The sequence below is a fragment of the Somniosus microcephalus genome, chromosome 29 (assembly GCF_052327205.1).
Source record: "Somniosus microcephalus isolate GS21.2 chromosome 29, FLI_Smic_1.0, whole genome shotgun sequence".
Taxonomy (NCBI): domain Eukaryota; kingdom Metazoa; phylum Chordata; class Chondrichthyes; order Squaliformes; family Somniosidae; genus Somniosus; species Somniosus microcephalus.
Genome location: NC_141015.1, coordinates 15,815,879 through 15,960,057, shown reverse-complemented (window position 1 = coordinate 15,960,057; position 144,179 = coordinate 15,815,879). Strand labels below are relative to the sequence as shown.

At 48.2% G+C, this 144,179-nt stretch overlaps 1 protein-coding gene across 2 annotated transcripts; it reads left to right on the top strand.

Annotated features, from left to right (window-relative positions):
- Nucleotides 1-51,703: 51,703 nt before the first annotated feature.
- Nucleotides 51,704-127,336, top strand: marchf8 (membrane-associated ring finger (C3HC4) 8). 2 transcript variants are annotated; one of them, XM_085970228.1, is made up of 7 exons: nt 51,704-51,972; nt 87,377-87,427; nt 97,113-97,192; nt 98,116-98,949; nt 114,146-114,326; nt 116,717-116,864; nt 125,379-127,336. In XM_085970228.1, the coding sequence occupies exons 1-7, from the start codon at nt 51,943-51,945 to the stop codon at nt 125,681-125,683; spliced, it is 1,629 nt and encodes a 542-aa protein (XP_085826354.1). In that variant the 5' UTR covers nt 51,704-51,942; the 3' UTR covers nt 125,684-127,336. The 2 variants fall into 2 exon arrangements, with proteins under 2 accessions (XP_085826354.1, XP_085826355.1); XM_085970229.1 differs by lacking the exon at nt 98,116-98,949 and having other exon boundaries at nt 51,719-51,972.
- The last annotated feature ends 16,843 nt before the right edge of the window (nt 127,337-144,179 follow it).

The following is a 144,179-nucleotide window of genomic DNA, read 5'->3' as shown; positions in this document are numbered from 1 at the left end:
ATTCGGATCAGCCATGATCCTATTGAATGGCGGAGCAGGCCCGAGGGGCCGTATGGCCTACTCCTGCTCCTACTTCTTATGTTCTTATGTGGGCAAGGCCGGCATTTATTGCCCATCCCTGATTGCCCTGAGAAGTTGATGGTGGACCTTCTTAACAAGAGCATAAGAAATAGGAGCAGGAGTCGGCCACTCGGCCCTTCGAGCCTGCTCCGCCATTCAATAAGATCATGGCTGATCTTCTACCTCAACTCCACCTTTCTTGCACTATCCCCCATATCCCTTGATTCTCTTAATATCCAAAAATCTATTGATCTCAGTCTTGAATATACTCAACAACTGAGCCTCCACAGCTCTCTGCTTATCAGATTATCTGGTCATTATCACATTGCTGTTTGTGGGAGCTTGCTGTGCGCAAATTGGCTGCCGCGTTTCCCACATTACAACAGTGACTACACTTCAAAAAGTACTTCAGTGGCTGTAAAGCGCTTTGAGACGTCCGGTGGTCATGAAAGGTGCTATATAAATGCAAGTCGTTCTTTCCCTCTGGGGTAGAGAATTCCAGAGATTCACCACCCTCTGAGTGAAGAAATTTCTCCTCATCTCAGTCCTAAATGGCCGACCCCTTATTCTGAGACTGTGACCCCTGGTTCTAGACTCCCCAGCCAGGGGAAACATCCTCCCTGCATCTACCCTGTCAAGCCTTGTAAGAATTTTATATGTTTCCATCATATCACCTCTCATTCTTCTAAACTCTAGTGAATACTGGCCTAGTCTACTCAATCTCTCATTAGGACAATCCCCCCATCCCAGGAACCAGTCTGGTGAACCTTCGTTGCACTCCCTCTATGGCAAGTATATCCTTCCTTAGGTAAGGAGACCAAAACTGTACACAATACTCCAGGTGTGGTCTCACCAGGGCCCTATATAATTGCAGTAAGACGTCTTTACTCTTATACTCAAATCCTCTTGTAATAAAGGCCAACATACCATTTGCTTTCCTAATTGCTTGCTGTACCTGCATGTTAACTTTCGGTGATTCTTCTTGAACCACTGCAGTTTTGATAGAACTGAGTGTCTCGCTAGGCCAGTTCAGAGGGCAGTTAAGAGTCAACCATGTTGGTGTGGGACTGGAGTCACATACAAGCCAGACCGGGTCAGGATATCCGATTTCCTTCCCTAAAGGACCGTTACTGATTGGGGATTGCTTTACTGTTTCTGGCACAGGACTTTTTCTGACTCTCCCTGGATCATGGTTTCGGGGACAGCGCTAGGGCTGCAGTAACTCACTCAATTAACAAAACTTCACACGAGCCTATGTACGGGATGGTGCGGACTGGTTGGTGCGCACACTGGATGGTGCAAATGTTCACTGAGCTATCGACGAGACTAATTTTTTCGCACCTCGGTTCACAGTTGTACCTGGTCCGTGTGCTGTGGAAGCAGTCTTCAGTTTACACAGGCAGACCCCGCTTGAACGGTACTGTACAGACACCTTGAAGCTGGGCTGGGCAGGGCTGGAATGTGCTGAACAGCTCATACCTGGGCTGGACTGACCCGTGCTAAGCTTGGCTGGGCTTGACTAACACCTTGTAGCTGTGCAGTGCTAAACAAATTGTAACAGTAGCTGGCTGTGCCAACGAGGGCTGGCCTGACATGAGCTGGGTTAAACTACATTGGATTACATCGGATATACGGCACAGAAACAGGCCATTCGGCCCAACCAGTCCATGCCGGCGTTTATGCTCCACTCGAGCCTCCTTCCGTCTTTCTTCATCTAAATCTATCAGCGTTGTATTGCTTTCTATGTGGGTTCAATGACGACACAATCATGAAAGAGAATGGCCTAGAAATTGTGTTCTGGTCTTGCCAGGGCTGTAGCGCCAGAAAGTTTGCGCCAGCGGTAATGCGGCAGCGCCCGACGAAAATTCGGGTGCGCTGGGCCCAGACGGCGGCGGGCGCTAAAACCCTCCTTTAGCGCCTCAAAACGGATGTGAACTTGGGTTTCCCGGCGCTAATCCCCCGCTGCGGCACCCGATGCGGTGCGGCAGGCGGGGGAACTGCAGGCCTCCTCCTCCTGTTAAGGAGGAGCTGCCTGCAGCCGACAACTGTCCGGCGGATTGCCCCGACATCTGAGCCCGGCACCTCGGGGAAGTGCCGGGCTCGCATCAGACACTGATCAGGGCCGCGGGGGGGGAATGCAGGAGTCCGGGAAGGGAGGTGCGGGCAGGCGGCCGCCGGGAACGCGGCCGGCCGCCGCTCCACCTTTATGCGCCGGCGCACACTGGGGGAAGACTCTGTTGCCAGAGTCTTAGTTGCGCCTGCCACGGGCGAGGCGGGCGCAACTGAATTTCGGCTTGGGGCCGGGTTACCCGGCAACCGGGACGCTGCGCACACCGATGACGTCATCGGTGCCGGCGCAGCGCTACCGGTCTACCGCCGCGGAAGGGCCCCAGGCAATTTAGGAACCGGCGCCAATTGCAGCGCTAGGCACTCTAGCGCCGCAAAATCGGCGCTAAGGGCACTGAATTTCTAGGCCAATGTCTTTTTATCTAAAGTATGTTCAACTCAGTTAACAGCATTACAGGAGACACCATCTTAGAGATCCATCTAAAACGAAACTAAAACTAAACTGCTTGTCTCTCACATGCCCTCTGCTGGTCAGGCATAAATAATCAATCAGGCAAATATTCTGGTAAGGCATAAATAATCAAACAGGCAAATACCATCACTATTTGCTGATATCATTACGAGCGTCACCCTCTATTCCCTTCTCCCTCATGCTTGTCTAGCTTCCCCTTAAATGCATCTATACTATTCGCTTCAACCACTCCCTGTGGTAGCGAGTTCCACATTCTCACCCCTCTTTGGGTGAAGAAGTTTCTTTTGAATTCCCTATTGGTGACTATCTTATATTGATGGTCTCTAGTTTTGTTCTTCCCCACAAGTGGAAACACTCTCTCTGTATCCACTCTATCAAAACCTTTCATAATTTTAAAGACCTCTATTGGGTCGCCTCTCAGCCTTTTTTCAAGAGAAAAGAGACCCAGCCTGTTCATCCTTTCCTGATATGTATACCCTCACATTTCTGATATCATCCTTGTAAAACTGTACCTCTTGGAGCTGAATCAGGACATGCTTATACTTAGCGTGAGGAGTGACGGACAGAACTGAACGGAATGGTTAAGGCAGAGACACAAAGTGTGTCTGATCATCAAGGGTTTGGGATTTGCACTTGGCAGATGGAGCTTAAGATCATTACTTGTGTGAAATAGCCGGTGAAGGGATGAAACTGTGGGCAGATGGAATGGGGGAGGAGGCAATCAGCAAGGAGACAGAAATCCAGTGCAGCAGTGATTGCAATGGTTCTGTGTTACTCACCACTGACTGATTTCACCAACTGCTTCCCATTGCCCAGAGGCTCCGTGCTTTACAAACTACAGTGTGGGTTCCCCTGTAAATACTGACACACTCCCAGGAGCCCCTGTAAATACTGACACACTCCCGGGGACCCCCTGTAAATACTGACACACTCCCGGGAGCCCCTGTAAATACTGACACACTCCCGGGGACCCCCTGTAAATACTGACACACTCCCGGGACACCCCCTGTAAATACTGACACACTCCCGGGAGCCCCTGTAAATACTGACACACTCCCGTGGACCCCCTGTAAATACTGACACACTCCCGTGGACCCCCTGTAAATACTGACACACTCCGCGGGGACCCTGGTAAATACTGACACACTCCCGGGACACCCCCTGTAAATACTGACACACTCCACGGGGACCCTGGTAAATACTGACACACTCCTGGGGACCCCTGTAAATACTGACACACTCCCCGGGGGGTCCTGGTAAATTCCGACACACACCCCTGGAACACCCTGTAAATACTGACACACTCCCCGGGGATCCCCTGTAAATAATGACACACTCCCGGAGATCCCCTGTAAATACTGACACACTCCCGGGGACCCCCTGTAAATACTGACACACTCCCCGGGGGGTCCTGGTAAATTCCGACACACACCCCTGGAACACCCTGTAAATACTGACACACTCCCCGGGGATCCCCTGTAAATAATGACACACTCCCGGAGATCCCCTGTAAATACTGACACACTCCCGGGGACCCCCTGTAAATACTGACACACTCCCGGGGACACCCTGTAAATACTGACACACTCCCTGGGAACCCCCTGTAAATACTGACACAATCCCGGGAACCCCATGTAATACTGTCACACTCCTGGGAACCCCCTGTAAATACTGTCACACTCCCAGGGACCCCCTGTAAATACTGACACATTCCTGGGAACTCCCTGTAAATACTGTCACACTCCCAGGGAACCCTTGGAAATACTGACACACTCCCGGGAACCCCCTGTAAATACCAACACTCTCCCGGGGACCCCTGTCAATACTGACACACTCCCGGGGACCGCTGTCAATACTGACACACTCCCCGGAGACTCCCTTAATATACTGAAACACTCCTGGGGGACACCCTGTAAATACTGACTCTCTCCCGGGACCCCCCTGTAAATACTGAGACAATCCCTGGGACCTGTGTACATGCTGACACACTCCCCAGGGACACCCTGTAAATACTGGCACATTCCCGGGCCACCCCTGTAAATATTGACACACTCCCGGGGACCCCCTGTAAATACTGACACACTCCCTGGGACCTGTGTACATGCTGACACACACCCCAGGGACCCCCTGTAAATACTGGCACATTCCCGGGCCACCCCTGTAAATATCGACACACTCCCGGGGTCCCCCTGGAAATTCTGACACACTCCCGGGGACCCCCTGTAAATACTGACATACTCCTGGGGTACCCCTGTAAAAACTGAGACACTCCCGGGGACCCCTTGTAAATACTGACGCACACCTGGGGATCCCAAGTAAATACTGACACACTCCCAGGGACCCCCTGTAAATACTGACACACTCCCTGGGACCCCCTGTAAATACTGACGCACTCCTGGGGACCCCCTGTAAATACCGACGCACTCCCCGGGGACCCCTGTAAATACTGGCACACTCCCCGGGAAACCCTGTTAATACCGTCACACTCCCAGAGATCCCCTGTAAATACTGACACACTCCCGGGGACCCCTGTAAATACTGACACACTCCCGGGGACCCCCTGTCAATATTGACACATTCCCGGGATCCCCTGTAAATACTGACACACTCCCGGGACCCCTGTAAATACTAACACACTCCTGGGGACCCCCTGTAAATACTGACACACTCCCGGGGAATCCCTGTAAATATTGACACACTCCCGGGGAACCCCTGTAAATACTGAGACACTCCCGGGGACCCCATGTAAAAACTGACATATTCCCGGGAGCCCCTGTAAATACTGACACACTCCCGGGGACCCCCTGTAAATGCTGACACACTCCCGGGGACCCCCTGTAAATACTGACCCACTCCTGGGGACCCCCTGTAAATACTGACACACTCCCGGGGACCCCCTGTCAATATTGACACATTCCCGGGATCCCCTGTAAATACTGACACACTCCCGGGACCCCTGTAAATACTAACACACTCCTGGGGACCCCCTGTAAATACTGACACACTCCCGGGGAATCCCTGTAAATATTGACACACTCCCGGGGACCCCCTGTAAATGCTGTCACACTCCCGGGGACCCCCTGTAAATACTGTCACACTCCCGGGGACCCCCTGTAAATACTGACACACTCCTGGGGACCCCCTGTAAATACTGACACACTTCCCGGGAACCCCCTGTAAATACTGGCACACTCCCGGGGAAACCCTGTTAATACCGTCACACTCCCGGGGATCCCCTGTAAATACTGACACACTCCCGGGGACCCCTGTAAATACTGACACACTCCTGGGGAGCTGTGTAAATACTGACACACTCCCGGGGACCCCCTGTAAACACTGTCACACTCCCGGGGACCCCCTGTAAATACTGTCACACTCCCGGGGACCACCTGTAAATACTGTCACACTCCCGGGGACCCCTGTAAATACTGACTCACTCCCGGGGACCCCCTGTAAATACTGACACACTACTGGGGACCCCTGTAAATACTGACACACTCCTGGGGACCCCCTGTATATACTGACGCCCTCCAGGGGACCCCTTGTAAATACTGACACACTACCGGGGACCACTGTAAATACTAACATAATCCGCGGAGACCCCTGTAAATAATGACACACTCCCGGGGACCCCCGGTAAATACTGACACACTCCCTGGGACCTGTGTACATGCTGACACACTCCCCAGCGGCCCCCTCTAAATACTGGCACACTCCCGGGACACCCCTGTAAATATCGACACACTCCCCGGAACCCCCCTGTAAATACTGACACACTCCTGGGGACGCCCCTGTAAATACTGACAAACTCCCGGGGACCCCCTGTAAATACTGACATACTCCCGGGGACCCCCTGTAAATACTGAGACACTCCCGGGGACCCCATGTAAAAACTGACACATTCCCGGGAGCCCCTGTAAATACTGACACACTCCCGGGGACCCCCTGTAAATGCTGACACACTCCCGGGGACCCCCTGTAAATACTGACCCACTCCCGGGGACCCCCTGTAAATACTGACACACTCCCGGGGACCCCCTGTCAATATTGACACATTCCCGGGAGCCCCTGTAAATACTGACACACTCCCTGGGACCTGTGTACATGCTGGCACACTCCCCAGGGACCCCCTGTAAATACTGGCACACTCCCGGGACATCCCTGTAAATACTGACACACTCCCGGGACCTCAGTAAATAATGACACACTCCCGGGGACACGCTGTAAATACTGACACACTCCCGGGGACCCCTTGTAAATACTGACGCACTCCCCGGGAAACCCTGTTAATACCGTCATACTCCTGGGGACCCCCCTGTAAATACTGACACACTCCTGGGGACCCCTGTAAATACTGACACACTCCTGGGGACCTGTGTAAATACTGACACACTCCCAGGGACCCCCTGTAAATACTGTCACACTCCCGGGGACCCCTGTAAATAATGACACACTCCTGGGGACCCCCTGTAAATACTGACACACTCCCTGGGAACCCCCTGTAAATACTGACACACTCCCGGGGACCCCCTGTAAATACTGTCACACTCCCGGGGACCCCCTGTAAATACTATCACACTCCCGGGGTCCCGCTGTAAATGCTGACACACTCCTGGGGACCCCCTGTAAATACTAACACACTCCCTGGGAACCCCCTGTAAATACTGACACACGCCTGGCGACCCGCTGTAAATAGTGACACACTCCTGGGGCCCCCTGTAAATAATGACACACTTCCGGGGACCCCTTGTAAATACTGACACACTTCCCGGGAAACCCCTGTAAATACTGACACACTCCCGGGGACCCCTGTAAATACTGACACACTCCCTGGGTCCTGTGTACATGCTGACACACTCCCCAGGGACCTCCTGTAAATACTGGCACACTCCCGGGACACCCCTGTAAATACTGACACACTCCCGGGGACCCCTGTAAATAATGACACTCTCCTGTGGACCCCCTGTAAATACTGACACACTCCCGGCGACCTGCTGTAAATACTGACACACTCCTGGGGACCCCTGTAAATAATGACACACTCCCGGGGACCCCCTGTAAATACGGACACACTTCCCAGGAACCCCCTGTAAATACTGACACATTCCCGGGGACCCCTGTGAATACTGACACAATCCCCGGAGACCCCATGTAAATACTGGCACACTCCCAGGACACCCCTGTAAATACTGACACACTCCCGGGAACCCCTGTAAATAATGACACACTCCCGGGGACCCCTTGTAAATACTGACACACTCCCGGGGACCCCCTGTAAATACTGACACACTCCCGAGGACCCCCTGTAAATACTGGCACACTCCCGGGACACCCCTGTAAATACTGACACACTCCCGGGGACCGCCCCTGTAAATATCGACACACTCCCAGGGGCCCCCCTGTAAATTCTGACACACTTCCTGGGAACCCCCTGTTAATACTGACACACTTCCTGGGAACCCCTTGTTAATACTGACACATTCCTGGGGCCCACCTGTAAATAATGACACACTCCCGGGGACCCCTTGTAAATACTGACACACTTCCCGGGAACCCCCTGTAAATACTGAGACACTCCCTGGGTCCTGTGTACATGCTGACACACTCCCCAGGGACCCCCTGTAAATACTGGCACACTCCCTGGACACCCCTGTAAATACTGACACACTCCCGGGGACCCCTGTAAATAATGACACACTCCTGTGGACCCCCTGTAAATACTGACACACTCCCGGCGACCTGCTGTAAATACTGACACACTCCTGGGGACCACTGTAAATAATGACACACTCCCGGGGACCCCCTGTAAATACGGACACACTTCCCAGGAACCCCCTGTAAATACTGACACATTCCCGGGGACCCCTGTGAATACTGACACAATCCCCGGAGACCCCATGTAAATACTGGCACACTCCCAGGACACCCCTGTAAATACTGACACACTCCCGGGAACCCCTGTAAATACTGACACACTCCCGGGGACCCCCTGTAAATACTGACACACTCCCGAGGACCCCCTGTAAATACTGGCACACTCCCGGGACACCCCTGTAAATACTGACACACTCCTGGGGACCGCCCCTGTAAATATCGACACACTCCCAGGGACCCCCCTGTAAATACTGACACACTTCCTGGGAACCCCCTGTTAATACTGACACACTTCCTGGGAACCCCTTGTTAATACTGACACATTCCTGGGGCCCACCTGTAAATACTGGCACACTCTCGGGACACCCCTGTAAATACTGACACACTCACTGGGAAACCCTGTTAATACCGTCACACTCCTGGGGATCCCCTGTAAATACCGACACACTCCCCGGGGACCCCTGTAAATACTGACACACTCCCCGGGAAACCCTGTTAATACCGTCACACCCCCGGGGATCCCCTGTAAATACTGACACACTCCCGAGGACCCCTGTAAGTACTGACACACTCCTGGGGACCTGTGTAAATACTGACACACTCCCGGGGACCCCCTGTAAATACTGTCACACTCCCAGGGACCCCTGTAAATACTGCCACACTCCTGGGGACCCCTGTAAATACTGCCACACTCCTGGGGACCCAAAGTAAATACTGACACACTCCCGGAGACCCCTGTAAATACTGTCGCACTTCCTGGGAACCCCCTGTTAATACTGACACACTTCCTGGGAACCCCCTGTTAATACTGACACATTCCTGGGGCCCCCCTGTAAATACTGGCACACTCTCGGGACACCCCTGTAAATACTGACACATTCCCCGGGAAACCCTGTTAATACCGTCACACTCCTGGGGATCCCCTATAAATACCGACACACTCCCCGGGGACCCCTGTAAATACTGACACACTCCCCGGGAAACCCTGTTAATACCGTCACACTCCCGGGGATCCCCTGTAAATACTGACACACTCCCGAGGACCCCTGTAAGTACTGACACACTCCTGGGGACCTGCGTAAATACTGACACACTCCCGGGAACCCCTGAAAACACTGGCACACTCCCAGGGACCCCCTGTAAATACTGACACACTCCCGGGAACCCCTGAAAACACTGGCACACTCCCGGGGATCCCCTGTAAATACTGCCACACTCCCGGGGACCCCCTGTAAATACTGACACTCACGGGGACCCCCTGTAAATACTGGCACACTCCCAGGGACCCTCTGTAAAAACTAGCACACTCCCGGGAGCCCATGTAAATACTGACACCCCCCCGCAGATCCCCTGTAAATAATGACACACTCCCCGGAGACCCCCTCTAAATACTGACACATTCCCGGGGACCCCTGTAAATACTGACACATAGAAACATAGAAACATAGAAGATAGGAGCAGGAGTAGGCCATTCGGCCCCTCGAGACTGCTCCGCCATTCAATGTGATCATGGCTGATCAACCAAATTCAGTACCCGGTCCCTGCGTTCTCCCCATACCCCTTGATCCCTTTAGCCTTAAGAAATATATCCAACTCCTTCTTGAATATATTTAATGAATTGGCTTCTACTGCCTTCTGTGGTAGAGAATTCCACAGGTTCACCACTCTCTGGGTGAAGAAATTCCTCCTCATTTCTGTCCTAAATGGCTTACCCCTTATCCTTAGACTGTGACACCTGGATCTGGACTCCCCGACTATTGGGAACATCCTTCCTGCATCTAGTCTGTCCAGTCCTGTCAGAATTTTATAAGTTTCAATGAGATCCCCTCTCATTCTTCTAAACTCCAGCGAGTATAAGCCGAATCGACCCAATCTCTCCTCATACGTCATTCCTGCCATCCCAGGTATCAGCCTGGTGAATCTTCGCTGAACTCCTTCCATGGCAAGAACATCCTTCCTCAGATAAGGCGTCCAAAACTGCACACAATACTCAAGATGTGGTCTCACCAAGGCCCTGTACAACGGCAGCAAGACATCCTTGTTCCTGTACTCAAACCCTCTCGCTACGAAGGCCAACATACCATTTGCCTTCTTAACAGCCTGCTGCACCTGCATGCTTACCTTCAGCGACTGGTGCACAAGGACACACAGGTCTCGTTGCACTTCCCCTTCTCCCAATCTATTGCCATTCAGATAATAATCTGCCTTCCTGTTTTTGCCACCACATTTATCCACGTTATATTGCATCTGCCATGCTTCTGCCCAATCACCCAACCTGCCCAAATCATCCTGGAGTTTCTCGGCATCCTCCTCACAGCACACACGCCCACCCAGCTTTGTGTCGTCTGCAAATTTGGAGATATTACATCTAGTTCCCTCGTCTAGATCATTAATATATATTGTGAATAGCTGGGGTCCAAGGACTGATCCCTGCGGTACCCCACTAGTCACTGCCTGCCACTCGGAAAAAGACCCATTTATTCCAACTCTTTGCTTTCTGTCTGCCAACCAGTTTTCTATCCAAGTCAATACCTTGCCCCCAATCCCATGTGCCTTAAGTTTACACGCTAATCTCTTATGCGGGACCTTATCGAAAGCCTTCTGAAAGTCCAAATATACCACATCCACTGGTTCTCCCTTATCTATTTTACCAGTTACATCCTCAAAAAATTCCATGTAGATTAGTCAAGCACGGTTTACCTTTTGTAAACCCATGTTTACTTTGTCACGGGGACCCCCTCTAAATACTGACATACTCCCCAGGGACGCCCCCTGTAAAAACTAGTACACTCCTGGGAGCCCCTGCAAATACTGACACACCCCTGGAGACCCCCTGTAAATACTGACACATTCCCAGGGACCCCCTGTAAATACTGACACACTCCCGGGGACCCCCTGTAAATACCGACACACTCCCGGGGACCCCCTGTAAATACTGACACACTCCCGGGGACCCCCTGTAAATACTGACACACTCCCGGGGACCCCCTGTAAATACCGACACACTCCCGGGGACCCCCTGTAAATACTGATACACTCCCGGGGACCCCCTTTAAATACTGACACACTCCCGGGGACCCCCTTTAAATACTGACACACTCCCTGGGAACCCTTGTTAATATTGTCACACTCCCTGGGGACCCCCTGTAAATACTGACACACTCCCGGGGAACCTTTGTTAATACTGTCACACTGCCGGGAACCCCTGTAAATACTGACACACTCCCGGGGAACCCCTGTAAATACTGACACACTCCCGGGGACCCCCTGTAAATACTGACACACTCCCGGGGACCTCCTGTAAATACTGACACACTCCCGGGGACCTCCTGTAAATACTGACACACTCCCGGGGACCTCCTGTAAATACTGACACACTCCCGGGGACCCCCTGTAAATACTGACACACTCCCGGGGACCCCCTGTAAATACTGACACACTCCCGGGGACCCCCTTTAAATACTGACACACTCCCTGGGAACCCTTGTTAATATTGTCACACTCCCTGGGGACCCCCTGTAAATACTGACACACTCCCGGGGAACCTTTGTTAATACTGTCACACTGCCGGGAACCCCTGTAAATACTGACACACTCCCCAGGAACAAGAGTTAATACCGTCACACTCCCGCGGATCTCCTGTAAATAGCGACACACTCCCGGGGGCCCCTGTAAATACTGACACACTCCCGGGGACCTGTGTAAATACTGACACACTCCTGCGGACCTGTTTAAATACTAACACACTCCCGGGGACTTGTGTAAATACTGGCACACACCCGGGGACCCGCTATATATACTGACACACTCCCAGGAACCCCCTGTAAATACTGACACTCTCCCGGGGACCCCCTATATATACTGACACACTCCCAGGAACCCCCTGTAAATACTGACACTCTCCCGGGGACCCCCTATAAATACCGACGCACTTCCGGGGACCGCCTATAAATACCGACACACTCCCGGGGACCCCCTATAATTACTGACACACTCCCGGGGACCCCCTATAATTACTGACACACTCCCGAGGACCCCCTATAAATACCGACACACGCCTGGGGACCCCTTATAATTTCTGACACACTCCTGGGGACCCCCTGTAAATACTGACACACCCCCGGGAACCCCCTGAAAATACTGGCACACTCCAGGGGACCCCTGTAAATACTGACACACTCCCGGGGACCTCCTATAAATACCGACACACTCCCGGGGACCCCGTGTAAATACCGACACACTCCCGGGGACCCCCCATAAATGCCAACACACTCCCGGGGACCCCCTATAAATACCGACACACTCCCGGGGACCCCCTATAAATACCGACACACTCCTGGGGACCCCCTGTAAATACTGACACACTCCCGGGAACCCCCTGAAAATACTGACACACTCCAGGGGACCCCTGTAAATACTGACACACTCCCGGGGACCTCCTATAAATACCGACACACTCCCAGGGACCCCGTTTAAATACCGACACACTCCCGGGGACCCCCCATAAATGCCAAAACGCTCCCGGGGACCCCCTATAAATACCGACACACTCCCGGGGACCCCCTATAAATACCGACACACTCCTGGGGACCCCCTGTAAATACTGACACACTCCCGGGAACCCCCTGAAAATACTGACACACTCCAGGGGACCCCTGTAAATACTTACACACTCCCGGGGACCCCCTGTAAAAAGCGACACACTCCCGGGGACCGCTGTCAATAATGACACGCTCCCCAGGACCCCCTGTAACTACTGACACACTCGCAGGGACCCCCTGTAAATACCGACACACTCACAGGGACCCCTGTAAATAATGACACACTCCCCAGGAGCCCCTGTAAATACTGACACACTCCCGGGAAACCCCTGTAAATAATGACACACTCCCCGGGACCCCTATAAATACTGACACACTCCCGGGAACCCCCTGAAAATACTGATCATAATATGATCGAATTCTTAATTAAGATGGAGAATGAAGTAGTTGACTCAGAGACAAGTGTCCTCAATTTAAATAAAGGAAACTACGATGGTCTGAGGAGCGAGTTGGGTAGGATTGATTGGGGAATGGCACTCAAAGGGTTGATGGTGGATAGGCAATGGCAAACATTCAAAGACCGAATGGATGAGCTACAGAAATTGTTCATCCCAGTTTGGCATAAAAATAAAACAAAAAAGGTGACTCAACCGTGGCTAACAAGGGAAATTAGGGATAGCATAAGATCCAAGGAGAGGACATATAAATTGGCTAGAAAAAGCAATAATCCTGAGGATTGGGAGCAGTTTAGGAGTCAACAAAGGAGGACAAAGGGATTAATTAAGAAAGGGAAAATAGAATATGAGAGTAAGCTAGCAGGGAACATAAAAACTGACTGTAAAAGCTTTTATAGATATGTGAAGAGATAAGGATTGGTGAAGTCAAGCGTAGGTCCCTTACAGTCAGAATCAGGGGAATTTATAATGGGAAACAAGGAAATAGCAGACCAACTAAATACATACTTTGGTTCTGTCTTCACAAAGGAGGACACAAATAACCTCCCAGAGATGCCGGGGAACATAGCGTCTGATGAAAGGGAGGAACTGAAAGAAATCAGTATTTGTAGGGAAATGGTGTTAGGAAAATTGATGGGACTGACAGCCGATAAATCCCCAGGGCCTGATGGTCTACATCCCAGGGTACTTAAGGAAGTGGTCCTGGAGAAAGTAGATGCATTGCTGGTCATCTTCCAGAACTCGATAGACTCTGGAACGGTACCCATGGATTGGAGGGTAGCTAATGTTACCCCACTATTCAAAAAGGTGGTAGAGGAAAAAGCGGGGAATTATAGACCGGTAAGCCTGACATCAGTAGTGGGGAAAATGCTAGAGTCCATTATAAAAGATGTAATAGCAGAGCACTTGGAAAGCAGTGACAGGATCGGACAAAGTCAACATGGATTTACAAAAGGTAAATCATGCTTAACTAATCTACTGGAATTTTTGAGGATGTAACTGGTAAAATAGATAAGGGAGAACCAGTGGATGTGGTGTATTTGGACTTTCAGAAGGCTTTCGATAAGGTCCCACATAAGAGATTAACGTGCAAAATTAAGGCACATGGGATTGGGGGCAAGGTATTGACTTGGATAGAGAACTGGTTGGTGGACAGAAAGCAAAGAGTTGGAATAAATGGGTCGTTTTCCGAGTGGCAGGCAGTGACTAGTGGGGCACCGCAAGGATCGGTCCTAGGACCCCAGCTGTTCACAATATATATTAATGATCTGGACGAGGGAATTGGATGTAATATCTCCAAATTTGCAGACGACACAAAGCTGGGTGGGAGGGTAAGCTGTGAGGAGGATGTCGTGAAACTCCAGTACGATTTGGACAGGTTGGGTGATTGGGCAGAAACATGGCAAATGCACTATAATGTGGATAAATGTGAGGTTATCCACTTTGGTGGCAAAAACAGGAAGGCAGATTATTATTTGAATGGCAATAGATTGGGAGAAGGGGAAGTGCAAAGAGACCTGGGTGTTATTGTGCACCAGTCGCTGAAGGTAAGCATGCAGGTGCAGCAGGCGGTTAAGAAGGCAAATGGTATGTTGGCCTTCGTAGCAAGAGGGTTCGAGTACAGGAACAAGGATGTCTTGCTACAGTTGTACAGGGCCTTGGTGAGGCCACACCTTGAGTATTGTGTGCAGTTTTGGTCACCTTACCTGAGGAAGGACGTTCTTGCCATGGAGGGAGTGCAGCGAAGATTCACCAGGCTGATACCTGGGATGGCAGGAATGACGTATGAGGAGAGATTGTGTCGATTGGGCTTATACTCACTGGAGTTTAGAAGATTGAGAGGGGATCTCATCGAAACCCATAAAATTCTGTCAGGTCTGGACAGACTAGATGCAGGAAGGATGTTTCGGATGGCCGGGGAGTCCAGAACCAGGGGTCATAGTCTAAGGATAAGGGGTAAGCCATTTAGGACTGAAATGAGGAGGAATTTCTTCACCCAGAGAGTGGTGAACCTGTGGAATTCTCTGCCACAGAGGGTGGTGGAGGCCAGTTCATTAATTATATTCAAGAAAGAGTTGTGTTATGTTCATTAATAACTAGACATTCTTATTATGAACACAGCTAGCTTCTAGCTAGTCATTTATTCAGTACACGTTCTCTAGGTACAATATCTGTAGAGATGCAGCATGTGTGGTCCTGTGTGCAGGCTGCCATCTTGACTGTTGCCTTCTGGGTAGCCTAGTGCCTCATGGGTAATGTAGTCTTAATATCTATACAGCTGGGTAATGTAGTCTTATATACATACAGCTATATACAGCTCTACGCAGCTCTACGGCTCCACCTAGCGTCCACTATAGAATGACATGTTATTGATCACTACATCCCCCTTTCTTTGAGGTTTAACAAAATCAATATCAATCAACTTTCAAGAAAACAATAAAGATAATATCAGTAACACTTTTGTTAGTGCTCTATAAACATAAACATTTTCAAAACAGTCAACACATTTTCAAAGCTTTACATTGTACTCAAAGATTAAGTCTATCAGGCTTTTTTACTTCACGTGTGGAGCTTCTCAACACGGGTAAGTCTGATGTGTCTTCATGAGATTGTTCTGGCGGTGAATGACAAGATGCAGTTACGGCATTGTCATCAATCTGCTCTTGTATAGATCGAGGTCTCCTTGCGATCTTTGCTTGGAGAGGGTTTCAGTGTTTCATTCACTCTTCATGCCATAACTCTCAATGTAGTCAATGCACTCTCAAAAAACTGCTGGCATCTGGATCCCATCATACAGCACAGTCCTCTCAGCAGCCTCGGCTAATGGAACACCAAAGATTGGCCTGAGGGAAGAAGGAGTATCCACCGGAACTGCTTCCTGCTCTGGTGCAGGCTTCTTCTTTTTCTTTTTCTCTTTCCACTGCTTAACAACATCTGCTGCGGTTATATCTTTGGACTTTTTCTCCTTGTGTTTTTCCTCTTTGTGCTTTTCTTCCTTTGGCTTCTCTTTGACCTTAAAGTCTTTTTCTTTCTTCTTGGAGAAACTAGGCTTTTTGAAGACATGGATACCCTTTGGCCTTTTCATCCTTGATGGGCTCTCTGCTTCATCACCTGAGTCATCTGGTCTGCTTATGGCACAGTTTATACGGTAGACTCTCTTGACCAGTTCTAAGTCTTCACAAGCTTTGTCACCCAGTAGTGAATCAAGCCTTTCAGCCACAACAGAAAACATGAGATGATGCACTTTGTCTTTGACTGTCACTTTACGTCTGCATACACCTAAGCTATTTATTTTCTGTCCCTTATAGTCCTTCAGTAGTACTGACTTTTTCTGTATTTTGGGCTTTTCTTTCATATTGTTAATGTCACTCATACTGATTAAGTTTGCTTTTGCCCCAGTGTCTAGTTTCAAGGTAACTAATGCTCCATTTACCTGCAGTGGGATCATCCATTTGTCCTCTTTTACTGCATTAACTTTATGTTCAGCATTGTCCATTTCTGAGGGCTGCACATTTTCTGTATCCTTTTTGATATTGTCACATGACACCATTCCTACAAAAAATGTCTCACTTAAATCAGTGTCCTCAATTACATTAACTCGTTGCCCTTTCTTAGTTTTTACTTTTGAAAAGCATTGTTTGGCAAAGTGATTCTTTCCATTACACTTTGTGCACATTTTTCCAAACGCTGGGCATTGTTTTAACTGGTGTTTGTAACCACAGCGTTTACAATTAAAAATGTCATCCTCCGATTGCTTTTCATTTCTGTTCTGCCCATGTTTCTTCCCCTGATAGGACACAGCACCGACAGCAGCATTATCACTCATTACAATCGCATCATTATTGATTTCACTGAAAGTCTTCGCGTGCTTTCGAGCTAGCTCACTGGCTTGGCATATTTTCACCGCATTTTCCAAATTTAGTTCGGTTTCTCTCAACAGACGTTCCCTGACTATTTTATCATGAATACCAAACACAATCTGGTCACGAATCATGGATGCTTTGAGCTCAGAGAAATTACATGTCTGTGCTTTCAGTTTCAGATCAGTTATAAAGCTATCAAAAGTCTCATTTTGTTGCTGTGTCCGAGAACGGAAGATGTATCTTTCATACATCTCATTCTTTTTGGGAGAACAATGTGCATCAAATTTCTGTAGCACATCGTCTAATTTGTCTCTGTTTCCGCTGGATTAAATACAAATGTATTAAATACCTCTATCGCCTGTGGGCCTGCAACCGTAAGCAGCAACGCTATCTTCCTTGCGTCTGGCTTCGTACCGAATCCGATGGCTGCAATGTAGAGTTCGAATTGCTGTTTAAAAGTATGCCAATTGTAGTTGATTTTTTCTGTGAGTTTCAAACGCTCTGGTGGCTTCAAATTCTCCATGTCGCTTTTCACAATTTTCAGCAGATCTTCACCACCCTGGTACCATGTTATGTTCATTAATAACTAGACATTCTTATTATGAACACAGCTAGCTTCTAGCTAGTCATTTATTCAGTACACGTTCTCTAGGTACAGTATCTGTAGAGATGCAGCATGTGTGCTCCTGTGTGCAGGCTGCCATCTTGACTGTTGCCTTCTGGGTAGCCTAGTGCCTCATGGGTAATGTAGTCTTAACATCTATACAGCTGGGTAGTGTAGTCTTATATACATACAGCTATATACAGCTCTACGCAGCTCTACGGCTCCACCTAGTGTCCACTATAGAATGACATGTTATTGATCACTACAAGTTGGATATATTTCTTGAGGCTAAAGGGATCAAGGGATATGGGGAGAAGGCAGGGACAGGGTACTGAATTTGGATGATCAGCCATGATCTCATTGAATGGCGGAGCAGGCTCGAGGGGCTGAATGGCCTACTCCTGCTCCTATCTTCTATGTTTCTATGTTTTCTATGTAAATACTGACACACTCCCGGGGACTCCCTGTAAATACTGCCACACTCCCGGGGACCCCCTATAAATACTGACACACTCCCGAGGACCCCCTTTAAACACTGACACACTCCCGGGGATCCCCTGTAAATATTGACACACTCCCGGGGACCCCTGTAAATACTGACATACTCCCGGGGACCTGTGTAAATGCTGACACACACCTGAGGACCAGTGTAAATACTGACACACTCCCGGGGACTTGTGTAAATACTGACACACTCCCGGGGACTTATGTAAATACTGGCACACTCCCGGGGATCCCCTGTAAATACTGGCACCCTCCCGGGGACCTGTGTAAATACTATCACACTTCCGGGGATCTGTGTAAATACTGACACACTCCCGGGGACCCCTGAAAACACTGGCACACTCCCAGGGACCCCCTATAAATACTGACACACTCCTGGGGACCCCCTGTAAATACTGACACACTCCCGGGGACCCCCTGTAAATACCGACACACTCCCGGGGACCCCCTATAAATACCGACACACTCCCGGGGACCCCGTATAAATACTGACACACTCCCGGGGACCCCGTGTAAATACTGACACACTCCCGGGGACCCCGTGTAAATACCGACACACTCCCGGGGACCCCCTGTAAATACTGACACACTCCCGGGGACCCCCTGTAAATACCGACACACTCCCGGGGACCCCCTATAAATACCGACACACTCCCGGGGACCCCGTATAAATACTGACACACTCCCGGGGACCCCGTATAAATACTGACACACTCCCGGGGACCCCCTGTAAATACCGACACACTCCCGGGGACCCCCTGTAAATACTGACACACACCCGGGGACCCCGTATAAATACCGACACACTCCCGGGGACCCCGTATAAATACTGACACACTCCCGGGGACCCCCTGTAAATACCAACACACTCCCGGGGACCCCATGTAAATACCGACACACTCCCGGGGACCCCCTTTAAATACCAACACACTCCCGGGGACCCCCTATAATTACTGACACACTCCTGGGGACCCCCTATAAATACCGACACAATCCTGGGGACCCCCTGTAAATACCGACACACTCCCGGGGACCACTGTCAATAATGACACGCTCCCCAGGACCCCCTGTAACTACTGATACACCCCCGGGAACCCCCTATAATTACTGACACACTCCAGGGGACCTCCTATAAATACCGACACACTCCCGGGGACCCTGTGTAAATACCGACACACTCCTGGGGACCCCTGTAAATACCGACACACTCCCGGGGACCCCCCATGAATACCGACACACTCCCGGGGACCCCCTATAAATACCGACACAATGCTGGGGACCCCCTGTAAATACTGACACACTTCCGGGAACCCCCTGAAAATACTGACACACTCCAGGGGATCCCTGTAAATACTGACACACTCCCGGGGACCCCCTGTAAATACCAACACACTCCCGGGGACCACTGTCAATAATGACACGCTCCCCAGGACCCCTTGTAACTACTGACACACTCGCAAGGGTCCCCTGTAAATACCGACACACTCCCAGGGACCCCTGTAAATAATGACACACTCCTCGGGAGCCCCTGAAAATACTGACACACTCCCGGGGACCCCTGTAAATACTGACACACTCCCGGGGACTTCCTATAAATACCAACACACTCCCGGGGACCCGGTGTAAATACCGACACACTCCCGGGGACCCCCTGTAAAAACTGACACACTCCCGGGAACCCCCTCTGAAAATACTGACACACTCCAGGGGACCCATGTAAATACTGACACACTCCCGGGTACCCCCTGTAAATACCGACACACTCCCGTGGACCACTGTCAATAATGACACGCTCCCCAGGACCCCCTGTAACTACTGATACACTCGCAGGGGCCCCCTGTAAATACCGACACACTCCCAGGGACCCCTGTAAATAATAACACACTCCTCAGGAGCCCCTGTAAATACCGACACACTCCCGGGGACACCCTGTAAATAATGACACACTCCCGGGGACCCCTGTAAATACCGACACACTCCCGGGGACCACCTGTAAATACCGACACACTCCCTGGGACCCCCTGTAAATACTGACACACTCCCGGGGACTCCCTGTAAATACTGCCACACTCCCAGGGACCCCCTATAAATACCGACACACTCCCAGGGACCCCCTGTAAACACTGACACACTCCCGGGGACCCCCTGTAAATACTGACACACTCCCGGGGACCCCTGTAAATACTGACACACTCCTGGGGACCCCTGTAAATACTGACACACTCCTGGGGACCTGTGTAAATACTGACACACTCCCAGGAACCCCTGTTAATACTGTCACACTCCCATGGATCCCCTGTAAATAGCGACACACTCCCGGGGACCTGTGTAAATGCTGACACACTCCTGAGGACCAGTGTAAATACTGGCACACTCCCGGGGACCCCTTGTAAATACTGGCACCCTCCCGGGGACATGTGTAAATACTGACACACTTCCGAGGATCTGTGTAAATACTGACACACTCCCGGGGACCCCTGAAAACACTGGCACACTCCCAGGGACCCCCTATAAATACCGACACACTCCCAGGGACCCCCTGTAAACACTGACACACTCCCAGGGACCCCTGTAAATACTGACACACTCCCGGGGACCCCCTGTAAACACTGACATACTCCCGGGGACCCCCTGTAAATACTCACACACTCCTGGGGACCCCTGTAAATACTGACACACTCCTGGGGACCCTGTGTAAATACCGACACACTCCCGGGGACCCCGTGTAAATACCGACACACTCCCGGGGACCCCTCATAAATACCAACACACTCCCGGGGACACCCTATAATTACTGACACACTCCCGGGGACCCCCTGTAAATACTGACACACCCCCGGGAACCCATGAAAATACTGACACACTCCCGGGGACCCTTGTAAATACCGACACACTCCCAGGGACCACTGTCAATAATGACATGCTCCCCAGGACTCCCTGTAACTACTGACACACCCCCGGGAACCCCCTGAAAATACAGACACACTCCCGGGGACCCCGCATAAATACCAACACACTCCCGGGGACCCCTGTAAATACAGACACACTCCTGGGGACCCCCTGTAAATACTGACACACTCCCGGGAACCCCCTGAAAATACTGACACACTCCAGGGGACCCCTGTAAATACTGACACACTCCCAGGGACCCCCTGTAAATACTGGCACACTCCCGGGGACCACTGTCAATAATGACATGCTCCCCAGGACCCCCTGTAACTACTGACACACTCGCAGGGACCCCCTGTAAATACTGACACACTCCCAGGGACCACTGTAAATAATGACGCACTCCCCGGGAGCCCCTGTAAATACCGACACACTCCCGGGGACCCCCTGTAAATAATGACACACTCCCGGGGACCCCTGTAAATACCGACACACTCCCGGGGAACCCTTGTAAATGCTGTCACACTCTCTGGGATCCCCTGTAAATACTGTCACACTCCCGGAGGCCCACTGTAAATATTGACACACTCCCGGGGACCCCCTGTAAATACTGACACACATCCTGGGGACCCCCTGTAAATACTGACACACTCCCGGGGACCCCTGTAATTACTGACACACTCCTGGGGATCCCCTGTAAATACTGTCACACTCCCCGGGACCCCCTGTAAATACTGTCACCCTCCCGGGGCCTCCTGTAAATACTGTCACACTCCCGGGGACCCACTGTCAATACTGACATACTCCTGGGGACTGTTGTGTCGGTACCTTTCTACCTAGACACAATTTAGGACTCAGAACTCAGAGATTCAAACATGAAGTGCTTTATTGGAAGGAAAGGAAGTTCTGGCAAGTTCCGAACAAAGAGAGCTAAACTTAACAGAGAACACCCAACCATTTATCTCCTGTGACAGCGCCACCACAGGTGGGAGGAGAACACACAATACATAACATTTCCTCCCCTCTTAAATGAAAGGTCCACATTATTCCTCAACAGGTAAGTTACTTTCAATGCACTCAATGAACCTAGGGTAGAGGTAGACTGCCTCAAACCTTGACTTTACCCTGGGGTTTATTCTGCCCCAGTCTTGTGGGTAAGTCGCTAAGCTTACAGATGCAAGTGTCTTGGAGGCCGCTGCTCTCTGACAGGGTACCGGCAGTCATCGCTGGCTTCCACAGCAGTAGGCATTGACACAGGCCTGGATGGAGAAGGTGCCTGTGTCAGTCGAAAGTCAGGAGTTTGCACAGGTGGAACAGTCTCTTTGACTTCCTGTGTTGGAGAAGAGCATTGTGGCAAAGGATGCTGGTTTGCGGTATCATCCGGAAACAGTTCAGGCCAACCAGCCATTGGAGCCTCTGTGGCTGTCTCTGCTCCTAGCAACAGTTGATCTGTGTGTCTTCTCCAGACGACGTCCCCAGCAGTCTCAACCATGTAAGACACAGGGCCCGTCTGCGCGATCACCGTAGCAGGAACCCATTTCGGTCCAGTGTTGTAGTTTCGAGCTACGACGTGCTCTCCAGGGTGAAACCGTCTCTCCTTGGCTCTTTTCTCTCTCTTTTCAACTTGAGCTTGTTGTTGACAATGGACAACCTGTTCTGCCCTTGGAGGTTTGAGTAAGTCAAAACTTGTCCGCAACTGCCTCTTCATCATGAGCGAAGCAGGGGAAGTTTTGGTTGTGGCATGCGGCTCGTTCCTGTAGGACAACAGGAAGCTGTTCAGAGATTGGTGGATTGAGCCCTGACCTTGCGATGCCTTCAAGGCGTGCTTCAAAGCTTGCACAAACCTTTCTGCCTGGCCATTAGTAGAGGGATGATAGGGCGCAGACCTGATGTGTTGGACACCATTCACATGCAGGAAGGTTGCAAACTCCTGTGATACAAATTGTGGACCGTTGTCACTTACGAGTTGTTCCGGTGAGCCATAACAGCTGAACATCTCACCAAGTTTCTCAATTGTTTTCTCTGCCGTGGTAGACCTCATCACAGCGACCTCCGGCCACTTGCTACGAGTGTCCAGAACCACCATAAACATCTTCTCTTCGAAAGGACCGGCGAAGTCCACATGTACTCGCTGCCACACTTTTGCAGGCCAATCCCAGGGGTGTAGGGTTGCCAGCTGTGGAACATTCCGGACCCTTTGACATGGGGAACATGTTTTGGCTTTCTCCTCAATATTCCCATCGAGACCTGGCCACCAGAAGTAGCTTCTTGCCATTTCCTTCATCCGAACCATCTCACTGTGGCCTGTATGAAGTTGTTGCAGTATAGGTTCCCTCAGAGGTGGCGGAATGATGACATGGCGTCCCCAAAGAAGACAACCTGCCTGGACGGAGAGCTCATTTCTTTTTGAAACGTAAGGTTTCAAACTAGGAGAATCTCCTATAGCTCTCCCTCGAATGACATCGTCCATTACTTCAGACAGGACTGGATCGTTGCGGGTGTACCTTCGCACTTGAACTGCAGTGACAGGTGCTCCCTCCACTTGTCTAAAGTAGAAGATGTCTATCTGACGAGGCTCTGGGGGAGTAACAGGCAAGGGTAGCCTCGAGAGACCGTCTGCGTTGCCGTGCAAGTCTGATTTGCGATATTTGATGTCGTATGTGTGTCCTGACAACAGTAAAGCCCACCTTTGCATCCTGCTTGCAGCGAGAGATGGAATTCCGGTGTGGAGCCCGAAGATTGAAGTCAATGGACGGTGGTCCGTCAGGAGTGTGAACCTTCTCCCAAACAGGTACTGATGAAATTTTCGAATTCCAAAAATGATTCCCAAGGCCTCGCGCTCGATCTGCGCATAGTTACTCTCGGCCTTGTTCAAGGTGCGTGATGCGAAGGCGATAGGTTTCTCTTCACCCGAAGGCATGATGTGGGATATGACTGCTCCCACACCATATGGTGATGCATCACATGCTAGCTGCACGGGCAGCTTTGGGTCGAAGTGTGTCAGGACCTCCGATTTCAGCAATGCTTTCTTTGCTTGGGCGAAAGCTTCGTTGCACAGTTCAGTCCATTTCCATATTTTGCCTTGACATAGCAACTGATGTAATGGCTTCAGCAATGTTGCTAAGTCTGGAATAAACTTCCCATAGTAGTTAAGTAGCCCCAGAAATGAACGTAACTGGCTCACATTCTGGGGTGCTGGGGCCTCCACGATCGCCTTGACCTTTGGCGGCGCCTTATGCAGGCCAGTAGCGTCAATCACATGCCCCAGGTACTCAACTGAAGACTGAAAGAATTCACATTTGTCTTTACGAACTCTGAGTCCGTACTCTTTCAGTCGTTGTAGTGTCGCATCCAAGTTCAGAAGATGATCCTCCTCATTTGTCCCAGTGACAAGGATGTCGTCCAGGTAGCACTGGACTCCTGGCAGTCTGCTCAAAATCTGATCCATTGCCCTTTGGAATAGAGCAGGGGCCGACGTAATTCCAAATGGAAGGCGGCAGTACCTGTATAGCCCCTTGTGTGTCACAATTGTCAGCAGCTCCTTTGATTTGTCATCGACATGCATTTGTAGATAAGCCTGGCATAAGTCTATTTTGCTGAACTTTTGCCCTCCGGCCAGGCCCGTAAAAAGATCATCAATGAGGGGAAGAGGGTACTGTTCCGCAGACAGCACCGGGTTAATAGTCACTTTAAAATCCCCGCAGATTCGAACAGATCCATCCTTTTTCAGGACAGGAACAATGGGTGTGGCCCATTTGCTCACGCTCACAGGCTCCAGGACTCCATTCTCGACTAAGGCCTCCAAGTTAGCCTCAACTTTTGGCCTAATTGCATAGGGTACAGGTCGGGCTTTGTGAAACTTCGGCTTGCTGTTAGGTTTAATGTCCAGTCTCACGCTGATCTTTTTCATGCTCCCAAGTTCCCCATTGAAGAGTTCTGCATGTTTGTTTAACACTGCAGTCAGACCTGACTCCCCTTTTGACATCATGCGGACTGCAGGCCAGTCCAGCGTGATTTTCGCTAGCCATGCACGTCCCAGTAGCGATGGGTAATTTCCCTTTACCACATATAGTGGCAGTTTTGCAGTCTGTTTTGGTGTCCATACTTAAGAAAAGACATACTTGCTCTCGAGTCAGTACAAAGAAGGTTCACTCGGTTAATCCCGGGGATGAGGGGGTGGTCATATGAGGAGAGGTTGAGTAGATTGGGACTCTACTCATTGGAGTTCAGAAGAATGAGAGGCGATCTTATTGAAACATGTAAGATTGTGAAGGGGCTTGATCGGGTGGATGCGGTGAGGATGTTCCCAATGAAGGGTGAAACTAGAACTAGGGGGTATAATCTTAAAATAAGGGGCTGCTCTTTCAAAACTGAGATGAGGAGAAACTTCTTCACTCAGAGGGTGGTAGGTTTGTGGAATTTGCTGCCCCAGAAAGCTGTGGAAGCTACATCATTAAATAAATTTAAAACAGAAATAGATAGTTTCCTAGAAGTAAAGGGAATTAAGGGTTACGGGGAGCGGGCAGGAAATTGGACATGAGTCTAGGTTCGGAATGGTCATGGCTCTGTGGGTAGTGGAGTGGGCCCAGGGGCCGTGTAGCCTGGTTCTGCTCCTACTGTGTTCTAATTCTGTGTTAGATTTCAGGAGATGGTTTTATTCCTGTTCCTGGCTGGGGTGGAGATCGCCTTTACAGAAGGTAAGTACTGTAGAAAATATAGGGAAAGAGTGATCTCCTGGAAGAATTTCGATCGCCTAGATGGGTCGGAGAGGAATTTCCCAGATTTTTTTCTCCCAAATTGGCCATTGGGTCTTTTATCTGGTTTTTCTCCTCTCCCGGGAGATCACATGGGTTTGGGTGGATGCAGAGTGATAGAAGATTTGAGGTTAGGATCAGATCAGCCATGATCTTATTGAATGGTGGAGCAGGCTCGAGGGGCCAATTGGCCTACTCCTGCTCCTATTTCTTATGTTCTTATGTCCGTTCAATTTAACTGTCACCTCAATGACGCCTCTCATGGCCACAGGTTCGCCGGTATACGTCTTTAGCACAATGTTTGTTGGCTGAAGGGTAAGATGCTTTAGCATTTTGTTGTAGACAGTGTCTGAAACAAGGGACACAGCTGCGCCTGTGTCCACCTCCATCCGCACTGATTGTCCCTCCACCAGTGGTGACACCCAGTAGCCATTTAAATCACCTGCAACCGTCAGTATGTGCACCTCTTCCTCCTCAGAGGTGTCGCTCCCCTCTGTTTTGCTTGTTCCATCATACTGCACAGAATGAACACTCTTTTTCCTCTCTTGTCCAAATACAAACATTTTGCTTCCATGCTTCCCAGCTCTGTCTGTTCTTTTTTTACCTCTACAGGCGCGTTCAATGTGACCCTTTTTGCCACAATTTCGGCATTCCAGCTCCGTACACCAGCAGTCATTAGCGTGATGGCCCGTTTTCCCACAACGGTAACATATGCTGTTCCGCGCGCCTTTAGGCTCAGATGACACCTTGTGAACTCTCCCTGTTGAACTCAACTGGTGAGCCTCCTTTTCCGCCATCTCCATGGAGACACTAACTTCAATGGCCTTTTCAAGAGTAAGGTTGTCCTCAGTAAGAAGGCGCTTCTGTGTGGCTGCATTTTGCAGACCACACACAAGTCTGTCTCTAATGGTGTCATTCAGCACCCCCTTGAACTGGCAGTGTTCCGACAACCTTTTTAAAGCAGCAATAAACATCATCACTGATTCCCCCTCCTCTTGATTCCGTTTATGAAATCTAAATCTCTCAGCAATAACCAGAGGTTTTGGTGAAAAATGTGCTCCAAGAATTTCCACTAGTTGCTTATATGTTTTAGTTCCTGGCTTATCTGGTTGCACGAGGCTGCGAAGTAAATTGAATGTCTTCGGCCCGATTACACTCAAAAAGGTAGGCACGACCTTTTCATTTGCCACCGCATTCGCCAATACAAAATAGTCAAAACGTTCTGTATAAGCGCTCCATTGCTCCACATTTTCATCAAAATCACCGATGTTTCCTAATATAGTAGCCATCTCACGTTTCAAATTAAATTTTCTGCTTACTCACTGCACCCGTAACGTATGCAGATTCATCCCATCCTCGTCGCCACTTGTTGTGTCGGTACCTTTCTACCTAGACACAATTTAGGACTCAGAACTCAGAGATTCAAACATGAAGTGCTTTATTGGAAGGAAAGGAAGTTCTGACAAGTTCCGAACAAAGAGAGCTAAACTTAACAGAGAACACCCAACCATTTATCTCCTGTGACAGCGCCACCACAGGTGGGAGGAGAACACACAATACATAACAGGGACCCCTGTAAATACTGACATACTCCTGGGGACCCCTGTAAATACTGACACACTCCCGGGGACCCCCTGTAAATACCGACACACTCCCGGGAACCACTGTCAATAATGACACGCTCCCCAGGACCCCCTGTAACTACTGACACACTCACAGGGACCCCCTGTAAATACTGACACACTCCCAGGGACCCCTGTAAACAATGACACACTCCCCGGGAGCCCCTGTAAATACCGACACACTCCCGGGGACCCCCTGTAAATAATGACACACTCCCGGGGACCCCTGTAAATACTGACACACTCCCGGGGACCTCCTGTAAATACTGACACACTCCCGAGGACCCCCTGTAAATACTGACACACTCCCGGGGACTCCCTGTAAATACTGACACACTCTCCGGGACCCCCCTGTAAATACAGACACACTCCCCGGGACCACCTATAAATACCGACACACTCCCCGGGACTACCTGTAAATACCGACACACTCCCAGGGACCCCTGTAAATACTGGCACACAAGTGCTGGAGTGGGGCTTGAACTCAGAACCTGACCCGGCCTGATTTGAATGATTCCTGATTGTCAGTCAAACAGCCTTTCTTTCCCATCTCCAATAATTAAAACACACTATTTTTTTAATGCCTCTGTGGTTTTTCTCCCGGGTGATGCTGGCGGCAATGTCCAGGAGATTAATCTTCAATTCCTGGAGACTTTGGGCCAATTCTGGAGTGTTGGCAGCCGGGTGTGGAATGCTGAGCTGGAAACACGGCTTTGCAGTAGCCGGCTCGACCCTGCATGTGTAGTCGCATTCCACTTGCATTCGTTCCAGCTCACTGAATCCAGCCTGCTGTGTAAACAGGGGCGGCGGGGGGGGGAGGGGATTTTGGATAAACAGGAACCAGCCTCTACAGTGAAACCACATCCACAGCACAAGACGGGAGATCCGTTTCTGCATCTTGTGGGTAGCCTGTGGCTGGTGCACTGAGTGTGGAAAGAGGAAGAGATGGTGTATCTGTGGGCGGAACTGGTTCGATGTTTGGAACTGATGTAATAATATTAACCAGTTCTCGCTTTCAGTCGCCAGGCAGGTCACAGAAGGCAAACGGATCCGTGTCTGATCTGCGGACTGGAGTAACGGTGCCATTAGCTCGGGAGTTGGAGAATTCACTCTTCACCGCCCCCCCCCCCCTCCGCAAACAGGACTGAACATTTCTCGTCATCTCACTGACTGGCAGGTTGCGTTGGCCGAGATTCCCACTGACTCCCAGACCCAGTGAACAAGCAGCTCGCCAGCTTCACTGCCCTGCCGTTCCAGGCTGGAATGGTTACCTAGGCAACGCAGTAGAGAGATGGACCAGGGATCCTCCCCACAGCATCTGTTACGGAATCAGAGAGGGAGGAAGTGGGATTGACTGGGACATGTCTGAGCTCGCACAAGGACTTCCAAATATAAAATGAAAACATTTACATTTTAACATAAATACCTCGGAGGGAAGATAAGGATTCGCCAAGTTAAAGCAGAGTTTTTTTTAAAAAGCTTCTGCTGAGCAATGGCCCAGTTGGGAAGTGGACTGGCGTGTGTGGCACTGAGCCAGTGGGAGCAGCAAGATCCCAGCTCTGGGCCGAGTTCGCTGCTGGCACATGGGGGAGTAGTTGGAACCCTGCCAATCGGCCTCAGCGCTTGGAGCTAGAGATGGAAAATGAGAAATGAGCCAAATGTCCTAGCCCTTGACTCTCAGCCTTCATGACTCTTGTTGGAAGGTGCAGGTTGGCGGATTCTGGGTGAGGAACCAGGTCAGGCTGGGCTGCGATGACTTTCTCAATCCCCCCCCACCCCACACAGTCAAATAGCCCGTCCAGTCTCTGGGGGGAATGGTAAGCTAAAAAAAAACAGGTGGGTTTGGAGCGTGGGGGCAGTTAAAGTGTTAAAAATGTGATTCCCAGCCTGATCCCGCCTCCAACCCGCCCACTTCTGCTTTTAACGGAGGCAGGCAGCCAACCTGCTCCCAGGGGGGCGGGATGTCTATTTAAATATTATAATGAGGCTGGAAGCCTCTTCTTTATCCTCCATTTTGTGTTTAACTGTAGCTGGTCAGGTTTTACACACTTCATCCAGGAGGTAAGTGCCTTTATACCTGCCCCTTGGATCCAGGGTCCCTGCCTAACCCACCCACCGCAATTGGAGCCCCCCCCTCCCGGCCAGACCTCCAAAGCCTCCACGAGGCCTCTCAACCTCCGGCCTTCCCTGTGCTGCTCCCCGCTCCCCCAATCCTTTCAGACTCCCCCCGCCCCCGCTCCTCCGGCCGCCCTTTGGCCCATTGCCCCCCCATCTTCTGCAGACGGCCCCCACCCTCCACCATGCTGCTCCCGGCCTCCGATCCTGGTGAGACCCCCCTGCACTCCTTGCTGCTCTGGCTGACCCCAGCTCCCCCCCCCCCACGATCCCTCCCTCCCTCCCTCTGTGCGGCCTAGTGCCGCAGGCCTACCCGCCCGGAGCCAGCCAGCCTCTCAATCTGGCTGGCTGCGAGTGGGTAGCAGAGGCTTCCCATCCCGCTAAAGTCGGCAGGGCCTGCGGGAAACCCATTCTCCCGGGTTTCTCGAACTCTCCGGAGCTCCCCCATCCTCAACCTGCCTTCCCCATTAAAATACAGCCCAATATCTGGACTCGCGCAAGAAGAGTGGGCGCTTGGGCATGAAACTGTGCCTCAGGAAAGAAAGAACTTACCTAAATTAGGTGCCTTTCACAACCTCGGGACGCCCCAAAGCGCTTTGCAGCCATTGACGTGTTGCAATGTAGGAAACGCATCAGGCAAGATCCCACTAACAGCAATGTGATAATGACCAGATCATCTGTTTTAGTGATGTTGGTTGAGGGATAAATATTGGCCAACCTTTATTTCGCTTTCTGTAAAATTATAAAAAGTGAAGGATAAAACCTGCTTGTTACTTCCTGGTTTGCTGTCTGTGAGAATTCTTCAATGTGATTGGTTGCTTGGCTTGCTTGATGACATCACTGTTGCTGGACGTCACAGATCCCCTATAGGTGGCGCCAGTTGGAAAGTCACGTCGGAAAATGTGAAATCGATGACACAGAGCCCGCTAGAAGCTTATGAGCAACTTTCTTCGAGGTCAGCGGCGAGCGCCATCACTTCGCCGCTGACTGCAAAATCTGGGCTAATCTGTTGTTAGGTGTTGGCTGAGGGATAAATATTGGCCAGGACACCGGGGAGAACTCCCCTGCTCTTCTTGGAATAGGGCCACGGGACCTTTTACATCCACCTGAGAGAGCAGACGGGGCCTCGGTTTAATGTCTCATCCGAAAGACGGCACCTCCGACAGTGCAGCACTCCCTCAACACTGCACTGGAGTGTCAGCCCAGAACCTTGGCATAGTGGCAGCACGGTGGCATAGTGGTTAGCACTGTTGCCTCACAGCGCCAGGGACCCGGGTTCGAATCCGGCCTCGGGTAACTGTCTGTGTGGAGTTTGCACATTTTCCCCGTGTTTGCGTGGGTTTCCTCCGGGTGCTCCGGTTTCCTCCCACAGTCCAAAGATGTGCGGGTTAGGTTGATTGGCTATGATAAAAATTGACCCTTAGTGTTAGGGGGATTAAATACGTGGGGTTACGGGGATAGGGTGGGATATGTGTTGGTGTAGGGGTTACGGGGATCGGGTGGGATATGTGTCGGTGCAGGCTCGATGGGCCGAAATGGCCTCTATCTGCACTGTGGGGTTTCTGTGATTTCTGTGAACCTTCTGACTCAGAGGCGAGGGCGCTACCCACTGAGCCACGGCTGACATGAATGGGGGAGCCTGCGAACAGCTGCCTCTCTCTGTGTTAAAATGAATAAAACATGATGCCTGCACACAATCTCTGTGACGCCTGTAAGTCTCTTAGATTCTAGTTGCTATCATCTTGCAGTAGATTCTCTGGCTAATGTTGCGTTTACGCTCTGGCCGTCTCAATGGATTCCTGAAATGCAGGCCCCATGTTAGCTTGCTATATGCTGTAAGAGCCTAGATATGTTTTTACATTATTCTAAAACAGAACAGTAACGTAGACAATTTACACTTCATCTAGAGCCATCCTTTGTTTCTTAACCTGTCCCATTACCATCTCCTTTTGCCTTGAATATCTCTTAATGCCTCTCAATGGCCCAGAAATTCAGGTCGGGGGCTTCCTGCGGGTGTAAGCCCCTGACCTGCACTTACCTTGCGCGCCGGCCGTTGTGCTGTGGGCCCCCGTGGGATTCTGATCCTGGGCCTCCTCCAACTGCCGGCGCGCAGTGCTTGCGTATCCCAGGGGCGCAGTTAGTTCGATGCGTCCCCTGGGATCACGTGGGCCATGGGGAGCCAACCGGAGCACGGAATGCTTCATTCATAAGTTTGACAGGAAGTGCTGTCAAACTTAGAAATACTACGAGCCCCAAAACATCACTAAATCTTCAAATACATTTTTTTTTTAAATCATATTTTTAAAATAAACTATAAATTACATGAAATAACTATTTTAAACAATAATTTAAATTTTTGAAAAAAATAATTTTATTTTCCAACGGGGCTAAAAATAAACTTACCTTTCTTTAAAGCATTTAAAAATAATAAACCTGTGGAAAAAATGTTTTAATTTTAATTAATTCACCACTTACCTTGTAAAAAGCAGGCCTTGCGACTGCTTTTTAAATGTGTAACTTCTGGAGACTTACCCTCCCGGGAAAACCTGCAAAAAAACCCGAAGTTCGATGCGCACGCGCTGCCTCTCCTGTGCACGCGTTCAAACTCTGAACCCCTTCTTTCAGGGGAACGGAAGTGCCGGTTTCCCACGCATGCACAGTGCATGCAGGAAACCAGCACTTCCATTGGGCTTACGGGTGAGTACCCCGTGCGTACTCACCCGTGGAGAGCCGAAGTTCTGGGCAATGTCTTAACCTCTCCTGCCTTCTATCCTATCACAGGCCTTCCCTTTTGTTCTTTTATCCCCTCCCCCATTTCCCAGCCCCTACGCTTGCTTAAAAATCTGTTCCATTTCCTGCTTTTTTCCAGTTCTGATGACAGGTCATCGACTTGAAACGTTAACTCTGTTTCTCTCTTCACAGATGCTGCCTGACCTGCTGAGTATCTCCAGCATTTTCTGTTTTTATTTTGGATTTCCAGCATCTGCAGTATTTTCTTTCTGTATTGTTGTAGTAACGTAGACAGAATTGGTTTAAACTGTGTTCTCGCAAATCCTGTCTCTTCTCCTCAAAGACACTGGCAACATTGGCGAAGAATGATTTTCAGGGCTGAAGACATTGTACTGTACGGATACGCACTTATAGATTATTAAATAAATAAGCAGGCTTAGTAATACTGAGTTAAAAGGATTGTTAGGATTAAAACTCTTGAGGGCAATTTTCGACAGATCTTTCAGGTGCCGAAGAGCCTGTGAAGTGGCCAAGATGGGGTCTTGAGCTGAAACGCTGGTTTAGTGCAAGATGCCATCTTGGTACAGGAGTTGACGCTTGCACTAGGAACGGTTGCCCGGAGGATCGTTAAGGGTCTGATTGATAATTAAATTGTCTGCTAACACTCATTAATGAGGCTGCATGGCATTTTGGTGGAGAGCGCTTGTCCCAACACCCTCTCCTAGCAGCAACCAGCTGAACAGGAGTAAACAGGTCGTTGCTGAGGATTTCGAGCGCTAATTAAAGCTATGCTCAGCTTTCACTGTTCATTCGCTGCTGGAGGTTTGAAGAGGACTTTTGAAACACATCGGGAGGCTTTCTGGGACACTCTGTCAAGACTTCACCAACACTATCAACATTTATTTCGGAAATTCTCCGAGGACTTCACCTAAAAAGAGCAAGTGCTGTGCTACTCCACCTTTCAAATTCAAATTCAAATTCAAATTGCTTTATTGGCATGACAAGGTACATCTTATGTTGCCAAAGCACCGAAAAAAACATTTATCGTTGAACACATAAATGCAGATCTATCCATACAGTGTATAAACAGATATATCCCTGTGTGTATAAATATACACTCATATAATATGTATATACTCTTTTCTTAGATTTAATGGTTGTCCCTCTGCTTATGGCAAGCTGTAACATAGTGTGCCGCTAAGGTTACGCAATTTCTCTGTTCCCCTAATAGGTATGGGAGTTTTTGGTCATCATTCAAATTTTTGAATTCAGGGCATATTTTTATGAATTTTGGGTAGAAAGTCCCCCTTATGCCCTGATATTTTCCACAAGCTGTGAGGAAGTGCATCTCTGTCTCCACCACTCCCTGACTGCAGTGAGAGCATATCCTGTCCTCTCTTGGCAGCCAGGTCTGTCTGTGTCTGCCTTTTTCGATGGCCAGGCTATGCTCACTAAGTCTGTACATAGTCAAGGTTTTTCTCAATTTGCTTATTGGACACCTTATAAGAGTCACCAGGAGAAGGGGAGTGCTTGGTCATGGGAATCTTGCTAGGGGTCCTCCTTGGTCTGCAGGAGGAATGGGAGGAGGACATGAGGCCAGATAGAGCAGCACCAGCTGCTGCAGGAGAGGGGGACAGGAGGGCGAGGTGGACTCCTTCCTCACTGCCTGTGGGTACAGGACATCCCTCCTCCTCTGGACTTCCTTCACCAGGACCTCCAGTGCCGTGTCCGAGAACCTGTGCACCCTCTCAGTCAGTCCCTGAGCCACCCTGAAACCTACTGCTGTATATCAGCCAGCCCACTCCAGACCTTCAGTGGGAGTGGGTGCGAGATGCCCACATTTACTGCTCCAGGAAAATTGCTTCTAATCAGCGCTTGTGTGCTAAAACCAGACTTTCAAACAGGCGTGTCTTATTAGCACAGCAACCATTTAGCACCTGTTTTCACCCTTTCACCAAAATATCCCCCATAGGCTTTAGAAACACCGGCTTTTGATCACAGCTTGGGGAGTGTAAAGGAGGCGAGTGCTGCAATACAAAAAGGTAATACATTGCACATAGCACACATCAAAGGTTTTGTACAATAAAGCTATGGCTCGGGGAAAGCAATGACAGGAAATTACAGTATGGTATGAAAAGATATGAGGCCCTCATCCCTGTCTGACAATCTGTTTGAAGAACTGGGGGTGATAAAACACCCAATAGTGTTGCATCCAGTAGGAAGTAGAAAATGGTATAAAAAGAGATTCAACATTTGACTCGATAGGAACTTTGCTTAGCCAACCTTCAAGAGAAGGTATATGAATAGGCTTCGATAGGCCATTCTCGTGAAGTTCCCTGCACAGATGGGTTCAGACGTGCTGCTAGATGTGTACTATTCTGTATGAAATGTTAAATGATGAATGTTTTGTTGATTAAGTCCATTTTACAAATCTGTTAAAAAGATGAGGAAGGAATTAACCCAAGTGCGAACAAATGAGGAACTTTCAGGATTCACTCAGACCAGCAGGCCTGGACGAGCTGCTGAAATCCATTGCGTAGACTGGGAAGGTCCCACTTTCAATCCACAGTCTGTGCTGAGTTCACTGACCTTGGGTAGCAGTAAGGGGGAGGGGAGGGGGTGACATTAGGGGTTGGGGCTGCAATAGGTCTCAGGGCCAGGATTCCTGCTTCCCTGTCACTATCCACCAATGACTGCTGGAAGGGAATGCCCAGTGATCAGGCCCGGCTTGGGCTCAGCTGTGAAGCCCTCCACAGCCAAGCAGCCTGCCTAACTGTCAAGGCTCACATGTCAATGATGACCATTGGGGCGAGGTGCTGAGGGTGACTGCTGTCTGTAGAACTATACGCTGGCAAACACGTTTCTGTCGTCAGGAGGAGAAAAACATTATGAGGGACAAAAAAAAATACCTTTTTATAATAGTTAAGGAAATTAAACCCTGATGTATCAGAAAAGACCTGAAGATAACCCTGACTTTAAGCCGCTTAGTAACAAGCTGTACCAGTAACCCAGCCCCAATTGCATTTATATAGCACCTTTCACAATCTCAGGACGTCCCAAAACACTTCACTGTTGAAGTGCAGTCACTGTTGTAATGTAGGAAACGCGGCAGCCCATTTGCACACAGCAAGCTCCCACAAACAGCAATGAGGTAATGACCAGATTTTGCTCTGGAATTTGCGGTTGTAATGATGCCGAAGCTGTCAGCGTTCGTCGCCATTACTGTGTGAAATTGACAGCAACTTCTGGCGTCCGCACATGCGGAGTTAAATTAGGAAATCCGGAAGTTGCTGTCAGTGATACCCTGCTCCTCCACACGGTGCGCTGTTACAGTCCTCGCAGATAAAATCAATTCGAAATCACTGAATTGACGTAAACCTCCACTTTTTACGCATTATTCTCGCTGTAAAAACCCTTGAAAAAGTTAAGCCTTGTTGAATGAGATGTAACAGGGTTTTTAACAGCGTGCTAAGTCATAATTACTGCTGAACAACCTCTCTGGCCCTGAAAAACTAATTTTATATTTGTGGAGCGTCAAATTTCTCCATTCCTCGATAAAAATTCCACAGATTTTTAAAATAATAAAAATTAATTTTTAGTTTATTTTTTCAATGTTTGTTTATGATATTTCAGCTTCTACTTTAATCCCGTGTGTATGTCCCAATCTTTATTTTGCTTTCTGTAAAATTATAAAAAGTGATGTATAAAACCTGCTTGTTACTTCCTGGTTTGCTGTCTGTGAGAATTCTTCAATGTGATTGGTTGCTTGGCTTGCTTGATGACATCACTGTTGCTGGACATCACAGATCCCCTATAGGGGTCGCCAGTTGCAAAGTCACGTCGGGAAAGGTGAAATCGATGACACAGAGCCCGCTAAAGGTTTATGGGCAGCTTTCTTCGAGGTCACCGGCGAGCGCCATTACTTCGCCGCTGACTGCAAAATTTGGGCTAATCTGTTTTTAGGTGTTAGCTGAAGGATAAATATTGTCCAGGAGACCAGGGAGATCTCCCCTGCTGTTCTTGGAATAGTGCCATGGGATCTTTTACATCTACCTGAGAGCGCAGAGGGGCCTCGGTTTAATGTCTCATCCGAAAGACGGCACCTCCGACAGTGCAGCGCTCCCTCAGTACTGCACTGGGAGTGTCAGCTTAGATTACGTGCTCAAGCCTCTGGAGTGGGACTTGAACCCACAACATTCTGACGCAGAGATGAGAGTGCTATCCACTGAACCACGGGATGAGAAGGATTTATATTTCACCATAAGCTTGCTGTCTCCAGGATGTTCAGTATTTCCTACATGAGTTCACCGTTAAACTCCCCCAACCCTGAGGTAAAGGTGGGGCCGCCTAGATTATGTGCTGAAGTCACACAGTCCTGGCTATTTCTGTCACATGGTGCAGGATTTGCAAACTCATAACATATTGGCAGCTCCTTCACTGCATATGGAAATGTTCTTGGTCTGAAGCCATTTGCTTTTGCATATGTTGGACAGAGCCATCTGTCACATTGCAATATTGTTTTTACCCAACTTCTCATTGTGATATAAGGGTAGAAGTTGTGCCACACAGGAACAGTCCTCCCAGCATTAGTCTCGTGTAAGCGGGGCCAGGAAGATCGTTCCTTTTGTCACCTCACTGGGTCGTTGTTCTGAGTGCCCCAGGGGTTATTTCCCGGTTCTCAATTCCCACGAGCAGATGCAGTGGAAGCTTCACCGTGCCGCCATAGTCCATTTAAATAAGGGGCAGTGATATTGAGCCCTCCGTTTTCTGACTTTCGGGGAAAAGGTTCCACCCAGTGTTGAGCCTGCTCATTCCAAGTGGGCCTTAAAGGCAAGCTGCATTCTCACAAGTGGAAAAGAATGTTCTTAAAGGGATGCAGCTTGTTTTTTTAATGACACCAATTTCACATTGCTTGCTTGACAATGCTTGAAAAAGATTCAAAATAAGCCATGCCACGGAGGCCAGCTGGCACCAGAGCGAGATTGTATACTCCTGCCTGGCATCATTATTATTACTGAAGAGCACCCACTCTGCCCATGCTGCATCCCTGTCTGTTTGTGTCAGTAAATGACCTGTATCATGCAATTGGCTTGATAAGAGTTGTACGTTGCAGTTTGAATGTGTGCCCTGCTGAAGTACGGCCATGTGTGATTGGCGATGGAAGCGCCACACGTTTGCCTGGGTGCCTTGGTTGGGGCAGCAGTTTGACTGGGCAACACTTGGTGGAATACGTCCTTGAGTCACTCCCTCTGCTGCACGATCCGTTGGGTAGCCTTAGTTTGTCAGCTTTCTTAAGTTCTGCCAGCTTCTGTGTCTGTTGCCAAGCCCTGCAAGTACTAGAGCCAGTGTTGACCCCGGCGGCTCCGCCCCCTTAGCTTGATGTGCTGCTCTGTTCTGGGAAGGGTGTCCTGGAGTGACAAGCAGGGAATCCCTCCTTGCACTCACCTCATGAACCAACATTTCCACTTTGCCATGCGCAAAGCTTTGGTTCCTGTGTAACTCCATCAATTGCTCAGATTTTCTGAATGAATCTTTTTCCCTCCCCTAATGCCACTTACCTTAAATCACTGTTTCCCTTTATATCACTTACTTCTGGTCCAACTTGCCCATTCTCATCTGTACCCACTCAGGCTCGTACTGCTGGCTCTCCCTGAGCAGTCAACCAATTTATTCCCCTCATTCCCCTCTCCTAATGGATACCCCATCCACTGCGCTCCCTGGAGATAGGGTTTCTCTAACCTACACTCCACCCCTCTCTTCTCCCATACCACTGTCAATTTTCCATTAAGTGTTCCCGTGGTCCTTCCAACCTCACCTCCCAAAGAGTCTCTAGCTGTGGATGGGCCTCAGCATGACCCTGAAAGAATCCGGTGTTAGGAACAAGGCCCACAGTCTCATCCTGGACAAACGCATTTAGCTAACCAAAATCTGGCTTACCTTCGGTGACTTTTTGTCCTCTCACTGAGGCTGCTCCACCCAGCTACACTATCTGCCATGTTAATTGCCTGAACCCCGCCCAATGATAGATATTTTCTTAAATCTTTGGGAGGTGGGCGTCGCTTACAAGGTCGTCATTCGTTGCCCAATCCCTAGTTTCCCTGAGAAGGTGGTGGTGGTGGGCCTCCTTCTTCAAATGCTAAGTAGAAGTTTGGTACAACTAAGTGGTCAGTTAGTGTAGGTAACCGTGCATTGCTTCTTCAGAGCATTGAGGCCTCCATTTTAAAGTCTCATCAGTTAAGGTGTTACTGTCTAACTTGGCAAAGGAGGGCCCAGCTTTTAGACGCCAAGGAAAGGAGGCCCATGATCCAGCCCCATTAAGGACATTCCACACTCTCTCTACTTTTCTCTTAAAGGGGAAATAGTCCACAAGCAAAGGTGTCAAAAATACAGGAAACTCTCGTTTAAACGGCAGCTAAATATCCGGAATTTTCTATTAACCGGCAAAATTCATACTCCGAAAACAACACCTCAATAACCGGAAATTTTGCCGAGTCCGAGTCTCCCACGGTGGCCGAGTTAGTCAGTGGGGGTAGTTCTCCAAACCGCCATTACTCGGCTTCTTGGCGCTGTCGGAAGTCCGAACACCTCAATAACAGGAGTCTGACTCTCCTTCGCTGCCGGTAGTCTCTTCCGATCCGCCATTTTTCTGTTTACTGTATAAGTGTTGTTTAACTGTTAGGTAATTAAAGAGTTATGGATTACCCTCAACTGGCAGTACTGTACTTAATCAAGCATCTCCCACCATCCATTTAACACAACATTCTGTAGGTGAGTACCCAATTATACTGCACATTTCTTGATTTTTTAATTTTTGTTTGTTAAAAATAGCCTCGGTAGATAATCCGGAATTTTTAATTAACCGGCACCATCCCGGTCCCGTCGGTGCCGGATACTAAAGAGTTTCCTGTATCACCTCAATTACCCAGACATTCACCTCAGAACCTCTTGGCACAGTGCAAGTTGGAGGCTAAGAGCATAAAAGAGTATGCATTGGGGGAGGGAGGGAGGGCGGGACCACAGTCACCTTAAACAGTAAGAAGTTTGTCAGCTTTGTTGTCACTGTAGTGTATGTGCCTTTAAGTCAGAACTACTTTTTACAGCTCCTGTATACTGTAGTACTGGCAGTGACCACACTGCTTTGCGCATGCCTCTGTACCCCAGTCTAGAGATTACCCTCCTCCAGTAAAGACCTGTTATTTGTTAATGTACAGCATCCGTGTGATTATTTATCCACTGAGCCACAGATCTAACAGTGGCGACGAGTGTCGATTTGAATCTACCTGCAACATAAAAGAAAAAAAAAAAAATAGTCGAGGCCAGGAACATGGGCGTCGACCACGAGCAACCGCCCAGCAGTCAGGCAGAGATCCAACTTCGCTGGGGAGGCTGTGGAGAGCCAGGCTTGGTTCCCCAGCCACAACAAGCAGTAAGAGACCGACGACAGGACCAGCGCAGACCCTTCCTGAGCAGCGGCGGCTGGAGCCGACCGACGGTGGAGAGAGAGCCGAGCAGCGTCGACGGGGTAAGACAGAGGGTGAAGAGCGCAGGGCGTAGCTGGGGGTTGAACACCGAGCGGCGTCGAGGAAAAATAAAGCAACCGGAGAGAGAGAGGGTAAGAAACAGCCTGGTTCTAGACTGAGCGGCGTCGAAAAATATCAAAAGAAGAACGCGCAGAGCACAGCCAGGGATCATGGGCTGATCAGGATCCGCGGGGCGAAGCAAGGGGAGACGCCATTGAGCCGCGGAGAAGAAGGAAGAGCGCGGGAGGTGCCATTGAGCCGCGGAGAAGCAGGGAGAGCGTGGGAGACGCCACTGAGCCGTGGAGAAGCAGGAAGAGCGCGGGAGACGCCATTTTGAGAAGCCGCAGCGGAGAAGAAGGGCGAGCGCGGGAAGGAAGGAAAGCGTTGGAGACGCCATTTTGTGCTAGCGGAGAAGAAGGGGAAGCGCGGGAGGCGTCATTGGTGATAGTTAACGCACAACCAAGGATGCCGAAGAGTGGCAGTATCTCTACGTTCGACAATGAAGTCGAAGATTGGGCGACATATGTGGAACGTATTGAGGTGTACTGCAGGGTGAATGAAGTGCCAGATGCTAATAAAGCACTGGTTCTGTTAAATTCCATGGGTGCAAAAACTTATGGGTTACTGTGAAATCTAATAACACCAGAGAAGCCGGTAAACAAGAATTTTGAAAGCATAGTAGAAATCCTACAGGACCACTTAAACCCCACATCACTGCTGATAGCAGAACGATTTATGTTCCATAAAAGGAACCAACACAAAGACGAAAGCAATGCTGAGTACCTAACGGAACTGCGCAAGCTATCGAAATACTGCCAGTTTGGAGCGGGACTAGCAGACACGTTAAGGGACAAGTTTGTGTGTGGGCTACAAAGTGAAGGAACCCAGAAACGGCTTCTATCAGAAAAGGACCTTACGCTGGACAAAGCTTTCAGTATGGCAGTATCACACGAAGCAGCCGCAAGGGGCGCTGCAGAGATACAACGGAGACTGCAAGAATATGGCACCAACGAAATGACCTATGGAACAGGGAAGTGCTATCGCTGCGGCAGAACAACACATGACCAGAAAGATTGTTGGTTCAAGGACCAAGTGTGCAGACAGTGTGGGAAAGCAGGACACATAGCAAGAGTCTGCAGGTCTGGGAAGAAAACCAACAGTAAGAAATCTCCACAGGAGAAGTACAAAAAGGTACACCAGGTGATGGACAGTGGTTCAGATGAACAGAAAAGTGACACAGACTCCGGAAGCAATGAGCTGGGTTGTCTGAAACTACATAATGTAACCGAAATGGAGGATCACCAGACTATCTGGGTTACACTCAAGATAGACGGAGTCCAAGTGGAAATGGAATTGGACACAGGGTCAGCTCTAACAGTCATAAATCAAAGAGACTACAAGCGGCTATTTTCACACATACCCTTGAAAGCTACAGAGATTGTCTTGAAGACGTATACGGGGCAAAAAGTCTACCCCAAAGGAAAAATAAGGGTGAAAGTGACATATAAAGGCCAGGAAATACCTAAAATGGATATATATGTATTGCCAAATGGAGGACCACCACTGCAAGGACGTGAATGGATCCGGAAGATACAATTAGATTGGCATTCCATACAGGCACTGAAGGTTGAGGCCAAAAAGGATGACGACGTCACACCTGGACGACTGTCAAAAATGCTAACTGACGCAAAAGAAGTGTTCCAGGAGGGACTAGGAACAGTAAAAGGAATAACAGCAACAATTAAAATAGAGGAAAATGCAAGCCCAAAGTTTCTTAAGGCCAGACCAGTGCCTTATGCGATCAGACCAGCTGTTGAAGCAGAGCTGGAAGAGTTGGAACGTTCAGGAGTACTGTCCAAAGTGTACTGGAGCGAGTGGGCTACACCCATCGTTCCTGTAATGAAGAGGTCGTTGAGTAATACGCCTGGGGAACCAAAGAAGGTCCGCATCTGTGGGGATTTTAAGGTGACAGTGAACCCAGTCCTTCACACGGTGCAATATCCGCTTCCACGAATTGAGGATATTTTCACCTCGCTATCTGGTGGTAAACGCTTCACCAAAATCGATCTAGCCCAGGCATACTTGCAAATGGAGGTAGAAGAAGCTTCGAAACATTACCTTACGATCAACACTCATAAAGGTCTCTATCAATACAACCGGCTGGTGTTTGGAGTAGCCTCGGCTCCGGCTATCTGGCAAAGGGCGATGGATCAGGTCCTGCAAGAGATTCCAGGGACCCAGTGTTATTTGGACGACATCTTGGTCACGGGCGAAAATGACGGTGATCACCTCGCTAACTTGGAGAAGGTGCTCACCAGATTAAAGGAGTATGGGCTACGAGCTAATCGCCACAAGTGCGAGTTTTTCCAGAAACAGATCTCGTATTGCTGCCACGTCATCGATGAAGAGGGGTTACATAAGTCCCCTGACAAGATTGAGGCAGTAGTCAAGGCTCCAGCACCGGAAAATGTGTCACAACTGCGGTCGTTCCTCGGGCTGGTAAACTATTACCACAAGTTCTTACCAAATTTGTCTACGGTATTACACCCGCTGAACACCCTACTGCAAACAGGGGTACCATGGAAGTGGGATGACGAACGTAGATGAGCTTTCCAGAAGTGTAAAGAATTGATCACATCAAAAGAGGTGTTGGCCCATTTCAACCCAGCACTACCAATTCGTTTGGCATGTGATGCATCACCCTACGGCATTGGAGCGGTGCTGTCGCACAAATTCCCAGACGGGTTGGAGAGGCCAGTAGCCTTTGCGTCTCGGTCACTAACCTCAGCCGAGCGCAACTACGCCCAGATTGACAGGGAGGCCCTCAGCCTAGTATGGGGAGTAAAAAAATTCAACCACTATCTGCATGGGCAGAAGTTCACCTTGCTGACTGACCACCAACCACTTGTCTCCATCTTTAATCCTAAGAAGGGTGTGCCAGTAATGACTGCACAGCGGTTACAAAGATGGTCCCTGTTTCTAGGGGCGAATCAATATGAAATAGAATATAAAGGCACGAAACAGCATGGGAACGCTGATGGGCTATCGCGCCTGCCACTGCCTACTGTGGAGGAAGCACCAGCAGTGGACCCTATCGAGATATTTTATTCGTCGATAATTGAACGATTGCCAGTAACAAACGCGGATATAGAGAAGGAGACCCGCAATGATCCGACGCTGTCACGGGTATATGAATTGACGGTGAGGGGATGGCCAACACATGGCGACTCACTATTGCCAGCATTCTCATCCAGAAGAGAACAGCTGTCAGTATGCCAGGGGACAGTGATGTGTGGATCCAGAGTGGTGATTCCACCCAAGTTAAGGGAGAGAATGCTAAATGAGCTACATGAAGGTCATCTGGGGGGAGTGAAAATGAAAAGCCTTGCTAGGGCTTATGTGTGGTGGCCGGGAATCGATCAACAAATTGAAGACCTAACTAAGAGCTGCTTAGGATGCCAGAAGGTCCAAAATGCACCACCACATGCCCCTCTACACCCATGGGAGTGGCCCTCCTCTCCATGGCAACGGGTGCACATTGATTTTGCTGGTCCATTCATGGACTCAATGTTCTTAATAGCAGTGGATGCTCATTCAAAGTGGCCTGAGGTGATAAAGATGTCTTCAACCACTACAGAGAAAACGATTGCAGTCCTACGGACCATATTTGCCAGAAACGGTTTGCCAGAGTAGATCTGCTCTGATAATGGACACAGTTTGTGTCCGACGAGTTCCAAAAATTCATGAAAAGGAATGGGGTAAGGCATTACACATCCGCCCCGTATCATCCAGCCACCAATGGATTGGCTGAGAGGTTCGTACAAACCTTTAAGAAGGCGATAAAGGCCATGTGCGACAAGGAAATTCCACTACAGCATAAGATGGACAATTTCTTATTAGCCTACCGAAACGTGACACATGCAGTTACCAACCAGACCCCAGCCATGATGTTCTTTAACCGAAGGTTGAGATCTCGTCTGGACTTGCTCAGACCAAATGTGCGAAGAAATGTTGATGACAAACAATTCCAGCACATCAATGAGAAGCCGACAAGGAGCTTCAATGTAGGGCAACCAGTCTTGGCTCGTGACTATCGAACAGAGAAGTGGCAACCCGGAACGATATGTACAAGGCAGGGGCCATTAATGTACACAGTGGATGTCGGGGAGAACATTGTGAGACGCCACGTCGATCAGATCTTAGCATCACAGGAACGCGTCAACCCCATGTCTCGAGTACCTGGGGATGAACCCGACATACCAGTAGCATCTACTTCAGACCCAGTAGCAGTGGAACCCGATGAACTACCCGATGAAAAGGGGTCAGAATCGCCTCTGCACCAAGAACAAGAACCTCTGGAAAGGTGCTATCCCGAAAGGGTCAGGAAGCCGCCCCAAAGACTGAATCTATAAATGGACTTTTGTTATTTAATGTACATGTAAAAATGTAATTGTTATTTGAATATTAAGGGGGTTATTATTAATCTAAAAGGGGAGGAATTGTAGTATATGTGCCTTTAAGTCAGAACTACTTTTTACAGCTCCTGTATACTGTAGTACCGGCAGTGACCACACCGGTATCTAAGCTTTGCGCATGCCTCTGTACCCCAGTCTAGAGATTACCCTCCTCCAGTAAAGACCTGTTATTTGTTAATGTACAGCATCCGTGTGATTATTTATCCACTGAACTGCGGATCTAACAGTCACTGAGGGGAAATACATGTGGAATGATTTGGAGCAAGGCGGTGGAATGCCTGTGTACTCTTTCTGTGTGGGTGATTAACCAATTAGTCTGTAAATAAATAAAACTTTAAAGGAACCTTAGCAAATTAATTTAAAATTTGGTTGGCTGGGGTGATGATGCACTCCAGTCGCCATGGCACCCACCGGTCGCGGAAGGCCTCGAGCGTGCCGGCGGACACCGCGTCCTCCATCTCCAGGGCCACCCGGGTGCGAACATGGCTGCGGAAGAGAGGCAGGCAATCGGGCCGAACGACCCCCCCCCCTCGACCGCCCGCTGCCTGGACCAGTTGATGGCTTTTTTGGCCAGCCCCAGGAGCAGTCCCACGAGGAGGTCCTCCGATCTCCGCACCAGGTGACCAATGATCAGGAGCGTGGGACTGAAGTGCAGCCAAAAATCGAGGAGCAGCCCCTTCAAATAATGAAAGAGGGGCTGCAACCTCTCGCATTCTATATAAACGTGGAACACGGACTCCTAAACGTGGAACACGGACTCCTGGACTGCCTGTGTAAAGAGAAGCAGAATGATGTCCAAATGGGAGCTGTGGTAATTGTGGAGGAGAGCTGTATGTCAGCCAGCAAGTCTGATACAAAAAGGGGACAATGATGGCAGGAGTCATTTGGAAGTAGCCTTGAATCATAATCAGCTGAAAGTCTCCGTAATAAACTCTTCCCACAGCTGTCTGGCAGCGGGCACAACTGACATTGCGTTGTGAGGAAGGCACAGTGTTCTGAAGCATTGGCCAGGGTTGCAAATTGTAGATACAATTTCCCACATTACAGCAGCGACTACAGCTCAAAAGCACTTCATTGGTTGCAACGCGCTTCGGGATGTCCTGAGGTCGTGAAAGGCGCTATAGAAATGCGAGCCTTTCTTTTTTTATCTTAGCTCTACACCTGGTGATCCATTCACCCACTGAGACCTTGGTGGGGCTTCAGTCACCTCCCCTGTGTAGAATGGGCCTATACTCCCCGGAGTTTAGAAGAATGAGGGGTGATCTCATTGAAACGTATAAGATTCTGAGGGGGGTTGACAGGGTAGATGCTGAGAGGCTGTTTCCCCTGGCTGGAGAGTCTCGAACCAGGGGTCACAGTCTCAGGATAAGGGGGCCCGCCATTTAGGACTGAGATGAGGAGGAATTTCTTCACTCAGAGGGCGGTGAATCTTTGGAATTCTCTACCCAAAGGGCTGTGGATGCTGAGCCATTGAGTATATTGAAGGCTGAGATCAATAGATTCTTGGACTCTTGGGGAATCGAGGGATATGGGGATCGGGCGTGAAAGTGGAGATGAGGTAGAAGATCAGCCATGATCTTATTGAATGACGGAGCAGGCTCGAGGGGCCGAATGGCCCACTCCTGCTCCTATTTCTTATGTTCTTATGTTCTTATTTGGCATTAGATTAAGTTACGATTCATTAGTTTTAGATTAACAAAAACAATGCATGGTTCGGTTTTCTTTAATGTGCTGTGAATAATTCAAGTAAAAAAAAAAATCGGAAAGCCCAATGTTAAAGTTTATCTGCAGGTTGGAAATGATTTTGCGTTTTTCCTTGATGTTGTCATTTGAATTTGCGTTTTATGAAAAGTTTTCGGCAGTTCTAGGAAGATTTGCATTTAAGGTCCTATCCGCACTGACACCGACAAAGTTCCAGGCCCTTCTCGGCACGTTGATACCAAATACTTACCGTGCACACAAACTCTGGCCCGCTTAACTTGACACATTTTTGAAGTTCCGAACCGTATTAAAGGCCCTTCTTTTATTACCACTTTTGTTGACGGGCCCGTCCCTTCAGGCCTGACACACACGAGCGAGTGTGTCACGTGAAGCAGTTGAGGTTTATTCGGCCTATACATTAGCCGTGTTGCCATCTTAGTCTCTCGCCCTCTGTGAAAGACTGCAGACACTTACTGTTCAGCAGGGACCAGCGAGAGCACTGGAAAAAGCTGCTAAGTATTTGGATAAGCTACAAGCGCGAACCCGAAAAGAACAGGCGTTGCGTATGAAACAGGCCTACTCTTCAAATTAAAAATAAATGAAGGAAAATACATAAAAAGAAAAAAGACAGACTTGCATTTCTATAGCACCTTTCACGACCACCGGACGTCCCAAAGCACTTTGCAGTCTGAAGTACTTTTTGAAGTGGAGTCACTGTTGTAATGTAGGAAATGCGGCAACTAATTTGCACACAGCAAGCTCCCACAAACAGCAATGTGATAATGACCAAATAATCTGTTCCAGTGATGTTGGTTGAGGGATAAATATTGGCCAGAACATGCAAATAAATAGTGCATAAATTTAAAATTTGGAAATGTTGCAAAATTGAAACAAATCTTATAAATTTATAATACCATCCTATATATTTTATATATTATAATAAATATTTATTATTTCCTGTATATTAATTTTTAATTTACAAAATTTCCAGATGTTCAAATGTATGTAATGTCTGCTTAGGTCAACAAACTTGGATTGGATCCAATACGTCAACACGTGGGCAGGACTGTATTATTAACTCTGAGTCCAACATGCATTCCACAGAAAACCATCACCACTAATCCGCCCTTTCCTCTGTTAGCACAGAGCACTCCAGATTCTGCACTCCAGCTGAATTCGAGTAAGGCAAATTAATTTAGCTTAGGCTCTCTGCTTGATCATGTCCCAGAGTCCGAGAGCTCGATGGTATTCCTACAGAGGCTCAGGAACCACTTGTAGCCCATCGCCCCTTCCTTCTAAACCCTTGTGGCTCGGTGTGTGGGCCGCGACTCATACAATAGGATGGAGTCAGGACTGCTCGCTCCTCTTCTTTCTCTCCAGCAAAAGAAGACAAGAGAATACTGCCAGGAACCAGGGATATCCCTGTTACATACAACAAATTAACAGAGCTGTTAGCCCAGAGAGGGACGTGACTGCTCTCCAATTGGCAATTGCCAGCAGAGCCGTAATTGGAAACTTGCATTTATATAGCGCCTTTAACATAGTACAACATCCCAAGGTGCTACATAAATGCAATAGTGAGTTCTCTATGAGGCAAATGATACTGGCTTCCCATCAATCTATGGTGCAATGGGATTGTATTGTGCCTGAGACGGGGCACTCGAGCAACACGTTGGGCGGGGTTTAACTTTCTCAATTCCTCTTGTCCCAGTGACAGTCAAAAGTTGCTGCAGAGACATTAGTAACTCACAGCTACAATACGGATTTCTTGCTGGCCTTCCAGTGGGTTTTGTGTCTGCCCGTCCCACCACCCCCCACCCCCCACCCCCCCAACCTCCATCTCTTCTGGGCTCCGCTCCAATTGCATATTGGTGCTGAGCTCCCGGCCTGGATTGGGCCTCCTGCTTGAGAGGGGAGAAATGAAAGGAGACATACTGGGTAACAGGAAGGTGGGGAGTGAGCAAAGAAGGGCTCAAGAGGGGTAAAGAGATGAGAAGAAAAATGGGGAAATGGAAGTGATGGGCTTGGGTCTGGATGCACACACGAATGGACACAGAGGAACTCAGGTTACATAGAGCAAAGGCTTTCACAACCGCAGGACATCCCAAAGCCCTTTACAGCCAATGAAGTACTTTTGAAGTGTAGACACTGTTGTAATGTGGGAAACGTAGCAGTCAATTTGTGCACAGCAAGCTCCCATAAACAGCAATGAAATGAGTAGATCATCTGTTTTTTTAGGTGTTGGTTGAGGGATAATGTTACCCAGAATACCAGGAAGAACTTCCCGGCTCTACTTTGAATGGTGCTGTGGGATCTTTTATGTCCACCTGAGAGGGCAGATGGGGCCTCGGTTTAACGTCTCATCCAAAAGGCAGCACCTCCGACAGTGCAGCACTCCCTCAGCACTGCACTAGAGTGTTAGCTTCAATTATGTGCTCAAGTCTCTGGAGTGGGGCTTGAACCCATGATCTTCTGACTCCGAGGCGAGAGTGCTGCCCACTGAGCCACAGCTGACACCTCAGGATAGATGTGTCCTGGTAGTAAACGAGGAATAGAGAGGCGACAATAGGAGAGAGTCCAAAGTTAAAGTCAGAGGTCTCATGGTGGGATGAAGTTGATGTGGTAAGGGTGGAGTCATAGAGTCATACAGCACAGAAAGAGGCCATTCGGCCCATCGCGTCCGCGCCGGCCATCAAGCCCTGTCTAATCTAATCCCATTTTCCAGCATTTGGTCCGTAGCCTTGTATGCTATGCATTTCAAGTGCTCATCCAAATGCTTCTTGAATGTTGTGAGGGTTCCTGCCTCTACCACCCTTTCAGGCAGTGAGTTCCAGATTCCAACCACCCTCTGGGTGAAAATGTTTTTCCTCAAATCCCCTCTAAACCTCCTGCCCCTTACCTTGAATCTATGCCCCCTGGTTATTGACCCCTCTACTAAGGGGAAAAGTTCCTTTCTATCTACCCTATCTATGCCCCTCATAATTTTGTACACCTCAATCAGGTCCCCCCTCAGCCTTCTCTGCTCCAAGGAAAACAACCCCAGCCTTTCCAGTCTTTCTTCATAGCTGAAGCGCTCCAGCCCAGGTAACATCCTGGTAAGTCTCCTCTGCACCCTCTCCAAAGCTGGGAGCATCAACAAACTGATGTCCTGGTTTGGACACAGGCGCGGAGGGCGAGTGAGCTGTGCGAGAGGCAGAGTATCGGCGGACGCATGGGAAATGGAGAGTCAAGGAGGTGTGGAGAATGGATTGCTGGGCAGCATAGGCTGATCCTGGGTTCCAGCGGAGGTGACGAGTGGTCTCGGTGACATGCACGTGATTTGAATTTTACGTGCCAATTGAAAGCCCTGTGATATACACCCTGGACGGTAGAAATTGGACCTCGTCTCGCACACATTTTATAGACAAGAAATGGGTGCAACCGGGGCCAATTTTGGGGACCAACGCCCTGCACCCAAAGTACACCCGAAAGACGTCCGATTTGATATTGGGTCCCTGGCGGCCACCTAAAACAGGCGTCAGGTCCCTTACATATGTAAATGAGTGTTTAACGTCAGTTTTAGGCCCCATTTGGGAAATTGGATGCTGATAAGCAGAGCAGGAGTCGGGCCTACTATGTTCAGGATTCTTCAGTGGCCTAAACAATGGCCGCCGACAAATGGTGAGTTTTTTTTAAATTCTAAACTAGTTCCTGTGGAGTGAGGAGGAGCAGGAGTGTTTCCCCCCAACTCCACAGTACTCCCAATCGCCTCACACCTCCCATTGGCGCTCCAAACCCCTTGTCCGAATGTACCTTCGGCCCACTGCTGGCGAGGTAAGAGGCCTGACATTGGTCTTCTTAACATGGGGCCTGTGGAGGCCCGACAGTTGCCCAAATAATATTCATGCGGCCCCAGGTCTGTGGCACTCATTGTAGGCCCCAAAACGGGCTGAAAGGAATTTCCGTCCTGAACTTTCCAAATGCGACTGAAGTGGTCTGGTTGTTTCCTGTAGGTACAGACACCGTAGCCCCGCTTTTAACCCCCCCGCCCGGCGGGAGTTGGGTGGCCATGGGAGCCGAGGCGGACGTCAAACCCTCCGGCACTGCGCAGCGCGGGGCCTGGGACAACTTAACGTCCGGGCCTCAGCCCGCCCAAACCCGTGCTAGCTGGCCGGCGGGCGGGAGCAAAGTTTTATGGTTGTTGCCGGTGATCTTTGCACTCGGGTGAGGGGAGGGGAGGGGAGGGGAGGGGGTCGGGAGGGCAGTCTGGGCCAGGGGAGGCCCAAGGTTCCACAAGACCACGTTGACCTACTTTCCTGGGACTTTACTGGCCGCGATTCCTCGTGCCATCGGAACCTCGGTCTGCAAGTTTAAAGAATGGCCCACGCTGACCTCTGGCGCGTCTCCCTCTCACTCGCTGAAGAGAGCGCGGGTTAAAATCACAACCCGCGGGGGAAGCCGAGCGGCCATTTTAAACACCCAACCAATCTACATAAGAACATAAGAAGTAGGAGCAGGAGTAGGCCATACGGCCCCTCGGGCCTGCTCCGCTATTCAATAGGATCATGGCTGATCTGAACCTAGACTCATGTCCACTTCCCTGCCCGCTCCCCATAGCCCCTAATTCCCTTATCAGCTAGGAAACTGTCTATCTCCATTTTAAATTTATTTAATGTCGCAGCTTCCACAGCTCTCTGAGGTAGCAAATTCCATAGATTCACCACCCTCTGAGTGAAGAAGTTTCTCCTCATCTCAGTTTTGAAAGGGCAGCCCCTTATTCTAAGATTATGCCCCCTAGTTCTAGTCTCACCCATCAGTGGAAACATCCTCCGAGTTTCCGTCGGGCGCTAGGGTCGCCAACTCTGATTGGACGTATTCCTGGAGGTTTTGTCACGTGACCTTTCACCCCCCACGCCCCCGCCATGAATCGCCCGACACGGCCATCGTCACGGCGCCCCGCGGCCAATTGGAAAGCAAACGGGATCTTAATTACCCCATTGGTCGATGCTTGACTTGTCAGTCAAACAGCCCTTTCTGTTTTATCCCGTCTGCTCTATTTTGATAACTAATAAATTAAGCTGTTGAAAGAAAATGAAATAAATCACACACAATTTTTTTTATTTTTTAAAAAGACCCAGTGATTTTTCTCCTGGGTTTTTATTTTGCTCACAGCGGTGTCCACAGGAGAATAATCTTCAATTGCCAGAGACTCCAGAGCAACCCTGGGAGGTTGGCAACTTTAAACAGGAGGGCAGACCGGGTTCAAATCCGGCCTCGGCGTTCCTGCCTCCAGCTCAGGCTGTGAGGGGGATGGAACTGGGTGCTCAGCTTCCTCTGTTGAATGACGGGGATATTTTTAAACACAGCTCTTATCTGCTTTCCAGAGGAGCAAAGGAGAAAAACAGGACAAGCCCATGGTTTGTCAGGCAGGCAGGCAGGGAGGTGGGTGGGTGGGTTGGTGGTGGAGGCTCATGAATAATTCATGACACTCGCCTGTTTCATTGGCAATCAGCTGGAGGAAGTAGTGTGTCCAATGTGATCGCAGGCTAGGCTGAAACAAGCCCAGACAGCTCTCCTTTGCAGCCTGCTTGAGGCAAATGTAGGGCAGCCCGGCAGGTCTGCTTCCCCCCTGCCTTCAAACAATCTGCACCGCGCCGAACGAAGTATGTGATTTATAGAGGGGGAATAGAGAGAGCCTGCTCAACACAAGGACGCAAATGCAACCCTGTTGGAAAATGAAATTGCAGGTAATGTTTCTCTCTCTCTCTTTGTCTTTGGCAGTTCCTCTGTGCTGTGTCCAGGAACCTGGGCAGCGGGGGATGTCTGAAGGGAGGAAGCTGTCGCTCTGGAATCAATTCTGATCACATTTATGCACAAAGACCTGACTGAGGGGGACAGGCAGTTTAGTGTCTTTATAATTTACGGGGGGGGGGGCTTTTTTGTTGCTAATTGCTTTGAAAGTCCAGCCTTTCTTCCTGGTATTGGCCTAGTCTGATTGTCTTGTCCAGCGAGCGTCAATATTGTTCTGGCAGGAAATTTAGATTTGCTTGTTTTATTAAACTATGAGTCAAATGTATATTGTTCCCCGGTTATCACTAAGCACAGTCCTAATCGTGTTGTTGCTTTTTCCTTGTTGATGAGGTGATGTATTAGACCCCGGGGGGAGCTAAGCTCTCAGAATGCAGCACCTCACTCATTCTTTGTCTCTCTTTAAAGCTCATTCCTCTGGCGTCAATGCAGGATCTGTGATCTGTACCAGGGGCACCAGAGAGAGCAGTATTACCCCTTCCCCCTGGGAGGAAGGAAAGGGGGAGGGGGTATGGGGGGGGCAAAGGAGAATTGTTGAGTTTTAACAATAAGGGGGGGAGATGAATGCCGGAAGACGGTGCGAGCACTGGGGTGTTGCAGCGTCAGATTGTGAGGCTCAATCTCTCTCTCTCTCTCTCTGTCAGTTGGTCCACCTCCTAACCATGGACGTGGGTTCTGAGCTGTCATTCAAGTCTAATCAGCTTTTGGCTTGGAGCATCTTCAGGACAAATCCTCGGCTGAGCCCAGGGTGCCTGATGCTGGGAGCGTGGGATGGTTTTACTTGAACCTTTGAAATTTGCTATGTAGAATCATAGAATAGTACAGCACAGAAGGAGGTCATTCGGCCCATCGAGTCTGCGCCGGCTCTTTCCCCATAATCCCTGCAGTTTTTTCTCCTTCAAGTATTTATCCAATTCCCTTTTGAAGGCTACTATTGAATCTGTTTCCACCGCCCTATCAGGCAGCGCATTCCAAATCCTGACCACTCGTTACGTAAAAGAAGAGTTTATTAAAAACAGACACAGACTGTGAGCGCGCCGACCATCGGCTTTGCGTTCAATCCCTCAGCGGGAGATTAGCGAGCCTGTGCCTGACCGGGGCTGTAGCACACGACGCCTGTCTCTGAGAGCCAGGATCACGTCAGAGGCTCAGGACACCGCGCAGAAAGCCTCCACTGCTCCATTATTCATGGCTCGTGTTGCCAGAGGGTAATTTATTCAGTGCGGCGCACATTAATTTCAAGTTAATTTTAAAAGTGATCGAAATGCTTTCCATTTATTACGACAAGCTGGGCGGTTTTTAATGCCGAGCTTTGAGTGCTGTCTCTCTCATGGCGGAGGTGGGTTGTAAATAATCTTTCAGATTGAAAAGGCTCTTCTCTGCCATAGCCGTGAAATCTAATACAATATGGAAAGAAACAAGGAAAGAAAGAGCAAGCGATAGATAAATAGAAAGAAAGAAAGACTTGCATTGCTATAGCGCCTTTCACAACCTCAGGACGTCCCAAAGCGCTTTACAGCCAAATGAGGTACTTTTTGAAGTGCAGTCACTGTTGTAATGTAGGAAACGCGGCACTCAATTTGTGCTCAGCAAGATCCCACAAACAGCAATGAGATAATGAGCAAGATCATCTGTTTTAGTGATTTACTTTACAATTTGTTGGCTTCAACAGCTAGTCCACCGTGAGAGGCAACCCTGTAACATGAATAACCCGGAGCCCGTCCTCTTGGGGCTAACCCGACCCTCCTCGGAGGGCCTTCTTGCGGCCTCCCAATGGCAAAGGCAGCCAGACATGCCTGCCACCAGCAGCGCTTGCATCGGGTTTGCCACCTTGACCCGGGGGGGGGGCTCACGCAGGCTGAGCTCTCAGCCCACCCACGCCAGGCCTGCTTGTTCCGGCCTCCTCCTCAAGGTGCTGTGCTGTTGCTGCAGTGTAACTAGGATAGATCGCCAGCGAGGGAACAAACGCACACCGCACTATCGCCTCCATCGGACTGTCGTCTTAACTGCTTAAATCCAGACCCTGGGCTGCTGCTACATCTCAGCAAAAACACATTCCAGGCCTGTCAAAATCTAATGGGGATGTGGAGCCGGGCAGCTGGTGTTCTAGGGTGTGTCAGTGTTCAACCTGCACCCTGTTTATTCTTGGTAACCTGGCCAGCCATAGTATGGTTACCAGCACAGCACTAGCGAACTAACCCACACAACCAGCGGGGAGGGAAGGGAATGAAGAGAATCTTCCCCATAACATTTCTGGCCTAGGTTATTGTAACAGTTTGGGAATCCTCTGTAATTTATATCTACAATTATAAAATGTATAATATACATTAACTTTATGACTAGATATCTTTTAGAAATAGCCAGGGTTGACGGGAACTGTTTATTCTCTAATATACTTCAAAATGGAGACTGGGGCTCAACTGTCAGCAAGTACAACACTAACTAACCTGGAGTATAGCTATTAGTATGGCGTTAACTAACCTGTAATGTAGTTACTAGTACAGCACTAACCTGTAGTGTAGTTACTTGTACCCCTCTAACTAATCCATAGCATAGTTACTAGTACAACACTAACTAACCTGGAGTATAGCTATTAGTATGGCGTTAACTAACCTGTAATGTAGTTACTAGTACAGCACTAACCTGTAGTGTAGTTACTTGTACCCCTCTAACTAATCCATAGCATAGTTACTAGTACAACACTAACTAACCTGGAGTATAGCTATTAGTATGGTGTTAACTAACCTGTAATGTAGTTACTAGTACAGCACTAACCTGTAGTGTAGTTACTTGTACCCCTCTAACTAATCCATAGCATAGTTACTAGTACAACACTAACTAACCTGGAGTATAGCTATTTGTATGGCATTAACTAACCTGTAATGTAGTTACTAGTACAGCACTAACCTGTAGTGTAGTTACTTGTACTCCTCTAACTAATCCATAGCATAGTTACTAGTACAACACTAACTAACCTGGAGTATAGCTATTAGTATGGCGTTAACTAATCTGTAATGTAGTTACTAGTACAGCACTAACCTGTAGTGTAGTTACTTGTACCCCTCTAACTAATCCATAGCATAGTTACTAGTACAACACTAACTAACCTGGAGTATAGCTATTTGTATGGCATTAACTAACCTGTAATGTAGTTACTAGTACAGCACTAACCTGTAGTGTAGTTACTCGTACCCCTCTAACTAATCCATAGCATAGTTACTAGTACAACACTAACTAACCTGGAGTATAGCTATTAGTACAGTGTTAACTAACCTGTAATGTAGTTACTAGTACAGCACTAACCTGTAGTGTAGTTACTTGTACCCCTCTAACTAATCCATAGCATAGTTACTAGTACAACACTAACTAACCTGGAGTATAGCTATTAGTACAGTGTTAACTAACCTGTAATGTAGTTACTAGTACAGCACTAACCTGTAGTGTAGTTACTTGTACCCCTCTAACTAATCCATAGCATAGTTACTAGTACAACACTAACTAACCTGGAGTATAGCTATTAGTACAGTGTTAACTAACCTGTAATGTAGCTCCTAGTGCAGCACTAACCTGTAGTGTAGTTACTCGTACCCCTCTAACTAATCCATAGCATAGTTACTAGTACAACACTAACTATTCATTGTATAGTTGCTAGTGTAATGCTAACTAACCTGTAGTGTAGTCACTCGTACCCCTCTAGCCAATCCATAGATAGTTACTAGTGCAGCACTCCCCTGTAGTGTAGTCACTCGTACCCCTCTAACCAATCCATAGATAGTTACTAGTGCAGCACTCCCCTGTAGTGTAGTCACTAGTACCCCTCTAACAAATACATAGTATAGTTAGGTGTTCGGCGCCTTCCCGGGTGCTTCTGCTCCACTTTGTGCAGTCTTGGGCCAGGGATTCGGGAAGGCGCCGGACACCTCGGCCAGGGTTTTCATTAGGCGTGTGGGGGGTTAAAATTGCGAAAACTGGCGATCGGGCCCCCCCCCCACCTGGTTCCCGACTCCGAGCAACTTTAACTCAGTCATGTCTGATGGCCCCGGCTCCGTCCCGCCTCCCAACAGGCGGGATAGGTCATTAAGGCCCTTAACAAGCACTAAATAGCCTTTATAATCCTATTTTGAAAGGCCCTTGCGAATTTAACCCTTTTCCCACGTGAAACATGCCTGGTGGGAAACACGATGGTGAAACCTGGCGGGAGCACTATTGGATTGCTGACTATCAGCTGCAGGTCAACCATTAAAGAAGAGATTTGATCAGCCATCATTTGCAGGTGGCAGGACTTTGTTGTCTCAGGTCTGGGGGAACTTTTAGAAGGCATAACCACAGCTGTGGAAGTTTGGAGACTGACGCCCATCTCCAGTGTGACCTCCTGGGAAACCCCTCTCGCCATCCTCACTGAGCGCTTCCTCAACTGAGGCATATACCAGAAGCATGGGAGCCATTTATTTCCTTCCCTTCTGGGCATTAGATGAGCTCGAGCACCGGCTGCGACACCAGCAGAACCAGGAACAACAGCAGCACCAACAGGAGCGCCAGGCTGCTGCTCACCCACCTGAAGCTGCACAGGCCAGAAGGGGCCAGCGCCTGGAAGCCTGTCGGCGCAGGAGATACCCCCCAAACAGGGTCTACAGACACAGGGTCAGCTACCTCAACATGTCTGAGCAGCAGTGCCAAAGGCAGCTCCGACTTTCGCGAGAGGTAGTGAGTGACATCTGCGCAATGCTGCAACAAAGTGAGAATGAAGGCGTGAGTGTAGAGATTCCATAGCATCGATACTTAGAAGGAGACAAAGATGGAGTGAGGTGGCAAGACCAAGGGCCCTCCCTGTGTGTTGTCAGTTGTTTGCATAGCATCAGAGTGATAGGGAGTGTGAGGGCTGCATAGTTGAATAGTTATGTGAATGTGACCATAGAGAGAAAGGGAATGGGTAAGGGTGCATGGATGTCAGTGTCAAGTGGGATGTGGAGGAAGAAATTGCTGAAGCTGAGTGCTGGTGAGGAAAGGCAATGGGGATCAGATTGAGGGTGATGGGAAAATCATACTCACTTTTCCAGTGCGGAGAAGGTCATGAAATCTCTTGCGGCACTGAATCCAAGTTCTGCGGGTGACTCCCAAGGAGTTGACCTCTTCAGCCACCTGCATCCACACTGCCTTGGTCTGCTTGGGAGGCCTCTTCCTCCCTGTAGAAGGGAAGAGCACCTCCCTGTTGGCTGCAGCCCCATCTACTAATGCCTGCAGGGCCACCTCGTCAAAACGAGGAGCTGATCTGGGTCTCCCGCTGCTCATGGTGCCTCCAGGTCCCTCTCACTCCACGGTCAAAAAGCTTGGCAGTCTGCAGAAGAAGCAAGGCTTGCTGTAGATCTTAAATGCAGCAGCAATGATGACGTCATCGGAGGCAACTTTCAGTCAGGAGAAACTCATTTGCCAAGGGTTCCCACACGTTGGAAATCAATTGGACAATTAAGTTAAAATTGCATCAATCTCCCACATCCATTTAGATTCGTGTGGATAACACGAAATGTGGGTTACACGACACCAACCCACACCTGAATGAAAATCCAGCCCCTCGAGTCTCTTCGCCGGGAGCAAGCGGAAGCCAAGCGCAAGGAGCGTACGTCAACCCAAACACCCCACCCAGTGGTTCCGAGGGACTGCCTAAGAGAGAGAAGAATATAGTTACTAGTGCAGCGCTAATTAACCTGTAGTCTAGTTTCTATGTCGGTAACCTGCTTCTGATGGGAGCTCTGAGTTCAGTCTCCAAGAGGGTCCGTTTTTTTGTCAGTTTGTTCAATTTGAAGGATTTGTTCTTTGAATGGAGAGCAGGCAGGGATAGGTGAGTGAGGCCTCGCAGCACAGGGACCCACAACACAATTTCAAAGTGTAGGAGGGAGGAAGGCCAGTGTTGGCACTAAACTCATTGAGTGTACTGGTGATTAGATGTATTCTTTTACACTCCGAGATGGTCAGCCTTGTTGGAAAGTCTTGATTACTGAGCTGGTGATTCATAAGGACAACACGAGAGAGGAAAGTTTTTCCTGATGTTTCATAGACACAAACAGCCTGTCTGTTGTTCTGTTTTCTGTTTCTCATTTACACGTACTGGCCAACACCACCACGTAGCCCTGCTCACTAGCTCAACATTTATATTACCCATCTTCAGCTTGTGCTCAAGTGTGTCCTTTCACCCTGCTTCCTCTCCCTTTGGTCATTCTGGAGTCTCACAACCTCGGGACGTCCCAAAGCGCTTTACAGCCAATGAAGTACTTTATTTGAAGTGTAGTCCCTGTTGTAATGTAGGAAACGCGGCAGCCAATTTGTGCACAGCAAGCTCCCACAAACAGCAATTAAATAAATGACCAGATGATCTAGTTTACGGTGTTGGTTGAGGGATCAATGCTGGCCAGGACAGCATGGAGCCTTCCACTGCTCTTCCACAAAATAGTGGCCGTGGGATCTTTTACGTCCACCTGAGAGAGCAGACGGGGGGCCTCATGTTTAACGTCTCATCCAAAAGACGGCACCTCAGACAGTGCGGCACTCCCTCGGCACTGCTGGCCTAGATTGTTGTGCTCATAATAATAATTCAACTTTATTGTCATTGTACAACGAAATGTGATCTTGCAAGCTCCCATGAGTCCAGTACAAATAACATTAACATTAAACATAAATAGCACCGTCCTGGGAGAAGCAAAGCTGCTGCGTCTGTGCACGCCGCCATTCCATTTCCACCATTCCTCCTATCTTCAGCCCAACGCCCGGGCCTGCTCACCAGCCGCCCCTCCCGGGGCTCCTTCCGTAACCTTCTCACCAACCGCCCCTCCTCGGGGCTCCTTCCGTGACCTTCTGCACCTGGTCTTCCCTGATGGTCACCCCTCCAGGTACTAACCAGGCCTGGACTCTGCTTAGCTTCCAAGCCTTGCCAGTGACCCTGTCCCTAGTCCCAGGAACAGGTCTCTGGAGTGGGGTTTGAACCCACGACCTTCTGACTCAGAGGCGAGGAGTGCTGCCCACTGAGCCGCAGCTGACAGCAGTTAGACTGTTATGAGTTTGTGCTGATGTCAGTGATCTCTGGCACTTACAGTTGCTAATTCTGGCCTACCCCTCGATGCGCATGATGGACCTCAGGTGTTGCCGATGGAACTTGTCAAGCTGCCAAATGTGATGACAGTAACAGGATATAATTGCTCCTCTCCTAACTGAACTTTAAAAGTGTTACCATGGCTCAGTGGGTAACGCCTCTGAGTCAGAAGGTTGTGGGTTTATAGTCGCTCTTCAGGCTGACGCTACAGCGCTGCACCGTTGGAGGTGCCATCGTTCAGATAAAACGTTAAACTGAGGCCCTGTCTGCTCTCTCGGGTGGAAGTAAAAGATCCCACGGCACTATTTCAAAGGAGAGAAGAGTTCTCCCCAGTGTCCTGGGGCCAATATTTATCGCTCAACCAACATCACTAAAAGAGATTATATGGTCATTATCACATTGCTGTTTGTGGGATCTTGCTGTGTACAAATTGACTGTCACGTTACAACAGTGATTACACTTCAAAAGTACTTCATTGGCTGTAAAGTGCTTTGGGGCGCCCTGGTTTTGTGAAAGGCGCTATATAAATGCAAGTTCTTTCTTCTTTCTAACTGTTGCATCCACTAAGTGTTGTGGGACAATGCCGTGTCTCCAGATGGTTTTGAAGATTCTGTGTAGCTGGTCAGTAAGTGCTCCACAGCCACAATTGTTAATCTCTACAAGGATCCCATCTGGTCTTGGAGCTTTACTGCTCTTTGCTGCCTGGGTAGCTTTACTAACCTCCGCAATCGTGGGCCCCTCATCCATTTTAGTATGTTGTGGCTGCTGCGTGATTATCGAAGGCTTGGTCCATAATGATGCTGGTCTGTTCCAGTGGTTCCTGCATGATCTCAGCCATTGACGAGGGCCTCGAGATCCACACTCTTGCATGCAGTGGGTGCACTTGGGGCTGTCGCCTCTCGCAGCGCGTGACAGAAGCGCTCTTGTCATTCAGGCCTGCCGAGGAATTGGATTTCATCAGAGGCTGCCTGTATCCTAAATCGCACTAAGTCCCGTTCACCCATCATTGACCGTTGACCTACATTGGCTCCCGGTCCCGGCAACAGTGGAGCCAATGGAAGGGCGATGGAAATCGGGGATGCGCAAGAGGCTGGAATTGGAGAAGCGCAGAGATCTCGAAGGGTTGGAGAGCTGGAGGAGGTTGCCAAGATAGGGAGGGGCGAGACCATGGAGGGATCTGAATACAAGGATGAGAATTTTCAGTGAGTGCTATAAAGCTTAAGGCATTCCTCTTTCTATATAATTAAGTCAGTGCCTGGTGCTTGTTCAAAGGGCGCCACACCCCAAAAGCTCAGTTTGAGACAAAATATCGTTCTTAGTTCAAATCCCCTGTGGATTAAAACAAAACATAAACCACTATCTGTAAAAAAAAAAAATCATGACCGCAAACAGTGCATTACTCAGGGGTTACAGAAAACTATGGAAAAGCTACCAATTACAGGACAACAACAACTTGTATTTATATAGCGCCTTTAACGTAGTAAAATGTCCCAAGGCGCTTCACAGGAGCGTTATAAGACAAAAAATTGACACCGAGCCACATAAGTAATTCGGGCAGGTGACCAAAAGCTTGATCAAAGAGGAAGGTTTTAAGGAGCGTCTTAAAAGAAGAGAGAGAGGTAGCGAGGCGGAGAGGTTTAGGGAGGGAATTCCAGAGCTTAGGGCCTCGGCAACAGAAGGCACGGCCTCCAATGGTTGAGCGATTATAATCGAGGATGCTCAAGAGGGCAGAATTAGAGGAGCGCAGATATCTTGGGGGGGGGGGGCATTGTGGGGCTGGAGGAGGTCACAGAGATAGGGAGGGGCGAGGCCATGGAGGGATTTAAAAACAAGGATGAGAATTTTGAAATCGAGGCGCTGCTTAACCGGGAGGCAATGTAGGTCAGCGAGCACAGGGGGTGATGGGTGAACGGGACTTGGCGAGAGTTAGGACGCGGGCAGCCGAGTTTTGGATGACCTCAAGTTTACGTAGGGTGGAATGTGGGAGGCCAGCCAGGAGTGCGTTAGAATAGTCAAGTCTAGAGGTAACAAAGGCATGGATGAGGGTTTCAGCAGCAGATGAGCTGAGGCAGGGGCGGAGACGGGCGATGTTACGGAGGTGGAAACAGGCGGTCTTAGTTAACAACAACAGCAAAAGCAACCAAACAAATCATTAAACCATTTTTCCTGACCATGAGCATTCATTTTGTTGACCCATGATCTACATCGTACATACTTAAAATGTGAAACTGACAACTTATATCAAACGCCTAAAAAGTTAAATAATTCACACAGCAAAATTCTTTAAAATTCCCAAGTCCTGTGAAATCTGTCGAAGCAGTTTTGCTCCCAGAGGCCTAACGTTTACTGGAGGCCTGAGGCTTGAGTTTACCCCTGGAGCTTGCTTTGCTCAGATGTAGGATCGTGACACTTAGGGGGGCAGGGAAATTGAGTTGCACCCCCTTTGGGGCGCTAACTTCGCCGGGGCGCTACTTTTAGCAGCCCGAAAAAATTAACACCCCTGCAGCTGAAATTCATTGGTAGCGCCCCAAAAGGGAAGCGGGGCGTTACTGGAAGCGCCCTGCCTCGCTCTTGGGGCACTGCGAGGAAATATCGCGGCACTACGTGCAGCAGTGTCATGTGCTGCGGCACGTTGCGCCGCGGTACTGCAGGCCTTCCTCCCCTTCTTAAAGGGGAGGGGCCTAGCGCAGCGCGACCCGGGGCCCAACTGGGCCACCAGGGATCGGAGTGTCAGCAAAAGAGCCCGGCACTCAAGAAAAGTGCCGGGCTCATGGAGTGCAGCCGGCACTCCGCGGGGGGTTGCTGGTTAGGAGGCCGGGGACGGCAACGGGGGCAGGTGCTGGCAGGCGGCCAGCAACAAAAATGACTGCCCGGCACCTCGCCTTTAATTAGCGCCGCCCTGGCTGCAGGTAGGCCCCCCTGACCCCGTCGGACATAGCGTCCTTGGTAAGACAGGGGGCGCTACCGAAGATCGCGAGCGGGGCGCTGCGCATGGCGATGATGCCATCGGCGGCGCAGCGCCGCGCGGCGCTAACGGTTACCACCACCGTTAACCTCCCGCTAACCTCCTGCTGAATTTCACGGGAGGCGTTGGCAGCGCCGAGCCCGGGTGATAGTTGCTTTAGGACGCTAACGAGAGGCGCAAAGGAACCGAATTTTTCCCTCTTGGTCTCTTCCCACGAGTGTCACCATCCTACCAATAACAGAGGGTAAAGGAAAGTTAGCAGTGGAGAGGAAACACATAGAGAAATATTGAAACAGGTGTCAAGCGAGCAAGAGAGTTGACTTCAAATTAGCCCAGGCCCGGCCAAACGATAAAAATAAGAAAACAATGGGAGTTTTTTTTTACAAAGTTCAAGAACAAAAGGTTGTGGTTTCAAATTGAGGACTGCAGAAGAAAATGGTAATTCAGGGAGGTTTTTATTCAATAAAAAAAGATGAGAAACATGCAGACCAACCAGCAAAAGGGGGTGCGGGCGGTGGTGAAGAACTAGGGTTGCCAACTTTGGTTGGGTATATTCCCGGCAGTTTCATCACATGACCTCCAACCTCCAACCCCCACACACCCGTCATTGGCCGCCTGACACGTCCAACCCCGCGGAGCCCCGCCTCCCCACGTCCAAACAGACTCTTGGTTACTTAGATGGATCAATCTTGACTGTCAATCAAAAAACCATATTTCCTATTGCCAATATTTTCATGACTAATAAACAAATGTGTTCAAAGAAAATGATAAACACTTTTTTTAATTGCCCCCCCCCCGCAATGATTTTTCTCCCAGGCAGCAGTGTTCTGGAGATTAATCTTTAATTCCTGGAAACTCCGGGACAATCCTGGAGGGTTGGTGACCCGAGGGACAACGGAACTCAAAGATGGGGTTCAGGAAGGGATTGGACAAGTTCCCAGAACTCCTGGGGCACTGAGCACCGAAATCGTTCGGGTCCCAGCCCACTCCGATCCATTCAAACACAGACGTGCAGTAAAACGCACGAAGAAATAGGCCCTAGTATGTCTACACACTGCATTAATAATGAAGCAAATCTTATCACCAAGATTCATATTACCTTTGCTTCTAAGGTTCCTCATCTCACAACAACTAAATGTTCTGTAAGCTGTGAACTGCAACAGCAAGTGGCAGTATTTATATTGTAACCAATCTGCTGACCTGACCCCTTCTACGAGTATTTTTTAAAGGCTGGAATATTGTGTTCTAGCAGTTGTAGGCGATATTTCTGTGTTATGGTGAGTTTGACTGAGGGCTCCACGAACAATGACGGACAGGTAAACACCCTCTGATCCATCCAACCTGTCCCACATGACCTGGTATATCACAACATATACTCTCCACCCCACCCGAAACCATGTGATTTTCTGGGAGAGGTGAAAAACCAGATAAAAAACCCCAGGCCAATTTGGGGTGTGGGGGGGGGGGAAGAAATCTGTGAAATTCCTCTCCGACCCATCTAGGTGATTGAAACTAGTCCAGGAGCTCACTCTGGCCCTGAATTCACTGCAGTACCTCCCTTATGTAAGAGGTGGTCTCTGCTCCAGCCTGAAACAGGTCCAGCTCTCGCTCAAAGGAATTTATGGCTGTGGACCCTGGGTCCTATAGGCCCGTGCGATAACCCCCCCCCCTGCAGGTTCCTGGGTTCGATTTAGAAAGGCATGAAGCTGGTTTTGAAGGAGTTTGGATGGGGAGGGCAGAGGGAGGAATGACCTACTCCTGCCTGAACCTATGTGAGGTTATAATACATTAGCCTATTAGTGAGGAATAGTGGGGACTTCTGCAATCTGTTATTGACATGTTCCGTGTTGGAGCCTATTGAAGAAGATTTTCTAGTGATGATTAATAGTTGCTATTCATTGATCTGGAATGTATGTGAGAGGGCCACGAATGATGAAGAGAAGAAAGGAGGACTTAACTTTATAAAATGCCTTTCCCGATCTCGGGACGTCCCAAAGTGCTTTACAGCCAATGAAGAACTTTTGAAGTCTCGCCACTGTAGTAATGTCGGCAACGCCGCTGCCAATTTGCGCACAGCAAGCTCCCACAAATAAGCTAATGACCAGATCAGCGGTGTTGGTTGGGGGATAAATGTTGGCCAGGACACCGGCATGTTCCCCCTGAGCTGCGCGGGCTCGCAGCCATCGGGAGGTCCCACGCAGGCCGCTCACCAGCTGTTCCGCTGGAATAGATATCCCACAGCAAACCTAAAGGGACCGCGCACCGAACATAAAAATTAGAGGGAATATTGGACACCGGGAGAACGAGGTGCCAGCAATGGCTCAGTGGCAGCACTCTTGCTTCTGCCTCCCACTGTGGGCACGAGGAGGTTTGTCCCTCTGTCATATCTCCAACCACCAGGGAAGTGACCATCTGAAATAAAAACAGAAAACGCTGGAAACACTCAGCAGGTCAGGCAGCATCTGTGGAGAGAGAAACAGAGTTAACGTTTCAGGTCGATGACCCTTCGTCAGAACTGGAAAAAGCTGGAGATGGAACAGGTTTTTAAGCAAGTGTGGGGGGCAGGGAAAGGGGGGAGGGGAGGAAGGAACAAAACGAAAGGTCTGTGATAGGATGGAAGGCAGGAGAGATTAAAAGACAAAAGGGATGATGGTGCAAGGCAAAAGGAGATGGTAATGGGTCAAGTTAAGAAACAAAAGATGTCTCTAGATGAGGTGTAAATGGCACTGACAGAATGAAAGACAACTGCCCTGTGAGAGAGAATTTTTTTTAAAGATGGGGGCAGAGGTTATGGTCTGAAATTGACCATTAGACTTGATACTGGCCTGACTGACTGAAACATCAATGTACTTGGCAAAGAGCAATTCCCCTTAGCGACGGAAATAAACAACAACTTTGGTTTAGGATTTTTATTTAATAGCTTAAACTGTATAATTTAGCCTTTATACTTACGCTGCTAAAAATAATTTTCTTTTAGTTCTGGTGCCCCTTGTAAATTCTCTGCCTGGTTGCCATGCAACACAAGTTGTCGCAGTACAGTCTGGGTATTGTAGTTCAATAGATGGAGGGTGAAAACTAAAACTCTTGTGATGCATTCAACTCGCACACAGAGACTTTGGTCAGCGGGAGCGGAGGTTTCCACATCAACTGACTGAAGCAGACCCAAAGCTCCTGAGAAAGGGGAACAGGCTATCCTTGGGGGCTTTTCAAAGATTAAGGGAATCATTTCACGGGTATGTTTGTCACTTTCAAAATTTAATCCAGAACCTCTTTTTCCGGTTGTGATTTTAGTGCTTATTAAGCTGAGGGAGGGAGGTCATCGCTGCTCCATTCAGGTATCCCGCGTTTGCGTCAAGCACTCCCAGAGAAGGGTTAGATCCAGATTAAAGCACCCTCTACTCTGCTCTAACAATAAATAACGAGAAATTCCCCAATCTCAGGGGAGCCCTGCCTACTCCGCCAGCGCGTCATTTCCCCAGTGGTCATTTTTGGGGACTTTCTAAGTGAAATAGCTGACTTATTGACCAAGGCAGGGTTGTTCTGTGTCATGGTTTCACAGCCAATTTTTCTCTTTCCTGTTTTTGGCCTGCTGGGTGTCTGACTCACATAGAAACCCAATCACCATGTTACAGCCTCTCTGAACAAAAACCTACTGTGAAGTCCGCACAGGTTAAGTTTCTATAGACTGCAACCTCCCCTCCAAGGAACACACCTCTCGACGCAGGTTGCCAAGAGGCAGTCAGCTAGTTAGAGTCACCAGTGCCTCATGCCACGTGAGCCAACTCATTTCTGACACTAATACAAAAGCAAAATACTGCAGCTGCTGGAAATCTGAAATAAAAACAGAAAATGCTGGAAACACTCAGCAGGTCAGGCAACATCTGTGGAGAGAGAAACAGGGTTAACGTTTCAGGTCGATGCCCCTTCGTCAGAACTGAAACGTTAACTCTGTTTCTCTCTCCACAGATGCCGCCTGACCTGCTGAGTATTTCCAGCATTTTCTGTTTTTATTTCATTTCTGAAACTGCCATCTGTCCAGAACAAGATATTTGACTCGAATCGGAGTGTCATCTAACCTCACATCCAGCAGATCGCCGTTCCCCACGGTTGATGTTGTTATTTGCAAGCCTGTAGCAGACGCGTCTTGTCTCCGGGTTGTTTCTGTAACCGAAGGCATTTGTAAGTGGACAGCTCGTTAGCCTGACTCACAAACCACACTCCCAGCTAGAACCACACCGCTCACCAGCATGGAGAACTGGGAGGCATCCTGGTCCTTAACCAGCTAGAACCACCCTTAAGAAAGAAAGACTTGCATTTCTATAGCACACTTCAGGATGTCCCAACGTGCCAATGAAGTACTTTTTGAAGTGTAGTCTCTGTTGTATTGTAGGAAAGACAGCAGCCAATTTGCGCACAGCAAGGTCCCACAAACAGCAATGTGATAATGCCCAGATAATCTGTTTTTGATTGTGTTGGTTGAGGCACGAAATATTTTCCAGGATACCAGGAAGAACGCCTCTGCTCTTCAAATAGTGCCATGAGATCTTTTACATCCACCTCCGACAGTGCGGCACTCCCTCAGCACTGCAGTGTCAACCTAGATTTTTGTGCTCACGTCTCTGGAATAGGACTTGAACCCACAACCTTCCCTACTCGGAGACAAGAGTGCTACCCACTGAGCCAAGGCTAACACCTTGCTGTCAGGCTTTAGTTTGCATGGTTATCAGGAGCCGAGTGGGAAGAATCCCAGCCTTCCTGGTCCCATTAATGAACCAGGCTGTCAGGCCAATTACTGACCGTGTCTGCGGACCTGGCTGTCTCGGACATCAGTTTACCGAGCCTGTCACAGAGGCCGGACTCAGTTCCAATCTTCCATCACCAGGCATGTCATCTTGGAGCCACCTCTTGATCTACTTCCACAGGCGGGAGACGCTGGTTGGCCATCAGACAACTGAGAAATGCGGGCTTGAGCCCTTGCTGTGTGGGCAACAGGATACCTGGAGTTTCTCACAAGTGGCATGGCGAGCAGGGCAATTCTCATCAAATATCCGAGGCCATTGCCACCATCGTCAACACAACACACCACTGCTTAATGGTCCCGCCAGTGGACATGTGGAGCTTCAGTAGCAGCTGTTTGTCTCTCAGTGAACCAGACTTGTTAGGCAAGAAGTCTTGGAGATAAGGGCATGTGTTTTCATACCAGACCTTCCAGCAACTCTTGTTCCAAGCCTTCGCGTTTTCCCATCAGCTTCCCTAGAGACATCTGCCTACGGTGCTGCCTTGGGATGTGCCAGGCACCTTGATATTGCAGACATCCAAGTTGAGTGCCATATGCCAGCGTCACTTACACATCATCTCCAACAAGAGAGAGTCTAAACACCTCCCCTTGAATTTCAATGGCATTACAAATGCCGAATCCCCCACTATCATCATCATCCTGGGGGTCACCTTTGACCAGAAACACAACAGGACCAGCCACATAAATGCCATGGCTACTAGAGCAGTTCAGGCACTGGGTATTCTGCAGCGAGTGTCTCACCTCCTGACTCCCCAAATCCTCTCCAGCACCTACAAAGCACAAGTCAAGAGTGTGATTGAATACTCTCTAGTTGCCTGGATGAGTGCCGCTCCAACAACACTCAAGAAGCTCAACACCATCCAGGACAAAGCAGTCCGCTTGATTGGCTCCCCATCCACCACCTTAAACATTCACTCCCTCCACCACCGGCACACCGTGGCTGCAGTGTATACCATCCACAGGATGCACTGCAGCAACTCGCCAAGGCTTCTTCAACAGTACTAGTGACCTCTACTTCCTAGAAAGACAAGGACAAGGGCAGCAGGCGCATGGGAACATCATCAGCTCCAAGTCACACACCATCCCGACTTGGAAATATATCGGCCGTTCCTTCATCGTCGCTGGGTCAAAATCCTGGAACTCCCTCCCTAACAGCACTGTGGGAGTACCTTCACCACACGGACTGCAGTGGTTCAAGAAGGCAGCTCACCACCTCCTCAAAGGAAACGAGGGATGGGCAATAAATACCAGCTTTGCCAGCGGCGCCCACGTCCCGAGAATGAATTTTTAAAAAACTGCTCAATCTAGCTGCTCATGTGCTTGATGAAGAGACATGCCTGACCTGTGGCTGACTCCTCCCCAGATACTCAGTGACGGATCAGTATAGGCCAGAACCTGCCTTCCCTGCAATTATTTCCCATTTTTTGCCAGAAATCCACCTGAAAGCTTGGTTCTGGGCCGTGAAGTTGCGATCGGTGAATTTACTTCATATATAGGGCGGCTAGTCAGTGGACAGAGGAACTCTCATCCCATCAGCCCGTGCTAGACTCGCACTCGGGCACCAGTGATGAAAAGACTGGAACTTAATCCGTCACACCAGCCAGTCTCCTGAACAATGTGCAATGTGATTTGTGTGTTGAAAATTAGACTAATTCTCAGAAGGCTAATGTGCAGTTTAGAGGAGCAAGCCCAAACATGAGCTGCAGTTTAATAACCGGAGGGGCACGTTTCCGGAGGGGCACGTTTCCGGAGGGGCACAGTTCCTGCACATCACCAGTTTGAGGGCTACAGGAGCAATTCTACAGGAAAACTTCATTGAGCTCTATTGATGCCGTGAGTACAGGCAGATCCTAGCGCAAAACCGAGCGACAAAGAAAAGAAGGTCGCAAGTTCAATTATGGATCTACAGATATTTCCCCCCGCCACACACACACTGACCTCAACTAGGGCAGCAGTGCAGGGGCTACAACTAGCCATAAGGTGTCCGCCTTTGGCTCACTTGGTAGCCTCTGAGTCAGAAGATCATGGGTTCAAGTCCCACTCCAGAGATGTGAGCTCCTAATCTAAGCTGACACTCCAGTGCAATACCGAGGGAGTGCTGCTGTTGAATCCGTGATTCTTAAAGTATGATGTTTTCCAATAACTACACGGAGGCTGTAACTTAACAATCAACAGGTGTTTACAGGAGGAGGGTAGTCTCAAGACTGCCAGTACAGAGGCATGCTCAAGGCTTATGTACAGGTGTGGTCACTGCCAGTACTACAGTATACAGGAGCTGTAAAAGTAGTTCTCTCTTAAAGGTACATACACTACAATTCCTCCCCTTTTAGATTAGCAGTACCCATAATATTCAAATAACAACACTTTAACATGCACATTAAACAGAAATAGTCCATTTATAGATTCAGTCTTTGGGGCGGCTTCCTGATCCTTTCTGGATAGCGCCTTTCCTGAGGTTCTTGTTCTTGGTGCGGAGGCGATTCTGGCCCCCTTTCGTCGGTTAGTTCATCAGTTTCCACTGCTACTGTTTCTGAGGTAGATGCTACCGGTATGTCGGGTTCATCCCCAGGTACGCGAGACATGGGGTTGACTCGTTCCTGTGACGCTAAGATCTGGTCGACGTGGCGTCTCAATGTTCTCCCCGACATCCACTGTGTACTTTAATGGCCCCTGCCGTGTGCATATCGTTCCGGGTTGCCATTTCTCTGTTCGGTAGTCACGGGCCAAGACTGGTTGTCCTACATTGAAGCTCCTTGTCGGCTTCTCATTGATGTGCTGGAATTGTTTATCCTCAACATTTCTTCGCACATTTGGTCTGAGCAAATCCAGACGAGATCTCAACCTTCGGTTAAAGAACATCATGGCCGGGGTCTGGTTAGTAACTGCATGTGTCGCATTTCTGTAGGCTAACAGGAAATTGTCCACCTTATGCTGTAGTGGAATTTCATCATCGCACATGGCCTTTATCGCCTTTTTAAAGGTTTGTACGAACCTCTCAGCCAATCCATTTGTGGCTGGATGATACGGGGCGGATGTGTAATGCCTTACCCCATTCCTTCTCATAAATTTCCGAAACTCTTCGGACACAAACTGTGGTCCATTATCAGAGCAAATCTGCTCTGGCAAGCCGTTCCTGGCAAATATGGTCCGTAGGACTGCAATCGTTTTCTCTGTAGTGGTTGAGGACATTTTTATCACCTTCAGGCCATTTCGAGTGCGCATCCACTGCTATTAAGAACATTGAGTCCATGAATGGACCAGCAAAATCAATATGCACCCGTTGCCATGGAGAGGAGGGCCACTCCCATGGGTGTAGAGGGGCATGTGGTGGTGCATTTTGGACCTTCTGGCATCCTGAGCAGCTCTTGGTTAGGTCCTCGATTTGTTGATCAATCCCCGGCCACCACACATAAGCCCTAGCAAGGCTTTTCATTTTCACCCCACCCAGATGACCTTCGTGAAGCTCATTGAGCACTCTCTCCCTTAACATGGGTGGAATTACCACTCGGGATCCACACATCACTGTCCCCTGGCATACTGACAGCTGTGCTCTTCTGGATGAGAATGCTGGCAACAGTGAGTCGCCATGTGTTGGCCATCCCCTCACCGTCAAATCATATACCCGAGACAGTGTCGGATCATTGCGGGTCTCCTTCTCTATATCCGCGTTAGTTACTGGCAATCGTTCAATTATTGACGAATAAAATATCTCGATAGGGTCCACTGCTGGTGCTTCCTCCACAGTAGGCAGTGGCAAGCGTGATAGCCCATCAGCGTTTCCATGCTGTTTCGTGCCTTTATATTCTATTCCATATTGGTTCGCCCCTAGAAAAAGGGACCATCTTTGTAACCGTTGGGCAGTCATCACCGGAACGCCCTTCTTTGGATTAAAGATGGAGACAAGTGGTTGGTGGTCAGTCAGCAAGGTGAACTTCTGCCCATGCAGATAGTGGTTGAATTTTTTTACTCCCCATACTAGGCTGAGGGCCTCCCTGTCGATCTGGGCGTAGTTGCGCTCGGCTGAGGTTAGTGACCGAGACGCAAAGGCTACTGGCCTCTCCAACCCGTCTGGGAATTTGTGCGACAGCACCACTCCAATACCATAGGGTGATGCATCACATGCCAACCGAATTGGTAGTGCTGGGTTGAAATGGGCCAACACCTCTTTTGATGTGATCAATTCTTTGCACTTCTGGAAAGCTCATTTACATTCGTCATTCCACTTCCATGGTACCCCCGTTTGCAGTAGGGTGTTCAGTGGGTGTAATTCTGTAGACAAATTCGGCAAGAACTTATGGTAGTAGTTCACCAGCCCGATGAACGACCTCAGTTGTGACACATTTTCCGGTGCTGGAGCCTTGACTACTGCTTCAATCTTTTCAGGGGACTTATGTAACCCCTCTTCATCAATAACATGGCCACAATACGAGATCTGCTTCTGGAAAAACTCGCACTTGTGGCGATTAGCTCGTAGCCCATATTCCTTTAATCTAGTGAGCACCTTCTCCAGGTTGGCGAGGTGATCACTGTCATTTTCGCCCATGACCAGGATGTCGTCCAAATAACACTGGGTCCCTGGAACCCCTTGCAGGACTTGATCCATTGCCCTTTGCCAAATAGCCGGAGCCGATGCTACCCCGAACACCAGCCGGTTGTATTGGTAGAGACCTTTATGAGTGTTGATCGTGAGGTATTGTTTCGAGACTTCTTCTACCTCCATTTGCAAGTACGCCTGGGCCAGATCAATTTTGGTGAAGCGTTTACCTCCAGATAGCGAGGCGAAAATATCCTCAATCCGTGGAAGCGGATATTGTACCGTGTGAAGGACTGGGTTCACTGTCACCTTAAAATCCCCACAGATGTGGACCTTCTTTGGTTCCCCAGACGTATTACTCAACGACCTCTTCATTACAGGAACGATGGGGGTAGCCCACTCGCTCCAGTCTACTTTGGACAGTACTCCTGAACGTTCCAACCCTTCCAACTCTGCTTCGACGGCTGGTCGGATCGCATAAGGCACCGGTCTGGCCTTAAAAAACTTTGGGCTTGCATTTTCCTCTATTTTAATTGTTGCTGTTATGCCTTTTAGTGTTCCGAGTCCCTCCTGGAACACTTCTTGTGCGTCAGTTAGCATTTTTGACAGTCGTCCAGGTGTGACGTCGTCATCCTTTTTGGCCTCAACCTTCAGTGCCTGTATGGAATGCCAATCTAATTGTATCTTCCGGATCCATTCACGTCCTAGTAGTGGTGGTCCTCCATCTGGCAATACATATAGGTCCATTTTAGGTATTTCCTGGCCTTTGTATGTCACTTTCACCCTTATTTTTCCTTTGGGGTAGACTTTCTGCCCCGTGTACGTCTTCAAGACAATCTCTGTAGCTTTCAAGGGTATCTGTGAAAATAGCCGCTTGTAGTCCCTTTGGTTTATGACTGTTAGGGCTGATCCTGTGTCCAATTCCATTTTCACTTGGACTCCATCTATCTTGAGTGTGACCCAGATAGTCTGGTGATCCTCCATTTTGGTTACCTTATGTAGTTTCAGTCAACCCAGCTCCTTGCTTCCGGAGTCTGTATCACTTTTCTGTTCGTCTGAACTACTGTCCATCACCTTATGTACCTTTTTGTACTTCTCCTGTGGAGATTTCTTGCTGTTGGTTTTCTTCCCTGACCTGCAGACTCTTGCTATGTGTCCTGCTTTTCCACACTGTCTGCACACTTGGTCCTTGAACCAACAATCCTTCTTGTTGTGTGTTGTTCTGCCGCAGCGATAACACTTCCCTGCTCCATATGACATTTCGTTGGTGCCATATTCTTGTGGTCTCCGTTGTATCTCTGCAGCGCCCCGTGCGGCTTCTTCGTGTGATACTGCCATGCTGAAAGCCAGCGTAAGATCCTTTTCTGATAGAAGCCGTTTCTGGGTTCCTTCACTTTGAAGCCCACACACAAACTTGTCCCTTAACGTATCTGCTAGTCCCACTCCAAACTGGCAGTGTTTCGATAGCTTGCGCAGTTCCGTTAAGTACTCAGCATTACTTTCGTCTTTATGCTGGTTCCTTTTGTGGAACTTAAATCTTTCTGCTATCAGCAGCGGTGTGGGGTTTAAGTGGTCCTGTAGGATTTCTACTATGCTTTCGAAATTTTTATCCACGGGCTTCTCTGGGGTTATTAGGTTTCGCAGTAAGCCATAAGTTTTGCACCCATGGAATTTAACAAAACCAGTGCTTTCCTAGCATCTGGCACTTCATTTGCCCTGCAGTACACCTCAATGCGTTCCACATATGTCGCCCAATCTTCGACTTCATTGTCGAACGCAGTGATACTGCTACTCTTCGGCATCCCTGGGTGTGATTTAACTGTCTAAAATGGCGTCTCCCACGCTCTCCCTTCTTCTCCGCTGGCACAAAATGGCGTCTCCCGCGCTTTCCTTTCTTCCCGCGCTCGCCGTTCTTCTCTGCTGCGGCTTCTAAAAATGGCATCTCCCGCGCTCTCCCTTCTTCTCCGCGGCTCAATGGCGTCTCCCGCGCTCTCCCTTCTTCTCCCCGCAGACGCGGTTCAGCCCTTGAGCCCTGGCTGTGCTCTGCGCGTTCTCCTGTGCGCCTTTCCCGTTGCCGTTGCTCGGTCCTGAACCCGGCTGCTGCTTTACCCTCTCTCTCTCTCTGTTTCTTTTTTCTCGACGCCGCTCGGTTTTCAACCCCCGGCCGCACCCTGTGCGCTTCACCCTCTCTCTTACCCCGTCGACGCTGCTCGGCTTTTTCTATGCCGTCGGTCGGCTCCAGCCGCCGCTGTCCGGGAAGGGTCTGTGCTGTACCTGTTGCCAGTCTGTTGCTGGATCGTCGTGGCTGGGGAACCAAGCCTGGCTCTCAACAGCCTCCCCTGCGATGTTCACTCTCTGCCGGATGACTGGGCGGTTGCTCGTGGTCGACGCCCGTGCTTCTGGCCTCGACTTTCTTCCACCGCCCTCCCGGAGCAAATCCTTGAAGGGAAATGCAGAGTTGCAGGCAGATTCGAATCGACTTCGTCGCCACTGTTGAATCCGTGATTCTTAAAGTATGATATTTTCCAATAACTACACGGAGGCTGTAACTTAACAATCAACAGGTGTTTACTGGAGGAGGGTAGTCTCAAGACTGACAGTACAGAGGCATGCTCGAGGCTTATATACAGGTGTGGTCACTGCCGGTACTACGGTATACAGGAGCTGTAAAAGTAGTTCTCGCTTAAAGGTACATATACTACAGCTGCCCCGTCGGAGGTGCCGTCTGTCGGATGAGACATTGAACCGAGGCCCGACATGCCCTCTCGGGTGGATGTGAAATATTCCACAGCACTATTCGAAGATGTGAGAAGAGTTCTCCCGGTGTCCTGCCCAATACTTATCCCTCAACCAACAGCACTAAAACAGATGATCTGGTCATTATCTCATTGCTGTTTGTGGGAGCTTGCTGTGCTCAAATTGGCTGCTGCGTTTCTTACATTACAGCAGTGACTACACTTCAGAAGTTCTTGAATGGCTGTAAAGTGCTTTGGGGCGCCCTGGGGTTGTGAAAGGCGCTGTAGAAATGCATTGAAGTGGTTCAGTGGGCAACTGCTCCACATTGTGTGGGAATGAATGATACGGACCAGGGACCTCCCAGCTTTCATTCCTGGACATTGCTGAGTTAACTCATCTCTGCTGGGCTGCAGGTGGGAAGCTAAAACTGGGAACACTGGGCCAGGGAGGATGAGAATCAGAGCGGCTTACTGCTCAGCGACTCATGGTCGACAGCTTGTTTACTGTCCAGGCACGTACATGAAGCATGACCACTTGGGGCAAGTGCTGAAGGTGTCTGACCACCCCCCACCCCGATCCCCTCCTTCACCCCGAATCAAACCCCCCTCCCCCAGTACAAGTCAGGAAAGGCCAGAGGGGAGAGATTCGGAGGCAAAAATGGAATTTAAGTTGGCTGGTAGCTAGTTTCATGCTTCTTTTTATTTAAAAGGTTTTTTGTAAACTTCAAAGGAATAAAAACAGAATCCGGTTAGCAGCTTTGTGGTGTGCAGCGATCTCTCGTAGCTGCTCCTGGGATGTACGGTCTCCTAGCAACTGTCGCACAGATGATTTCCTTCATGGCTCATTCCAGATTCAGGTTGCCAAGCCAGGGAAACCTTCAGTTCACATTAGCACTGCGAGTGTTCGGGGCTCTTTAGTGTCAAATACCCGGGTGTCCTATACAGAGAGCGAAGATAACTGTCTTAGTAGGGAATCCATTGTCTTCGCTTGGAGCATTGGACTATGGGTTTTGTGCACTGTTAGAGAGGCTATAGGGTGTATATATCCCCAAATAGAATCCCTTGGGACATTTTGCCCAATAAGGGAGTTGTGTGTGTGTGTCTCCCTACGAAAGCACTTGCATTTATATACCGCCTTTCCTGACCTCAGGACATCCCGAAAAGCTTTACATCCAATGAAGTACCTTTGAAGTGTAGTCACTGTCCTGTTGTCCAGGGCACCGGGGAGAACCTCCCTGGCTCCTCTTCAGGATAGTGCCATGGGATTTTTTAAGCCTACCCGAGAGTGCCATCATCACATCTCATCCGAAAGACCACACCTCCGATGGTGCAGACTGAAGTGTCGGACTGGATTAAAAAAAAAATTCATTCCTGGGATGTGGGCATCGCCAGTATTTATTGCCCTCGAGAAGGTGGTGATGAGCTTGTGCGCAAAGTCTGTGGTGTGGGGCTTGAACCCACGACCTTCTGATTGAGGGGAGAGTGCGACCACTGAATCAGGAAGTGGTATGGATTTTTCTATGTATGGGGGTGGGGTTGTGGGGGGGATGTATGGGCTTTTCTATATATGGGTTTCTCTATATGGGTACCTTCCTATAGGTTGTGCGTGTTTGCCTGTTTTGGAGGGGCATGCTGTATGTGACTGTGTGCTTCCCGATATTGGGACAGGATATTGTCTTCATACAGTCACACTGTCTTCCCCCATTACTGGCAGGTTACATCTCGCTCAAGTTGCCAACCATCAACTATTTCAGCAGATAGCCATTTCAGAACTTCTCAAACCCATCTCTTCGACCAAGCTATTGATCCTTCCCCCTTCCAACCTCACTGTCTGTGTTCCTTATTGCTACTCGTGAAGCGCCTTGGGACAGTGTTTACATTAAAGGTGCCACGATAAATGCATTCCTTTTGTCTTTTAATCTCTCCTGCCTTCCACCCTATCACAGACCTTCCCTTTTGTTCTTTCCTCCCCGCCCCCCTGTCCCTGCCCCTGCACTTGCTTAAAAACCTGTTACATCTCTAACCGTTCTAACGAAGGGTCATCGACCTGAAACGTTAACTCTGTTTCTCTCTCCACAGATGCTGCCTGACCACCTGAGTATTCCCAGCATTTTCTGTTTTTATTTCAGATTTCCAGTATTTTGCTTTTGTATTAATATTTTAAATGTTGTAGGTAAGGGCCATCTAAAGCACAACTTCAAATTCTGTCTGCAACAACAACAGCTTGCATTTATATAGCACCTTTAACATAGTAAAACATCCCAAGATGCTTCACAGGAGCGTGATTAGACAGAATTTGACACCGAGCAGCATAAGGAGGTATTGGGACCGGCGACCAAAAGCTTGGTCAAAGAGGTAGGTTTTAAGGAGCGTCTTAAAGGGGAAAAGAGAGACGGAGAGGTTTAGGGAGGGAATTCCAGAGCTTAGGGCCTCGGCAGCTGAAGGCACGGCCACCAATGGTGCAGCGATTAAAATCAGGGATGTGCAAGAGACAAATGTTAACGCATTAAAAGAAGAAAGCATCGGCTAAAACTGGTGAAAGACCAATTTAGTACAAATCGCAGGGAGGACTTCACACAAAGTGATCAACACTTGGAATCATTTTCAAGGTAAAAGGTGGGAAGTGGTGTTCCACAGGGATCGGTGCTGGGACCACTGTTGTCCACCATTTACATAAATGATTTGGACTTGGGAATTGGATGTAAAACTTCAAAATTTGCAGACAACACCAAATTGGGGGGTGTAGTTAATAGAGAGGAGTACTGTGACAAAATACAGGAAGACAGGGCGTGTAATTGGCAAATTATCTTCAATATAGGTAAGTGTGAGGTGGTACATTTTGGCAGGAGGAATAAGGAGGTCACATACTCCGTGGAAAATCAGTGTCAAAATGGGGTAGAGAAGCAAAGGGATCTGGGGGTCCAGATACACAAATCACTAAAAGTAGCAGGTTAATGAGGCCATAAAAAAGCAAACCAAGGACTGGGGTTTATTTCTAGAGGGATAGAATTGAAAAGCAGAGAAATTATGTTAAACTTGTATTGGACCTTGGTTGGACCACACTTGGGGTACTGTGACCAATTCTGGTCTCTATTATAAAAAGGACACAGAGACACTGGAGAAGGTGCAAAAAAGATTTACTAGAATGATACCAGAACTGAGAGGTTAGACCTATCAGGAGACATTGAACAGGCTGGGGCTCTTTTTTCTTTAGAAAAGCGAAGACTGAGGGGTGACCTGATAGAGGTCTTTAAGATTCTGAAAGTGTTTGATAGGATAGACGTAGAGAAGGTGTTTCCACTTGTGGGGGACCAGAGCTAGGGGCCATAAATATAAAATAACAACAGAAAATGCTGGAAAAACTCAGCAGGCCAGGCAACATCCGTGGAGAGAAAATAGAGTCAACGTTTCAGGTGAAAACCCTTTGTCAAGACTGAAGAAGCACAGGAAATGAAATAGATTAAAAGGCCAGTGGGGGCTGGGAGAGAACAAAAGAGAAGAGACATTAAGAGGTATTCAAAACCAGACGAGATGGTGATCGGACTAGTGGAGACAAAAGACGGCTCTAGATTAGGTGTGAAATGCGCTGGCAGAATGGGAGACAGCTGCCATGTGGGAGAGAGAAAAGGGGGAAGGGCACAAAACAAAGGTGTGGATAAAAAATATATATAAAAATGTAATAGGGGCCGAGGTTATGATCTGAAATTGTTGAACTCTATATTGAGTCCGGAAGGCTGTAAAGTGCCTAATCGGAAGATGAGGTGCTGTTCCTCGAGCTTACGCTGAGCTTCCGTGGAACAATACAAGAGGCCGAGGACGGTGAAGTCTGAGTGGGAATGGGGCGGTGAATTAAAATGACAGGCGACCGGAAGCTCGGGGTCACCCTTATGGACTGAACGGAGGTGTTCAGCACCATTCAGTCCGTAAGGGTGACCCCGAGCTTCCGGTCGCCTGTCACTTTAATTCACCGCCCCATTCCCACTCAGACCTCACCGTACTCGGGCTCTTGCATTGTTCCACGGAAGCTCAGCGTAAGCTCGAGGAACAGCACCTCATCTTCCGATTAGGCACTTTACAGCCTTCCGGACTCAATATAGAGTTCAACAATTTCAGATCATAACCTCGGCCCCTATTACATTTTTACTTATATTTTTTATCCACACCTTTGTTTTGGCCCTTCCCCCTTTTTCTCTCCCCCACATGGCAGCTGTCTCTCACTCTGCCAGCGCATTTCACACCTCATCTAGAGCTGCCTTTTGTCTCCACTAGTCCGATCACCATCTCGTCTGGTTTTGAATACCTCTTAATGTCTCTTCACTTCTCTCTTGTTCTCTCCCAGCCCCCACTGGCCTTTTAATCTATTTCATTTCCTGTGCTGCTTTAGTCTTGACAAAGGGTTTTCACCCGAAACGTTGACTCTATTGTCTCTCCACGGATGTTGCCTGGCCTGCTGAGTTTTTCCAGCATTTTCTGTTGTTATTTCGGATTTCCAGCATCTGCAGTATTTTGCTATCGCCATAAATATAAGATTGTCTATAATAAATCCAATTGCAAATTCAGAAGAAACTTCTTTACCTAGAGAGTGGTGAGAATGTGTAATTTGCTACCACTAAGTGTAGTTGAGGCAAATAGCATAGATGCATTTAAGGGGAAGCTAGATAAACAGAGAAGGGAGAAGGAATAGAAGGATATGCTGATCGGGTGAGATTAAAGAGGGATGGGAGGAGGTCCGTGTGGAGCATAAACACCGGCACAGACCAGTTGGGTTTCTGTGCTGTAAATACTTTGTAAGATAGCACTGTGGAGGAGTAAGGGGAACTGATCGGGTAGATAGAGAGAAACTATTTCCGCTGGTTGGTGATTCTAGGACTAGGGGCATAGTCTAAAAATTAGAGCCAGACATTTCAGGGGTGAAATTAGAAAACACTTCTACACACAAAGGGTGGTAGAAGTTTGGAACTCTCTTCCGCAAATGGCAATTGATGCTGGATCAATTGTTAATTTAAAATCTGAGATTGATAGCTTTTTGTTAACCAAAGGTATTATATGGGGCAAAGGCGGGTAGATGGAGTTAGGTCACAGATCAGCCATGATTTCCGTGACTGTCGGAACAGACTTGAGGGGCTGAATGGCCTCCTCCTGTTCCTATGTTGCTATAAACCTTGGGGAAGGAGCTGGCTCTGAATTTGTTTTGCCCGATGTATGCGCTGAATGCCCTCCCTCAGTATTTCCCTTGTGATCTTGAGAAAGGAACAATAGCACAGATTCTTGTTCTATTAAATCATAGCGTCGTGAAGATTCCATGCTAATGAGAAGGTTAACATATTATCTGGAACCTTCAGCAATTTTCACACTTCTATCACACTCACCTTTAGTGACATTCGGGTTGCCAACTCTGGTTGGACCTATTCCTGGAGATGTCATCACATGACCTCCTCACTACAACTGCCCCGCCCCCCACTCTCCCGCCATTGGTCACCTGACACACCCGAGCCCTGCCTTCCCGCGACCAATTGGAAAACGAACAGGCTCTTCGTTACCCGATTGGACGATTCTTAACTGTCAGTCAAACGGCCCTTCTTTCACAAGTCCAATATTTTTACAACTTAAAAAGCAAAAGTGTTCAAACAATTTTTTAGTGCCCCAGTGATTTTTTTTCCTCCCGGGTCGCTCACAGCAGTGTCCTGGAATCATCGAATCGTAGAAATTTACGGCACCGAAGGAGGCCATTCGGCCCATCGTGCCTGTGCCGGCCGACAAAGAGCGATCCAGCCTAATCCCACTTTCCAGCTCTTGGTCCGTAGCCCTGCAGGTTACGACACTTCAAGCGCACATCCAGTGCTCAGCCTTTAATTCCTGGAGACTCCAGGGGAATCCTGAAGGGTTGGCAAACCCTAATTGACATCGATCCATTAACAAGCTTCTTATGAGCAATAGTAAAAAAATAATGCTGGCAAACACTCAGCAGACTAAGCAGCATCTGTGGAGAGAGAAAAACAGATGAACGTTTCAGGTCATTGACCCCTCAGCAGGCCGGCTGAGTGTTTTTCCAGCATTGACTGATTTGTATTTCAGATTTCCGGCATTTTGCTCTTGTAAACAATTCCTGGATGATTGGACAATCAGAACTGGTTCACAAAGTAATGCTCCTTTAACACAGGCACAACAGGGCAGCAGGTATTTAACGCAGCAATCTAGTTCACCCACACCCACATTTGAAATGTAGAAGAACCAGTCTGCCGGCTTTTTGCTTTACATAGTGTTTGCGCTCACGGTATGGACTCCCACTGTGCCTCTCTCAAACACAGCAGCCATCCAGCTTCAAACGTCATCACATGCAAATCATTGACAATCCTACAATTATATTTCCTTCAGTTAAGGGGGAGACCCACAGTTTTAGCTGTCCAACATTATGCAGCAAAAGATGTCTTTAAGGGGAAGCTAGTAAGTACATGAGGGATACAAACAGAAAATGCTGGAAATGCTCAGCAGGTCAGGCAGCATCTGTAGAGAAACAGTCAACGTTTCAGGTCGATGACCCTTCGACCAAACTATTGATCCTTCCCCCTTCCAACCTCACTGTTTGTGTTCCTTATTGCTACTTGTGAAGTGCCTTGGGACAGTGTTTACATTAAAGGTCTTGACAAAGGGTTTCGACCTGAAACGTTGACTCTATTTCTCTCTCCACGGATGTTGCCTGGCCTGCTGAGTTTTTCCAGCATTTTCTGTTGTTATTTCGGATTTCCAGCATCTGCAGTATTTTGTTATCTTTACATTAAAGGTGCCATAGTAAATGCAAGTTGTTAATTCCCTTGAAGGAAAGTCATAGGAATCATTAAATCAGCACTATTAGAGAGAAGCATCCGGAAAGGCGCCGAACACCTCGAGTCTCTTTGCCGGGAGCAAGCGGAAGCCAAGCGCAGGCAGCTCAAGGAGTGCACGTCAACCCAAGCACCCCACCCACCCGCCCCTTCAACCTCCGTCTGCCCCACCTGTGACAGAGACTGTAGGTCCCGCATTGGACTCATCAGTCACCTGAGAACTCATTTTTTAATGTGGAAGCAAGTCATCCTCGGTTCCAAGGTGTTGTATCTATGCTTTAATGCGTTCAATCAGGCATGTAGATACGTCGAATTAAATCAGAGTCAGGCAGACAGGCTTATAACTGTGACCTTTACTTTATTGGTAAAATGGCTGACTGCTGCTTTCCTGGGTAATTCCCACAATGCAATGCACATTACATTACCGTATTTACTGGTGTTAAACTCGCACATTACATTACCGTATTGACTGGTGTCAAACTTGCGGTCAATACACGACACAAGGGACTTCCTAAGAAGAAGAAGACGACAATTAGATTTGAAAGGAGGAGACTGAGAGGGAGCTTTATGGAAGTGTACAAGATTTTAAATGGCATTCCTTTTGTCTTTTAATCTCTCCTGCCTTCCAGCCTATCACAGACCTTCCCTTTTGTTCTTTCCTCCCCTCCCCCCTTTCCCTGCCCCTGCACTTGCTTAAAAAACCTGTTACATCTCCAACTTTTTCCAGTTCTGACGAAGGGTCATCGACCTGAAACGTTAACTCTCTCTCCACAGATGCTGCCTGACCTGCTGAGTATTTCCAGCAATTTCTGTTTTTATTTCAGATTTCCAGCCTCCGCAGTATTTTGCTTTTGTAGTACATGAGGGAGAGGGGAATAGGATGTGAGGGGAATAGGGTGAAAAGCCTACATTTCGTTGTACTGCACTTGTGCACTAACAATGACAATAAAAGTTGATTTGATTTGATTTTGATTTTGATTTGTTGATGGGGTGAGATGAAGCAGGGTGGGAGGAGGCTCGTGTGGAGCATCAACACCGGCACGGACCTGTAGTGCCGAATGGCCTGTTTCGGTGCTGTAAATTCTAAGTAATTGGCATCTGTCAACAAGTGACGCCTGGGCATATAACAACGTAAGAAAATTCAGAGTGAGAAACGGTTCGACGATCTTGCGTAGTGTGTGTCTGAATATCCAATGGAGGGGATGCGAAGTAGGTATAAACAACCCCTTGTATGACTATTCCAACGTGGATTTCCCTCACCACCTGCTGATCTCGAAAGAAAGAAAGACTTGCATTTCTATAGCGCCTTTCATGACTGCGGGACGTCTCGAAGCGCTTCAGTCAAGTAAGCAATTTTGAAGTGTAGCCACTGTTGTAATGTAGGAAACACGATACCCAATGTGCGCACAGCAAGATCCCATGAAGAGCAATGAGGTACTGACCAGATAATCTGTTTTTAGTGATATTGGTTGAGGGGTAAATATTGGCCAGGACACCGGGGAGAACTCCCCTGCTCTTCTTCGAAATAGTGTCCTGGGATCTTTTACGTCCATCTGAGAGAGCAGACGGGGCTTCGGTTTAACGTCTCGTCCGAAAGACGGCACTTCCGACAGTGCAGCACTCCCTCAGTACTGCACTGGAGTGACAGCCTAGATTTGGGATGTATGAGGTGCTGTATAAATTCAGTCCCATCAGGACTCTCCCACCAGGACTCTCTGACCTTCTCCCACCACAACTCTCCCACTCTCCCTATCCTACCAGGACTCTCCGACCCTCCCTCCCAACAGGACTCCCTGACCCGCCCAATGGCCTTTTTAGAGCAGGCACTGATGGTGCAGTTTGCCGACTCGCTCCCCGATCACCTGCACTGTTCACCTCAACTGCTAAGTTGCTGTGGATCTTAAGTCAGCAGTGAAGGGTTGTGAAACACCCGCTGATCATATCTGGATCGAGGGCCTGAATGTAACTTTACTGAACAATTCTCCCAATCTTCATTCCATTTGTCTTCACTTCAATCACTCAACGTTGAGTAATCTGACATAATGACAATTGACACCGCAGTCGGCCTGCATCATCGATGACATCACAATGACTATTGACATTGTGCGACTTAGTGGCTAAGGTTAGGGGTTAGTGGTCAGGGGTTAGTGGTCAGGGGTTAGTGGTCGGGTTAGTAGTCAGGGGTTAGTGGCTAGTGGTCAGGGGTTAGTGGTCAGGGGTTAGAGTTAGTGGTTAAGGTTAGGGGTTAGTAGTCAGGGATTAGGTTTAGTAGTTAATGTTAGGGGTTAGTGGTTAAGGTTAGGGGTTAGTGGTTATGGTTAGTGGTCAGGGTTAGGGGTTAGTGTTAGTGGTTAGGATTTGGGGTTAGTGATCAGTAGTTAGGGTTAAGGTTAGTGGTTAGTCAGGGTTAGGGTTAAGGGTTAATGGTCAATGTTAGGGTTAGGGGTTAGTGGTTAAGGTTAGGGGTTAGTGGTCGGGGTTAGGGGTTAGTGGTTAAGGTTAGGCGTTAGTGGTCGGGGTTAGGGTTAGTGGTTAACGTTAGAAACCGCTATTGCCAACACCATTGCCACTAGGTGTGCTGAAACAGTATAGGTATCGAAGTTACCATCTCTGGTTTAGTTTCTGTGTTACCGCGCTAATGTAATGGGGAAATGTAGCTCCTCCCAGCACAGGCAGTGTAATTCACTGTCGCCCCTTTAGCATGTTCCCTCCCTGTGACTGCACACACTGCTAATTGGAATTCTCCTGAGAGAGGAGTAGATAAATGTTCAACAGCTGCAATTAAGGTCATCCTGATCCATTAGACAAGTCAGGAGCAGCCTCCAATCGTGTTTGGTGCACAATTGTATTTTAAGCTTTTTACAGCCATATATTTTGTTTTAGTTTGCTAGGGTAGGGCCAAGTGACCCTGCAACCAGCTTTTTAAAAATGAAACTTAACACAGACACGCCAAGAAAATAACGCTATTTAATACCCTGAACGTCTTAGAGTAAGGCATTCCTTTAGTTGTCGCGGAACGTGGAGATTAATCGCACAATTGGTAGTTGCTCTCGAGGAATACTGTACGCTGAAACATCAACTGGTTTAAAGCAGAAAATGTCAGAAACACAAGAACGAGTTACAGCTTGTCCGTCACCTCTCCCAGTGTCCGAGAGCTCTCAGGAATGGAAGATGAGTCTTCCGGTCGTTGCTGCTAACAACCCAGGAGAAGAGTAGAGGTTTGTGCCCACGGTTTGTGCTGTGCAGTTTGTGTCGCGTGGTTTGAGCCGTGCAGTTTGTGCCCGTGGTTTGAGCCATGCGGTTTGTGCCCGCGGTTTGTGCCATGCGGTTTGTGCCGTGCGGTTTGTGCCATGCGGTTTGTGCCGTGCGGTTTGAGCCGTGCGGTTTGTGCCGTGCGGTTTGAGCCGTGCGGTTTGTGCCCGCGGTTTGCACCATGCGGTTTGTACCATGTGGTTTGAGCCGTGTGGTTTGAGCCCGGGTTTTGCGGCCGCGGTTTGAGCCCGGGTTTTGCGCCCACGGTTTGCGCCTGTGTACTTCCTTTGCCTGATCATGGGCAGCCTCCCAGTTCTGGGAAATCCTCACTCAAAACCGTGAGCAAAGACACTCGATTACAGGGGACACCAACATTTCTAGGGTAAACATAATAGCATTTCCAAACAAGTGTCACGTGAGCAGACCAGCAGAAATACGGCCAGCTAGAGTTGGCAACCTGGGCTGGAAGTGGGTGTGGGACTGGAACAGATGGGACACGAGTGGTGTTGCGAAATGTCCACACTGCTCATCCTGCCTGGGACACTTGTGCCATCTGTTGATCATCGCCCCCTCTCCCTTCGCCCCACCATTGACGGCCGTGCCTACAGCCGCCTAAGCCTGAAGCTCTGGAATTGACAGGATCGGACAAAGTCAACATGAATTTACAAAAGGTAAATCGTGCTTGACTAATCTACTGGAATTTTTTTAGGATGTAACTGGTAAAATAGATAAGGGAGAACCAGTGGATGTGGTGTATTTGGACCTTCAGAAGGCTTTCGATAAGGTCCCGCATAAGAGATTAGCGTGTAAAGTTAAGGCACATGGGATTGGGGGCAAGGTATTGACTTGGATAAAGAACTGGTTGGCAGACAGAAAGCAAAGAGTGGGAATAAACGGGTCTTTTTCCAAGTGGCAGGCAGTGACTAGTGGGGTACCGCAGGGATCGGTCCTAGGACCCCAGCTATTCACAATATATATTAATGATCTAGATGAGGGAACTAGATGTAATATCTCCAAATTTGCAGACGACACAAAGCTGGGTGGGCGTGTGTGTTGTGAGGAGGATGCCGAGAAACTCCAGTATGATTTGGACAGGTTGGGTGATTGGGCAGAAGCATGGCAGATGCAATATAACGTGGATAAATGCGAGGTTATCCACTTTGGTGTCAAAAACAGGAAGGCAGATTATTATCTGAATGGCAATAGATTGGGAGAAGGGGAAGTGCAACGAGACCAGGGTGTCCTTGTGCACCAGTTGCTGAAGGTAAGCATGCAGGTGCAGCAGGCGGTTAAGAAGGCAAATGGTATGTTGGCCTTCATAGCAAGAGGGTTCGAGTACAGGAACAAGGATGTCTTGCTGCAGTTGTACAGGGCCTTGGTGAGACCACATCTTGAGTATTGTGTGCAGTTTTGGTCGCCTTATCTGAGGAAGGATGTTCTTGCCATGGAGGGAGTGCAGCGAAGATTCACCAGGCTGATACCTGGGATGGCAGGAATGACGTATGAGGAGAGATTGGGTCGATTGGGCTTATACTCGCTGGAGTTTAGAAGAATGAGAGGGGATCTCATTGAAACTTATACAATTCTAACAGGACTAGACAGACTAGATGCCGGAAGGATGTTCCCAATGGTTGGGGAGTCCAGAACCAGGGGTTACAGTCTAAGGATAAGGGGTAAGCCATTTAGGATAGAGATGAGGAGGAATTTCTTCACCCAGAGAGTGGTGAACCTGTGGAATTCTCTACCGTAGAAGGCAGTAGAGGCCAATTCATTAAATATATTCAAGAAGGAGTTGGATATATTTCTTAAGGCTAAAGGGATCAAGGGATATGGGGAGAAAGCAGGGACAGGGTACTGAGTTTGGATGATCAGCCATGATCTCATTGAATGGCGGAGCAGGCTCGAGGGGCCGAATGGCCTACTCCTGCTCCTATCTTCTATGCTTCTATGAATTCCCTCCTCAAACCTCACTACCTCTGTTTCCTAATAATTAAGACCCTTAAAACCTACCTCTGACCAAGCTTTAGGTCACCTGTCCTAATATCTCCTCCTTTGGCTCAGTGTCAGTTTTTGTTTGATAACGATCCTGTGAAGCACCGTGAAACGTTTGGCTACATTAAAGATGCTATATAAATGCAAGTTGTTGCTGGAGTAGTACCGAAAAAATAGTGAATCCCATTTCGTTGACGGTCCTCTTAGTCCCCGCTGGGTAATCAAGCAGAACGCCTGAATGTTTATCCATTCTCACATCCTCTCCCCTCAGCCCATTGTACAAGAGCCATTCTGCCCTGCTAAGTGTCTGGCCACCTCTGTGTGACCTATCTCCAACCACCAATGAATGAGGGGGTGTCTGGAATCTGGTAAACAATTCGTGACTGGACTTGACTTCATAGGATTTCACTGGAGGGTGGAGCGCGGACTCAGATTAGTCTTCATTCTGCGTTTAAATACACAATTGACTCATGCTTCACACTCCTCTGTCAAGTAGGGCTCGGATTACCATGATGGGAGCCGAATATTCCCCATTTGCCAGCCGTGGCTCAGTGGGTAGCACCCTCGCCTCTGAGTCAGAAGGTTGTGGGTTCAAGTCCCACTCCAGAGACTTGAGCACAAAAATCTAGGCTGACACTCCAGTGCAGTGCTGAGGGAGTGCTGCACAGTCGGAGGTGCCGTCTTTCAGGCGAGACGTTAAACCGAGGCCCCATCTGCCCTTTCAGGTGGACGTAAAAGATCCCATGGTACTGTTTCGAGGAAGAGCAGGGAGTTATCCTCAGTGTCCTGGCCAATATTTATCCTTCAATTAACTAAAAATAGATTACCTGCTATTTGTGGGAGCTTGCTGTGTGAAAATGGCTGTTGCGTTTCTTACATTACAACAGTGACTATGTTTCAAAAGGACTCCATTGGCTGTGAAGCGCTTTGGGCCGTCCTGAGGTTGTGAAAGGCGCTGTAGAAATGCAAGTCTTTCTTTTTTTATGTGATATCCAAAAATGTGGAAGCGCGTTGCTGTAGTTTCACTGTGACAATCGCTCCTTCATGTGCTCAGATCATTTTGCTTTGAAGAGCCCGAAGGGTCAGTTTTTGTTCTTCGGCCGTGCTGTTTTAGATCAGGAGTGTGTAATTAGGAAGAATAACGTGGTGCACTTTTCCCTTACAGAATGAGAAGCCTCTGGGCCATTCCACCAGCCGTTCCAGCAACATCTCAAAGGTATGTCCTGATTTTCCGATGAGGCCTAATGTTTGACCGACCGGTGAAGCGAGATATTGCAAGCTCCTATATGATAATTAAGATCATTTTATTGTAAACCATTGTTGCTGTTACAGCTTTATTTATGGATCCGTCTCACTGTGCAAGACTCCCGATTATTATTCCCTTCGATTAAAAGCCATGGCCCTCAACAGCGTGAAAGCTAATGTTCCACTGATTGATTGATTTGACAGGCAGACCACAATAGTCTTCCCAGGATTAAAGTGATTGCTGATTAATACTGTCCACGGCATTCAAACCATTAAGAGACGGATGGCCATTTCAGCAGTGCTGTCGCAAGTGGAAATGCTACATGGGAAAATACGATTTCTAAAATGTGCTTACATTACAGTTTTTAGTCCTGGCTTTGACAGACCCTGTGCAGTAAATGTAACTCGTGAAAACCACATTGAGAGGAGATTGAGAGGCTAATATCCAAAACCTCCATAGGAACAGGAGGAGGCCATTCAGCCCCTCCTGCCTGTTCCACCATTCAATTTGATCATGACTGATTTGTATCTTAACTCCATCTACCTGTCTTGGTTCCGTAGCCCTGAATACCCTGGGCTGGATTTTGCCAATGGGGAGCTTTTGGAGGCGGGACTCCCACTTGTCGGGTTTCAGTCCCACCTCCATCAACTTCTGGCCAACCCACGCTATTGTCCCTTGATTGACTTTGTTGAGCCTGCCCAGCGGGCTTAGCAGGCCAATTAAAGGAAAGCCGGTTACAGAGAACGTCAGTGTATGAAGTTTCATCTGTCAAAAGTTTTTGACAGATGAATTGTCATCGTTTGACAGCTCTGTGAAGCTGTCAAACACTGACATTCTCTGTAGTCTGATGAGTTCTTGAATTCAGGACTCATCAAACCTCTTTCTTTAACAGAAATCAGATGGTTGTTGCATTGGAGAATGCAGCAGCCATCTGTCATCTCTGCCGTAGAGGTGCGAAACTCTCCGCAGCCCCAACTCTTGAATCCTGCAGGAAGAAACAAAGGTAAGTAAACTTTTTCTAACACTTTCCACTTACCTCAGATACTTACCTCTCCAGACTTGCACCCATCACTTACCTTCACAGCGCACTTTTGACCCCCGCAGACCCACTGCTCACCTCGCTGACCCTGGCGGGGTTCACAGCCTTCGGGAAACCTGCACGTGTGTGGGTAAAATGGGGATAATCCTCTTATCTGCCTGTTAACTACTTGTTACCAGGCAGTCAAGTGGCTGTAATCCCTTTCCCACCTCCAAGGAGACAGGACCTGGCGTGGGTCGGCTACCCGCCTCCTGGCAAGATGGCTTGGGGGCGGGATGGGCACCCGCCCCAGATTCTGCCACTTTGCCGGCAGTCCCACCTCCCCAGGGCTGGCAAGATTGCGCCCAGTCTCTCCACAGTGGTACCCTATCATCCACCTGTTTAAATTGGGTGCTGACAGTCACGGAGAGTCTGCAGTTTGTTCACTTGCCCTGACACACTCGATCGCTCAGTTCTGATCTCCTTTCTTTAAGGATTATAGCAGATTTGATATTAATGCTATTAAATTTTTTAATTCATTCTTGGGATTTGGGCATCACTGGCAAGGTCGCTCGGCAGGGAAATCACAGAGATATGCAAGAGCTATAGAGTAGTGATATTGGGGGACTTTAATTTCCCAAATATCGATTGGGATAATGCTCGGGTAAATGGAAAGGAGGGGGAGGAATTTCTGGAATGTGTTCAAGAGAATTTCCTTGACCAGTATGTTCCTGGCCCATCTAGGAAAGAGACATTGCTGGATCTGGTGCTGGGGAATGAGGTGGGCCAGGTCGACCAAGTGACTGTGAGAGAACACTTGGGTACGAGTGATCATCGTATCATAAGATTTAGATTAGCAATGGAGAGGAGCAAGGAACAATCTAGAGTGGAACTTCTAAACTGGAATAGGGCTAACTTCAATGGGATGCAAAAGGATCTAGCCAGGATAAAATGGAATCAACGACTGACAGGAAAAACTAACGGAACAATGGGTGATCTTTAAGGTGGAGATGTTCCAAGTACAGGCTAGGTACATTCCAACAAGAGGGAAGGGTAAGGGAACCAAAGCAAGGGCTCCTTGGATGACGAGGGAGATAGAGAAGATGATGAAACAAAAAAAGAGGGCGTATGATGCATGTCGAATGAATTCTTCAAGGGAGAACCAGACCAAATACAATAATTTGAGAGGGGAAGTGAAGATGAAAATAAAATTGGCTAAGAGAGAATGTGAGAGTAGAATGGCGGTTAACATAAAAGGGAACCCAAAAATCTTCTACCACCATGTAAACAGTAAGTGGGTAGTAAGAGCCGGGGTGGGGCCTATTAGGGACAAAGAAGGTGATATATGCTTAGAGGCGCAGGGCAAGGCTAGAATACTCAATGAGTACTTTGTATCGGTGTTTACAAAGGAGGTGGATGCTGACAAAATATCGGCAGAAGTGGAAAAGGCAGAAGCAATGGAAGGGGTGAAAATTGATAGACAGGATGTACTACAAACGCTGGGTATGCTTTGAGTGGATAAGTCGCCTGGTCCAGATGGCTTGCATCCCAGGTTGCTAAGCGAATTGGGGGAGGAGATAGCGGAAGGGTTTGCCATAATTTTCCAATCTTTCCTAGGTGTGGGGGAGGTGCCTGAGGATTGGAAAGTGGCAAATGTGACACCATTGTTCAAGAAAGGGTGTAAGGACAATTCTAGTAACTACAGGCCAGTCAGTTTAACATCAGTGGTGGGTAAAGTTTTAGAAACAATAATTAACGGGCACTTGGAGAGGTTTAAGCTAATTAAGGAGAGCCAACACGGATTTGTAAAAGGCAGATCGTGTTTGACTAATCTAATTGAATTTTTTTATGAAGTAACAGGGAGGATTGATGATGGGAATGCAATGGATGTTGTCTACATGGATTTTAGGAAGGCGTTTGACAAAGTGCCACATAGAAGGCTGGTTAACAAAATTGAGGCTCATGAAATAGGTGTGTCAGTGGCAGCTTGGAAAAGGAATTGGCTTAAGGATAGAAAACAGCGAGTTGTGGTAAATGGCTGTTTTTCAGACTGGAGGATGGTAGACAGTGCTGGGACCACTACTTTTTTTGTTATATATAAATGACCTGGACATTGGAATACAGCATAACATTTCTAAATTTGCTGATGACATCAAACTTGGGGGTGTGGCAAACAATGAGGATGATACCAATCGACTGCAACAGGACATAGCAAGGCTAGCAGAATGGGCAGACAAGTGGCAGATGGAATTTAATACAGAGAAGTGTGAGGTGATGCATTTTGGCAGAAGGAACAGGGAGAGGCAATATACACTTAATGGCACAGTTTTAAAGAGTGTGCAGGGACAGAGGGACCTGGGAGTTAATGTGCATAGGTCCCTGAAGGTGGCGGGACATATTGAGAGAGTGGTTCGCAAAGTATATGGGATCTTGGGCTTCATAACTAGAGGTATTGTGTACAAAAGTAGAGAAGTTATGCTGAACCTTTATAAAGTGCTGGTTAGGCCACAACTGGAGTATTGCGTCCAGTTGTGGTCACCATACTTTAGGAAGGATATGAAGGCCCTTGAGAGGGTGCAGAGGAGATTTACCAGAATGGTTCCGGGGATGGGGGATCTTAGCTACAAGGACAGGTTGGAGAAGCTGGATTTGTTTTCATTAGAGCAAAGGAGGTTGAGGGGTGATTTGATCGAGGTGTACAAGATTATGACGGGTTTGGATAGGCTAGACGGGGAAAGGCTGTTCCCACTAGTTGATGGTACAAGGACTAGGAGACACAGATTTAAGGTTTTGGGCAAGAGATACAAAGGGGATGTGAGGAAAAACTTTTTTACACAGCGAGTGGTGAGGACCTGGAACTCGCTGCCGACGGAAGTGGTGGAAGCGGAGACACTCAATGTTTTCAAGGGGAGACTGAATAGGCACTTGAGGGAAATAAACTTGCAGGGCTACGGAGATAGAGTGGGGGAATGGGACTGAGTGGATTGCTCTGCAGAGAGCCGGCATGGACTCGATGGGCCGAATGGCCTCCTTCTGTGCCTTTATGACTCTGACATATATTGTCCATCTCTAGTTGCCTGCTTCAGAGGTCAGTTAAGAGTCAGCTGTGTTGGTGTGGGACTGGAGTCATGGATAGGCCGGACTGGGTAAGGACAGCAAGTTTGGAGGACATTAGTGAACCAATCCAATTTACGCCAATCCAACAGCTTCAAAACCATTTCGAAATAAATAATTTCCAGATTTATTCTAAGCTGAATTCAAATTCGCAAACTGCCATGGTGGGGTTGGAACTCTTGTTTTACTGGTCCAGTAACATGACCGCTACACCGTGGTACACTTCTGGTTTTTTATCTGTGCGGCCTGGAGCTTAACCACAGACCAAAGCCCACGGGAGGCCTGGAGCCGTGCTAGGCCTGGAGGCCTCACCACTTTGCGCACGACCTAAAAACCCAACCATCACATTCCCAGGGCTGCAGGTTAAAGATCTTAATACCATTAGATAAATTCACCAAGTATTTACCTGATTTGTTAACAGGTGGTGGGTTGGTGGGATGCGAGGGGGGGGGGGGAATAAAGTTGAGATTTTTCTGCAAGTTCAGTAAATGATCCAGTGAGAGCTCAGGGAATCAAACTGGCAGGGACGATATTTCCTGCTGCAGCCTACTCCTTTTTAAAAGGTCAAATTGCTATTGTATTCAGTGAGAGAACCAACCACCTATTATACTCCAATAATATGAAGTCTCCAACTTGTGGAAAAATCTCCAGTGATTTGAGATCTGTATCTATAAACTACACAGTCAAGTCAAAGCATTGTTCAGCTCAAGGGCCTGATATCCGCCACACAAGTTTGAATCACTTAAAGAATATGCTATTGAACACTGCTGACGAGCATGTCATCGCCTATTCTCCAGCTGCCTTGTCTAGGTGGACCTTGAGTTTGTGCATTAGTGCGTCAGTCGACCTGACTTTGAACTCGCTGATGGAGCTATCGCTCAGATTCTCTTATAGACTGAGTCACACGGTTCTTGTAGCTAGTAGGGTTGGCCACAAGCAGAATAATGCCTGTGTGGTTCGATCAGGAGTCCGTTCACTCTTCCATTTGCAAGAGATCTTTCCTTTTAACTTGGTTCCATTTATCATTTCCACCTCCTCCGCCCCCCCCCCCTCCCCACTCCTGCTCACCTCAATTTCATCGCCCCACCATTGGCGGCTGTGCCTTCAGCTGCCGAGGCCCTAAGCTCTGGAATTCCCTCCCTAAATCTCTCAGCCTCTCTCTCTCCTCCTTTAACACGCTCTTTAAAACCTACATTAAAGACACCCTTGTACTGGGCCTCTGGGCGCTAGGGTTGCCAACTCTGGCTGGACGTATTTCTGGAGGTATCGTCACATGACCTCCAACTGCCCCCCCCCCCGGTCGCCCGACATGTCCATCCTCGCTGGCGTCCAGCCTGCCCGCCTCGATTGGAGGGCGAACAGACTCTTCCTTACATGATTGAATGATTCTCGCTGTCAGTCAAATGGCCCTTTTCCACCCCACCGCCAATATAATAAAATGAAAAAGAAACACTTTTTTTTAACGCCCCTGTGATTTTGCTCCTGGGTTTTTTGCTCGGGGCAGTGTCGTGGAGATTAATCTTCAAATCCCGGAGACCCCAGGACAATGCTGGAGGGTTGGTAACTCTAATGGTAGCCCCTGTACATCGTCTGTAGGATCTATAGACCAAAATGATCAAATATTTGAATGAACGCAGAGCTCTGATCTACTGGAGATAAGAGGCTTTAACCTGAGGACAAGGCATTGAAATGAAGGCAGCGCCTTTTTAAAAAAAAAAAAAAAAAAAATTCATTCCTGGGTAGTGGGCATTGCTGGCAAGGCCAGCATTTATTGCCCATCCCGAACTGCCCTTGAGAAGGTGGTGGTGAGCCGCCTCCTTGAACCGCTGCAGTCCGTGTGGTGAAGGTACTCCCACAGTGACTTTGCCGTAGCAGTTTGGTGGCACTGAGTGACTCGCTAGGCCATTTCAGAGGGCAGTTAAGAGTCAACCACATTACTGTGGGTCTAGAGTCACATATAGGCCAGACCAGGTAAGGATGGCAGATTTCCTTCCCTAACGGACATTAGTGAATCAGATGGGTTTTTATGACAATTTGATAGTTTCATATTCACCATTACTGATGCCAGCTTTTTATTCCAGATTTATTTAATTAATTAAATTTAAATTCCTTAGCTGCCGTGGTGGGATTTGAACTCGCGTCTCTTGGATCATTAGTCCAGGCCTCTGGATTAATAGCCCAGTGACAATACCACTATGCTACCTTAAGGTAGCTCCCCTAATCATACACGCTCTGGGAATCTGTTCTGCACAATATTTGAACAAAAAACTGCAGTAGTTATGTTTCCAACATCAACTTTACAAAAAGGTTTATATGTAGACAATGAATAAAAGCTGTTTAAATAGGTGTGATCTCTCTGTCTCTCCTCTCTTTAAGAAGCCTGCGGTGGAGGATTCGTGTTGTGGTTGATTTGCAGAAATCCCGAGTTGCTGACACGAACAGCTCTTGGATGTTGTGACAGAATCTCCCGAACAATGAGACATCAAAGGGCTAAAAACAGCCCTTTCCAAACCTTCTGGCATATCTCGAGTTGCAGATACGGCTGAGTGTTGGATGAGGGGGGTCAGGGGATGAGAGAGGGGACTCGATACTGCAGTCACTCACTGCTGGATGGTGTAGGATGGCCCAATCTTTGCCTGTGCCAATCAACAAGACACAAAGGTGGAAATGCTTAGTTTAATCATTTGGATTTAAAGAGACATTTGTTGCCACAGAGGAGGCTTGTATATTGAATTAACATTGTTGTGCAGTATAAGGGGTGCAGTCGTATCGTGGTTGTGTGACTGGACGAGTAATCCAGAGAATGTGAGCACAAATCCCATCATGGCAGTTTGAGAATTTGAATTCTGTTTTTAAATTAATCTGGAAATATAAAGCTGGTGTCAATAGAAGCGACCATGAAGCTGTTGTCAAAACCCAACTGCTTCACTGATATCCTTCAGGGAAGGAAACCTGCTGTCCTTATACGGTCTGGGCCTATATCTGACTCCAATCCCACACGAGCCTGGTCTTAATTGCCTGTTGAAGTAACCAACTCAATTACTGCCACATGGCAGCAGTTCAAGAGGAAGGTGACCCACCATCACCACCTCAGGGCAACTAGGGATGGGCAATGAATGCCGGCCTTGCCAGCGACGCCCGTATCCCGAGAATGAATAAATTTGACAGTGCGACAGAAACTGTCCCGTGCATGGTGCAGTGTGATTTCTACAGCACTGGATCCATACTGAGATTAAAAAATGACGTGGTTCATCTTTTAATGGGGTGGGAGGGCCCTGGGCCCCCGGTGTCGGGGTGGGAGGGCCCTGGGCCCCCGGTGTCGGGGTGGGGGGCCCCTGGGCCCCCGGTGTCGGGGTGGGAGGGCCCTGGGCCTCCGGTGTCGGGGTGGGGGGCCCCTGGGCCCCCGGTGTCGGGGTGGGAGGGCCCTGGGCCCCCGGTGTCAGGGTGGGAGGGCCCTGGGCCTCCGGTGTCGGGGTGGGAGGGCCCTGGGCGTCCGGTGTCGGGGTGGGAGGGCCCTGGGCCCCCGGTGTCGGGGTGGGGGGCCCCTGGGCCCCCGGTGTCGGGGTGGGAGGGCCCTGGGCCCCCGGTGTCGGGGTGGGGGGCCCCTGGGCCCCCGGTGTCGGGGTGGGAGGGCCCTGGGCCCCCGGTGTCGGGGTGGGAGGGGGTGGGAGGGCCCTGGGCCTATAGTGACTCGGGGAGGGAGGGCCCTGGGCCTCCGGTGTCGGGGTGGGAGGGTCCTGGGCCTATAGTGACTCGGGGAGGGAGGGCCCTGGGCCTCCGGTGTCGGGGTGGGAGGGTCCTGGGCCTATAGTGACTCGGGGAGGGAGGGCCCTGGGCCTCCGGTGTCGGGGTGGGAGGGTCCTGGGCCTATAGTGACTCGGGGAGGGAGGGCCCTGGGCCTCTAGTGTCGGGGTGGGAGGGATGGGAGTGCCCTGAGCCTCCGGTGTCGGGTTTGGAGGGCCCTGGGCCTCTGGTGTCGGGTTTGGAGGGCCCTGGGCTCCCGGTGTCGGGGTGGGAGGGCCCTGGGCCTCCGATGACTCGGGGAAGTCTACACGAGCCAGTGAAGCACGAGCTGCTCCTCTGGCCTGTGTCGGCTGGGCCTCGAGGGGCTTTGGCTGGTCAGTAACGCTGTTGCCAACGACTGGCGTTCGTGTGGCGGGGAATCATTTGGTGGCATGTGTCCATCTTGCCGCTGAGTTGAGGGCCTCTGTCAGTGAGAGAGGTGATGCATTATAAAGGGAGAGTAGCACATCGTTCAGTCTTCTGTATCTTATGTTAACAGAGCTCAATGGGGAGGAGGGACTGAGAGTACGATACACGCTGGCCCTTTTAAAAAAAACTTTCATGACGTACTTGTGAAGTGTAGTCACTGTTGTAATGTAGGAAACGCGGCAGCCAATTTGTGCACAGCAAGCTCCCACAAACAGCAATGTGATAATGACCAGATCATCTGTTTTTAGTGATGTTGATTGAGGGATAAATATTGGCCAAGACACCAGGGATAACTCCCCTGCTCTTCTTCAAAATACTGCCCTGGGAACTTTTATGTCCACCTGAGAGAGCAGACGGGGCCTCGGTTTAACATCTCATCCGAAAGACGGCGCCTCCGACAGCGCAACACTCCCTCAGCACTGCACTGGAGCGTCAACCTAGCTTTTCGAGCTCAAGTCTCTGGAGTGGGACTTGAACCCACAACCTTCTGACTCAGAAGCGAGGAGTGTTACCAACTGAGACACAGCTGTTTAGGGTTATACTTTGTAGAGACTGTATGTGCTTATTTATTAAAATATTTTATATTCCGATTAAATGCACTTGATGTTTTCTGATCACAAACATCCTGTGGTATTTTTCGCCAGTGTTTGCTCACACCTGATTTCATCTGGTTTATTTTTTGATTTGCCTGAATCTCGGGTCGCCAACCCTCCAGGATTGGCCCTGGAGCCTCCAGGAATTGAAGATTAATCTCCGGGACACTGCCCTGAGCAACCCAGGAGAGAAATCATAGGTCAATAAAGAAAGTGGTTTTTTTCATTTTATAGAATCACACAGCACAGAAAGAGGCCATTCGGCCCATCGTGCCTGTGCCGGCTCTTTGAAAGAGCGATCCAATTAGTCCCACTCCCCTGCTCTTTCCCCGTAGCCCTGCAAATATTTCTTTTGCAAGTATTTATCCAATTCCCTTTTGAAAGTTACTACTGAATCTGCTTTTTGTTTAATTCAATTTTTTTTTAATACATTCGTTATTAAAAATATTGGAGATAGGGGGAGAAAAGGTTGTTTGACCGAGTGGGCTGGAGGCCGGACGTCATGTGATCAAACCTCCAGGGAAAGGTCCAACCAAGAGTTGCCAACCCTCCCTGAACCCAGAACACTTGGGCACTGCTTGACGATCTTTATTAAACCAGTGTTGATGACTGAGCAGCAGTTGGACGATTGCTTTGATGTTTTTTGGATCTGACTGTGCTGCAATGTTGAAAGTGACTGCATTGCTCTGGTAACCTGACTTGTGTGGTGTGCTGACAGGTAGGCAGCCCAACCTCAGTGACGGCACCTCGCAGTTTCTCTCGGACCTCGGTCAGTCCCTCGGATCAGGACATCTGCAGGTAAGTCTCGCTCTAGGAAACCTTTCAATGAGACTTGATTGTTCCTTCGCCAAGTTCACAATCACAGAATCACAGAAACCCCACAATGCAGATAGAGGCCATTTCGGCCCATCGAGCCTGCACCGACACATATCCCACCCGATCCCCGTAACCCCTACACCAACACATATCCCACCCTATCCCCGTAACCCCACTTATTTAATCCCCCTAACACTAAGGGTCAATTTTTATCATAGCCAATCAACCTAACCTGCACAAGTTACCACCGCTAATATTCTGGGGTCTCCTCCCCCTCTGAGGGTCCAGTGTTAGAGTTCTGTGTGGCACTGATGCAATCATTCCAGGTTCAGTACCTGGCCTGGGACTAGTTGAACTCAACCATGACCGTATTAGGGGCACTACAATTGGCCTCAGTGTGCCTGAGCTGGGAAGTGGCGGGCGGGGATGGTTAGAAAGCAAAGTTCCTGGTCACCTTAATCCAGCGGCCTGTGTTGGAAATGATACCCGTGCGGCTATCGGTTGAGGTCAGTGCTGACTGCGATGCTTCAACAGTCGAATAGTCCCACAGTCTCAGCTCGCTGATTAAAAGGACAACTTGAGTGAGATTACAGAGAACAGCTCCCGCTCCCCCACACCCTGAACTATACCCCAACATGACCTAGCACCTTCTTGAGAAGAGGGGAGAAAATTGGAGGGAGCGACAATGTTTTGGATTGTCCCTTTTAAACGATAATAGTCTGTTTTTTGCATAATGTATAACATTGTTTTTCTCCATTCTTGTGTTGTCAAAGATCTAATCTAAGTTCCACAAGTGACTTTGACACAACCGGCCTGTGTGTAATACAATATTTCCTGAGTTGTTTTCACTTTTTCTTCTCCCATCTTTCCTATTTCTTCACGATCCCCACTTTCCCTGCATGCAGTTCAGATGCAATTCCTTCTGAGCGTGTGCCACACAGTCCACTGCAGACTGCTGTTGTCCTTCTGAATAGTCCCGAAAGCAAACCTGCTTTGACCCAAGGGGTTGCTGCAACGATTATATGTCAAGACGCGCCACAAAGTCCAAGGAAACGGAGTTCATTTGGGGAGGAATTGGCCCATCTCCTTTGGCCTGGGAAGCGCCCCACAGACAATGGAGAGGTGAAGCACTCCAAGTCCCTCAACGATGTCCACATGAAGCCCGATCGGTCAGTTAGCTGCCTGAGCTTTATTGATAGGACGTGCTCTGATGGAAAGTTAACGCCCGTCCAAGAGAAGAGCCCAAGGACAAAGAAACTGCAGCACAGTAAAAAGAGAGAGCATTATTACAAGCCGCTGAGATATAGCCTAAGTTCTCAGATGCTGCCCTTTGCCTCGGGTCTCTCAAACAGCTGTGGGACTAGAGATGGTCTCTGCGTTGTTGAGGTTGCAGTCGCTGAAGGTGAGCAAAGGATGTCATACCTGTACCGATTGTTCTTCCCTTCATCGCACGCCTCAAGCATTTGTAGTCTAAAGAGGTTTCCTGAACCAGAGAAGAACGCTGCTCGTTTGCCTGTTGCAAAGTTCTCCAGCGACTCCTTCTGCTCTGAGGACATTGGAGATGATGATGTCTTCGAAGAAGATTCTGCAGCCAGAGCTCCTAGGTTGGAAGTAGCTGATGAAGACCAACGAGCTCCCCTTTGCTCATTTGAAGGAGACAGTGATCTTGAACGTCCTTCCCTGACGTCTGTAAAATGGCGCCCCTCGTCCCCTCTATCACCATCTTGGGAGGTGTGCAGGTTGGTTCTTCAAATAATAGCCCCTCCCAATGCCCCCTTGATTCTCTTAGAAGTGCCTCCTTGAATTGGAAACTCTCTGTGCCGCTCGCTGTGCTGTGTTGTCCCCGTCAGTTATTGGCTACAATATAACGTAGTGCTTTGTAGAAGTTTGTTTTTGCAAATGCTGTTTGTCCGGTGTCCCGTTATCCGTGAAAACAGGACACTGTTCTAGACCTTAAAGTGAAAAATTACTCGTTCTAATTTTACTGATAAAAGAGAAAAAGCTGAGAATCAAATTACTTTTTATTAAAGGTGAATCTGAAATACAACACGTAAATGCCTCAAAATCTAAGGGAACCGCTTTCAAACGAAACGAGGCCACTAGTAGCTTTTGGTTAATGTCCCTTGCTGTGCTCCTGCAGAGGTGATGGAGTTTTAGTTGGTGGCTCTGAGTACCTTAAGTGAATGAAGTTAATTGATCAGAATGTAGCGAGAGTTTTCCCTCAATGATTGAGTTACTTTTGCCTTTTGTTACGGCCATTGCCTTGTGCATGGGTTGTCGCCTCCCATCGTAAGGTCGGAACCTCTGGCCTTTGACCTCAGTGCTTCTGTATTGGGGTCCCCCTCTCTCTCCCCTCCTATCCCTCAGTGGCCTGTGAAAACCCTGGGACGCCCACATTCCAGGATTAATCTTAAAAAAAAAAAAAAAAAATGATTTGTCGACTGGTTGCATTTAACACGTGTTCCATTACTGTGTTTAACTAAATACCAGAGGAGTTTCTTTGCCCGTTGTTGTATCTATGCTTTAATACGTTCAATCAAGCATGTAGATACGTCGAATTAAATCAGTCAGGCAGACAGGCTTATAACTGTGATCTTTACTTTATTGATAAAATGGCTGACTGCAGCTTTCCCGGGTAATTCCCATAATGCAATGCCGATTACATTACCGTATTTACTGGTGTCAAACTCGCACATTACATTACCGTATTGACTGGTGCCAAACTCGCAATCAATACACGACATCCCCCTTTTCCTTGGAAACAAACTTGCAGTTTACAAACAGTTGCTTGATGTCGTGTATTGATTGCGAGTTTGACACCAGTAAATACGGTAATGTAATATGCATTGCATTATGGGAATTACCCGGGAAAGCTGCAGTCGGCCATTTTAGGAATAAAGTAAAGATCACAGTTATAAGCCTGTCTGCCTGACTCTCATTTAATTCGACGTATCTACATGCCTGATTGAACGCATTAAAGCATAGATACAACATTGGCGACGAGGATAACGAACAGGAATTGTTTTAAATAAGTAGTTGCCCAAGTTTTAGTTAGCTAGGATGGAGAAGACCGGCATTCAAAATTTTGCATGTTTCACCGAGCCAGCCACGTTGGGTCCAAGATGGACAAGGTGGTTAACGTCTTTTGAGCTTTATGCCGAAGGCAAAGGACTCATTATCGACGATACCTCTACAGCTGCCACGAAGCACAGGAGAAGAGCTCTACTTCTACACCTAGCAGGACCAGATGTCCAGGATATCTTTTCGACTCTACTGGACACAGGAGAGCCAGCAGACTACACGGCGGCGGTTAGTGCTTTGAATCACTACTTCGTGCCCCAGGTCAACGCAGCATTTGCTAGACAGACTTTTCATAAGTTGTCCCAGAAGACAGGTGAGACTGTGCAACAATTTGCTACTCGCTTGCGGCAGGCTGCTAAAGACTGTGCTTTTGGGGGGGATGCGGATAATCAAATAAGAGACGCTATCCTGAGTAGGTGCACGTCAGCCTATGTGCGGAGGAAATTGCTAGAGGAAGGGCATGGTCTAACGCTCGCCCGCACGTTACAATTGGCCTCACAATGTGAAAACGTCGAGGAGCAGATGTCAGCCATGTCATGTACAGAGAAGGCGGAGACAGATACTGTTCGTCATGTTACACAGAAAAGAGGGTATTATGTGAAAAGCTCGACAGATAAACCAAAGGGAAATGGCGATAGGAACGAAAGGAAATGTTACAGATGTGGACACACAGACCACATGGGCAGAGATCCGAAATGCCCAGCACGCAGACAAACGTGTCATAAGTGCAAGGGAAAGGATCATTTCTCCAAAGTATGCCGCACAAAGGGTACAAAGAAACACAGTGTGAACAATGTAGAGGAACAAAATAACTGCATTTGCTGTTACTGGAAATAACATGACAGAAAGATTTACCTTTTGTGTGGGGGGAGTAAACCTGAGAATGTTAATTGATTCGGGTGCAACTAATAATGTGATAGATGAGAATACATGGGAAGGATTAAAGTCAGAACACATTAAGTGTCAGTCATGTAAAGTCCGCACCTCAATAATACACGGACTTCGGGAGAACAGTTTAACAGGTACTTTACTGAACAAGAGGCAGCTTGAAACTGAAACTACAGAAGCCTGCTAGGGCCTTTTATACAGGGGTGGTCACTGCCGGTACTGCAGTCTAAGACCAGTTATTCCCTTAAAGGTACATACACAACAATTCCTCTCCTTTTAGATAAACAGTACATAACATTCATTTAACAACTAAATAATAACTAATTACAATTACAATTTTCTCAGTAATATATACATCAACTGAAATAGTCATTTATAAGTTCAGTCTTTGAGGAGGCTTCCTGATCCGGACTGGATAGCGCCTTTCTCGAGTATCCTGTTCTGGCGGTGGAGTCAATTCTGGCTCATTGTCATTGGTTGGGTCGTCAGCTTCCAATACCCCTGCTTCTGAGGTAGACGCAATCTGTACTTCAGGCTCATTACCAGGTGCACATGCTTGTGGTACAGGTTTGGCTTGTTCCTGTGACTCTAGAATCTGGTCAGCATGGCATCTCACGATGCTCTCTCCAACGTCCACTGTGTACATTAGTGGTCCCTGCTGTGTGCATATCGTGCCTGGCTGCCATTTTTCTGTTCGGTAGTCGCGGGCCAAGACTGGTTGCCCTATCTTGAAGCTCCTGGTTGGCTTCTCATTTATGTGCTGGAACTGCTTATCCTCAACATCTCGTCTTATGTTTGGTTTGAGCAAATCCAAGCAAAATCTTAGTCTCCGGTTGAAAAACAGTACGGCTGGAGTTTGGTTGGTTACTGCATGTGTCGCATTCCAGTAAGCAAACAGGAAGTTATCCACCTTGTGTTGCAGTGGTATGTCGTCATTATACATTGCCTTTATGGCCTTTTTAAAGGTCTGAACAAACCTCTCAGCCAATCCATTTGTGGCTGGATGATATGGGGCAGATGTGTAATGTTTCACCCCATTATTCTTCAGGAACCTCCGGAAATCCTCAGACACAAACTGTGGGCCATTGTCGGAACAGATCTGTTCTGGCAACCCATTCCTGGCAAAGATGGTCCTTAGGACTGCAATAGTTTTCTCCATGGTGGTGGAGGACATTTTAATGACCTCTGGCCATTTCGAATGGGCGTCCACAGCGATTAGAAACATTGAGTCCATAAATGGACCAGCGAAATCAATGTGTACCTATTGCCATGGAGATGAGGGCCACTCCCATGGATGTAGCGGGGCCTGTGGTGGAGCGTTTTGGACCTTCTGGCATCCTGTGCATCTCTTGGTCATATCCTCGATTTGTTTATCGATTCCCGGCCACCACACAAACGCCCTGGCTAGGCTCTTCATTTTTACCCCTCCCAGATGACCCTCGTGAAGCTCATTGAGTACTCTATCTCTCAACTTGGGTGGAATTACCACTCGGGATCCACACATCAAGGTTCCCCGGCACACTGACAGCTGTTCTCTCCTTGGCGAGAATGCTGGCAACAGTAAGTCGCCATATGCTGGCCATCCCTTCACCATCAAATCATAGACCCGAGAGAGTGTCGGGTCATTTTGGGTTTCCTTCTCAATACTTGCGTTTGTAACAGGCAAACATTCGACTATGGTCGCATGGAATATCTCCACCGGGTCCACTGCAGGTGCTTCTTCCGCCGTAGGCAACGGTAGGCGCGACAGCCCATCAGCGTTTCCATGTTGTTTCGTACCTTTGTACTCTATGTCATACTGATGTGCCCCTAGAAAAAGAGACCATCTTTGCAGCCGTTGCGCCGTCATCACCGGAACGCCTTTCTTTGGGTTAAAAATTGAGACCAGGGGTTGATGATCAGTCAGTAGGGTGAATTTCTGCCCGTGCAGATAGTGATTGAACTTCTTCACCCCCCACACCAGGCTGAGGGCCTCCCTGTCAATCTGGGTGTAGTTACGCTCGACTGAGGTTAGCGAGCGCGATGCAAAGGCTATTGGCCTCTCTGAACCGTCACGGAATTTGTGTGACAGCACCGCTCCAATGCCGTAAGGTGACGCATCACATGCCAACCGAATCGGTAGTGTTGGGTTGTAGTGGGCCAATACTTCTTTTGAAGTGATTTAGCATTTACATTCCTGAAAGGCACGCCTACACTCATCACTCCATTTCCATGTTACACCAGTTTGAAGGAGGGCGTTCAGTGGGTGCAGAATTGTAGATAAATTCGGCAAGAACTTATGGTAGTAGCTCACCAACCCGAGGAACGACCTCAGTTGCGACACATTTTCTGGTGCTGGAGCCTTGACTACAGCCTCAATCTTGTCCGGCGACTTATGCAACCCTTCCTCATCAATCATGTGGCCACAGTACGAGATTTGTCTCCTGAAGAACTCGCATTTGGGACGGTTGGCTCGTAGCCCATATTCCTGCAATCTCGTGAGCACCTGTTCCAGGTTGGCAAGGTGTTCATTGTCATTTTCGCCCGTAACCAGGATGTCGTCCTGCAGGATCCCTTGCAGGACTTGTTCCATTGCCCTCTGCCACATAGCCGGGGCCGATGCTACCCCAAATACCAGTTGATTGTACTGGTAAAGGCCTTTGTGAGTGTTTATCGTGAGGTATTTCCTAGATGCTTCTTCCACCTCCATTTGTAGATACGCTTGAGCGAGGTCAATCTTTGTAAAACGTTTCCCTCCAGATAGTGAGGCGAAAATATCTTCTATCCGCGGAAGCGGATACTGTACTGTGTGCAGGACTGGGTTCACAGTCACCTTGAAGTCCCCACAGATGCGAACCTTCCTTGGCTCCCCAGGCGTGCTGCTCAATGCTTTCTTCATTACAGGAACGATGGGTGTGGCCCACTCGCTCCAGTCCACCTTAGACAGCACCCCCAAACGCTCCAGACTCTCCAGTTCAGCTTCCACAGCTGGGTGTATCGCGTATGGCACCGGTCTGGCCTTGAAAAATTTTGGGTATTGCGTTATCCTCAATCTTTATGGTTGCCTTTACTCCTTTTAGAGTCCCAAGTCCTTGTTGGAACACCTCTTCCGCGTCAGATAGAATTTGTGACAGACGTCCAGGTGCGACATCATCATCTTTTTTGTCAGTCACAGTTAGTGCCAGAATGGAATGCCAATCCAATTGTAGTCTTCGGATCCATTCACGTCCCAATAATGGTGGTCCTCCATCTCGTAGTATATACATGTATAGTTTCTGTGTTTCCTTTCCGTTATATTCAACTGGCACCCTTATTTTTCCTCTGGGGTAGACCTTTTGCCCCATGTATGTCTTCAATACAATGGACGTGTCCTTTAAGGGTATGTGTGAGAATAGCCGCTCATAGTCTCGTCGATTCATGACAGTTAGGGCTGATCCTGTGTCTGATTCCATCTTCACTGGGGACCCTGCTATCATGAGGGTGACCCAAATCTTCTTTTGCGATCACATTGTGTAACTTTAAACAACTTAGTCGCCTGCTCCCGGAGTCCTTATCACTCTCCTGATCTTCTGAACTACTATCTGTCAGTTTCTTTACTTTCCTGTACTGTTCCTTAGTAGTTCTTGTCGTGTTGGTCTTCTTTCCCGACCTGCAGACTCTTGCTATATGCCCCATTTTCCCGCATTGCCTGCATATTTTGTCTTTAATCCAGCAGTCCTTCTGCTCATGGGTTGTTCTGCCGCAGCGATAGCACTTTTCAGCTCCATACGCCATTTCGTTAGCGCTGTATTCTTGTGGTTTCTGTTGTATTTCCGCAGCTCCCTGTGCTGCTGCTTCGTAGGATACTGCCACGCTGAAAGCCTGTTCTAGCGTCAGGTCCTTTTTTGAAAGTAGTCGTTTCTGGGTTCCTTCACTCTGGAGCCCGCAGACAAACTTATCCCGTAAGGTGTCTGCCAGTCCTGCCCCGAACTGGCAGTGCTTCGATAACTTGCATAGTTCCGTAAGATAGTCAGCATTGCTCTCATCTTTGTGCTGGTTTCTTTTATGGAACTTGAATCTTTCTGCTACCAGCAGTGGTGTAGGGCTTAGATGTTCCTGTAAGATATGAACAATCTCCTCAAAACTTTTCTCCATTGGTTTAGCTGGGGTAATTAAATTCCGCAATAGGCCGTACGTATTCGCACCCATCAGATTTAATAATACCGACGCCCTCTTTCCATCAGCCACCTCATTTGCCTGCAGTACACTTCAATTCTTTCCACATACGTGGTCCAGTCTTCTACCTCGTTGTCGAAAGCAGTGATACTGCCACTTTTCGGCATCTTGGGCGATTTAAAATGGCGCCTCCCGCGCTTTTGCTTCTTCCCCAATGGAATAAAATGGTGCCTCCCGCGCTTTTGCTTCTTCCCCAATGGGATAAAATGGCGCCTCCCGCGCTTTTGCTTCTTCCCCTTACTGCCACGCTGCTCCTAGCGTTCTACGGGGTAATGGCGGTGACCCGCAGCTTCGGCGCGTCTCGCTTTCCTTCCCCCCCGTTTAGTTTCTCTCCGCTGTCCTGTTCTCGAGCACCGACCGCGCCCTGTGCGCTCCACCCTCTCTCTCTTGTTTTCTTTTCCCGGCGACGCTGCGCGGCCCGATTTGTAGAGCCGCTCGGTCGAGCTTGAGCCCACCGCAGTCCGGAAGGGTCAGCGCGCTACCTGCTACCAGCACGATTCGCTGGAACCACAGTCTCTCCCGCAATTCTCCAAACACCGATGGATTCTTTGGGCGGTTGCCCTCGGCCGACGCCCGTTGCTCAGACTACGACCTTCCAGGACCTTCCTTTCAGGCGAGATCCCCGTGAGATGATGCCACACTGCAGGTGAGTTCGAACTTACTCGTCGCCACTTTAAAGTCCGCGCCTCAATAATACACGGACTTCGGGAGAACAGTTTAACAGGTACTTTACTGAACAAGAGGCAGCTTGAAACTGAAACTACAGAAGCCTGCTAGGGCCTTTTATACAGGGGTGGTCACTGCCGGTACTGCAGTCTAAGACCAGTTATTCCCTTAAAGGTACATACACAACAATTCACATGTCCCTAAGACAGAGAGAAAGTTATTCTCTTATGCTTCTAGCCGACCACTGTCAGTTAAAGGTGTATTCACATGTGGGATTACAATAGGTAAGAGAACTGAGCAGGTGGAGTTCATTGTGGTTAAAGGCCATGGAGAGCCGTTGCTAGGAAGGGAGACAGCCATGAAACTGGGAGTTTTAAAAATAGGCGCAGATGTCTCAGCTGTGGTAGACGTAAGACAGCTACTAGAACAGCGGTATCCAAAGGTGTTCCAGGGAGTAGGAAGGCTGAACACAAAACAGATCAGTTTGTACATCGACCCACAAGTGAAGCCTGTGGCCCAGCCACTCAGGCGTATACCATTCAACATAAGGGGGCAGTAGAGGCCAAAATAAAACAATTGAGGGACACGGACATTATCGAACCTGTAACTGGTCCCACCCCATGGGTAAATCCTGTGGTTATTGTACCAAAAGCGGATAAGGATGTAAGGTTATGCCTAGACATGAGATGAGCAAACCAGGCAATAGTGAGGGAACGATATCCAATCCCCACCGTTGATGAGATACTCCAAGGTATGAACGGCTCGACGGTGTTTAGTAAGCTAGACCTGAAATGGGGTTATCACCAGCTAGAACTGACCCCTGAGTCATGAGAAATCACAACGTTTGCAGTACATAACGGAGTATACAGGTACAAGAGGCTGATATTCAGTGTATCTTCAGCTGGTGAGCAATATCAGCACGAGATAGCTAATGCCTTAGCTGGAATAGAGGGAGTTGAAAACAACTCAGACGACATTATCGTGCATGCACACGACCAGGAAACGCACGACAGACGCCTGCACGCTGTCATGACCAGACTAATGGAAAGTGGACTGACACTAAACTCAGAGAAGTGCCAATTCAACATGGACCGATTGATTTTCATGGGAATCCTGTTGTCTGAAAAGGGCATCGGACCAACAGCAGAGAGAGTGCGAGCGGTGGCAGAAGCTCGGGAACCAGAGAATGCTACAGAGGTGAGGAATATTCTTGGGACTCGTTGGGTACAGTAGCAGATTCATCCCGCAGTTTGCAACGCTATCAGAGCCACTGCGACGCCTGACGAGAAAAGACACACCATTTAAATTTGGATCACAACAGAGACAGTCATTCAGTGCACTCAAGGAAGAGTTGGCCAGAGCCGGCACTTTAGCATATTTTGATAAGGACGCACCAACCAAGGTGATAGCAGATGCCAGTCCTGTAGGTTTAGGCGCAGTACTAGTTCAGAACCAACAGGGACAAGAGGTGCCAATATGCTATGTAAGTCGTAGTTTAACAGGCTGTGAGAGGAAATACTCTCAAACAGAGAGAGAGGCCTTAGCTCTTGTATGGGTTTGTCAGAGGCTGCATCCATATGTGTATGGCCGATAATTTAACTTGGTAACTGACCATAAGCCATTACAAGTGATATACGGCCCACACTCTAAACCCTGTGCCCGTATAGAGAGATGGGTACTTAGATTACAGCCGTACGATTTCAAGGTGATACACATTCCAGGCAAGCAAAACATTGCAGACCCACTGTCACGATTGCTGGGGGAGACAGCAAAACAGGAGAGACATTCTCATGGCTCAGATGAATACGTGAGATTTGTAGCTGTGAGTGCGACACCAAAAGCACTCACTACTAGAGAGGTGGAGGAAGCCTCTGCTACCGACCCAGAGCTGATTGAGGTACGGAAGGCAATCACAAACGGACATTTTGAGAACTGTAAAGCTTATGCAGCAATTGCAAATGAGCTGTGCGTAGTGGGGTACCTAGTTCTTCGGGGAACACGCATCGTGCTACCCACAGTGTAACATGCACGAGCCCTGGTGTCAGCACATGAAGGATACTTGGGAATAGTTGGAACAAAGCTACATCTCAGAACCAAGGTTTGGTGGCCTGGCATGGACAAGGCAGCTGAAAAACACTGTAAAGCGTGCCACGGCTGTCAGTTAGTAGCCAGACCCGACCCACCTGAACCGTTGAGACCAACACCATTACCGGAGGGCCCCTGGCAGGATGTAGCTATAGACTTACTGGGACCCTTGCCATCCAACCACTCCATTCTTGTGGTAGTTGATTATTATAGTCGCGACTATGAATACGACATCATGACCTCCACAACAACAGAGAAGGTTATTGATAGTTTAGAGTCAGTCTTCAGCCGTCATGGTTTGCCAATCACCTGCAAATCTGATAATGGTCCCCAATTCAGATCTGAATTATTCAAAGAATACTGTGAAAACAACGGGATCAAACACCTGAAAACGACAGCAAAATGGGCTCAGGCTAACGGAGAAGTCGAGCGCCAAAATGCATCGCTGATGAAGAGAATCAGAATTGCTCAGTCAGAAGGACTAGATTGGAAACGTGAACTTAGGAAATATATGACTGTGTACAGGAGCATTGACCATGCCACGACAGGAAAGAGCCCGGCAGAGCTGCTCTTTAAACGGAAAATGAGAGGAAAGCTGCCAGACATCACAGAGTCGCGCGCAGACATGGAAGTACGTGACCGGGATGCAGAACAAAAAGGCAAGTCCAAACTGTACGCAGATGAACAGCGGAGAACACAATACTCAGAGGTGGAAGTTGGTGACACGGTGCTGGTATGGCAGGACAAAGTGGACAAGTTCACCACTCCTTTTAATGCCACACTGCACAAAGTTTTGAGTAAAACAGTGAGTCAAGTAGTAGTGGAATCTCCAGAAGGAGCACGCTACTCGAGAAACACTATGTTTGTGAAGAAATACAGAACCAATGGACCAAAGGAGACACTCCATGAGCAGGAGGAAACACAAGGGACTGAGGACAGTATAGTAGACCCTGACACACATACCACTGTGACACAGGCAATACCCACTGACACCAACATGCCAGACATACCCAATACAGCCAGACCTCAAAGGGTTAAAAGAAAACCCCAAAGACTGTCTGATTATGTCACAACATAAACTGCGAGAACTGCATGTGTGATGTTAAATGTTTAAACCTGGGAATTATTTAGTTGTGTGGTAAGACACAAGTTTGTAAAAAGTTTATAAACCAAATAAGTTATGCAGTGTTATTGTAAGCAACTGTTTGTAAACTGCAAGTTTGTTTCCAAGGAAAAGGGGGATGTCGTGTATTGATTGCGAGTTTGACACCAGTCAATACGGTAATATAATGTGCATTGCATTATGGGAATTACCCGGGAAAGCAGCAGTCAGCCATTTTAGGAATAAAGTAAAGATCACAGTTAGAAGCCTGTCTGCCTGACTTTGATTTAATTCGACGTATCTACATGCCTGAACGGATTAAAGCATAGATACAACACTTACAATAACACTGCATAACTTATTTGGTCTCCCCCAGCAATCGTGACAGTGGGTCTGCAATGTTTTGCTTGCCTGGAATGTGTATCACCTTGAAATCGTACGGCTGTAATCTAAGTACCCATCTCTCTATACGGGCACAGGGTTTAGAGTGTGGGCTGTATATCACTTGTAATGGCTTATGGTTAGTTACCAGGTTAAATTTTCGGCCATACACACATGGATGCAGCCTCTCACAAGCCCATACAAGAGCTAAGGCCTCTCTCTCTGTTTGAGAGTATTTCCGCTCACAGCCTGTTAAACTACGACTTACATAGCATATTGGCACCTCGTGTCCCTGTTGGTCCTGAACTAGTACTGCGCCTAAACCTACAGGACTGGCATCTGCTATCACTTTGGTTGGTGCGTCCTTATCAAAATATGCTAAAGTGCCGGCTCTGGCCAACTCTTCCTTGAGTGCACTGAACGACTGTCTCTGTTGTGATCCAAATTTAAATGGTGTGTCTTTTCTCGTCAGGCGTCGCAGTGGCTCTGATAGCATTGCAAACTGCGGGATGAATCTGCTACTGTACCCAATGAGTCCCAAGAAACTCCTCACCTCTGTAGCATTCTCTGGTTCCCGAGCTTCTGCCACCGCTCGCACTCTCTCTGCTGTTGGTCCGATGCCCTTTTCAGACAACAGGATTCCCATGAAAATCAATCGGTCCATGTTGAATTGGCACTTCTCTGAGTTTAGTGTCAGTCCACTTTCCATTAGTCTGGTCATGACAGCGTGCAGGCGTCTGTCGTGCGTTTCCTGGTCGTGTGCATGCATGATAATGTCGTCTGAGATGTTTTCAACACCCTCTATTCCAGCTAAGGCATTAGCTATCTCGTGCTGATATTGCTCACTAGCTGAAGATACACCGAATATCAGCCTCTTGTACCTGTATACTCCGTTATGTACTGCAAACGTTGTGATTTCTCCTGACTCGGGTCAGTTCTAGCTGGTCATAACCCCATTTCAGGTCTAGCTTACTAAACACCGTCGAGCCGTTCATACCTTGGAGTATCTCATCAACGGTGGGGATTGGATATCATTCCCTCACTATTGCCTGGTTTGCTCGTCTCATGTCTAGGCATAAGCATACATCCTTATCCGCTTTTGGTACAATAACCACAGGATTTACCCATGGGGTGGGACCAGTTACAGGTTCGATAATGTCCATGTCCCTCAATTGTTTTATTTTGGCCTCTACTGCCCCCCTTAAGTTGAATGGTATACGCCTGAGTGGCTGGGCCACAGGCTTCACTTGTGGGTCGATGTACAAACTGATCTGTTTTGTGTTCAGCCTTCCTACTCCCTGGAACACCTTTGGATACCGCTGTTCTAGTAGCTGTCTTACATCTACCACAGCTGAGACATCTGCACCTATATTTAAAACTCCCAGTTTCATGGCTGTCTCCCTTCCTAGCAATGGCTCTCCATGGCCTTTAACCACAATGAACTCCGTCTGCTCAGTTCTCTTACCTATTGTAATCCCACATGTGAATACACCTTTAACTGACAGTGGTTGGCTAGAAGCATAAGAGAATAACTTTCTCTCTCTCTTAGGGACATGTGACTGACACTTAATGTGTTCTGACTTTAATCCTTCCCATGTATTCTCATCTATCACATTATTAGTTGCACCCGAATCAATTAACATTCTCAGGTTTACTCCCCCCACACAAAAGGTAAGTCTCTCTCTGTGACGTTATTTCCAGTAACAGCAAATGCAAAGTCAGTTTGTTCCTCTACATTGTTCACACTGTGTTTCTTTGTACCCTTTGTGCGGCATACTTTGGAGAAATGATCCTTTTCCTTGCACTTATGACACATTTGTCTGCGTGCTGGGCATTTCGGATCTCTGCCCATGTGGTCTGTGTGTCCACATCTCTAACATTTCCTTTCGTTCCTATCGCCATTTCCCTTTGGTTTATCTGTCGAGCTTTTCACATAATACCCTCTTTTCTGTGTAACACGACGAACAGTATCTGTCTCCGCCTTCTCTGTACATGACATGGCTGACATCTGCTCCTCGACATTTTCACATTGTGAGGCCAATTGTAACGTGCGGGTGAGCGTTAGATCATGCCCTTCCTCTAGCAATTTCCTCCGCACATAGGCTGACGTGCACCTACTCAGGATAACGTCTCTTATTTGATTATCCGCATCCCCCCCCAAAAGCAGTCTTTAGCAGCCTGCCGCAAGCGAGTAGCAAATTGTTGCACAGTCTCACCTGCCTTCTGGGACAACTTATGAAAAGTCTGTCTAGCAAATGCTGCATTGACCTGGGGCACGAAGTAGTGATTCAAAGCACTAACCGCCGCCGTGTAGTCTGCTGGCTCTCCTGTGTCCGGTAGAGTCAAAAAGATATCCTGGACATCTGGTCCTGCTAGGTGTAGAAGTAGAGCTCTTCTCCTGTGCTTCGTGGCAGCTGTAGAGGCATCATCGATGATGAGTCCTTTGTCGTCGGCATAAAGCTCAAAAGACGTTAACCATCTCGTCCATCTTGGACCCAATGTGGCTGGCTCGGCGAAGCAAGCAAAATTTTGAATGCCGGTCTTCTCCATCCTAGCTAACTAAAACTTGGGCAACCAACTATTTAAAAGGATTCCTTTCGTTATCCTCGTCGCCAATGTTGTATCTATGCTTTAATGCGTTCAATCAAGCATGTAGATACGTCGAATTAAATCAGAGTCAGGCAGACAGGCTTATAACTGTGATCTTTACTTTATTTGTAAAATGGCTGACTGCAGCTTTCCCGGGTAATTCCCATAATGCAATGCCCATTACATTACCGTATTTACTGGTGTCAAACTCGCACATTACATTACCATATTGACTGGTGTCCAACTCGCAATCAATACACGACACCCGTAAAGGAAGCTCTGCAAGAAAACTGCAAGTGTAGAGCAGGAAAGCCATGTAGCATGTGGTACTTGAGTGTACTGGCTTGTGTGCTTTGAGCACCCTGGCCTCTACTTGTCCTTCTGTTAAAGACCTTCTCTGCCAAAATGACCCTTTTGTTTGCTCTGAAAGATCGAACTGCCACTGAGGGACATCCCCTTCCCCTTCTCCTGTACCTCCTCCCCTTCCTCTCCTTTCATCTCAATCTAGTCCACCTTAGCCACAACTACTCCATATTCCACATCCAGTTCGTGTCTCCACAAAGCTATGACTCGGCTCTCACATGAGCCCTTTTACAAATCGCGTGCAAAACCAGTTTGGAGACAATGCAGCAGATGGTTGTAGAATGTTATGTTTTGAAAATGGACCCCTTTTTCCAGTAACTCTCTTAGATAAAGCATCCTTAATCCGAAATAACAACAAAAATGCTGGAAAAACTCAGCAGGCCAGGCAACATCCATGGAGAGAGAAACAGAGTTAACAGGCTCGATTTTCAGTGTGCTGTGGAGTCGGGATTGGAGGCGTGCGGGGAGTTAAATTCCCGAAATCGGGGGTCCCGACCCCACCCCGCCTCCATGCCAGTTTTAAAGGAGGCGGGTACCCGCCCTGCACTGGGACCCGCCTACCCGAGGCGGGAAGGGATTAGTGCCAAATAACTGCCTGTTAACAGGTAGTTAACAGGCAGTTTTTAGCCTAATCCCTACTTTTAAGCTTGAACTGTGGGAATCCCGACAGCTCCAAACCACGCCAAGTTGGAGGAGTCCAGTTGAAGGGCTTGGAGGGGTCGAGATGTCGGTGTTCAGGTGAGTGATGTGTGCATGACTGCAAAGATAAGTGTGTTTGGTGTGTCTAAAGTGATTAAATAAGTTTTACATACATTTTCTTACCTTTTCAGCCTTCCTTCCTTTAGGTTTGGGGAGCCCCTCATCTCACCGGCACAGAAAGCAGAATGGCTGCGAACTGTCAAAAGTGACAGCCTGCAGCTTTCTGTGCAGGAGAGATTTCTAACTGAGTCTGTGTAGAAGGACTCATGTTAGAAGTAAGACTGTCAGTGTTTGACAGCTTCAAACAGCTGTGAAACGCTGATAATTCATCTGTCAAAACGTCTTGACAGATGAAATTTCAGTCTGTGACATCACCTGTTGCCGGGTGGCCCTTAATTGGCCTGCTGAGCCCGCTGGGCGGGCTCAACAAGGTCAGTCAAGTTAAAATCGCGTGGATTGGCCGCATCTCGATGGAGGCAGGACTACGACCCCGAAAGTTGTAGTCCCGCCTCCAACCCGACTCCTGAATGAAAATCCAGCCCAACGTTTCAGGCCGAAGACCCTTCGTCTTCGACCTGAAACATTGACTCTGTTTCTCTCTCCACGGATGTTGCCTGGCCTGCTGAGTTTTTCCAGCGTTTTCTGTTGTTATTTCGGATTTCCAGCATCCGCAGTATTTTTGCTATCGCCCTTAATCCTTGCCTCTGTGCTGGCCCTGTAGGTCATAGTTTGCTCCCGTATCATCCTGAAGATAGAGGAAGCTGTGTCGATGTGCAGTGTCGGTCATCGGGATGAGCTGTTGCTTTGGTTTAGAAGTGCTGCCAAGTTCAGTTCAGTGGATCATGGATTGCTGCAGACTGCAATTAATTGGTTCTACTTTTATTCAGAATATGTCACTGTGAAGGAGATGATGAAGGACCCCTCATTACGCCCTGTCACTGCAGTGGGAGCCTCCGATATGTACACCAGGCCTGCCTACAGCAGTGGATCAAGAGCTCGGACACCCGTTGCTGTGAGCTCTGCAAATATGAGTTCATCATGGAGACCAAGTTGAAACCACTGCGGAAAGTATGTATGAAATGAAGCATCGCTGAGTAAATGGCGGCGTTATTGGAGATCGCTAGATCTTCCACTTGGCGTCCGAAACTAGGGGAATTAATATAAGACAGTCACCAAGAAATCCAATAGGGAATTCAAGAGGAGCCTCTTTACCCAAAGAGTGGTGAGAAGGTGGAACTCGCTACCACAGGGAGTGGCTGAGGCGAATAGCAGAGACGCATTTAAGGGGAGGCTAGATACGTACATGAGGGAGCAGGGAATAGATGGATATACAGATAGGGTTAGATGAAGAGGGGTGGGAGGAGACTCGTGTGGAGCATAAACACTAGCATGGACCAGTTGGGCCGAATGGCCTGTAAATTCTATGTAATCTGCCTATGTAGCAAAATTCATCCGAGAATGTTAAATAGAGAAGATCGATGTGAGTTAACGCAACAAAGGACCATCTTTTGAAAAGCCTGTATGAAGATGGCACATGCTCTGAGTGGAGGGGGTGTACAGGGGGCGGGGGGGGGGGGGGCTCGGTCATCATATCAATGGAAGAGCAGAGCTTCTTCTCTGCTAACCATTGTGTATATGACCCCATCCAGAGTTCACGGGGTCAGACTGTAAAGTGGGTGGGCGCCCGTGCCATTAGCGGTATAGCTGGGGTGTCTGCTGTGTTTTTGGCTGGGGGCGGGTGTGCGGATATAGCGGCATTAGGCAGTCGCTGGGGACCAGTGCCTGTAGATCCAGCCGAAGATGGCCATTTTCCAGGAGGGAAACTGGTCTTTCTCCCTTTGGTGGGCCCCTGTCCCCCCCCCCCCCCCCACATTAAAGTAATGTACGCCCGCCTGAAGCAGGCACACAGTAAGTTGGGGGAATCAGAAGCCATACCGGCAGGAATTCTGTGGGACACGTCATCCTCACCAGTCTCACCTCTTTATTTTCTTCACGCCATCTGGAAAGGGTGTGGGCACAAGAAGTACCTGCCCCACTCCGCCTGAGGGAACCCCTGGCACAGGGCAAACAGGGCGGCGACCCAACGCCACTGGGCCCTGCCCCAATTTCTGCCTCTGATAATGTCCTCGGGAGGGCAAAATTCCTAAGGGCTCATGGCATTACATCAAAGAAGAGCAGGAGACTTCTCCTTGGTGTCCTGGCCAATGCTTATCCCTTAACCAACATCACTAAAAAACAGATTACCTGGCCATTAGCCCATTGTGGGATCTTGCTGTGCACAAGTTGGCTGTGTTTCCCTACATCACAACAGTGACTACATTTCTAAAATTCTTAATTGGCCGTGAAACCCCTTGAGGTTGTGAAAGGTGCTATAGAAATTCAAGTTTATCACAGAATCACAGAATCACAGAAACCCCACAGTGCAGATAGAGGCCATTTCGGCCCATCGAGCCTGCACCGACACATATCCCACCCGATCCCCGTAACCCCACGTATTTAATCCCCCTAACACTAAGGGTCAATTTATCATAGCCAATCAACCTAACCCGCACATCTTTGGACTGTGGGAGGAAACCGGAGCACCCGGAGGAAACCCACGCAAACACGGAGAGAATGTGCAAACTCCACACAGACAGTCACCCGAGGCCGGATTCGAACCCGGGTCCCTGGCGCTGTGAGGCAACAGTGCTAACCACTATGCCACCGTGCCACCTTTTACTCCTTTTTTTTTTCTTTTTCTCTTTTCTTTTTTCTTTTTCTCCTGCAGAGCGTGTGGGAGGAAAGCCTGTCCTCCGAACAGGGCAAATGGACCCGGTTAGAGAGCCAGGGAGATGATGCATCATTCGCCCAACATGCCTCCCACTTCACGCAGATCCGATCAGGATCCGAGTGGTGCAAGGATTGAATTTATGTTCGTCCGTCACTCGATCACAAAGAGAACTTGCCTATATAAAGCACCTTTCACGCACACTCTGGACTGCCCAAAGTGTTTCATAGTCAACGAAGTACTTTTGAAGTGCAGTCAGTGCTGTGACATGGGCAAACATGACAACCAATTCGCGCACAGCAAGGTCCCACAAACAAAAATGAGACAAACAGCCAGATAATCTGTTTTAGTGATGATGGCTGAGGGGTAAATATTGGCCAGCACACCGGTGAGAGGTCCCCTGATTCGAATAGTGCCGTGGGAATCTCCACCTACCTGGTCAGATAGATAGAGCTTTGATTGACCCCCTCAGTACAGCACTGAAGTGTCAGCCTATGTGTTTAAGTCTAGGAGTGGGGTTCAAGACCATGATCTTCTGGCTCAGGCCTGAGAGCGACCAACTGAGCCAGGCTGTGTGTCAATGGGTTCGTGCTCGGTATCACTCCATATCTAGCATAATAAATGTGAAGTTGGATGGAGTGTGTGTTGTGAAGCCCAATAAAGTCTAATAGTTGTCACCTTCCTTACACAGTGGGAGAAGTTGCAGATGACTTCAAGTGAGAGGAGAAAGATACTGTGTTCAGTAACGTTCCATATCATTGCAATCACCTGTGTGGTCTGGTCACTATACGTCCTGATTGATAGGACAGCTGAGGAGATTAAACAAGGTCAGACCAGCGGTATGTACAATTCTCTCCTCCCCATGATCTTCGCAAAGTCTTTTATACATTCAGAAATCTCTCACCTTCCATGCATGAATTTAAATTACATTTTCTAAGTAGGTCCGATTTTAACTTTAGGCCTGTTTCTGGTGGGTGAGCAGGGGTGCAAGTTAGAGACCCACCCGCTGCTCCAGAGATGAGGCCCCGGGGTATTTTAACTCCCAGGCCTCATTTAAACCCCGCCGGCCGGGAAGTGGGTGGGAAGCGGTGGAGAATTGCACGGTCCGGAGGGCGCCCACTGACGCCAGGCGGGCGGCGGGATCGGCTGCTGAAACCGTCTTGCGTGGGCTCGTGACGGGGAGGGGGGTGGTACGGACTGCGCAGGTCAGCCAGCAGGGGAGGCCTAAACTTTCCTTGTGGGGCCTAGTGCAGAACTCGTGCTCCTCCAGGATCCATTAGGAAAGGTTTTTAAAACAAAAACTATGTTTTTGGGCCTTTTCTGGCCTTGATCCTCTTCCTCCGCTTTCTGCACCTGGCAGGAATCTCACCTGCCCAGGGGGCTCAGAGGGCTGTGAATGCTGAGAATAAGGGGTCGGCCATTTAAGACTGAGATGAGGAGGAATTTCTTCACTCAGAGGGTGGTGAATCTTTGGAATTCTCTGCCCCAGAGGGCTGTGGATGCTGAGTCTTTGAGTATATTCAAGGCTGAGATCGATAGATTTTTGGACTCTAGGGGAATCAAGGGATATGGAGATAGGGCGGGGAAGGTGGAGTTGAGGTCGAAGATCAGCCATGATCTTATTGAATGGCGGAGCAGGCTCGAGGGGCCGTGTGGCCAACTCCTGCTCTTACTACTTATGTTCTTAAGGACCCTGCCAGCTTTAGGTGACTGTCCTTGCTGCCTGCTCAGTTGAAATCGGGAACTGCCAGTTCCTGGTGCCTCCAGGGCAGGTGAGTAACCTGGGCGATTTAAACTGTCCACCTGTCTGATTTCTGCCGGCGGGAGAGGGTTAAAATTGCCCCTTCATTCTTGTTGAGGTCATTTATTTTGGGTCACATATTTACAAATAAATCCGTTTAATTTAAGATAATTGTCAAAAGAACCAGGTGAGAGATGAAAAATCTTTTTAAGCGGTGAGTTGTTGTGATCTGGAATGCGCTGCCTGAAAGGGCGGTGGAAGCGGATTTAATAATAACTTTCCAAAGGGAATTGGATAAATACTTGAAAAGGAGGAATTTGCTGGGAGATGGGGAAAGAGCGGGAGAGTTGGGACTTTCAAACAGCCGGCACAGGCACGATGGGCCGAATGGCCTCCTTCTGTGCTATAAGCTTCTATATTCCTAGCTATACTCTGAAATATCTTTGTACAAGGGTCACTGGGTTTTGGTCTCATGGTTTTGAACCAGGCGGTTCATGTTTTTTTGGGGGACGGGGGGTACTTGTGACAAAAATGCTTCCGTTTCACCGACGGTAGATTGTTAAACTGACTGTGGGCCTCTGTGAAACATCTGATCCCGCATATTTAAATTGGACGCCCCATCGCGTACCTGTAAACGGGGCAACATCAAAACAGTTGTTCACGTGACCCCGGGGGTTTTGTGGATGCACTTCCGGTTTGGACTGGCAAGAGCTGTCACCCTGAGTGCTCATCACTGGCATCGAACTTCACGATGCCACAGTTTACCCTGCAGTGTGGTTCCTTCTCTGGCGCCATTTGACAGATATTAAAGAATATTTGGGCTGGGGGCAGAAGATGGATACCAGAGCCTAGTGGTTATGGTACTCGACTTGTAACCCAGAAGATCCTGAGTTGTGAAATTGAACTCCCTACATCTGGTAATTTGTGGGCTGGTACCAGAAAAATCACCACGAAAGCTGCCGGGTTGTTGTACAAACACGACTGGGTCACGAATATCCTTCAGGGAACGGAACCTGGCACCCCGACCTGGTGTGGCCTACCCATGACTCCAGTCCCACCCTATGTGGCTGACTCGTAACAACCAGGGATGGGCAATAAATATGGCCTTGTCAATGCTGCCCATGATCCAAGGGACAGGTCCGGCCACAAACAGCTGGGCAGGGCTTTCCTCAAACCTGCAGACCATTGATGTATCTGATTCGACCCCCAGCCCGTGTTGAGTGAGGTATCTCATCTGGGTGGTGTTATAATTGGCGTACAGTACAGTACTACTGGTGGGTACAGGTCTGTTACTGTAACACTGGGGTACAGTACTGGTGGGTACAGGTGTGTCACTGTATAACACTGGGGTACAATACTGGTGGGTACAGGTCTGTCACTGTATAACACTGGGGTACAATACTGGTGGGTACAGGTCTGTCACTGTATAACACTGGGGTACAATACTGGTGGGTACAGGTCTGTCACTGTATAACACTGGGGTACAATACTGGTGGGTACAGGTCTGTCACTAATACCGGGGGTACAGTACTGGTGGGTACAGGTCTGTCACTAATACCGGGGGTACAGTACTGGTGGGTACAGGTCTGTCACTGTATTACACTGGGGTACAATATTGGTGGGTACAGGTCTGTCACTAATACCGGGGGTACAGTACTGGTGGGTACAGGTCTGTCACTGTATAACGCTGGGGTACATTACTGGTGGGTACAGGTCTGTTACTGTAACACTGGGGTACAGTACTGGTGGGTACAGGTCTGTTACTGTATAACATGGGTACAGTACTGGTGGGTACAGGTCTGTTACTGTATAACACGGGTACAGTACTGGTGGGTACAGGTCTGTTACTGTATAACACTGGGGTACAATACTGGTGGGTACAGGTCTGTCCCTGTATTACACTGGGGTACAGTACTGGTGGGTACAGGTCTGTCACTGTATAACACTGAGGTACAGTACTGGTGGGTACAGGTCTGTCACTGTATTACACTGGGGTACAGTACTGGTGGGTACAGGTCTGTCCCTGTATAACACTGGGGTACAGTACTGGTGGGTACAGGTCTGTCACTGTATTACACTGGGGTACAGTACTGGTGGGTACAGGTCTGTCACTGGAGGCCATGGTGTGGGAGCAGCAACGTGTATTATGGCATCTTCAATGAAGAAACATCTACTGAGTGTTTAGTTTTCCAAAACACATCAGGCTGTGTGTTAGAGCTGGAGATGTGACCAAAGGGATGGTCAGATAGGCAGGGACAGTGATGAGAGGTGGAGGGATTAGTGAGAGATTTCCAGAGAGTGGAATCGAGACAGTTGGAAGTCCTGCTACCAATGGTGGACTGGAATGAAAGGATGGCAGAATTGGCAGAGTGAAGGGCTCAGGACAAGACAGGAGCAGGTTATGGAGGTAGGGTGGGCCAGGCCTGAAGACCTACAGGGATTCACGAATGAGGATGTTCAAGGGGACAGGGAGTTTGAGTTGGCAAGGATTGGCTCCATGGGCCTGTGGGACATGGTGCCGGATGGGACAGGGGCGACTTGTGGGAGTCGAAGCTTGTGGACAGTGCAACATGGGAGGTCGACATGTGAGAGATCAGATGTGGAGGTGACAAAAGCATAGGATCAGTGCTTGGGCTTCAGCTATTCACAATCTACATGAATGATTTGGATGAGGGGACCAAATGTAATATATCCAAGATTGGTGATGATACAAAGCTGGGTGGGAATGTAAGTTGTGAGGAGGATGCAAGGAGGCTTCAAGGGGATATAGACAGGCTAAGTGAGTGGGCAAGAACATGGCAAATGGAATGTAATGTGGAGAAATGTGAAGTTATCCACTTTGGTAGGAAAAATAGAAAAGCAGAGTATTTTTTAAATGGTGAGAGATTGGGAAATGTTGGCGTTCAGAGGGACCTGGGTGTCCTTATACATGAATCACTGAAAGTCAACATGCAGGTACAGCAAGCAATTAGGAAAGCAAATGGTATGTTGGCCTTTATTACAAGAAGATTTGAATATAAGAGTAAAGACGGCTTACTGCAACTATATAGGGCCCTGGTGAGACCACACCTGGAGTATTGTGTACAGTTTTGGTCTCCTTACCTAAGGAAGGATATACTTGCCATAGAGGGAGTGCAACGAAGGTTCACCAGACTGATTCCTGGGATGGGGGGATTGTCCTATGAGGACAGATTGAGTAGACTGGGCCTATATTCTCTAGGGTTTAGAAGAATGAGAGGTGATCTCATTGAAACATATACAATTGTTACTGGACTTGACAGGGTAGATGCAGGGAGGATGTTTCCCCTGGTTTGGAGAGTCTAGAACCAGGGGTCACAGTCTCAGAATAAGGGGTCGACCATTTAGGATTGAGATGAGAAATTTTGTTCACTCAGAGGGCGGTGAATCGCTGGAATTCTCTACCCCAGAGGGCTGTGGAGGCTCAGTTGTTCAATATATTCAAGGCAGAGATCGATAGATTTTTGAATATTAAGGGAATCAAGGGGTATGTGGATAGTGCAGGAAAGTGGAGTTGAGGTAGAAGTTCAGCCATGATCTTATTGAATGGTGGAGCAGGCTCGAGGGGCCAAGTGGCCTATTCCTGCTCCTATTTCTTATGTTCTTATCAAGGCTCATGGTTGCAGTGGGAGTGAAAACATACGAATTAGGAACAGGAGTAGGTCATTTGGCCCCTCGAGCCTGCTCCGCCATTCAATAAGATCATGGCTGATCGAATCTTGGCCTTACCTCCACTTTTCTGCCTTGACTCTCCTGTAGTTCAAAAATCTGTCTATCTCAGCCTTAAATATATTGAATGACTCCGCCTCCACCGCTCTCTGGGGAAGAGAATTCCAAAGATTCACGACCCTCAGAGAAGAAATTTCTCCTCATCTCCGTCTTAAATGGGCGACCCCTTATCCTGAAACTGTGCCCCCGAGTTCTAGATTCCCCCACGACAGGAAACTTCCCCTGAGCATCTACCTTGTCGAGCCCCCTCAGAATCTTATGTTTTAATAAGATCACCTCTCATTCTTCTAAACTCCAATGAGTATAGGCCCAACCTGCTCAACCTTTCCTCATAAGACAACCCCTTCATCCCAGGAATTAACCTCGTGAACCTTCTCTGAACTGCCTCTAATGCAAGTATATCCCTCCTTAAATAAGGAGACCAAAACTGTACGCAGTACTCAAGGTGTGGTCTCAACAACGCCCTGTACAGTTGTAGCAAGACTTCTCTACTTTTATACTCCATCCCCCTTGCAATAAAGGCCAACATTCCATTTGCCTTCCTAATTACTTGCTGTACCTGCATGCTAACTTTTTGTGTTTCATGTACGAGGACCCCCAGATCCCTCTGTACCGCAGCATTCTGTAGCCTCTCTCCATTTAAATAATATTTTGCTTTTCTATTCTTCCTACCAAAGTGGATAACCTCACATTTTCCCACATTATACTCCATCTGCCAAATGTTTGCCCACTCACTTAACCTCTCTATATCCCTTTGTAGACTCTGTGTCCTCCTCACAACTTGCTTTCCCACCTATCTTTGTATCGTCAGCAAATTTGGATACAGTACACTCGGTCCCTTCATCCAAGTCATTAATATAGATTGTAAATAGTTGAGGCCCCAGCACTGATCCCTGTGGCACCCCACTAGTTACAGTTTGCCAACCTGAAAATGACCCATTTATCCCGACTCTCTGTATTCTATTAGTTAGTCAATCCTCTATCCATGCTAATATATTTCCCCCAACACCATGAGCTTTTATCTTTTGCAGTAACCTTTTATGTGGCACTTTACCGAATGCCTTTTGGAAATCCAAATACACGACATCTACTAGTTCCCCTTTATCCACCCTGCTTGATACATCCTCAAAGAACTCTAGTAAATTTGTCAAAAGCAATTTCCCTTTCATACAACCAAACAGAGTCAACATGGTTTTATTATGATTTTCTAAATGTTCTGCTACTACTTCCTTAATAATGGATTCCAGCATCTTCCCAATGACAGATGTTAGGCTAACTGGCCTATAGTTTCCTGCTTTCTCTCTCCCTCCTTTCTTGAATATGGGCGTTATATTTGCAGTTTTCCAATCCACTGGGACCTTTCCAGACTCTAGGAAATTTTGGAAGATTACAACCAATGTGTTCACTATCTCTCTGCAGTCATTTATTTTAAGACCAGAGGATGCAGGCCATCAGGTCCAGGGGACTTGTCCACCTTTAGTCCCATTAGTTTGCCTAGTACTTTTTCTCTAGTGATAGTGATTGTTTTAAGTTCCTCCCTCCCTTTTATCCCTTGATTTTCCACTATTATTGGGATGCTTTTAGTGTCTTCTACTGTGAAGACAGATACAAAATAGTTATTCAAAGTCTCTCCTTGTTTCCCATTATTAATTCCCCAGTCTCCTCTTCTAAGGGGCTAACATTTACTTGAGCTACTCTCTTCCTTTTTATATACTTGTAGAAGCTTTTACTGTCTGTTTTTATATTTCTTGCTAGTTTACTCTCATAATCCTCTTTATTTTTTTTAGTCATCCTTTGTAAGTTTCTAAAAAATTCCCAATCTTCTGGCCTACCACTAATCGTCGTAACATTGTATGCCTTTTCTTTTAATTTGATACCCTCCTTAACTTCCTTAGTAAGCCACGGATGGTTCATCCTTCTCATAGAGTCTTTCTTTCTCACTGGAATATATCTTTGTTGAGAGTTATGAAATATTTCCTTAAAATTCTGCCAATGCTCATCTACCATCTTAACTTTTAATCTATTTTACCAGTCCACTTTAGCCAACTCTGTCTTCATATCCTTGTAATTGCCTTTATTTAAGTTTAAGACACTAATTTCAGACCCAAGTTTCTCACCCTCAAACTGAATGTGAAATTCTATCATGTTATGATCACTCTTCCCTAGAGGATCCTTTATTATGAAATCATTAATTAATCCTGTCTCATTACACAGTACCAGATCTAAAATAGCCTGTTCCCTGGTTGGTTCCACAACGTACTGTTCTGAGAAACTGTCCTGAATACATTCTATGAACTCATCCTCAAGGCTAACTTTGCCAATTTGATTTGTCCAATCTATATGAAGCTTAAAATCGCCCACGATTATTGCAGTCCCTTTCTTACAAGCCCCCATTATTTCTTGGTTTATACTCTGTTCCACAGTGTAGCTATTGTTAGGGGGCCTTAAACAACTCCCACCAGTGACTTATTTCCCTTATTATTTCTTATCTCCACCCAAACTGATTCTACATCTTGATCTTCCGAGCCAAGATCATTTCTCACTACTGCACTGATCTCATCCTTTATTAACAGAGCTACCCCACCATCTTTTCCTTTCTGCCTATCCTTCTGAAATGTCTCATACCCCTGAATATTCAGTTCCCAGCCTTGGTCACCTTGCAACCACGTCTCTGTAATGGCTACCAGATCATACCCATTTATTTCTATTTGTGCCGTCAATTCATCTATCATGTTACGAATGCTGCGTGCATTCAGATAAAGAGCCTTTAATTTTGTCTTTTTACCATTTGTCCCTGTTCTGACCCTATTTGCTGGTGCACTCTTATGCTTGTACACTCTGTCCCTTCTTTGCACACCCTGGTTATCATTACCCCTATTGCTACCCTGCACTATTGCCTTGTCCTTTCTCTTTAACTTTCTAAGTTTCCCCTCACCTGAACCTTCCCCCCCACTATTTAGTTTAAAGCCCTATCTACAGCTCTAGTTATTCAATTCGCCAGGACACTGGTCTCAGCATGGTTCAAGTGAAGCTTGTCTCAACGGAACAGCTCCCTCTTTCCCCAGTACTGGTGCCAGTGCCCCATGAATCGAAACCCATTTCTCCCACACCATTTAGACAGGAGCTGAGGTGGTGACTGAGATACTGAAGTGATGAATTGGGAAACACTAGTTAGGCCACAGCTAGAGTACTGCGCACTGTTCTGGTCGCCACTTACAGGAAAGATGTGATTGCACGAGAGGGGGTACAGAGGAGATTTACAAGGATGTTGCCAGGACTGGAGAATTTTAGCTATGAGGAAAGATTGGATAGGCTGGGGTTGATTTCTTTGGAACAGAGGAGGCTGAGGGGAGTCTTAATTGAGGTGTATAAAATTATGAGTGGCCTAGATGGGGTGGAATGGAAGGACATACTTCCCTTAGCAGAAAGATCAATAACCAGGGGCCATAGATTTAAAGTAATTGGTAGAAGGATTAATGGGGAGCTGAGGCAAACTTTTTTTCACCCAGAGGGTGGTGGGGGTCTGGAACTCGCTGCCTGAAAGGGTGGTAGAGGCAGAAACCCTCATCGCATTTAAAAAGTACTTGGATATTCACTTGAAGTGTCATCACCTACAGGGCTACAGATCAAGAACTGGAAAGTGGGATTAGGCTGGATAGCTCTTTTTCGGCCAGCACAGACACGATGGCTGAATGGCCTCCTTCTGTGGCATAAATGTCTATGATTCTATCTATGAACTTCACTAAAGAAGAGTGTCGCACACTATAAAGATTTATTTCCCCCCCACCCCCTCTGTGCTTATCATTAACGAAGAAGCACAGCGATGACATGGTACTAATAAAGTGTTCTTAATGTGTCTCTGCAGGTATTTTGGAGTGGCCATTTTGGACTAAGCTGGTGGTTGTGGCAATCGGGTTCACTGGGGGACTTGTGTTCATGTACGTCCAGTGCAAAGTATACGTGCAACTGTGGAAGAGGCTGAAGGCGTATAACAGGGTCATTTACGTACAGAACTGCCCAGAGACCAGCAGGAAGAGCGCAGCAGAAAAACCGCCACTGATGGAGCAGAACTTTGAGAACAAGGAGGCCCCTTCAGTTCAACGGTCGGAGATTAACTCTCTGCATTGCACGGAGCCTGAGCATTGTGGGGTGGGAATACTGAATGTCTAGAGTTTACACTACATCGACTCTCACCCTCTCTCTCTCTCTGTCTCTCTCTTTCTCTGTAACCCTAAAGTCTTGTCGCAGCCAGTGGCAGAGGGTGAGATGGGCTTCTGATATTTGGAAACCCTGTTTCTTTAGATTGAGACTTCAAGAGATAAGTACTACTGAGGCGGCCACTCGCTGACATCACTGCGATCCCAAACAAAGACTGCGTTTCGCCAGTGACTTTGCAAAAAAAAAAACCCACAATACCGGAAACACCGAGTTCAGTAGCAAATCAGCACTTTTAACGAGTTTTTTTTGTTTTAAGATTGTGTTCTGTGAGAGTAAAAATGTTTAGCTCTAAATCAGATTGTATGAAAATCGCTGTCCCAATACCTTTTATTTTACACTGAAGAAAAAAAAATAGTTTTCAAAGAAAATCGTAGTATCTGTGGAACAGGGACAATTAAACCACAAGGCAGTCAGGGTTTATTATTTTCAATTATTCTTTCAAAGATTTTAGACCCAAGACAGTCTCACTGGCAACATCTCGAAGTGCAATTATTCCCCTGTTTTTGTTAAATTGTTTTTTTTAATATTCTGGTGTTTCCATATTTAGAAACCAGCTCCTTTTTTATTTTATATTTCCGCTTTGTTTTGTATATTATTATTTATTGGGAAAAAATGTGTAAAAAGATGCACTTGGGAAGGCTGGGCTCAGACCTGATTTCCTTTTATATGCAGGTTTGTTATTTAGTCATGTTTAAGCAACAGAGAAAGGGAAACAATTACTACTTCTATAAGTTATTAATATAAATTTTAAGATGTCATTTATTTCTATTTGTTTATAAACATAGCACCTTTTTGCATCTAAAGTTTCTAAATTTGTATGCTCACTTACCACCAACCTTTGAACTCCAGGCACAATATGACCACTTCCCACTGACCTTTGAACTCGAGGCACAGTACCTTTTGGGTAGACCGTACATTCAAAATGGCTGAGTTATCACCAGTACTGCGGCGCTATGGCAACTAAAGCCAAACCCCATTTTGTTCCCGGGGATCCCGGAATGATGACCGTTTTTGAGGGATCGAATTCCACGGCTCCATCCATTTTTGCCATGACAACCATAAATTAGCATCCTTGTTTATCAGCAAACCCATTTTCTTGTAAACTCGGAAATTGTGTGTTTTGTTTTTAATTGAACTGTTCTCCAAAAAAAAATTACATTTAACAGCACAAAAACAACCAGCTATCACTACTTGGAAAAAGATTCACCAAAAAATATGCTCGCGACTTTGTTTTTAAAAAAATACACTGCAACTACAATCCAGCCAGTAAAACCAACCCGTTGAGGATACTGTCTTTATCACCACAAGTGACACTTGCCTGTATTTGGAATTCCGTGTTTTACTTTAAAATATTTTTAATTTAAATCCGAGGCTTCTTTTGAACTGATGCCCACGGCTGTTCAAGGAGTGGTCAGGGACACTTGGGGATTAGAAACTCCACCTAGTTAATTAGTTGGGTGAAAGGAATTTCTTGGTGCAGTCACTTGTACTGTATTTAAAATGTATAGTTTTGTATTTCATTGTGTTCTTTTTCACAGTACAGTATTAAATGTATAGTCGAATACATTGTTGCATAGTTTCCCAATAAACTTTGACTTTGTTTTATGTGTGTGATTGATCCGAGGTCTTGGATAGGAATTCAGGTTGACGATCTGAATCTTACTACGTAAAGAAATTGGTGTGGAATAGAAAACTAGCAACTCTTCTCTCTCTTTCCTCTCCCTTAGTTTTGTCCTCTGCAGGGACTAACTAGATGGTGCAGGGTATTCAAGGCCGAATGGCCTCCTCCTGTGTTGTAATTTCTATAATTCTGTGACAACTCTCCTTTTATTGAGTCTGAGCTCGGGGAGTCTGAACTGCTGAGTGTTTCCAGCATTTTCAGTTTGTATTTCAGATTTCCAGCATCCCGCGGTATCTTGCTTTTGTTTGAGTGGTTTAGAAATGTTGGGGCTGAGCTGAGTTTAGGATGATGTGCCCTGTGAGAAGTGCCCCAAACACCGAGCCCGCCCTCGGTATTCCTTCTTTGCCTGCTCACGGGTGGTCTCCTGGTCCTTGAAACTTCTCGTACAACCCTGGCGCAAAACCACGAGCCAAGATACTCAGGTACAGGGGACCCAACCTTGATGAGGTAAATGCAATAACATTTGCAGATGTCACATGATCAGACCGCATGTGATTGGATGTCACGTGATCAGACATCTTGTGGTCAGGCGTCACCTGATCAAACCATCAGGAACACCTCCAACCAGAGTTGGCAATGCTAGACCCAAACCAACATGGTTGACTCGTAACGTGCCCTCTGACGTGGCCTAGCAAGCCCCTCGGTTATATAAACCACTATAAGTGGTTCAAGAAGAAGGCCACCGTCACCTTCTCAGAGAAACTAGGGATGGGCAATAAATGACAGGATTTCCAGCGATGCCCACAGCCTGAGAATGAATAATTTAAAAAAAAACAGACCAAAGGAGTGAAGTGAAAGTGTTAGAAATAGGAGCTTACCAGAAATTATTGGACACTTAACAACAACAACCTGTATTTATATAGCGCCTTTAACGTAGTAAAACGTCCCAAGATGCTGCACAGGAGTATTTTAAGACAAAAAGTTAGTTGTCTTTAAGGTGCGTGGAAGACCCGACATTGTTCTTTTTACACAGTGGGGCCTTAATGATTGAGTCCCTTCCTCAGTGACTATTCACAACTGGTGGGTAATTGAGAATCCTGGCAATTCCTTTCCAGTTGGTCTCCTGACCCCACCTCAGCCAAGCCAAAGTTTCAGCCAAACAGTTAAGATGCAGGAAGGATGTTCCTGATGGCGGGGGAGTCCAGAACCAGGGGTCACAGTCTAAGGATAAGGGGTAAGCCATTTAGGACTGAGATGAGGAGGAATTTCTTCACCCAGAGAGTGGTGAACCTGTGGAATTCTCTACCACAGAAGGCAGTTGAGGCCAATTCATTAAATATATTCAAGAAGGAGTTGGATATATTTCTTAAGGCTAAAGGGACCAAGGGATATGGGGAGAAAGCAGGGACAGGGTACTGAATTTGGATGATCAGCCATGATCTCATTAAATGGCGGAACAGGCTCGAGGGGCCGAATGGCCTCCTCCTGCTCCTCTCTTCTATGTTTCTATGTTAAGACACGAGGAGGTGACTCACAGCCCCAGCTCCCATTGATCCAGCTCATAGATAACAGGTCAATGACTGGGCTCTACTGTAAGTCTGCAACTTTCTGATGAGCGCATCGAGCTACACGTAATGCACGCCATTCAGAAAGCGCTCCTCTTTATACAGGATGGCTCTCTCCTGTTTGTGCGTGTCACATTGCCAGCTCCTTCGTGCATGCAGGAAAGTGCAAACCCTTCTCTGTAGTTTCCGTGTGCTTTGGGTGTCCGCTGTTAACGGAGTAAAGTTTATATTTGGCAAACGTGCCAGTCGCCAAGAGGAGGATGAGCTGTGCTGGTGAATGTGAAGCTTGTCTAATTAAATAACGTCCAGGTGGCAGGCAGAATTTGTACATTCCTGGTGGCCTGGGATCTCCCTATACATAGCTGGGGCTCAACTTCTGCCTCTGTCTCTCCCTTCCAGACAGGGCATTTGTCCAGGCAGCCCTCTGAGACACGGGGCCTGGACCCTCAGTTCTTGGGATGTGAGCGCTGTATATATTTCCTGGTTTACCTGCCTGTGGATCTTTTGCCACGTATTCCACGCCTTCCCTCAGGCTGAGTCTATGAGCAAGTATGAGGGTAGGCCCCATGTAGCCATGTGTAAATGGATACCCAACACAGACAATGACTAATATTGGGCAGTTGCTTGCAAAATAAACAAGCAAGTTATTATCTAAATGGAGAGAAACTGCAAAGTGCTACAGTACAAAGGGATCTGGGGGTCCTGGTGCATGAAACACAAAAAGTTAGTATGCAGGTGCAGCAGGTGATCAGGAAGGCCAATGGAATCTTGACTTTTATTGCAAGGGGGATGGAGTATAAAAACAGGGAAGTCTTGCTGCAGTTATACAGGGTATTGGTGAGGCCACACCTGGAATACTGCGTGCAGTTTTGGTTTCCATATTTAAGAAAAGATATACTTGCTCTCGAGGCGGTTCAGAGAAGGTTCACTCGGTTGATTCCAGAGATGAGGGGGTTGACGTATGAGGAAAGGTTGAGTAGGTTGGGACTCTACTCATTGGAGTTCAGAAGAATGAGAGGCAATCTTATCGAAACATATAAGATTGTGAGGGGGCTTGATCGGGTGGATGCGGTGAGGATGTTTCCACTGATGGGTGAGATTAGAACTAGGGGGCATAATCTTAGAATAAGGGGCTGCCCTTTCAAAACTGAGATGAGAAACTTCTTCGCTCAGAGGGTAGTAAATCTATGGAATTTGCTACCCCAGAGAGCTGTGGAAGCTGCAACATTAAATAAATTTAAAATGGAGATAGACATTTTCCTAGCAGATAAGGGAATTAGGGGTTACGGGGAGTGGGCGTGAGTCTAGATTCAGATCAGCCATGATCCTATTGCATGGCGGAGCAGGCCCGAGGGGCCGTATGGCCTACTCCTGCTCCTATTTCTTATGTTCTTATACTAGCTTATGGTATCTTATACCATGTACACTAGTCGGGAGCCTAATGAGTTAGTTAGGTAGAGTCCGCTGTGCCTAGTGGCACACGAGGCAACCCATTTCTTCCACTAATACAAAAAGAAAATACTGCAGATGCTGGAAATCTGAAATAAAAGCCGAAAATGCTGGAGATACTCAGCAGGTCAGGCAGCATCTGTGAAGAGAGAAACAGAGTTAACGTTTCAGGTCGATGGCCTTTCATCAAAGGGACCTGGGTGTCCTGTACATGAGTTCTGATGAAAGGTCATCGACCTGAAACGTTAACTCTGTTTCTCTCTTCACAGATGCTGCCTGACCTGCTGAGTGTCTCCAGCATTTTCTGTTTTTATTCCATTTCTTCCACTGCTGTCTGTCTAGACTAGGTGCTACACAATGGGACATGTGTCATTGATGAGTGAGTGGAGAGGTATAGTCCTGTGTCTGACTCGCTGCCAACCATTCAGGAGTCAAATCAGAAATCATTTTTTAACACAGAGGGCAGTAGAGATCTGGAACTCCTTCCCACAAAAGGCTGTGGATTTTAGGACAACTGGAGATTTCAGGACTGCGATAGGTAGATTTTTGATAGGTAAGGGTATGAAGGCATACAGAGCAAAGGTTGGTAAATGGAATTGAGGTACAGATCAGCCACAATCTAATTGAATAGGTAGAAAGAGGGAACGAGGTCCTGCAAGCAGAATATAGGGAGCTAGAAAATAAATTAAAAAGCAGGACCTCAAAGGTAGTAATCTCAGGATTACTCCCAGTGCCACGTGCTAGCGAGAGCAGAAATAGGAGAACAAACCAGATGAATGCATGGCTGGAGAGATGGCGTAGGAGGGAGGGATTTAAATTCCTGAGGCATTGGGACCGATTCTGGGGAAGGTGGGACCTGTACAAGCTGGACAGATTACACCTCGGCAGAACCGGGACCAATATCCTTGCAGGGGGGTTTGCTAGTGCTGTTGGGAAGGATTTAAACTAGTTTGTCAGGGGGCTGGGAACCTAAGTGCGGGCCCAGAACAGAGAGAAACAAAGCTGGAAGTGCAAGTTAGAAAAGTAGTCAGCAAAACTAGTAGGGAGCAGAAACAAAGGCCAACAGTAAAGAGGGTCAAAGTGCAGAAAAATATTAAACAGGCAAAGTTGAAGGCACGTTATCTAAATGCACGTAGCATTCGCAACAAGGTGGATGAATTAATGGCACTAATAGAAGTAAATGGGTATGATGTAATTGCCATTACAGAGACATGGTTGCAGGGCAACCAAAGCTGGGAATTGAATGTTCCAGGGTACTCAACATTTAGGAAGGACAGACAAAAAGGAAAAGGAGGTGGCGTAGCGCTGTTAATAAGGGATGAGATCGGTACGGTAGAGATAAAAGATCTTGGCTCGGTAGATCGTGATGTAGAACTGGAATCAGTTTGGGTGGAGCTAAGAAACAGCAAAGGGCTGAAAACATTGGTGGGAGTTGTGTATAGGCCACCAAACAGTAGTGGTAATGTAGGGCACAGTATCAATCAAGAAATTAGAAGTGCATATAACAAGGGCAATATGGTAATCATGGGGGACTTTAATCTACATATTGACTGGGCAAATCAAATTACCACTAATGGTGTGGAGGACAAATTCTTGGAATGCATGCAAGATGGTTTCCTGGATTAGTATGTGGAGGAACCAACCAGGGAACAGGCTATTCTGGATCTGGTACTGTGTAATGAGAAAGGGCTAATCAATAATCTTGTGGTAAAGGGGCCTTTGGGACAAGTGACCATAATATGATTGAATTTTACATTAAGTTTGAGAATGATGTAGCCCAATCTGAAACTACGATCTTCAATCTAAACAGAGGAAACTACAAGGGTATGAGGGACAAGTTGGCCATGGTAGATTGGGAAACTACGCTAAAAGGTATGAAGGTGGACATACAATGGCTAACATTCAAGGAAATAATGCATAATTTGCAACAAACATATATTCCTCTAGGGCATAAAAACCCAAAAGGAAAAGTGATCAAACCATGGCTAACAAAATAAATTAAAGCTAGTATTAACTCAAAGGAGGAAGCTTATAAAGTTGCCAGAAAAAGCAGTCAGCCTGAGGATTGGAATCTTTTTAGAAATCAGCAAAGGGGGACCAAGAATTTGATAAAGAAAGGGAAAATGGAATATGAGCACAAACTAGTGAAAAATATAAAAACGGAATGTAAAAGCTTCTATAGGTATGTGAAAAGGAAAAGACTGGTCCTTTACAGTCAGAGACAGGAGAATTTATAATGGGGAATGAGGAAATGGCAGTGAAATTGTGGTAAACCACTTTTATCGTTCACTATCGTTACACTATAGTTATCACTGTTATATCGTTACTCTATGGTTATCACTGTTCACACTGTTGTATCACTATACGAGGTCGCCTCTTGTCACGCTGCTATACCTGGGCTGACCACTGCTGACTCCGCCCATGACTCCACCTACCTGCCCAGGTATAAAGGTAGTCGACTGGCTGGCATTCCTCCTTGTTGTATCCGATCACCCACGAGGGTGGGCTCTGTTATTTAGCCAATAAAAACCTATAGTTACTTTCTTAACTCGTCGCTTTTCATTGGATGAATTGATAGGTATATCAATTTTATTGGCTAAATTTTAAAATGTCGACACTTGAGCAGTCAAACAACCAGCCAAACGACCAGCCAAGCGACCAGCCAGACGCCCAGCTACAACAGCCACAGCAGCCGGCCTGGCTGCGAGCCCTCAGACCACCGTACCTGGACCTAAACCCACAGGCAGCAAACTCAGCCCTCGACTTCGAACACTGGCTGAGCTGCTTCGAAGCCTACCTGGGAGAATCCGGCGTGCCTCAGAAATCCATGCTAAGAGTTCTGAACGCCCAAGTGAGCCCTAAAGTATTCGCACTCATCCGGGACCTTAAAACATACGAGGATGCCATCAACCGGCTGAAAAGACAGTACCAAACCCCGGTAAATTCCATGTATGCCAGACACCTCCTAAGATCCCGCCCGCAACAGCCAGGAGAGCCCGTGGAGGAATTTTTACGGGTGCTACAAGCACTCGGCAGAGACTGTAACTTTAAAGCGGTAACGGCGGCAGAAAATACTGAAGACAATGTCCGCGATGCCTTCGTGAAAGGCCTGCGGTCCGACTACTCACGGCAAAGACTACTGGAAGCAAGGGACCTCGACCTGGACAAAGCTGCAGCCCTCGCTCTCTCTCTAGAAGTGGCCCATCGGGACCTCGAGGCATACTCAAGGTACTGTAACTCGCGACCCTGGGACTTGGGACCGACCCCGACCGCGATACTCCCCGCAGCAACCCCCCTGGGGCCTACCTCAGCGTCGGCGTCCCGGACCCGATCGAGACCGCCACCCCCGGTACCGGCTCCGACATCGGACCCCCGCGATCGGGCCGCCGGCTGCTTCTTCTGCGGCCAGGCGAAACACCCGAGGTCGCGCTGCCCAGCCAGGAACTCTACCTGCTCAAACTGCATGAAGAAAGGCCACTTCGCTAAGGCCTGCAGAGGTGGATCATCAGAGGCCAGCAGTGCCTCATGCGAGCTGTGGGGGCGGCCATCTTCCTTCAAGGCAACAGAGGCCAGCATCCCCACATGTGAGTCATGGGGGCGGCCATCTTTGATACAGGCAACCGACACCAGCAGTGCCTCATGTGAGTTATGGGGGCAGCCATCTTCTCCGCCATTTTGTCCAACCTCGTGGGAGACGCCATTTTACCCACCACGCCCGACCGCCACCGTGCCTCTAGACCCGACTACCGCCTCAACCGCAGACTACAACAACTCGCTCAGCTATACACTAGCCTCCGTCACACTAGACCAGGCCCGCCCGCATCACCTGTCCAAGTCGATGATGGACATCAAAGTAAACGGCCACGCCACGACCTGCCTGTTCGACAGCGGAAGCACGGAGAGCTTCATCCACCCAGACACGGTGAGCCACTACTCCCTCCCTGTCCTGCCAACGCGCAACCGGATCTCGATGGCATCGAGGTCACACGCCACAGACATCAGCGGCTACTGTGTTGTGACCCTGTCGGTTAAGGGTACGGAGTACAAAAATTTTAAACTCCTCGTCCTGCCCCAGCTATGTGCTGCCGTCCTACTAGGCCTAGACTTCCAATCCCACCTCCAAAGCGTCACGCTAGCATACGGCGGACCCCTCCCCCCACTCACAGTCGACAACCAGCAGATTTTAAACCGCCCACCGCGTAACACCTGCGGCCTATCCACCCTCAAGGTCCCGCCACCTTCCCTGTTCGCTAACCTCACACCCGACTGCAAACCCGTCGCTACCAAGAGCAGGCGGTACAGCGCCGGGGACAGAGCTTTCATTAGCTCTGAGGTGCAGCGTCTCCTGAAGGAGGGCATCATCGAGGGGAGCACCAGCCCCTGGCGTGCCCAGGTCGTGGTCGTTAAGACCGGCAATAAAAACTGCCTGGTCATCGACTACAGCCAGACCATAAACAGGTACACCCAGCTGGATGCATACCCCCTTCCCCGCATATCTGATATGGTCAATCAGATTGCGCAGTACCGGGTATTCTCCACCATCGACCTTAAGTCGGCCTATCACCAACTCCCTATCCGCCCTGAGGACCGCCAGTATACAGCCTTCGAGGTGAACGGCCGCCTCTACCACTTCCTTAGGGTTCCCTTCGGCGTCACCAACGGGGTTTCGGTCTTCCAAAGGGAGATGGACCGGATGGTTGACCAGAACGGGCTGCACGCCACGTTCCCCTATCTAGATAACGTCACCATCTGCGGCCGCGACCGGCAGGACCACGATGTTAATCTGGAGAGATTCCTCCGTACGGCCCAACGGCTGAACCTCACCTACAATAAGGATAAATGTGTGTTTAACACCTCGCGCCTTGCCATCCTCGGCTGTGTAGTAGAGAACGGAGTCATCGGCCCCGACCCCGAAAGAATGCGTCCCCTCATGGAGCTACCCCTCCCCCACTGTCCAAAGGCACTGAAGAGAACCCTGGGGCTCTTCGCCTACTATGCCCAATGGGTGCCCAATTATGCGGACAAAGCCAGACCCCTCATGAAGTCCACATCCTTCCCCCTTACGGAGGAAGCGTGCGCAGCCTTCTCCCTCATTAAGGGAGACATTGCCAAGGCCACAATGCACGCAGTGGATGAGTCCATCCCCTTCCAAGTCGAGAGCGATGCATCTGACTTCGCCCTAGCCGCCACCCTTAACCAGGAGGGGAGACCGGTGGCCTTCTTCTCAAGGACCCTACAGGGCCCTGAGATCCGACACTCGTCGGTCGAGAAGGAGGCCCAGGCGATTGTGGAGGCGGTACGACGCTGGAGGCACTACCTGACAGGCAAACGATTTACCCTCCTTACCGACCAACGTTCGGTCGCTTTTATGTTTAATAACAAGCTGAGGGGCAAAATCAAGAATGACAAGATCTTGAGGTGGAGAATCGAGCTCTCCACCTATGATTATGATATCTTGTACCGGCCAGGTAAGCTGAACGAACCCTCCGATGCTCTGTCACGAATTACATGCGCCAGCGCGCAAAGTGATAGACTTCAGACCCTCCACAACGACCTCTGCCACCCCGGGGTCACCAGACTTTACCACTTCATTAAGGCCCGCAACCTGCCCTACTCCATCGAGGAGGTCAGGACCATGACCAGGAACTGCCAGACCTGTGCCGAGTGCAAACCGCACTTCTTTAGGCCGGACAGAGCAAGCCTGATCAAGGCCACCCGCCCCTTCGAGCGCCTGAGCATCGACTTTAAGGGGCCCCTCCCGTCCTCTGACCGTAATGTGTACTTCCCCGTTTCCCCTTTGCCTTCCCCTGCCCAGACATGACCAGTACCACGGTCATTAAATGCCTGAACGACCTCTTCGCCTTGTTCGGGTTCCCAAACTATATACATAGTGACCGGGGCTCCTCCTTCATGAGCGAGGAACTCTGTCAGTTCCTACTAGCGAGAGGTATTGCTGCAAGCAGGACCACCAGCTACAACCCCCGAGGGAACGGCCAGGTGGAAAGAGAGAATGCGACGGTATGGAAGGCCGTCCTCTTAGCCTTCAAGTCTAAGGGCCTCCCAACCTCTCGCTGGCAGGAAGTCCTCCCGGCAGCGCTGCATTCCACCCGGTCACTACTTTGCACTGCCATCAACGCCACCCCCCATGAACGAATGTTTGCTTTCCCCAGGAAGTCGACTACGGGAACCACGCTACCAACCTGGCTGACCTCTCCGGGGCCCGTCTTGCTGCGAAAGCACGTGAGGGCCCATAAAATGGATCCCCTGGTCGAGAGGGTGGACCTCCTGCACGCCAACCCCCAGTACACCTATGTGGCATACCCAGACGGGCGGGAGGACACAGTCTCCTTACGAGACCTCGCACCCTCGGGCACTCCGGAGACACCACCTTCACCCCCCCCCACCACCCCCCCAATTCCAGCCCAGGTAGACGGCATGCCGGAACCCCACGAGCCTTCGCCGACCACGCAGACACCAGCATTAACACCGGATAATGCAACACCGCCGCTGCGACGATCAGAAAGGCTTACGAGGCCTCCGGACAGACTGACATACCAGAACTGGTAGTACACTTCACCCCGCCGGACTCAAATCTAAACAAGGGGTGAATGTGGTAAACCACTTTTATCGTTCACTATCGTTACACTATAGTTATCACTGTTATATCGTTACTCTATGGTTATCACTGTTTACACTGTTGTATCACTATACGAGGTCGCCTCTTGTCACGCTGCTATACCTGGGCTGACCACTGCTGACTCCGCCCATGACTCCACCTACCTGCCCAGGTATAAAGGTAGTCGACTGGCTGGCATTCCTCCTTGTTGTATCCGATCACCCACGAGGGTGGGCTCTGTTATTTAGCCAATAAAAACCTATAGTTACTTTCTTAACTCGTCGCTTTTCATTGGATGAATTGATAGGTATATCAGAAATTAAATAAATACTTTGTTTCTGTCTTCATGGAGGAAGACACAAAAAACCTCCCAGAAATACGAGAAAACCAAGGGTGTGGCGAGAATGAGGAACTTAAAGAAATTATTATTAGTAAAAAAACAGTACTAGCAAAATTAATGGGACTAAAAGTTGATAAATCCCAAGGAATGGATGACCTACATCCTAGGGGTTTGAAAGAGGTGGCCATTGGGATAGTGGACGCATTGGTTGTCATCTTCCAAAATTCTATAGATTCTGGAACGGTTGTTGCAGATTGGAGGATAGCAAATGTAACCCCGCTATTTAAGAAAGGAGGGAGAGAGAAAACGAGGAACTACAGACCTGTTAGCCTCACATCAGTAGTTGGGAAAATGCTGGAATCTATTATAAAGGATGCAATAATTGGGCACTTAGAAACTAATAGTAAGATTGGGCACAGTCAACATGGATTTATGAAAGGGACATCCTGTTTGACAAACCTATTGGAGTTTTTTGAGGATGTAACTAATGGAGTAGACAAAGGCGAAGCGGTAGATGTGGTGTATTTGGATTTTCAGAAGGCCTTCGATAAGGTCCCACACAAGAAGTTGGTGAACAAAATTAGGGCACATGGAATTGGCGGTAATATACTAGCATGGATTAAGAATTGGTTGACAGAAAAAAGAGTAGGGATAAATGGGTCTTTTTCAGGATGGCAGGCTGTGACTAGTGGGGTACCGCAAGGATCAGTGCTTGGGCCCCAGCTATTCACAATCTATATCAATGATTTGGATGAGGGGTCTAAATGTAACATTTCCAAATTTGCGGATGATACAAAGCTAGGTGGCAGTGTCAGTTGTGAAGAGGATGTGAAGAGGCTTCAAGAGGATCTCGACAGGCTCAGTGAGTGAGCGAGAACATGGCAGATGGAATATAATGTGGATAAAAGTGAAGTTATCCACTTTGCTAGAAAAAACAGAAAGGCAGAGTATTTCCTAAATGGTGAAAGATTGGGGAATGCAGATGCTCAAAGGGACCTGAGTGTCCTTGTACATGAGTCACTGAAAGTGAATGTGCAGGTGCAGCAAGCCATTAGGAAGGCAAATGGTATGCTGGCCTTCATTACAAGAGGATTTGAGTACAGGAGTAAAGAAGTCTTACTCCAATTATATAGCGCCTTCGTGAGACCACACCTGGAGTACTGTGTACAATTTTGGTCTCCTTACCTAAGGAAGGATTTACTTGCCATAGAGGGAGTGCAACGAAGGTTCACGAGATTGATTCCTGGGATTACGGTACTGTCGTAAGAGAAGAGATTGAGTAAACTAGGCCTGTATTCTCTTGAATTCAGAAGAATGAGAGGGGATCTCATTGAAGCTTACAAAATTATTACAGGGCTTGATAGGGTGGATCCTGGGAGAATGTTTCCCTTGGCAGGGGAATCTAGGATAAAGGCCATTGAGGACTGAGATGAGAAGAAATTTCTTCACACAGAGGGTGGTGAATCTTTGGAATTCTGTACCCCAGAGGGCTGTGGAGGCTCAGTCATTGGGTATATTCAAAACAGAAGTCGATAGATTTCTGACTAGTAAGGGCATCAAGGGATATGGCGATAGGGCCGGTGAATAGAGTTGAGGCAGAAGATCAGCCATGATCTCATTGAATGGTGGAGCAGGCTTAAAGGGCCGAATGGCCTACTCCTGCTCCTATTTCATATGTTCTTATGTTCTTATGAATGGCGGAGCAAACCCGAGGGGCTGACTCACCGGCGGCAGCAGCGAGAGCGGCCCTGGGTGGTGACTGAGCGCAGAGACCGAGGAGTTAAAGAGCGGGGAGTGAGAGCGGCCCAGACACACCGGAGGCAGCAGTGAGAGCAGCCCTGGATGGAGACTGAGCGCGGAGACCGAGGAGTTAAAGAGCAGGGAGCGAGAGCGGCCCAGACTCACTGGCGGTAGCAGCGAGAAGTAAAAAGTAATCAAAGTGTGACGCCACCAGAAAGCAGGTAAGCGATTGGTTGGTGAGCATTTCTCTCTTTCTTGCTTTTTTCCAAACTTAATTTTTGTGGTTTATAGTTTCTAGGGTCCCCGTTGTGTAGCGGGGAGTGTTAGTAAACAAGGACCCTTGAGTATATCATTTAATTGTAGTGTAATTGGTGGTATTGATTTGATTTAATTTAATTTGAATTAATTAAAGGGTAAGTCGTGGCAGCAAAGATCGGTCCCGTGGCATGCTCCTCCTGCGCTATGTGGGAAATCAGGGACACTTCTTGTGTCCCTGATGACCATGTGTGCGGGAAGTGTGTCCAGCTGCAGCTACTGACAGACTGCATTGTGGTGCTGGAGCTGCGAATGGATACATACTGGAGCATTCACGATGCTGAGGACATCGTGGATAGCACATTTAGGGAGTTAGTCACACCGCAGGTAAAGGCTGCACAGGCAGGAAGGGAACGGGTGACCACCAGGCAGAGTAGTAGGTGCAGGCAGGCAGTGCAGGGGTCCCCTGTGGCCATCTCACTTTCAAACAGATATACCACTTTGGATATTGTTGAGGGAGATGGCTTATCGGGGGAAGGCAGCAGCAGCCAGCTTCCTGGCACTATGGGTGGTCCTGCTGCACAGGACGGGAGGAAAAAGAGCGGGAGAGCTATAGTGATAGGGGATTCTATCGTAAGGGGAATAGACAGGCGTTTCAGCAGCCGCAAACAAGACTCCAGGATGGTATGTTGCCTCCCTGGTGCAAGGGTCAAGGATGTCTTGGGGCGGCTGCAGGGCATTCTGGAGGGGGAGGGTGAACAGCCAGTTGTGGTGCATATAGGTACCAACGATGTAGGTAAAAAACAGGATGAGGTCCTAAAAGCTGAATATAGGGAGTTAGGAGGTAAATTAAAAAATAGGACCTCAAAGGTAGTAATCTCAGGATTGCTACCAGTGCCACGTGCTAGTCAGAGTAGAAATAGAAGGATATTTCAGATGAATACGTGGCTAGAGGAATGGTGCGAGGGGGTGGGATTCAAATTCCTGGGACATTGGAACCGGTTCTGGGGGAGGTGGGACCAGTACAAACTGGATGGTTTGCACCTGGGCAGGACCGGAACCGGTGTCCTAGGGGGAGTGTTTGCTAGTGCTGTTGGGGAGGGTTTAAACTAAAATGGCAGGGGGATGGGAACCTGTGCAGGGAGACAGAGGAAAGGGAAGCAAGAATAGAAACAAAAGACAGGAAGGAGAAAAGCAAAAGTAGAAGGCAGAGAAATCAAGGGTGTAAATGAAACAGGGCCACAGTATATAATAATTCTAAAAGGACTAAGAGTGTTAAAAAATCAAGCCTGAAGGCTTTGTGCCTTAATGCGAGGAGCATTCATAATAAGGTGGATGAATTAGCTGCGCAAATAGATGTAAACAGATATGATATAATTGGGATTATGGAGACATGGCTCCAGGGTGACCAAGACTGGGAATTCAACATCCAGGGGTATTCAGTATTCAGGAAGGACAGGAAAAAAGGAAAAGGAGGTGGGGTAGCATTGCTGGTTAAAGAGGAGATTGACACAATAGTAAGGAAGGATATTAGCTCTGATGATGTAGAATCTGTATGGGCAGAGCTGAGAAATACTAAGGGGCAGAAACCATTAGTGGAAGTTGTATACAGACCCCCAAACAGTAATGCTGAGGTTGGGGATGGCATTAAATGGGAAATTAGAGATGTGTGCAATAAGGGCACAGCAGTTACCATGGGTGACTTTAATCTACATATAGATTGGGCTAACCAAATTAGTAACAATACTGTGGAGGAGGAATTCCTAGAGTGTATACGGGATGGTTTCCCGGACCAATATGTCGAGGCACCAACTAGAGATCAGGCCATCTTAGACTGAGTATTATGTAATAAGAAAGGATTAATTAGCAATCTTGTTGTGCGAGGCCACTTGGGGAGGAGTGATCATAATATGATAGAATTCTTCATTAAAATGGAGCGTGAAGTAGTTGACTCAGAGACTAGGGTCCTGAATTTAAATAAAGGAAATTATGATGGTATGAGGCACAAGTTGGCTAGGATGGATTGGGGAATGTTACTTAAAGGGTTGACGGTGGATAGGCAATGGCAAATATTTAAAGATCGCATGGATGAACTACAGAATCTGTTCATCCCTTTTTGGCATAAAAATAAAACAAAAAAGGTGACTCAACCGTGGCTAACAAGGGAAATTAGGGATAGCATAAGGTGCAAGGAGAGGACATATAATTTGGCCAGAAAAAGCAGCAAACCTGAGGATTGGGAGCAGTTTAGGATTCAGCAAAGGAGGACAAAGGGATTAATTAAGAGCGGGAAAATAGATTATGAGAGTAAGCTTTCAGGGAACATAAAAACTGACTGTAAAAGCTTCTATAGATATGTGAAGAGAAAAAGATTGGTGAAGTCAAGCGTAGGTCCCTTGCAGTCAGAATCAGGGGGATTTATAATGGGGAACAAAGAAATGGCAGACCAATTAAATACATACTTTGGTTCTGTCTTCACAAAGGAGGACACAAATAACCTCCTAGAGATGTCGGGGAACATAGGGTCTAATGAGAGGGAGGAATTGAATGAAATCAGTATTTGTAGGGAAATGGTGTTAGGGAAATTGACGGCATTGAAGGCCGATAAATCCCCAGGGCCTGATAATCTACATCCTAGGGTACTTAAGGAAGTGGCCCTAGAAATAGTAGATGCATTGCAGGTCATCTTCCAAAATTCTATAGATTCTGGAACAGTTCCCATGGATTGAGGATAGCTAATGTAACCGCACTATTTAAAAAGGGTGGTAGAGAGTAAACGGGGAATCATAGACCGGTAAGCCGGACATCGGTAGTGGGGAAAATGCTAGAGTCCATTATAAAAGATGTAATAGCAGAGCACTTGGAAAACAGTGACAGGATCAAACAAAGTCAACATGGATTTACAAAAGGTAAATCATGCTTGACTATTCTACTGGAATTTTTTGAGAATAGATAAGGGAGAACCAGTGGATGTGTATTTGGACTTTCAGAAGGCTTTCGATAAGGTCCCGCATAAGAGATTAGCATGCAAAGTTAAAGCACATGGGATTGGAGTTAAGGTACTGTCTTGGATAGAGAACTGGTTGGCAGACAGGAAGCAAAGCGTTGGAATAAACGGGTCTTTTTCTGAGTGGCAGGAGGTGACTAGTGGTACCGCAGGGATCGGTGCTAGGACCCCAGCTATTCACAATATATATTAATGATCTAGACGAGGGAACTAGATGTAATATCTCCAAGTTTGCAGATGACACAAAGCTGGGTGCGCTTGTGTGCTGTGAGGAGAAACTCCAGTATGATTTGGACAGGTTGGGTGATTGGGCAGATGCATGGCAAATGCAGTATAATGCGGATAAATGCGAGGTTATCCACTTCAGTGGCAAAAACAGGAAGACATATTATTATCTGAACGGCAATAGATTGGGAAAAGGGGAAGTACAACGAGACCTGGGTGTCCTTGTGCACCAGTCGCTGAAGGTAAGCATGCAGGTGCAGCAGGCGGTTAAGAAGGCAAATGGCCTTCATAGCGAGAGGATTCGTGTACAGGAGCAAGGATGTCTTGCTGTAGTTGTACAGGGCCTTGATGAGACTACACCTTGAGCATTGTGTGCAGTTTTGGTCGCCTGATCGCCTTATTCTTGCCATGGAGAGAGTGCAGTGAAGATTCACCAGACTGATACCTGGGATGGCAGGAATGACGTATGCGGAGAGATTGGGTCGATTAGGCTTATATTCGCTAGAGTTTAGAAGAATGAGGTGGGATCTCATTGAAACTTATAAAATTCTAACAGGACTAGACAGACTAGATGCAGGAAGGACGTTCCCGATGGCGGGGGAGTCCAGAACCGGGGGTCACAGTCTAAGGATAAGGGGTAAGCTATTTAGGACTGAGATGAGGAGGAATTTCTTCACCCAGAGAGTGGTGAACCTGTGGAATTCTCTGCCACACAAGGCAGTTGAGGCCAATTCATTAAATATATTCAAGAAGGAGTTAGATATATTTCTCGAGGTTAAAGGGATCAAGGGATATGGGGAGAAAGCAGGGACAGGGTACTGAATTTGGATGATCAGCCATGATCACATTGAATGGCGGAGTGGGCTCGAGGGGCCGAATGGCCTACTCCTGCTCCTATCTTCTATGTTTCTATGTTTCTACCTCCTTCTGTTCCTAATGTTCCTAACTTCCTGTAAGAGGGAGTTTTTTGCAGGGGTGGATGCAGGTGGAAATGGGGTTGGAAGGTGGTAGGGGGTTACAATGAGTTGGTCAGAGATGGCAGTGTTTAATACCATGGATGTAGTGAGGCCAGGAGAGATGGCAAAGTAGAGGGGGTGGGTTTAAGGCTCAACAGGTGGGCAGTAAAATCAAAGGAGAAAGGATAAAGGGAGTTGCGAAGGAGATTGAAATGTCTGAGGATGAGGAGTCACTGAGTGCAGTGGCTGAAGGAGGAAAGCAGGGAGGATATGTGGGTGAGAAATCTGGGGTGGTGGGCAATTGACAACAAGGATTTGAAAGGCGAGAAGAGTAGAACAAATGTCACTCTGATGTCACAACAAAACGCTCTGATGTCATAGCAACTTCCTCATGACATCACTAAGCAGCTTCAATCCCTGACATATGAACATCCCAATTTGGGAGCAATTCTGCTAGAAATATCTGTCCTACATTCCCATTTCTACATATTTTATCACAAGTACTTTGAGAGTCTGTGGGGTCTTTATTAGGAACAAATAATAAATCCAATATGGCTGCTGAGGGCTGTGACTGTTGCCTTGTCCGTATGGTCTGCATCTCAGGTCTGGGCCTTCACCCCCACCACCCACCTTAAACTGCCACAAACAGCTGGCAGGACTTATATGGGCCCATG

Bases quoted from the DNA above. Each gene is read 5' to 3' on its own strand.
- marchf8 (XM_085970228.1), top strand. From the start codon at position 51,943: ATGCAACCCTGTTGGAAAATGAAATTGCAG. The intron at 87,428-97,112 runs GTATGTCCTGAT...GTGTGCTGACAG, and splicing joins GTTCCAGCAACATCTCAAAG to GTAGGCAGCCCAACCTCAGT. The intron at 97,193-98,115 runs GTAAGTCTCGCT...CCCTGCATGCAG, and splicing joins TCGGATCAGGACATCTGCAG to TTCAGATGCAATTCCTTCTG.